This window comes from Brassica napus, chromosome A7 (assembly GCF_020379485.1).
Source record: "Brassica napus cultivar Da-Ae chromosome A7, Da-Ae, whole genome shotgun sequence".
NCBI classification, from domain to species: domain Eukaryota; kingdom Viridiplantae; phylum Streptophyta; class Magnoliopsida; order Brassicales; family Brassicaceae; genus Brassica; species Brassica napus.
The window spans coordinates 7,611,532-7,732,656 of NC_063440.1; the positions used below are offsets into that span (position 1 = coordinate 7,611,532).

Below are 121,125 nucleotides of genomic sequence, written 5' to 3' on the forward strand. Positions count from 1 at the left end.
CATTCAAAAAGACATGATATATAGACTCCTCAGGTGCTCCACATCTGGCGCAAAGTGTATCACCTTGAATTCCTCTCGCTCTCAAAATTTTCTTAACCGCTATACATTCTGATTCCATTTGCCAGAGAATGTGTTTTATTTAAGTTGGACAACATACTTTCCAACAAAAAGCCTTCAGGGGAGAGTCTGTGTGTCCATACTCTGGCAGTGTTTGAAAATCCTCTGCAAACCGAATTGTCTGTAAATTCCATGTTTTCGAATTTGCATTGATGAGAGAATCCATTGTAAAATTAGGGTACACATTGCGTTGATTTGCAAAATAATGTTTTTCTACGAAATCCAAATAATGTTTTCTACAAAACCATAAAATAGTGTTTACCGCCAACCAACACTATAAAATTGCATTTTGTTTCCATTTAACATTCAAACACTAGAATTGTATGCTGTACCCAAATCGTTATTTTTTTTCTTTTGTGGTAAGAGCATCTTACAAAGTAGTTTTATATAAAGCTTATTAAACTTTAAATGTGAAGTTTAAAGAAGTTTTTCCTCAATAATAAAACTTTAACTCTGACTTTAAAAAAACATTTACATTATAGTCATCAATATTGATTCAAGTTAGTAAGAGTTACAAACTCTTATAAATAATAAAGCATACATTAAAAATATTACAAACAGTATCAAAAGCTATATTGTAATAACTGATAATTAAAAACAAATAGAAACATAAGTTATGCAAGATATCAAATATACTTAATATAACTATTTATAATGTAAATATGAATCTCTTTGTTAATTATATATATGTTCTAGCTAAAACATATTGAATCTATTACTTTTAATTTATATTAGACCGTAAATTAAAAGGAAAATATAAATGTTAACCTAGTTATTTAAAATACACATAAATATAGAGAGTAAAACAATCTCAAACATATATGTATAGATGATCTGCGGTGATTTTAGAGTAAACAAAATCTCATATTTGAAATTTTTAAGGTTGATACTAGAAATGTTCATAATCTTCCAAAACAAATTTCACAAAAATCGTAAAATAATAAATTACCTAAATGTAAAATTGTGTGTTTCCGCGTAGAAAAGAAAGAGAAAAGAAGAAAAAGTCCACTTTTCCCGCAAATTAATTCAACCAAAATCTAAAGTATTTGCCGCATGGTTGATGTCCGTATTTTTACTGCGAAGTTGGTCTTTAACCCATTTAAACCACTTTCTATTTGGACGTAACTATGATCTGTCCCGTCCGAAATGATTTGGATTGACCCAGGGATGGACCCACCTTGATGGGTACGGGGTCACCCCCGACTGATTATATAAAATTTGTGTTTACAACTATCATGTTCTGCTCCTATATTTCAGTGGTGTTAGTGTATCCACGTTTTTGGCTTGTGTGAAGGGTTCAATACCCCATAGCTGAAGCTTTTAACATACCATATTGTTTCGTCCTATATTATTGTCTGCCGATACCATTAAAAGAAACATCATTTTTTTCGCAAAAAAAAAAATAAACATCATTTCCATGTAATTTTTTTTTGTGCATTTATTATGTTATGCATGATTTTCTTTTTGTTTCTTTTTTCTTTGAAACTAGTTCATACCTTCATTCATTTTTTTATACTAGAGTCTGTTAAAAAAAATTCTAAAACAACTACGTTATTTCTTGTGAACAAAAAAGGATTAACAGAAAAATATAATATAGTTGTTTAAAATAAAAATGTAGTTATTATTTAGCTAATACATAGCATTATATATAAATTAGTATTTGAATTATGAATATATTTATAATATTGTGCCTCCGGCTAAAAAAGTTTATAGATCCGCTACTGGACTGACCTATCCTATGCATGGGCGGACCCACTTTGATGGGTACGGGGTCATGTTCCCCTAACTGATTATATAAAATTTGTGTTTACATTACAGCTGTCATGTTTTGCTCCTATATCTCAGTAGTGTTAGTGCATCAACGTTTTTTGCTTGTGTGAAGGGTTCAATACCCCGTAACTGAATCTTTTAACATACTATTATTATTTTGTCCTATATTATTGTCTGTGGATCCCATTAGAAGAAACATCATTTTGTCGCAAAAAAAACATCATTTCCATGTAATTTGGTTTTTGTGCATTTATTTTGTTATGCATGATTTTCTTTTTGTTTCTTTTTCTTTGAAACTAGTTCATACCTTCATTCATTTCTTTTATACTAGTCTGTTGAAAACAATTCTAGAACAACTAAGTTATTTCTTGTGAACAAAAGAGGATTACCAAAAAAATATAATATAGTTGTTTAAAATAAAAATGTAGTTATTATTTAGCTAATACATAGCATTATATATAAATTAGTATTTGAATTATGAATATATTTATAATATTATGCCCCTGGTTAAAAGAGTTTCTAGATCCGCCACTGACATGGTCGAAGCTATGGCGCGGGAAGAGGGTGCCTGTGCACCCATAATCTTGTAAATAATTAATGTATTTTATACCAAAATATTTATGTGCACCCATAATAATATATAAATTGCACCCATAAAAATAGATAAAGTATGAAAGAAGAAAATAAATTAAATCTATTTAGCAAGGTTAAACATAATTTAGCCAACTTAAAAATCAATATAACTTGAATTTTAAAGCCAATGTATGTTTTAAAATCTTTATATATTAAAAAAATTTAATTATAAAAAAACTTAGCCCAGTTAAGAAATCAGAAATAACTCAAACTATTTACATAGGTTTTGAATTTCTCCAAATATCTAAATTACTAGTTTACCATTAAACTCCAAAACAACAAATTTATGCATCACAGTACAAACAGTTTTATGCAAACAATTTTTTAACATGTACATAAAATTTATAAATGATTATCTGATTTATTTTATTAAAATATGATAATGAAATAATGCTAAACTGATTGAAATAATTAAATATTGAAGATATTTAAATGATATCAGCTTGCTCCGGTCTTTTGACTTCATCTTCCTTCAATCTTTCTTGATACGCGTCTGGATCTTCTTCTTTCTTAATCGGCTTCGGATCTGGGATTGATTCCTCAAGAGCATCCTTCAATCCCACGATCGATAGGTGAGCCAACATCTTCTTCTTCCACATCGAGAAATCGTCTTGTCCGTCAAAGATCGCAACTTCGATTTTCGCCATCGAATTACTCATCGAGCTTCAACCGTGCTTTGATACCACTTTGTTAGGATCAATCAGCTCGAACACATAATCACTCAGCTCACACCTCTCGAATCAAGTAAAGAACACAAAACAATACACATAGATTTATACGAGTTCAGGCCCTCATGAATTGAGTAAAAACCCTACGTTTTGACTGGTGATTAACCAGTGTTTCACTATCTTCTTTCTCTCTATACAAGGAATCAAGAACTTCGAATAATCCTTCTCTTGATCACTCAGAATGTAGCTCACAATAGAGGGGATTAACTACATATGCCCTTTATAGTATGAAATATAGAGGAAATTTTTTATGTCCCATTGGAGATGCCCTTACGAAGCTCAGTTCTTTGGAGATCATTACGAGTTTTGCTGCAAAGTCGCTGATGTTAATGGAAGAAATGTTACTGTTGCAGACCTTGATGGTGACTATTTAAGGTGTTACTGCGAGGTGTGAGGTTCGTGGGCAGAAAGGTTTCTTCACTCTGAGGAAGACTTGTGACATCAGAACTAAACTGATCGGTGGAGCTGATGTCTACTTGCCCGTTTGTCGTAAGCATTACATCACTAATTAAATTTTCATCAGTGCTTCAAAGGAAGTTTTGGATTCTGACAATGCAAGAGCTGAATCATGTGCGGAGAAAGATGCTGCTATGGTCTAACTATGAATAGCTGTGGAATCAGTAACATATAAAATAGTGATATTCTGTTTATTTTCTGTGTGCTTTCGTTTTACTTGTCTTGGTTTATTATCCTCACTGCTGTCTTTCAAAAACACTTGTGATGTTTCTTGTATATAATATATCTGACGCCTTCTCTAAGGCTAGATTCTGATCCATGTTTGATTTAAGCATGCCTTTCAGATCAATTTTCATACTTTTATAACTTTAATACCCAAAGCAACCTATCACCATTGCTCTTTTACATCAGCTATTACACAAATGAGTACTGATATTATGAGAGTAAATATTTCATGCAAAATATTCGACCATACCTTTCCATGAAAACCACGAAAATCCATTGATCATTGCAACGAGAATCTATACACCCGATTTAACATAGATAAGAACCATATTTTTGTGGATAGAGAGAAAATATATTGAGATGGATGAAGAAGAAAGATAAACAGAGAAGAAAAAGAGAAAAAAATGTGGGAGAGAAAAACGTGGGAGAGAAGATATTGTTCGAGATTTCCTATAGATTTAGAGTAGATTTGGGAAAGAAAATAATCGAAATATGGTAACTTCCATTTTTTGTCATTTAGGTAGAATACATAAACTATGTAGACTAGAACGATGACTAATAGGTGGGATATTTTTTTTTTCTCAAGCAGACCGCAAGTTATAGCTAGAATAGGTTATGAAACATAAATAAGCTAAGTTTGGCTATAGAGTAAACTTTACAACACATATTCTAGGTAGATGAAAACCACTGTTATCTGGCTATAATGAAACAAAACAAATTCTAGCATGAGTAGTTTGTATTCTAGTTCTAAACTAAGTAAACTGCCAAAATGAATATTATATGCTTAGGTGGGACATAAAATAAATATGGTTACATATATTATTTTATTTTTAAAAAATATACGTATACTCTTACTTATGTTTCCAATAGTTTTCAAATTTTTTGAAAAATTTAAAATTTAAAATACTAATTTTCAACTACAAAAGGGTAAAACATGTCCAAAAATGGCCTAAAAATCAAAAGTCTTGGTGGGACAAATAAAAGTTGAGAGTGTCACATTTTGCCAATTCTCTCATATTTTTAGTCAATAGACAACTTTTATCTATAGTTATCCCACATCTCTCTAAAAAGTTTTAAAACAGATTAACATTATGTGTCCAACAACCCGTTTAGCTATAATTGTGATAAAGCATATCTTAGGATTTTAGCTTTTCTTTTAAGTGTTTTCATTTTTAATTAGGTTTCGAATCAAATCTTATAAAAATTGAATCTTATAAAAATGGTGAAAATCCACAATCAATGTTTAATACATAATCAAACAAAAAATGAAAAATAAAAATGCAAAACTGAAAAGATAAAATTAGAATAAATATATAATATAATTTAAATTTAGTGAAAAATATTCAATAATTAATTATCTCATAAAAAGTATTTAAATAGTTCAAATATCTAAATATACAGTAAGATCTTCAAAATTAAATGGGTTGACAATCCAAATCAATAATTGATTTTTGAATCCATCCAACTGGACCAAATTCATATAAAGAACTAATTGTTTAAAAAAAAATATAAACTAAAAGTTAAATTTCAGTTTGAATAACTTTATAGATCATATGCATTCATATTTTTTTTTATAAAAACTTAATATTTGTAGACATTTATATGACTGAAATCATTTTAAATTTAAATTGGTATGTATTACATATTATTTAAATAAAATACAATTTTATTTTAAAATAAAGAAAATAATTACTAAAACTGTTTTGAACCACTGCAAAAATGAAGTAAATTATGAGATTCACTAACGGTTCTTGTTTTTCCTATACAAAAAGGAACCACAAGAAGTTCAGAATTTTTAATGATTATAATTTTATTGGATTGCCAGTAATAAAATTTTATGTTGAATGGATGTTAAAAAGTGGGTGATGATTCACCTTGTGTGAGACCCACTAAAAACTGATTTCCATATAAAGACGACTTCGGTTGGTGATTTGGAAGTAAGTCTTTATGCAGTTGCTTTTTCAATGCGGAAGAGTTAATTTTATTTGCTCAAGTAGAATCTTTGGTTGCGAGTTCAAACAATTTTGTGAGTCAATTTGGTATTTTCATGGATATGCTAGAAATAGGCGTGTTAGGAGTTTCAAACATTTTTTATTAAGCTTTTTTCAAATTAAATGCTAAAAATTAAAAAGTCCATAACTTTTCAATATAAATATTTTTAATCAATAGACAAGTTTTAACTATTGTTGTTACCACATTTCTCTAAAAAAGTCCTTAAACAGATTCACATTAGATGGTCAACGACCCGTTTAGCTATAATCGTGATGTATATCTTAAGATTTTAGCTTTTCTTTTAAGTGTTTTCATTTTTAGTTAGGTTTGAATGGAGTCTTATAAAAATTGAGTCTTCTAAAATGGTGAAAAACAACAATCAATGTTTAATACATAATCAAAATTTTTTTTTTATAAAAACAAGAAAATGAAAATATAAAAAATGAAAAAATAAAATTAGTAAAAATATATAATATAGCTTAAATTTAGAGAAAATATTCAATACTTAATTATCTCATGAAAATAAATAATTTAATTCAATACATACATTTTTAAAATAAAGAAAAATTTCAATATAATATCTGTTTGAATAATAATATCCATTCCTCTTTATTGGTTTCTTAGCGCTTTACATGAAGTTTATTTTATAAAAACCAATCATGAATCAACCACTGAGAACTAACACAATACCTCCACGTTTATTGTAACATTATTACCTCCCCGGCTCCCCCACTAAATAAGATGTTTTACGGGAAAGGAAAGTAAATAAAACCGGAAGGGGTGGCAAACCGGGTTAATTCCTATTTTACAGCGCAGAAAAAGAACCAGAGTTCTTGAGCTCGTGTGAACTAGAAGTCGTGCCATTGAGAAAAGCAGAGTACCACAAAGCAGAGGTTTTAGGAGATCTCTTAAGTTCCGGGTCACTGAAATTCACATAATACAATCCATATGTGTAGTTGGGATCGAGAAATTCGAACAAATCCATGAACGACCATTGGAAGTAGCCTCTTGTGTCAGACTCATTCCTACATAATAAATTTATGTGACATTTAGTATTACAATTTTACATGCGAAGTCTTTTTTAAGGGAGAATATTGCACACCTCACTGAATTAAGCACAGCACCAATATAGGCATGAAGGTATTCAACTCTTCCCACGTCGTTGAGTGATGAAGAGTGGTTGCTTGATCCTGTTTTTGTGTTTACAGGAAATCTCAAGATCAGTAATGTTTGGTAACTAAGGAGAGAGAGAGAGGGAGAGAGAGAGAGAGAGAGAGAGAGAGAGAGAGAGAGAGAGAGAGAGAGAGAGAGAGAGAGAGAGAGAGAGAGAGAGAGAGAGAGAGAGAGAGAGAGAGAGAGAGAGAGAGAGAGAGAGAGAGAGAGAGAGACCATTTTCAAGAATGTAGACAGGTGGATTGCCATAGTTCTCCTTTATGTATGCCAACACTCCTTCAAGACCCCATGGTAGCACATCATACTGTGAATATCGTATGAAACTGAAAGATTACAATAGTTATGGTGATTCAAGTGGGTTATTGGCTCTGGAAACACACCTTGACCAGTGTAGAGTTCCCAATGGCTGTAGAAGAAAATGAAGTAAAGAATCAGCTATAGACTCGGGTAATGTGTTGATCAAAAACAAAAACAAAAGACTCGGGTAATGAACAAAAAGGCATACGGATTAGTGAAGCATTCATGTCTGACACAAAATCTTGGTCGGTGGAGCTAGTTAAGTGTGCAATGTACATTGTAGTGTAGTGTATGACTCCTACGAAGTCGGATGAGTTCTGAACGAGATCTGACTCTTCTTTAGAAAAACTTGGCAGTCTCTTGCCTGCGATTCTCTTCACCGAGCCTGGATAGTCCCCAAACACAAGCGGGTGCAGAACACTTGAAGACACAAACGAAAATGATTTTCACTAAGAGCAGCCGAACAAGAATTAATGTGAAGACACAAAAATTGTTTCAACAAACCTGCCTAAAAAGAAATCTCTGGCTCTCTGAGTGGCCATATCGTCTTCTTTAGAGCTAGTGAAAGGAACCATCCAGTAAGTAAAACATGTTATACCTACAGATCCATTTTGCTTATCCTACACCCATCATACGAGAGAGAGGGATGAAGAAAGAAATGAACCGACCATTCAAGAGGTGTATTGTGTGAGAGTTTACCTTGTACTTTTTCTTATACAAACTTGCTGTAGATGCATGTGTAAGCAACATATTATGGAGTGCAATATATTGATTAGTTGAAGAGTTTCCTATGTATGAATTGGTCTGCGGAGTTGGAAGCTTAATTCCCAAGCCAGAACCTCCAAATGCTAGCATATTGGGTTCATTAATCGTTGACCAGAATTTCACTGTGTTCCCAAACTCTCTGAAGCAAACATCAGCAAACGCAGTGAAGTCGTCGCTGCAACAGAAGATTATATAAGATAGAAATATATACAGTATAGCACATACTTCACTTTGGAAGTTTTTATTAATTACAAGTGCAATTTAATTGTAGGAATATGTTTGGCTTTACATGATTTTGGGATCAAACCATCCTCCGTATTCATCATCAAGTGTCTGAGGGAGATCATCGTGATACAAAGTCACATGAGGTTCAATTCCTGCACTCACGATTTATGCCAAAGAACAATAACAAACTCAATTCATGTTGTTCCTAATTAAGACACAGTTAATAGTTTTGACAATGATGATGGGAAGCACAATCTTACCATGGCTTTTGAGTTCATCTAGAAGGTTTTTGTAGAAACGTAAACCCTTTGGATTCACAGGACCTCTTCCACCTGAAAAACCAAATGAACAAAAACAAATCTCGAGGCAAGGGGAACAAAATCTGAGTCATGGTAAAGAAACACCCACGCACTTGGTATTAGTCGCGACCACGAGATGGAGAGTCGGAATGCATCTAAACCCATGTCATACATCAGCCTTACGTCCTCCTTGACATATCATAATTATCACATATTTTTCAACTGTAATTGTTCCTAGTTGTTTATTATCAAAAATACATCAAATGTTTACCAATGACCAACCTTATATTTATGATATCCATCGCATGCTACATCTCCCGTAGGTCCCTTTCCTGCATCGTTAGGTGGAACTGATAGTTATTATTATTATGTTTTTTTGAACAAGAACTGATGGTTATCCTAAACCCTTAACTCTAGAAAACATCGAACTAGTTTATGGATTTTAAACTCAATATCGTTTTGGTGAAGAGCTTACTAGAGTGAAAAATTGTATCCCATATGCTAGGCTTTCTTCCGTCTTCATCAGCAGCTCCTTCCCACTTTTAAAGATCAAAGCAATTTCAGATAATCAATTTTTTTGTAAGGACCATTCAAGATACGAACCTGATAAGCAGAAACGGCAGATCCGAACACAAATCCCTCTGGGAAATCTTTTTTGCTGTAAATGTAAACATCATTGCATCTACTGGAGAAAGCGAAACTCAAGAAAATGGTAAACAGAAACAAAATATGTTCCATCTCTTCTTAGCCTGTCTTATCGCAAAGGTCTTGGAAACATACTCCGGTCCTGTCAGGATGTATTTGGTGCATGTGTTAGTGGTGTAATATAAACTTGATACTGATGGTCCAGTCCATACCTAACATTATTTAATATTGTTATTTATCAACCACATGTTCCAACCACCACATGAGAGAAACTTAACCAGACAAGACAGTTATCACGGATCACATAACAGGGATTTACCATTAGGACAATAAAAACTCTAAATCATCTTACATCTGATATTATTATTCAAACAAATATTATAAGTAATTTTTAATTAAATGGAAATTTGCCTTTGGTCAAATTGGATATAATATAAATTTTCTACCTTCAAAATTATGATGATAAAATGTTTGAACCTTTACTCTTTTTAGGATTTATTTTAAGATTAGCACCAAAGAAAAAAATTGTAACGAACTGATTATTTTAGATTTGATATTTTAATCTAAATGATATCATATTGTTAATTATGGTTATTTTATTGTTCGTACTATTTTAATATTTGCACCCATATATTATTGAGATTTTCATAATTTTTAGGACTAGAATCTAAAATATCCGGCTGCAATTCTGAAAACTTACTTCTAATAATTCATATAAATCATAGTGCAGTTCAAAGTTTTTGTATTTTACTTCTGAAAATGCACATGTTTGCCACTATTTGATAAATAGAGATTTACCAAATATGACTCAAAACTTGATTTTGACTGCAAAAACATATCCAAATTTGAATCAAATGCAAAAGTAATCCAAAATCCTTGTGAAATTACAGCCAGCCCCTTCTGACCAAACAAAAAACAGAACTCATTTTTACGAATATAGCCCCGTTAAGTCTTCTGAGTTTTCTGAGATTCTGTTAAGTCTTTTGCACGACGTCCACGGAAGTCGTCTCGTATAGTTGATCCTAAAAATAATTTATAAATTTTGTAAAAAATATTTTGATAAACGAAAAATTAAAAGCATGTAAATATTAAGAGTTTTAAGTGATATGAATTAAGATATAATAATATTGAATTGTTTTCAACATAGATGAGTGAAAGTAGTGAATCATGATATTCTTTGGTCTAGGGTTTGGCAACATATGTTGTAGTATTGTATGTATTCTTAGGGTTAGATTTTGGAAAGCTTAAATATTTTTTTGAAAAATTAAATTTTTACCTACATGTGATAATTTATGTGTATAGTAAACACTTTTTAAGTTTAATTTGATTTTATGAATTGTTTAGTTAGTTAATTTAGTTTAGGGGTTATGTTTAGGGTCTAGATGACTATCATGTAAGTCGTCTGGCGATTAGAAGACTTCTATGAAAGTTTTCTAACTTCTGCTAAATATATTTTAGTTTCCCGATAAAAATATTGAAGTCTTCTGGGCGACTTGGGCGACTTACTAGTAGGTCGTCTAGTAAGTCTTCTGATCGAAAATATTTAACCTTATTGGAATTTTTGTCTCCATATATAAATAAAAATTTGCACATTTTCTCTCCTCCTCTCAAATGGCTGCAACAAAAATGGTATGTTCCTCATTCTAAAATTCTCCAACCTCTTTCTAATCTCTTTAAACTTATAAACACCAAACTTTATATCAATTTATTGTTTTTGTCTCATGTCTTTCTCACTAGTTTATCTTGTTTTGCAGGTTTTTCATCACATGGTTCTCATCTTCCAATCATTTAAAGGTAGATTTATTAATTTTAGATATGTATTTTTGTGTGTTCTTTAAAGGTGGATCTATCTAATATTCCACTCATTTTCTCTGTTTTTAAGCCATTTGAACGTTTTTGGAGATGCAAGTTTTTCAAATCTGGATTTGGATATGCAGGTTTTTCAGATCTGGAAGACTTTTGAGCTAGAAGACTTCCAGACGACTTTCAGGAAGTCTTCTGATAGAGTCTTCTCCCATGTTTCCCCTTCATAATAGATATGAGCATTTTAGCAAGTTTTTATGTCTGATTTTTCTTCATTTGGTAAGCTCATGTTGGATAAAGTTCATACCTTTTTTCCAAATTAAAACTCTCCAAACCCACTCTAATCTCTTTGACTTGAAAACACTAAACTTTATATGAATTTTTCATTTTTGTCTCATGTCTTTCTCACTAATCTATCTTTTTGTTGCAGGTTTTTAATCAGATGATTATCATCTTCCACTTGGATATGTATGTCTTCCAGACGACTTCAAAGAAGTCTTCCAGACGATTCCCAGGAAGTCCTCTGACGGGGTCTTCTTCCATATCAAGTGGAGTCTAAGCTTGTCTTTGTAGAGGAATGATCTATAATAGTTTTGTTTGTGGTCTGTTTTGTGATTTGAATGTGTACTCCTTTTGTTATGACTTTTTTTTTTGTAAATTTGAAGATATATTAATGAAAAAATTTGGTAAATATGTTCATTTTCCACAATATTATCTTGCCAAAATAACTTGACATAATTGAAGTTATTGATACAACTTCAATAGCAAAACACAATAACACAAAAAATTAATCAAATTTATTACAACTAAGGGAGAAGAATTCTCAAGAAAACTTAATCAAATTCACAAAAGATAAAACATTACATAAGTTCAAAGCTAAAACACTTTCATTAGATACATACGTAAAAGGTATATCTTATGATCTGAAAAACACATTAAACCATGTTACAGAATATTCTTGAATTTACTTAACACTTTTGAAAATTAAATAAACATATCTTAAAGTTACTTAACAAATTTACAAAAACTAACGTAGAAGTCTTCTCAATTTGCTAGAAACTTTACCAAGCATGAATGTTGGTCGTCCATCTTTGTTTGTTAAAAAAAATTCGAGACGACTTCCATGTAAGTCGTCTAGGAAAAACGAGTTAGTTTTGCATTTGACCGGATTATGTTAGAAATTTGACTTTTTCTGGACGACTTACACATAGGTCGTCGAGTAGAAAATTAAAAAAAATCAATATTTTGTTATACCTAGACGACTTAAGTCGTCTCAGGTTAGTTTTGCAATTGAAAAACAAAACAAAAAATATTATTTTTTCTAGACGACTTACACGGAAGTCGTTCGTACGACGACTTACATGGAAGTCGTCCGTCCGACGACTTACATGGAAGTCATCTGTCCGACAACTTATATGGAAGTCGTCCAAGATAAGCAAGGTTTGACCAGAATCTTGGAATAAAATCATGGACGACTTTCGTGTAAGTCGTCTGATGGACGACTTCCGTGTAAGTCGTCTAGACAAAAATAATTTATTTTGTTTTATTTTTCAATTGCAAAACTAACCTGGGACGTCTAGGTATAACAAAAAATTTTAAAACAAATTTCTACTGGACGACTTACATGTAAGTCGTCCAGGAAAAGTTAAATTTCTGACACAATCCGGTCAAATGCAAAACTAACCCGTTTTCCCTACACGACTTACATGGAAGTCGTCTTGATTTTTTTTTTAACAAACAAAGATGGACGACTTCCATGTAAATCGTCTAGAAAAACATATTTAAAAGTCAATTGCAAAACTAACCTCTGCATTGACCACAAGACTTCCATGTAAGTCGTCTACAACCAGATGACTTACCAGGAAGTCGTCTGGACGAACAGATCTGGAGAAAAAAATTAATTTCAAAGTTTCAACCAGTGAGATAACTTGTTTAGCACACAAAATTCTTCTCCAAGCACCCAAAATCTCAAACAAAAGTGACCCACCAAGAATCATAAGCTTTAATGGCTCTATGAACCATAAAAATTTTAGAATCAAAATCTTGGTTTTTTGGATGAATATGGAGAGAAAGTAAAGAGATGTTGTTTTGAGTTCATAAGAATCGAGAAAGAAAGAGTGTAAATTGATTTTTAGGTGCATTAAGAGCTTCAAATTGGTTGTTCATGGTGGTTGATTATTGATGGAAGTTGCAATATTGTGAATACTTGAAGAAGTTGAGGGTGATAGAGTAAAATATGCATTTTCGAAAGAAAAAAAAATGATGGCATTTTGGTGAATAATCTGAACTTTGGAGGTGGAAGAGGCAAATTAAAGTTTAAAAAAAAAAACATGAGTTAATTTGTGTTTGAATTCAAATTTTGAGTCATATTTGCAAAAAACCCTTTGATAATTATTTTTTTCTCAAAGTCAATAATTTGGACCCATCTAAATTTTTTTCTAAATCATATATACAAATTTAAATATCTATTACATACAAACATGTTTTAGAAAAAACATATTTTTTATAAGGTTAAATATTATATAAAAATTAATATAAAAATAGTTATCCCACATTTTTAAAAATCAGATCTGAATCTAGTCCAATTCCATTAAAAAACAACCAAAACCACACGGTCAAGTTACAAAAAAAAAATGAAAAGAAAAACTAAACTGCTGACATAAATATTAACTAGCAACCATTACTTGCCTTTAATGCAGTTTACACATGAACCACGTTGGTTTATGTACACCACCCAAATGTCTTTTTGTCTTCTCATTTTTCTTCGTTTTTGTTGTATTAATGAGCATCACAAAAATATTTATTTATTTATATTCTTCCAGTTTTAAATTTTTATTCAACAAAAATGCTGTATAAAGTGGAAAAGGGAGTAATTTTTTTTATAGAAACAGAGCAAATAAAAAAAAACAAAAAAACAGAGCAAATCTCCACCTTTATATCGGTGGTTGGTAGCGAGCTTCAGTCCGAAAGTCGCCAACAGCTCCTCAAGTATCTACGTATGGGGACATACTTGAGTTCCGCTCTTCTCAAATGTGGTTTAATAATAATGACTGATTTTAGGCACAATGGATCAGTATGAAATTATTTTTTCTTAGGGCGAATTTATATAACGTGGCGGTGAAGAGATGAGTGTTTTTTTTTTTTTTTTGGTGTAATGAAGAGAGGAGTGTTCCATCTATACTATACTAAAAGCAGCATATACTCCACTCTAAAGCTATCCACATCAGCAAAAAAATTCAACCAATTAAATGTTTCTATTTTGCCACGTTACATCTTCTTTGTCGACATGGATCAAATGTTTTGGTCTTCTAAAATTTGGTTTCGGCCCATTTAAAAACCATGTTACACTTTCCGACAAAACCCACGCTTTCCCTTTTCAGTCAATAGTCTCTTACGATTCCTCTTTGTAGCCATTGTTCTATTCTTTCCGAATCTCCGTTACTTGCAGTAACTATCCACTCTAAAATCATTGCTTTTGCTCTTTACACCTTCTTACAAGATGTATCTTTCACCTCCTTTTGTTTTCCTCCTGTATGATCTATTTCTCGATTCTTATTGTATACCGTAATCTACGATTTTTTCAGTCGAAGATCAAGCTGTATCCATGAGATCTGCTAAGTCCTCCGGAAAGTTTTATGTCGCTGTGTATTTCACCAACATCTCCTCGGGTACAGCGGAATCTGAACTAGGCTTCCGGTTAATCCGTTTCTGGGAGACGATAAGCACAGCTAAAGGTGGTTTGCTTATTGGCTTGGAGCTTCTCCTTACAGGCAAGCAGGTATCAGATTCTTTACTTCTTCTTCTATTGATCCAAATCAATCTAGGTCACCACTTCTTGATTTCTTGATTACTTCTTAATCTTCTTCGCAGAAATGGCTACGCACAACTCGAAATCTACCGCATCAATATTTTTCTCCCGTTCTTAGTGGTTTGTAAATTTGTCGTTTCATCGCTCCAATGTCACAAAGAAACTATTTGAATTTACATTTCTTGCCACTACTCACAGGTTTCGCAGCTGCGGTTTGGACATAGCTGCAACAGTTATCTTCTTTAAAAAAAAACAGCTGTGATCAAGTCAATTTTTCCAGGCATCCAGATGATTATTAAGAAAAAAAATTGTTTGAGCTGGAATCTGAAGTTTGTGTCCTGGAAAGCCTCTGGCAGCTGAAACTGGGGTAAAATTCTGTATTCTTTTATCTTTAACTTGGATGGGAGGTATTATTTTGTTGTTCAAAGAGTTGAATCCAAACAGCCTTTAGGAGAAGAAGCAAAAATTTACCTGAGAAAAGTTATACAAGAGCTTTATGTGTAGGTTTTTTTCTTAAATACGTAGGTGAAACTCTGAACACCTTGCTCCTGCAAAAAGTCGCATTTGAATCTGTAAGTTGTGTACGCCTTGGTCCTGTTTAGTCTTTGCATGTTTAAGAAATTCAAACTGGCTTGAAGTTGACTGTTTACAGTCTCTTTAACCGCTGTAGTTAGTGTGAAGGTTTGTTGCTGAGTTTATTGCATAGATCCATTTTCATGTGTGGATTGTTTCAACAAACCATCATTAAGACTCTGTCTTGGCTACCCGCAAATAGATTGAGAATTCACTTACAAACTCAAAGGAACAGCAATGCTCTCTATTCAGAGATCATGTTGAGAGATCCCAGAGCTTTTTACACAGATTTCTATCATGCTCGCTGGAACTGGAAGCACTGCTCTTTTCACTGTGATTTGTAGCTTTGCTTCAAGGCGTGTACCCTTTTGCGCAAACAAGTTCTTCAAGACTGTACTTGGTTTCAGTTTGGTCATACTGCTTTGGGCTGTGGATAGACTCGGGAGGTGATTACTTAGCGCATACTTCTTCCATGGGAAGACATTCTGATGTTTGATTGTGTTCTTGCGATCAATGAGCCTTACTTAATCAGCAGCTCCTGCTGGTAACCCCATCTTAGTTTTTTATAGAACCCCCATAACTATCGGCAAATCTGCAACCATTTCTGATATTTCTGTTGACATGCAGGTTGTGGCTTCTAAGTTGGCAACAAGAACAAGAGTAATCTCAGAGGAAGCAAAAGGCACGACCAAGTACTTTATATTCTTATAAGAAACATCTTTGCTCCTATGTAAACTATATATGTTTCTCCAATGACATGAAGAATATATAAATTGGTTTTTGTTTGTGTGATCAGGAACAAACAAAAATTTTGAATATAAAGCATGTTACAGAAGACTTATTCTTTTTAGTTTGAACTGCACGTGATGGTCAAAAGAAAAAATTAGATGATTTGTAACGTAGAATGAACAACTGATTTTGATTTATTTATTTTATCTAAGTAGAGAAAGAGGAAAAATAGAAAGTAATATTAGTGAAGGAGATAAGGATTAGTGTTAATGTTGAAAATATCTACCCCAGTACCGAAATAATGTTTGTGTTTTTGTGTAGTATTCACGTTTTTAATTAAATTAGAAATTGCATATTATAACAAACTAACATCAATTAACAGTTCAATAAGAAAATAATGCAAATTAAATACTTTTGTTTATCTCACAAAGAGAATATTGTGACGTTACATCATTTTAAAAACCAGGAAAATATACAAAAAAAATAAAAATTTAACAAAATAAATATTTGTTACAGTAATATATTAAAGCAATTCAAATTTTAAATTGAATTGAAAAGTAATTTAAATTGTTAATTGTAGACAAAAACATTCACACTAAAGAGAGCATAAACACAAATGTTTTTAGTTGTTTTTTATGAGCAACACATATATTCCATACCAAAAGTTTAACATTCATGCCAAAAACATGTCATCATTAAATTATTACACAATGTTTGATTTTTTCCTGAATAATTTCCTAAGCAAAGGAATTAAAAATTCTTTGTCAACATTAACAAAAGTGGGAACAGAAAGTATATATACACGGATGCAAAATAACATTACCATTAGACTGTTTTACTGCGTTATTAAGAGACTAGGAGACCAGTGGCTCATACATATTTAACACCTACATATACATATACTTTTTCCAAAAAATAATAAAAATAACACCTACATATACATATTATGTTATTTAATGTTTTGTACATATTTAAATAAAAAGTGTTACTAACTAATTATTAGAGTCTTATAAGTATAAGATATATGAAGATTAATATACTAGGTGTTATGCCCGCATATGTGTGCATAGTGTTCTTATAAATATTTATATGTTTATAACTATTAAATTAAAAACAACATGATAAATTATTAATTATGTTTTTAAAAAGATAAATCAAAAACTAAAATATATATTTTATAATAAAAATAAATATTTTCAGATAAAAACATAACACATTTAGGAATGATCTTATGTTTTTAAAATGTATTTTATTTTTGAGAATTTTGTTATATTTACTTATAGTCAATTATCTAATATAACATATAAATAAAATATTATTAATATATATTCATTAGTTTTTATCAAAATATATAAATGGTTATTGTTGTGTTAAATTTTAAAAACATTCACATATTAGAATTATTTTAGAAAATCATTAGCATTTAATTATAAATTGTTTTCTATATAACTATAAATTTTATAATAAAATATTATTTTCAGATAACAACATAATATATCTAAGAATTATCTTATGTTTTAAAACGTGTTTTTATTTTTGAAAATTTTATTATATTTATTCATAGTCAATTATCTAATATAATATATAAATATAATATTATTAATAGAAATTCATTTATAATTATTTATATTTTAGATAATTCTTATTATTATTAATTTTATTCACTTATTTAATCAGATAATTTGTTTTTATTTTTGACTAATTTATATAATTTATTTATTAAGGGTATAAACCATTTATTATTAATTTTAATCATTTTTAATCATATAGATTTGAAATTCGTTTTTATTTTTTGATTAATTTAGAGAGTTTATTCATTAAGGATATAAACGATATTAACCGCTCTAATTTTTAATGTTAGAGTTCGATTCCAAAAATTTACTTCGCAAATAATAGTATAGATAATAATTTAAACCAGTTATACAATACTTTAGACATGATCCGTGATTTTCATTCGAAAAGCATATGTCTGCTTTGTTTATATAGATGAGTGTGATGTATTTTAGGGGTAGTGGATTTTGGTTTGGGGTGTTGGTCTTAATCTCTGCTTTAAATTATTTAGCCAAAATATTCTTATAGCTTTTTTTTAAGCAATGAACATCAAATCTAAACAGTTCTAAAAGGTACATATGCTTGATTAATCAAAAACAACATAATTCCAATATGATATCAAATGTTAAAGTATTTGAATGAAAACTTTAACAAATACATCTACTAATAATAACCAATAAATACTAAGTTGTAATATCAATTTATAAATCCATCTCGGTACAATAATTTACTATTTTATCATAATAACATAAATAAAATGCATTAATAAGATTGTCACTTTAAAAACTTAATTTATGCCGGAGAAAGATTGGTAGAAATGGTAAACAATTGTTAAAGGAAAAACATCAAAATACTTTTTAAAAATATGCCAAAAATCTCAAATTACAAACACGCCATTTTAATCATTTAATTTTTAGTCAAACATGATTTTTTGGTTTAGATTTAAAAAGTGAATATTAAAATGTCATACCTAAATTTAAAATTGTATATGTTTTAACAAAACAATTTATCAAATATAAATTACATATGATTTTGGTATATGTAATATTGTATATCAATGATTTGAAGGCTATAACTGAAAAGTCTAAAAATCAATTTAAAATCCTATATTTGTGTTTAGCCTTTTTTATGATTAAATATCTTATATTGGATAGTGTTTTAGACAGACAAATTCAAAGTAAATTCATATATAACTTTAAATATGTACATATGTAATTTAAAACTATTTTGTAAGTGATTTTATTTATAAAGAATCGTGTTCTCTGTAAATGTTTTGTGACAGTTATTAGTTTTATGTTTATGTCTGAATTTTTATACTTTCTTATATTAAGTTATATATTAACTTACTTTCAATTATTTTGAATTTCTGACAGCATTATGTGTTGTAAATATAATTGATTACTTTTTGAGAAATTCCTTGAAATAACTAAGTTGAATACTCTTTTTTTTTTAAATACACTTAATCAAAATATTATAACATTTGGGTTTAGGGTGTAGTGGCTATTGTTTAAGGTTTAGTATTTAGGAGGTAGGTTCAGTTTATAAACTTCTATAAACACTTTTTTTTTTAAATTATAAATGCTTTAGGAGTGTTAATTTTATCATTTTCAAAAAATAAATAAACTATTAATGAAAATGATTATCATTTAAAATTATATTCTACAAATGATATCAAATTAGAGATAAAGTTAGAATTTTCATTTATTTTCTAGATTGATCAGTTACAACCGTTTATTTCATTTATTTATTTTTTAAAACATTAACAACTGAGATGATACTACAATACAAGATCGAAACCTAATTTGCTTAGACTCATTAAATTTCACACATATAGAAACTCAAAATTTATGTAATATATTTAATCTTTAAATTTAAAATCAAAACCAATAAAATCTTATATTTTTGTTGACCAACCCATATTCTATATATTGAAAGTCAACCATTTAATCCGTTAGTGAGTTATGAGTTAAAGCCTTTTAATTTTTTTTTAAGTTCAAATTTTTTGGCGCTTTTTCCTGATTTTAATTACTACGTATGATATAAAACATAAAAATGAAAAAACATTACAAATGAGAATATTTTAAAAGCAGTTTTTAAACCTTTGTAGTACGCTAAAAAAACCTTTAAAATCACCATATTCAAATTGAAAATACATAGTTTCCTTTCATTGAAGAAATATAAACTATTATCTGTAGTAAAAACCCATAAGAATTAAAAAAATATATTTATTATTTCAATAATGTTTGTGGGAAAATTTATACAGTCAAAATTATACTATAAATATATATATTTGAATGAATGTTTAAAGAAATAATTTGTAAATTAGTAAAACCCAAGCTTAAATAAACTTTTATCATTTGTTATTCTTTATATTAAATAAATAAATATTTTGAGTCATAAAATTACATACATAATTATGATAGATATTTGATGGCCAATTATGATCTATTTTTTTTTTATAAATTGATAAAGATTCTTCTATGTTACAATGTTGTTTTCAATATAATACTAATTTCACATTTACATAAAAAAGGTGTAATGATTAATTATTAAATAAATATGTTGGATAAACTATTGAGATATAAATAAAATACAATATAAAATATATATATATGATTAATAGATAATCAAATTAAATATAATTATAGTATTTTAAAATATATACTCCGTGCGTAGCGCGGAAAAAGGATCTAGTATGGTTAATGACTAATGACAAAGATTCTTAAATTGGCTAATTCAGCTTAAGATGTCTACAGTCAAATAGTAACAAGTCTACTAAAATAGTAATGATGTATTTAACTTAAGTCTATACAAGAAATTCAAATACCACCTAAAACTACATTGCCGACGCACGCACCATAGTTAAGGTGAATTATAAGAATCTGATGGAGGATAACTATGATGGCCCCTAGTCATAAATCTTGATGCGTGACCGCGAGCTAGCTTGAGTGGTTCTTATTAACTCCCATTTGGTTAGAAAACGTGGTTAATAGACCGACGACAAAAAAAAAGAATAAATATATGGAAAATAACACATTCAGCAAGTATATATATATATATATGGGAAGTTTACTAAAACGAGTCAAATTACTTGAGTTATTACTAGAATAAATCCTAAAAGTTCAAAATTACTAAAATATTTTTATGGTCGAAAATGCCCTTTTTTACAGTTGTGAGCAGAAAGGTATATTACAAAATTGCCATTTAAATTTTGAAAAAAAAATCGTCGGCAGATTTATTTGACAAAAAAAACAAATCTATTGTAACATAAATCTGTTCATTAAACCTGCTGTTAAAGTTATATCTACCGTGTATTTGGTAGCAGACTTTTAAGTTACAACAGATTTTTTAAAGATGGCTGATTTATTTGTCCGATTTAATGTCGTCAATAGATTTATATGTTTTAGTCTATCGAATGAAGAGACAGATTTTTTAAAATTGGCAGTTTTATATCGTATCAGTTAGATTTTTTAAACCGATTTAAAATTACCTTCAGCCGACTTTTTAAGAGTAATAGACATAAATTTTTATGAAAGATATGTTTATCCGATTTAACTTTCTGGTCGACTTTTATATTCATTTGGTGGCAGATTTTAAAAATTGCCATCTTTGACGGCAGACTTTTAAATCAAATTTTAATTACCATCTTAAGACACACTTATTGTAGCAGACTTATCCACTCGAATTTCTGGTTAAATTCACTAAGATTTCGGTTTGGTATAACTTGGTTCAGTTTAGATTATTTTCGGTTTAAATAAATTTTTAATTTTGGTTGGAATTAATTTGTTCTCGGTTTAAATTAATTTAAACCTTCGGTTAAAAAAATTTTAAAAGTTGGTTTAAGTTATGAATCAGATTACACCACGTTTTCAATTAGGTTATACGTTCTCTGTCGTCTTCTTCTTCTTGTTACCTCTGATTCATAAATTTTGGATCCACTTTCATGGGGATCTACAACGGTATCTTTTAATTCATATTGATAGGAGAATAATGGAACACATGATTCTCGTCTCGGGGAAGTGGAAAGTTGAGAAAACTAAGTGGTTATTTGAAGTTGACAATGATCGAGGTAGCATAATAGTTCCTGCGAATGAGGACACTCGATTTGAGGACTTTGTGAAAATCATATTTGAGGATTATGGAGTTGATTTTGCAGAAAATGACTTGGAACTGAGGTACCTTTTTCCGAAGCAGAATCTACACAGTCAAAGCATCAATACACCACCTGTGAAAATAGGAAACGATAGGCAGTTTCATGCATTCTTGGGTGTTTGCAAAGTCGAGAACATTCGGCTATGTGTGGAGTTTAAATTGAAAAAAATTGTTGGAGAAGGAGCTGGTGAAGATCAGAAACAACCCATACATGGAGATGACTCGTTGTGTGAAGACGAAGAAGATACAGACGAAGAGGGTGATCGATTCGATTACTGCGATGATTCTGATGGAGCAACATCTGATGATGAAAACTTTACTACATACGGGCTTCAACCAAACCACGTAGAAGAGGTTCATGGATCGTCTACAAAGCTGATTTATGCAAGAAAGACAGAAGAAAGAGACTCTCCAATGAGTATGTCCGATCTGCGCTTATTCAAATTTGACGTGGGGCAGAGTTACGATTCAAAAGATGCACTAGAGACACGTCTGAAGATATGTTCAGTTGTCCACAAGTTTGATTTTGATGTCATTGCATCAACGTGGACACTGCTCTTTGTAAAATGTTGGCTAAAAGGATGTACATGGAAGCTAAGAGCTACACCAGTAGGTAACTCTTTCAAGTTTACAGTCCGAGTATATGTAGATGAACATACCTGCTCCATAACAGAACGCTCATCCCGTTCCCGACAAGCTACTCCCGAGATTCTTGGACTCTTGTACAAAGACTATATTGGTGGGGTTGATCCATCAATTTTGCCACGTCATGTTTCTAGTGCTATGAACATGAGCTTCGTAATCAAGGTTGAATAAACATGTGCTTCAAATATAGTCTCTTCTCCAGCCTTTACTTCCTTTTAAATGGGTTACTGTTTATTGTTTATTGCAGATGGATTACTGGAAATCTCATCGTACACTTATAGTTGCTAGAGATCTCGTAATGGGTTCAGCAGAGAGTGGATATGAGGAATTACCTACTTACCTGCACATGATTAAAATGTCAAATCCAGGGACTTTAACTCGACTGGAAGTTGATACAAACAACAGATTTAAATACTTATTCCTTGCATTCGGCGCTAGCATTGCTGGATTTCCATATATGAGGAAGGTTGTCGTGGTTGATGGAACATTTTTGCAAGGGAAATACAAAGGAACGCTTCTGATTGCAACCTCCCAGGATGGTAATTTTCAAATCTTTCCAATTGCGTTTGCTGTGGTTGACACAGAGAATGATGAATCATGGACATGGTTTTTCCGCCAACTCAGCCGTGTGATCCCCGATGATGAAGGATTGGCATTAATCTCTGACAGACACCAGTCAATAGGGAAAGCTATTGCAGTGGTCTATCCATTGGCAAGCAGGGGAATTTGCACGTACCACTTATATAAAAACATCTTGTTACGATACAAAGGGCGTGATTTGTTTGGATTGGTCAAAAAAGCTGCAAACTCTTTTAGGTTAACTGATTTTCAAGCAACCTTCGAGACAATCAAAGAGTTAAATCCAGATTTGCATGCATATCTGGAACGTGCTGATGTACGTAAGTGGGCACGAGCTCATTTTAAAGGTGATAGATATAACCTCCTTACAAGTAACATAGCTGAATCCATAAATAGAGCTTTGTCCGGTGCTAGAAGCTTGCCAGTTGTTCACCTTCTAGAGTCGATCCGATTAATGATGACACGCTGGTTTGCAACAAGAAAACATGACGCTGAGTTGTTGAAAACCTCTCTTACTCGAGGTGTAGAGAAGGTGTTGGAGGTAATATATTTTGAATCAGGTTATATTTTTTGTTAGACTATTTGCTAGTATACTAAGATTTAACATTTGCAGGGCCGGATACCTATTGCTAATCTACTAAAGGTTCAAGCAATTGACATTCATCAGTCACAAGTTACAGGAGTCTCGTCTTTACATGTTGTAAACCTGACCGAGAAGAAATGTTCTTGCCGCAGATTTGATTTGGAGAAGCTACCATGTGCTCATGCTATAGCTGCTGCGGAAGCTAGAAAGATGTCATGTATATCACTTTGTCATCATTACTATCGGAAGCAATACCTGTACAATGCGTACAACACAGCTGTTATGCCCAAAGATGACGTCCTTCCAATTCCAGAAGCGCTTGCCAAGAGGATATGTTTACCACCTGAGGTCCGCCAACCACCGGGAAGGCCAAAAAAATCAAGACATAAATCCATTTTGGAGAAAGTTGCAAGTAAAAAGCGGCCACGGAAGGAACACACATGTCGAATTTGTAACCAGAGTGGTCATAATTTTACAACATTTCCTCTTAAGTGATAAGTTTTCGATTTAGTTTGAGACTTTTGTCATTATATTGCATTTTGTGTGGTGGAATATTACGATTATTTTGTTTAGAAGACTTTGGTCATTATATTTCATTGAATTTCGTGCAACATTACGTAGTTTATTTAGTGGACTTTGTTCATTACATTATGATTCATTTAGTTTATCTTTTTCCAGAATTTGTAGTGAGCTGAAAATGTGAAAGAGACGAGCCATAATTAAACAAAGTAACCATCAACGTTAAACATCCAAATTACACATCCGAGAATAAGAAAATATCATCCAAAAATAAGCAAAAACCTACAGTTATACATCCGAGAAAAAAGCAACAAAAAAAGCAGAGTACAAGTTATACTTCCTAATCCTCCATAGACACCTCATCATAAATCTCCGCAGCCATCTTCAATCGCATTGCTGGTATGATCTGATCACTTAAGCCTACAAAATTATACCCCAGAGCTAAACATTCAATGTATTTCAGAGTGTACAAGCCGCAATCTCCTGGGTCGTCATTTTGGGGAATCTTCTTGTACCTACGGTAGGTGAAATTTTTGTGAGGCTTTGTTCTCAACTTAGGATCGACCATCTTGTTAAGCAATGCAGGAAGCATTTTCGTAAACGGCATGCACTCCTCTTGCATCTTCTTATCAGGCACCCAAGTTCGAATGCTATCATACACATGTATTAGCTCCTTCTGCAGATCGATGTGAAGAGCAACCCAGTGGTCGCCGTTGACATGGTGGCAGAGGAAGAGAGAGTCAACATCTGTAAGCCACTTCTTACCCGTGACAAATTCAGCTAGGTATTCTCCATTAAAAGCCATGCTAAAATATTCTGGCAACTCATTTGTCTCACCAAACTTTTTGTAGTCATTAACCCATGAGTTCACAAACCAGCGGTCAAGGAATGCAATTCGAGGAGAACAAAATGGAGACTGGGATTGCATGGAGCGTCTGTGAAACATATGCATTGCTGCAGCCATGTGCTGTGACATTACAAAGACCACAATCAGAATGGATTTATTCATAATGGACACTGAGCCAAACAAATCACAAACATAAACTTACAGAGTCATGCAACCAGCCATAATTCTTTGTTGGCCAAGCTTCTCTTGGTAGCACCAAGGTCAGATAAAATCTTGCACTTCTATCTCCATAACCAGACTCAGCATCTTCCCTACAAAAAAAAACAAAGAATAAGACCAGGGAGACAATTAAGAAAGAACAAGGTAGGATGGAAGAGAGGAAACTTACAAATCAGACTTAATGAAGTCCAATACTTTCTTCAATTTCTCTGGAGCCACCTTATCTAATGGGTCATAAGATTCCTTGGAGACAGTTTTACCAGATACGATACGCTTCACTGTTGAATTCCCTACGAATGAAAAAACTTGAGTCTTTGTCAGCTTGGTTTTTCTTTTGCGTGTAGGCTCCTCCAAACTTGAAGCTAGTGCTTCCAACGCCACTCTACACTTTACACTTTTCTGCCATTTTAGATGATTTTCCCAACCCTCTGTAGAAATGGATTGGTCATTTAGCTGTGGGATAGAAAAGGGTTTCTCTATCTTCACTTTTTTCCCTGGCATCGTCTTGTTAATCTTCTTCTCCTTTTTTACGACACGTTGTATTGGTAAACCATCAACTGAACCTTTTTTGGTCTGAACCATCCAGGACTGTCAAGTATAAAAAATCAGTTAGTATTTTGTACAAAAAAAAAACAGTAGATGACAATATAAACATACCATCGTGTTGCAACAAGCGTCGTCGTCTTCATGTGCTTTGGAGTTGCCGGCATTGGATGTAACTTTTTCTTCATCCTTCCCTTTAAGAACATTCATGTCTTCCTCTAATATGGCCATCTTGTTCTTCATCTCAGTCTCAAATAAAGCCATTCTAGCTTCCACCTGAGCTTGTACAGAAGCTTCCAATGTCTTAATAACCCTTTCAGCTACACTAACATCCATGGTTTCTACTCTTCCAGACAAGTTGTCAACAGCCTCAACCAACTTTTGTATGATGTTGTTGTTGATGGGCATATCAGTATGAGATTCTTTCTTCAAAACTCACAAACCAAAAAAAATTAGATACTAACAAAACGAAAATGTTCAATAACATGTGATACATACCATTTCTGGTGCAGTTTCTTTCTCCTTCCTTCGTTTTGTGGAGGGGCTTGTATCCACTCTTTCAGGAACACTAGGTGCACTGACTTGAGTTTTTCTCTTCTGGCACTTGGTAAGTGGCACTACATCCCAAAACTTGTCGTTTAGCTGATCATTAAGGATGTCAACTATCATGTTATCCAAATCATCAGGCGGTTTATCTTCGCCCCATTTCGGATATCTATCCTCCATTGCCTTTACAATCATATGCCTTACAGGAATCTGCATTGTAAAGTACAACACTAATTAAGTAAAAAAAATAAGACAAATAATTGCAAAGAAAATAATCATACCTTCTGATATTTTTTCTTTTCTTGTGCACAGAAGTTTGGGAAGTTGATACGCTGACGAGAACCATGCCATGACAGAAGCGGAACCTCAGCTTCCTCTATCCGATGCCCATATATCTCTCCTAAACCTGGCACAGACTCGTATATCCAAATAAGCAATGCATGAACACAACCATGTAGTGTGTAACTCTTCTTTTCTTTGTATGTCACCACTTTAATAGAATCCACAAGGCTGGTAAATGCCACACGACCCCATGGATGGCGCTGGAAAGCTGCTGGATCCATCACCCTTTTCGCCAAATGCAGAGGTATTCTACTATTGCTTGAAATGCCAAATATGCCAATGGATAATAGACACAACAAGCCAACCATTACACGCTTCTCTCTAGGACAATTTCTGATGATCGGAAAAAGGGCTTGAAGTTCATTCAACTTGGGTCCTTCAGAAATTGGAACTTTCATCTCCACCCAAAAGTCTTCATGAGCCACATCCCATTGTTCTTGCGTGTCAAAGGGATCACAATTTAACCCTGTAATATCTTCAAACTCATACAGAGAGAACCTCAATGGCTGGTCTTCTATCAAAGACCAAACTTCATGACTGTACTGAATCGCCAATTGATTCACCAGAAAATAATGAACATGTTTTGCAGACCAAGTGTACTCCAACTCCTTCAGCTTGATAATCACGCCTACAGCTGATTCTCTTAACTCAAGCCAAACGTCTTCACCGACAGACTCTTTCATTACTTGAAGGTTGGACAGAAAACAACTGTGGTTCATGCTCCGAGATTGAATAGGCGTTTTACCAATCTCGTAAAGCCGCGGAGGATACTTCTTGGTACCCGAAGATGAGGCCATTCCTGTAAAAAAAAACAAGAACAAACTTAATAAATATCATTCATCCAGATTATACACAGTGAAATTAGAAATTAGAAAAGACAAATCGATTTTAATCTGAGAATTAGGGTTTTGAAAAGAAAAAAAAAACAGAACCAGTTTTCAATTTGTCAGAAATAAAATTAGAAATTAGGGTTATTGAAATTTAGCATGGAATCAAAGAAAATATGTTAAGAAATGAATATATCTAGCACTTACAGATTCAATTTTCTTTAATTTTGAGGCGGATGTGACGAAGCCAAATCGGAGTTAGGGTTTGGAGTTAGGGTTCATCGTGTGCAGGGACGACGCCGGCTTAGAGAGGAGGTAACGAAACGCAAGGCGACTGCAACTGAGATGAGGTTGTCGGAGATGGAGGTTCAATGTGGAGAAAAGGAAAATTGAGATTACGAAGGAGAGAAGTGTCGAGAAAGGGGTTTTGCTTTTTTGGAAAATATTAGACAATTAATTATTAAATTAATTCAATGGCAGTTTCGTTAATACTCAAAGGAATGCTGGTTTTTTTGTATTTTGATTACCCATGTGATCTAGTACAGTAATTAAGAAAGTTTATGCATTAGTATAGTCATTATATGTATCATCTGACTCATTATAGGTAATTTCTATATATATACTAGGGATTAACCCGGGCTACGCCCGGGATTTTTATTTTTTTTCTAATTGAAGTTGTTAAATTATTTATATTTATATAAATGTTAAAATGCATGTCATAATTAAAATTTATTTTTAAATTTTAACACGTTAAATTAACATATTTTTTGTAATTTTATTGGCTATCTAGTTATCATATTTAACAAAACTATCTTTTGAGTGTTGGAATAAATGTTTTAGAGATTTTATTAAACTGCAGAGTATTTTTGGATCGACCACATGCTCAACATTCGATCGATCCGTAAAATGATGGTCGATCTCCTTGGCCAGGTAAGTATAATTTTAGCAAAAATATCTTTTATTTTCAAATATTAAGTATATAACTATTCTTTTTAATATTTTTTAATTGTATTTTTGATTAAATTATTGTATTATAATGGTTATGTAAATATTTTTTGTGATGTTTGAATTTTTGTTGTTCGTATACTTAACCTAGATGATATTGATGTTTAACAATTTATTGTTTTCTGGAAATAGAAAATAATGATATATCAAAACGTATCTAATACTTGTTAAATGATATTATAATGTAAATTACATCCATTATTTGAAAATAAACATTTGTTGTTTTTATTTTTATTTTAAATCAGAAATTATTTTTATTTAAAAACATTATTCATATATAATATAATAGTTTAAGTTTGGAAGATTAATCTAAATTTATAAATTATGTATATTTTTAAAAAAATAATTTAAGATATTATATATTGAGTATCTGAATAAAAGCTGAATTTCTTATCTTGAAAATCAGATATTTATATTTTTGTCTTCATGTTATACTCACCAATCCATCATTGAAATTTATAACTCAGTACGTTTTTTTAAAAACTTAGTTTTAAGTAATAAACGAATTTAATAAATTAAATTCATCACCTATAAATATAATGTTCTGTAAACTATATTTGAAAAGTCTCTAAAATTATATTTAAGCATAATATTATTATTATTTAATTTAAGTTATTTTAAACATAATATATGCTAAACCAACTTAAATTATATTTACAATAGGACCATCCTAAACCGGTTAGTAAACCAAAAACAATACTAAACCAATATTAACCAATACTTGATTCGGCGAGGAAGGAAGTGTTTCGGGATAAACGTTTGAATGGTTATTAACTGAAATGGTTTGATCATGAAAGAGTTAGTATGAATATTAACAATAAAATTATGGATTAGATTAATTTAAATTTGTAAGAATACCTTTGAGTCTATGAAAAACAATTCAATTCCCATGAATAAGTTTGGCTTTTGGAAGTTGCGGGTTTCCCAACAATGAATCCACATAACAAAAAGTTTGTTGTTATAAAAAAATCTCATTCAAGGTCATTAAAGGTTTTTGGGACGGCAAGAGTTGATAGTGAAACCATTTTTTTGCTCGAGTGCTTTGAAATTTTCCTTAATAGTGTGAGATTGATGTGGATGGAATAATGAGTTTTATAGGGACTTTTTTTTTGTTTAATGTGGTATTTTCATTTTTATATAATTTACTACCATTTTAAGATAGAAGTACATTTTAAGATAGATGCTTAAATCTTAATGTACTTTTTCCATTTTTTAAAATGTTTATTTCCATTTCTTATATTTTTATTTACGTAATATCTATATTTTATATTTTTAAATAGATATTTAAATATTAATGTACTTTTTCCATTTTTAAATTGTGTATTTACTTATATTATATATTTTACATTTTAAGATAGATGTTTAATGCTTGATGAACTTTTTCCATTTTTAAAAAAATTGTGTATTTACTTATTATTACATATATAATTCATATATTATATATTTACATTATTTACTTATTATTTATTTTCATGTATATGTATTTCCATTTCTTGTACTTTTAATTTACTTAATATCTCTATTTTACATTTTAAGATAGATGTTTAAATCTTAATGTACGTTTTCCATTTTTTTAAATTGTATATTTCCATTTGTTATACTTTCTATTTACGTAATATCTATATTTTAAATTTTAATATATATTTTTAAATCTTAATGTAATTTCCCATTTTTTAAATTTGGTATTCACTTATATTATATATTTACTTATTATTTATTTTTCTTTATATTGTGTATTTCTATTTCCTATAATTTCTATTTACTAATAATTTTATATTTTAAGATTGATTTACATTTTAAGATAGATGTTTAAATACTAATGTATTTTTTCCATTTTTTTAAATTGTGTATTTCCTTTTCTTATACTTTCTATTTACTTAATATCTATATTTTACATTTTAAGATAGATGTTTAATATTTAATGTACTCTTTCCATTTTTTAAAAATTGTGCATTTACTTATTATTGTATATATAATTCGTATATTTATATATTTATAATATTTACTTATTATTTATTTTTTCTATATATTGAGTATTTCTCTTTCTTATAAATTATATTTAGTTAATGTCTATATTTTATATTTTAAGATAGATGTTTAAATCTTTACGTATTTTTCTATTTTTAATGTAAAACGGCAATGTTTAATAGAAGAACTTGGATAAATAGTCAAATAGTTATATTTATGTTTTTTTTTCTTTTTTTAATAAAATGGTAATGTTACATTATGAAGATAACCCGTTTTTTTAGTGAACAATGGTAATCTTACATATGTTTAATGTAGTTTTTCCATTTTTTTATGTTGTATGTTTACATACTATTTTTATTTTTAAATGTAAAATGGTAATTTTACATATGTTTAATGTAGTATTTCCATTTTTTATGGTGTATGTTTACATATTATTTATTATTTTCGAAATTATATATAATTTTCTTTTTTACAAAATAGTAATGTTACATTATGGAGATAAGCCGTCTTTTTTTTTAGTGAAAAATGGTAATCTTACATATGTTTAATGTACTTTTTTCATTTTTTATGTTGTATGTTTACATATTTTTTCTTAAAATAAAAATGTAAAATGGTAATCTTACATATGTTTAATGTAGTATTTCCATTTTTATGTTGTATGTTTTACATATATTTATTATTTTTAAAATTATATATAATGTTTTTGTTGTTTTTATAAAACGGTAATGTTACATGATGGAGATAAGCCGTCTTCTTTTAAGTGAAAAATAGTAATCTTACATATGTTTAATGTAGTTTTTCCATTTTTTATGCTGTATGTTTACATATTTTTTATAATTTTCAAAAATAAGTAATATTAAAATGTAAAACTATATTTTATGCCACGTGTCATCTTTCGAGATTATATTATATATTTACTTATTATTTATTTTTCTTTATATTGTGTATTTTTATTTCTTATACTTTCTATTTACTAATAATTTTATATTTTAAGATTGATTTACATTTTAAGATAGATGTTTAAATACTAATGTACTTTTTCCATTTTTTTAAATTGTGTATTTCCTTTTCTTATACTTTCTATTTGCGTAATATCTATATTTTACATTTTAAGATAGATGTTTAAATCTTAATATACTTTTTTCATTGTTTTTAAGTTGTTTATTTCTTTTTCTTATATTTTCTATTTACTTAATATCTATAATTTACATTTTAAGAGAGATGTTTAATATTTAATATACTCTTTTCATTTTTAAAAAATTGTGCATTTACTTATTATTGTATATATAATTCGTATATTTATATATTTATAATATTTACTTATTTTTTTATATATTGAGTATTTCTCTTTTTTATACTTTATATTTAGTTAATGTCTATATTTTATATTTTAAGATAGATGTTTAAATTTTTACGTATTTTTCTATTTTTAATGTAAAACGGCAATGTTTAATAGAAGAATTTGGACAAATAGTCAAACATATTTATGTTTATTGTAGTATTTCCATTTTTATATTGTATGTTTTACATATAAATATTATTTTCGAAATTATATATAATGTTTTTTGTTTTTTTTTATAAAACGGTAGTATTACATTATGGAGATAAGCCATCTTTTTTTTAAGTGAAAAATAGTAATCTTACATATGTTTAATGTAGTTTTTTTTATTTTTTAATGATGTATGTTTACAATGTAAAACTATATTTTATGCCATGTGTCATCTTTTAGGAGAATTTTTTTTCGCTGATGTGGACGTCCTATGGAGCCTCAAAAGGTCCCTTTTATTAGTAGAGATATATATATATATATATATATATTGAGAATAGATGCAGCGAAGTAAAAAAAAAAAGAAAAACAGTCTACTTACAAGACAGGCTAAGAAGAGATGGAACATGTTCTGCTCCTCATTACCATTTTATTGTGTTTGGCTTTCTCCGGGAGATGCATCGATGCTTACAGCAGGAATGATTTCCCGAAGGGATTCCTATTCGGATCGGCCTTTTCTGCTTTTCAGGTTGGAGTTCGAACTATTTTATAATGGTTGTTCCCTTTCTTTATACTCGGAAATGCATTTTTGTTTTTGATGATCGGAATATGATTTTTTATAACTTTTAAGTGGGAAGGAGCGGTTGATGAAGACGGGAGGATGCCTAGCATATGGGATACATACATTCGCTCTAGTAAGCTCCACACAAAGCAAATTTGAGTTAGAATTTCACATGAGATTTATGTTTTCAAGGAATTTTGGTTCTCACAATGTAAGGTTTGGTTATTAACGATGTAGATAACGCACCTAGCGGAGATATAGCATGTGATGGGTATCATAAATATAAGGTATGTGCATGCATTCATGTTGTTTTGTGCTTTGTTTGGTGCTCAAACTTTTTTGACTCAATGAACAGTGATATGTTTCAGGAGGACGTAAGGCTGATGTATGACATGGGTTTAGATGCATTCCGACTCTCCATCTCGTGGTCGCGACTTATACCAGGTGTGTGCATACGAATCTAGGAATATTTTATACCGACAAGTATTTAATTAATATATATATTATATATTTTAATAAATAAATATTAAACTAATAATTTAAAATGTTAAAATTAATATTTTAGAATATAATGTTAAAACTAAAATTAAAATATTTATCTTACAGAATGCAGTAGTCTATAAAAATTTGTTTGGAAAAATAGAAAATTTTGTTTTTCTTACTTTTTTTATTTTAGAACAAGATTTTTTTTAACAAGTTTGTTAAGATTTTATCGTTCAGTTAAATTTATTAATATTTTCCTAAATGATTTTTTTTTTCCTTTTGAACTTTTTCTATATTATTTAATGAGAAAAATTACAAACGATAATGAATGCATATAAAAATTTAGCTTAGAAATACATAACATTTCTTTTGGAAAATTATGGGTGCATGTGCGCATTCTCCCACTTTATGCTATCTTTGTTTGGACTCCAATGTTGTTACCTTCGTCAAGTTTTAAATGTATTTTTGTTCGTTTGGTTTTAAGGTGGAAGAGGACCTGTGAATCCAAAGGGTTTACTATTCTACAAAAACCTCATTGATGAGCTCACAAGACATGGTAAATTGGTAACATTATGCGTCTCATCATGACAATTTGGTGTGATTATGCCACGTGTCTTGGAACAACACAAACTGAGTTTGGTATGGTTACAGGAATTGAACCGCATGTTACGTTGTATCACAATGATCTTCCTCAGGCTCTTGAAGATGAATACGGAGGATGGATTGACCGCAGAATCATGTAAAGCCAACATTTTCTTCCATCTACATTGATCTCGTTGTAACTTGTTAATTGAAGTGTGTTCTTATATATAAATGGGATGTTCTGTTGCAGCGATGACTTCACAGCTTTTGCAGACGTTTGCTTCAGAGAGTTAGGGAACAAAGTGAAATTCTGGTCAACAATTAATGAACCCAATATGTCAGCATTGGGAGGTTACGACTTGGGATTTATGCCTCCTGAGCACTGTTCTCCTCCATTTGGACATGTCAACTGTTCCAGAGGAAACTCCTCAACTGAGCCATATATTGCGGTCCATAACATGTTGCTTGCACACGCATCTACAGCGAGATTGTACAAGCAAAAGTATAAGGTACGCCATGTCACAAATACACGCACATATATCCTTAATATATTGAATGCTCGCTTTACCTCTCTCGTTCTTGGTGTCTCTTGTGTGATGGGTGTAGGGTGAACAGAATGGATCAGTTGGTATGACATGCTTTTCATACTGGGTAGTTCCTTTTAGTAGCTCAAAAGAGGACGAGATGGCAACTCAGATAGCCAAAGATTTCTTTTTAGGCTGGTTTGTTAAACACACTCTTGTTGAAATAATTTACTTTCTTCTTCAGCTACTCTAATGAACGTTTTCATTTCGGAATTCAAGGATTTTGCACCCACTGGTGTTTGGGGACTATCCAGATACGATGAAGAGACTGGTGGGCAAGAGATTGCCAAGTTTTTCGGAAGAAGAAACAAAAGTCGTTAAAGACTCGTCTGACTTCATAGGAGTCATACACTATACTACAATGACCGCCGCACACGTATCCACTTTCCAACAAGGGGATTTTAGTGCAGACATGAATGCTTTAGTTAGCCGTATGCTTTTCTTACCTATGTTTTGTCCATCTACCATGCATGAGTTCCATAGTTGATTCTTTTTTTTCTTGGACAGCCTTTGGGAATTCTACACTGGTCAAGGTGTGTTTTCAGAGCTAATATTATGTAACCCTTCTGAATCACCATAATTATTGTAATGTTGAGTTTCATGCTATATTCACAGTATGATGTGCTACCATGGGGTCTTGAAGGAGTGTTGGCATACATAAAGGAGAACTATGGCAATCCACCTGTCTACATTCTTGAAAACGGTCTTTATCTCTCTCTCTCTTTTTTTGTCCTTGACTTATTAGTTTCTAAAACATTACAAAATATTGAGAGTTTCCTTTTAACTAAATACTACAACCAGGTCAATCCACCAACCACTATTCATCACTTGACGACGTGGAAAGAGTTGAATACCTTCAGGCTTATATCGGTGCTGTACTTGATTCAGTGAGGTGTAACTATGATCCGTGAAAAAAAAAATTGGTCCTATGTCACACTTATAACTAATACTAAACGGTGGTGAATTATGTATGCAGGAATGGCTCAAAGACGAAAGGCTACTTCCAGTGGTCGTTTATGGATTTGTACGAGTTTCTTGATACCAATTACACATATGGATTATACTATGTGAATTTCAGCGATCCGGAACGTAAAAGGTCTCCGAAGACCTCTGCCTTTTAGTACTCTGCTTTTCTCAAAGGGATGGTCGTTGGTTCACAAGACCCGAAAAACGTCTCCGTATCTTCTTCTACTGGCTTTTCTTCTCAGTAAACTAAAGATTGAAAAACGGTTTGGTTTTCTTTATTCAACAATGGATGTTAAGCATGTGCACCAATAAATAAAGGAAAGTTTTCCCATGAAAGTAGAATGTATTCTGCTAGTTCTTAAGCATATATATATATATATATGTTTTTGAAATAATCTTGGTAGGGATTAAAAGCTTAAGTGGTCAATTATAAAAGCAATCTTTAATATACTAGATTTTATCTTCTCTTTAAGCGCAAATCTGCAATAATAATTTAGTTTATTTTTATAATAACTTGAATTTAAAAAATGCAATAATTTATATAAACTTTATTTTCTGTTGTAGACATGTTCTTAAGACATTTTATCATAGAATTTTGAAGCTAAATTAGCCGATTATTCCCCCCCCCCCCAACCTCAGAAGAAAGCTGATCTAACCTCTCTTTTTTTATCTTCCGTACGACTTATTTATTTATATTTCCCTAGACATATATAATAATTAACGTTATGTAATTTCAATAACATTCTCTAGGAGGACTTTGGTACTTAGAGCGATCAGTGCAATAGTCATAGTTCATGTACTTCTTCCTGATATGCTCATAGATTTTCTGTTCGTATCCGCTTAGCCTTTGATATTTGCCTCCATTCCACCAGTAGTTGGAAGATCCACAAGTGGCAACGTTATCACTCCGACCATCTATGTAGCAGCCTGACAGGCCGGAAAAGTCTTGGAAATGGGCAATGAAAGGAGAGTATGCATAGTTAATCTTGGTCCGACCGCCATCAGTTGCCCAAGCGTCACCGTTCCAGAGACTGGCCTCTACTTGCATCGGCTTTGATGGATAGTTAACGCCGTTTTGGTTCTTGTAGACTCTTATTGGGATGTTGTCAACATAAAACCTATCATTCATACCATCCTTAATCTTGATTTTATTCTTAAGGAACAAACAAAATTATCATTTTTCATGAAATGGATAGAGAAGATAACAGTAAGGACTGTAACAAGAACGTACACAATTTGGTAAGGGTTCCAAAGAATCCCATAAGTGTGGTAATGTTTGATGGGGTTAAACCAAAGCAAGAACCTCTCTTCTCTGTTTCCTTCTCCATTCGCAAAGATATTTGTCTGTAACGTTATGGGTTTTCCATCGTTGTTCCCTAAGAACTCGAAGTCAATCTCATCGTGATTACTTCCCAACGAAGTCAACTGTCATTATTTACATATAAAGACAGTTAAATAAATATGAATGTTGAGTTAGTCATCTACACATGTATATTATCAATCATACAAACGAACATAAAAAGCGGTGACGACACCGCCAGAATTTCCTCCGGGCACTTTGATCCTCATTTGGAAGAGACCTGATCCGTAAATGTTCTTGGATTCGAACCCGGCACCTGTTTCACGTACGTAGAAGCCAAACCAGTACTGTCACTTCAGTAATATTTAATTAGAGAAAAAGACAAGTATAGCACCAAACCAAGTTTTTGTTCCCAAAATAGCAATCAAGGCTCAAAGTCACAAAAATAGCTTTCATTAAAAAGGTAAATATACACTTATACCCCTTGGGTTAATTAATCCAAACCTTAGGGTTTAGAGTTAAGGGGTAGGGTTTTGGAATTAGGGTTTAAAATTTTATAAAAAATAAATACTAAAATAAAAAATAAAAATTTTAAAAACAGTTTCAAAAAATATTTTTAAATTATAAAAAGAAAATTTGAAAAAAAATAAAAAAAAAATTTCGAAAAAAAAATTTCAAAAAAAAGTTATAAAAATTTCGAATCTGAAAACATATAATCTGAAACTATAAAAAAAATTTATTTTTTGTTTTTTATTTTTTTATTTTTATTTTTTATTTTTGTTTGTTTATTTAATTTTAAACCAAGGGTATTAGAGATATTTTACTCTTTAATGAATGTCATTTTTGTGACTTTCTCCTTCTAGTACTATTTTTGAGACATAAACTTCAAAAGGTGCTAGTATTGACAATTGCCCATTTAATTACACACCATATGATCATACTTGCCTGGTCACTAATAAATAGAACCCTTTGGAGTTTGGACTATACAATTTCTTGTCTTTTTGTATTTTTATAAGAGGAAACAAAAGAAAGAGATACTAACCTGAAGACTGATCCATGTAGAGATCAACTTCTTTGCCAGAGTGAAGTGTGGAAATATGACCTTGACCCCATTTAACAACATAGTTCTGACCGAAAGTAACATATTTCTCGACTCCTCTCCCTCCGATAAACCTAGCATCAACCATTGTTATCCATAACCATAACGCTACTGCAAAAACACCAAAGATTTTCGTATGTATCATCTTGGTTTGGTTTTTCTCTGAGGTACTATAGTGTTGCACCTATACAAGCTGGTTTAATAAGGTTGAAAAAGTGGAAAGCATGAAAGATATGGTGGAGACAGAGAGATTAGAGTCACATCAAATTCTCTATACATCTCCTACACGCCAGTTCTTATTGTCCCATGCCCATCACCATTCTCTCTTTCTTTTTCTTCGAGATGTAGTTATCCATTAAATATTCTTTTCTACAATAGCGCTATTATGAGAAGTATGTTGCTTCGATCGACTATGGATATCACTTATATGATTTTAGGTGCGTGGAAAATTTGATGGAGTTAGAATATATGCATATAAGAAATGTTAAGATTATCAAGTTTTGTTACGTGTTGATAAAAAAAAAAGAATTAAGTGTTGTTACGTCAACTTGAAAATACACAAGACAGCCTAAAAATCATAGGTTTAATAACCCCTGCTAATAAAATAAAAACAAACGTTAAGATTAGTTGTAGTTCTAAATTTGTGTTCTCTTTCTTTTTCGTATTGAGTTAATGAAAAGACAAGAATCTATGATCTATCGTATAGTGTTCCGAACATGACTGTATAGAAGTTTGAATTGTATAGAGACGGGTGTGCATGTTCTAGATGTGCAAAGCTTCATATTTAATGCTCAAAGACTTCCCTAAATTAGTACCAAATTCACGAAAGTGATGGATGAGATTTTAGAACCTTAATTATCTACCGACAAAAAAAAAAGCTTAATCTTTCATTGTTTTTTAAAAAAGAAGCTTAATTATCTTTTCTATTAAGCTGGAGTCTCGCAGTATCTCCAAATTATTATTATTTTTGATGCATTTTCACTCTGATTGTAATAGTGGTTCAAATCTCGTTGAGATGGGATGTTTTACTGTCCACCTGTCGAAATCCTCTAGTAACATTACTTGACTCGAGCAAAAAAGCTGAGACTGACGAAAAAAGTTCAAGAAAGAGAGTATAATGTAAGTTAGGTCGCTGGAGTTTACACATATATCTATATGCTCGTCTCCTCCATTAACCACCAACAGAGTAAATTGGTAAACCTCTAACCGGCACCAAATTGAATCCTTAGGGTTTCCGCGCATCGAAAACTGTAGAAAATTAAGCTGGCAATTGGAGCTTTTTGTTGTTCTTCCAGCTGCAAACATAAAACAGAAGAGAACAGTCAAAGGCAGAAGTAGAGTTAGGAACAAAAGGAGAGGATAAGGTGATGGTTTTACCTAAGGAAATAATAGTAGAAGAAGTCGGCATAGAGCAATGTCTGGACAAGCCCCGCGATCCATGCTGCATCATCGTAATCACACACAGTCCATTTTGACATGTCAGATATACAAAGACCAACGGATATTCCACAAAGACAATGAGAAGGAGTGATGCATATTCAGGACATATGCTTTCTACAAGATACATGTGGCAAAGAAGCTACATATATGCTGCATCTATTGAAACGCTAAATTAAGCTAACAATGAAGAAGGTTAAGAGAGAGAGAGAGAGAGAGTCATACTTATCCAGTGAACAAAGTGGGGCTCAGTGAAGTAACGGTAGATCCAGTTTAGGATGTACAATCCCCTGTACCCACTGCAAGAAGATGACAATCAAGAGAAGTCAAAGGAAGAAGAAGCAATAACACTAATCAAAGAAAGCGAGCTTGTTGTACCCAAGGAGAAAAATGTATTGGCCAGTCAAGTTATCGATATTTCTAGTCCTTTGCAGCAAGACAAGCTGAGGTAATATAGCAACAGCTTCCAAGTACAATGAAAACGTCCAGAGCACCTCAAGAAAGGTGAACTTCTCGTGGATGAGAAGAGCCAAGACAAGGCAAGGAAGCACAAGGAACCAGTGGCGAAACGTATCCTGCTCCCTGTCGTAAGTCCTGTGGACAGCCTTATGGTACCTCATGTACCAGACAATCGAAAAGGAGCTCCCTAAGAAGACCAGCTTCATGAAGGTGTTGTAGACAGACACGAAGCTCGTGAAAATGTCCAAGTAACGCGTAGCGAACACAATGGCGTAGAGCTCTTGCGTCCTCAATGACACACCTGCAAGTTAATTAACCGTTACAAACGAATCATTCAGATCATACGGTCAACGTCAATTTTAACCTAAACTTATCATCGGAATGGGAAATGAAGATACCGGCGCAGGATTTGATGGTGTGGATCTTGAGGAGCAAGACGAGAACACTGGCCAGGTGAGTCATATCACCTGCTAATCTGAAAATGTTCATCTTCTTTCGATCTCTCTCTTCTTCCTTCTCTACACCACAATCCGGGTTCGGCTCGTGCTAAGATAGATCTCGTTGGTGCCGTTTCCACAAACTTCTTCTCCCGTGTTTTTGCTTTTTTTCCCTCTGGTAATGAAAGCCCATTACTTCTCGTTGTGGGCTTTGTTCTTTTGGGTAACGATATCTTATTACCCTACCCGATTTTATCGGTTTCATACCTAACCGGTGTGTATTTTGATTAACCGAAAATAAAATATACTTGCGTTTTATTACCTGCCTTGTAAATCTTCAAAACACGGTTTCAATATCAAACAATTCTATCACTATAACCTGTTTGATTTTCTCTGTGTCAACTGGTTACATAGCATAATTAAGAACAAACTGGATTGCAAAATGGCTATATCCTATATGTTGTGAATAATGTCGAATAAATCAAAAATAAAATTCAAACTACTATGGCTGAAATTCATTATCATACTAGCTAGTTTGAATCGATTTTGATCTGATTTTACATATAGTCAAGCAGATATCTAGATACAAAAGATCTAATCAGAATATCCTACATCGATATATTAAATAAAAAATACAGTTTTTACCCTATACAAAATATGGCAATTCTCCTAAAACACAAGTTTTTATCAAACACACAAGAAAATGATCAAAATGTCATTCAGTGAAGAGCAAAAAATACTAAGTAATCTTAATAATAATACATTTAATATAGCTACAAATATAAAAATATTTTTATTTTAAATTTTATACCATAGATGTTAGAGCCATTTGCACAGAAAATAGTCAATAATTATGAAATTTGCAAGGATAGAAAAGGGTAGTGGAATCCAACATTAGTAGGTCTAAAATACACTGATGGCCCTATTATTCATTTTGTTATGTTAAGAGGCAAGAGAATCCCGTAGAAATGATTTTCTTATGCAAAAAAAATAGTAGACCCCACTATTCAAGAAATATTATTTTATTTAAAATATTATTCTGTTTTCTTTCTTCTCTTGTTTTACTTTTCTCTCATTTTCTCAATTTTCTTTATTAGCTTTCATAATCTTCTTATTTCAACTATAATATTTACTATTATTACCATATGTAATCTGTTCACATAGCTTGCTAACAACGTTATCTATCCCGTCTAATAAAATATATAACCGTCTATTATATTTGGTGCTCATATAGCTTGCTAACAAAATATGAACCATTTAATAAAATACGAGGGTGTCTAATAAAATATGTAACTGTCGAATGACCCACTTGGCTACATCGCACGATTGAAAGATTTGGGGTTGATTCGCGAGGATGTTTCTGTAAGTCTAAAATGTTTGGGGTCAAATTGAAAAGAACTAGAACGCCAGGGACATGTCGTGCAAAAAAATAGAAAGTCACCATTGGATAGATCAACCTTTCTCTTCGCCGGATCTTGAGCTTGATGGAGATGGCAAGGAGGAGCACGATGGCAGTGCTTGAATCCGAGCATGACGACGTCGGTAGAGCAAAGCGACTAAAGATCCGGTGACGAAGGAGTACGCCGTGTAAATTTTGCAGCGGTCTCGCGACGGTCTCGACGTAAACATAGGTGGAAGGTGAAGCACCGTCGTGAAGGGATAAGCTTGACGGCGTACATTCTGACGCGGCAGTGGATGGAAGAAGTCGGAGCTCAGGTTCATGGCGAGTCGGAGGTGGTTGCAGAAGAGGACAAGTGAATCGATGTGAATTTTAAATGATTTCCGATGTAGATATAAAAGAAGGTTAAAAGTTTCAACGGAGAACACATTGTGGACTTACAAACATAGCGGAGAATAGGGGATCAGGTGGACTTCATAATCTTTTAACTAAGAGTTTGACGGAGAAAACAATGTGCATTTTTTAGATGAAAAAAGATGTAAGAGAAGAAGAACTGAAGAGTATCGATTAGTGTGAACATGCAACAACTCTTTGTTGTACATGTTGCGTATTATAGGTTAGGTAGGTGTTTATTAGACCAATATAATATACGTTGTATTGTAGCAGGAATAGGGATAGAAATGTCATTTAAAAAAAACACATCAGCAATAAAAACAACTTCCATTTGTGCAAATTATGGGGTTATGTTTGTAGACAGAGTACAATTACTCTAAAATTTAAGTCATACACTCTAAACTCTAAATTCTAAACATCCATCCACAAAAATCTAAATCATAATTCTCAACCAATTAACCTTAGTGATATGTGTATATTTATATATTTTAATGAATGCTAGTATGATCATTTTTTTTATCTGTGTTATTTTTATGTCATCGTGGGGGTATTTCTCTTGTTTCAAAAAATATAATTTTATATATAATTTATTTATTAATTTAAACTTATCTTGCATTTTTACGGTCTTAATATTTTATAAATAAAATGATCTAATATTTTTTTCAATCTGCCTTTTTCTTGATATATATTTACGTATTTGGTCGTACAATAATCAAAAATAGTAATCATATAAAAATCAATAGAAATATAATTATTATTTATTATAATAGTTTTTTCTTGTATATAATGGATACATTAAATATCATATATTTTCATTTTTATTATGTATATTAAATGAATTAATAATAATTTAATATAAAATACAAAATACAAATTATGTAGTTAATTAAAAGTACATATTAAAATTATTACTATAATACAAAGACATATTCATTCAAAATTCCAAATAGATTTTGAAATATTTTAATTAAGATAAAATGTGTAAAATATTAGAGTATCTTTTTATTAAATTGAAAAAAAATCAAATTTTACATAGCCGGATTATCATGATAATATCTTTTCTTTTGCCAAATGGATAGTTACATGGACAAGTACAAGTAGGATAATGTGAGAGGGAAGTGTTGCCATAACTTCACAATAAATTGTATGGTATGTAGGCTTGTTTTTAGATAGTCATTCAAAATACATTTATGGAGTATATATGTGTAAAAATAATTAAATGTAGAGTTCTAATTTATGCATTGGGGTTCTAGTTTAAATATGCATATCATTGTTATTTGAACATCAAAATTTGGTTTTTGGTGATTCTAATTTATGCATTATTATTGTTTGCAATTGCATAGTTGGCAGCAATAAAGTGAATGTCAAATGTCTGAATGGTTCGGAGATTTTCGTATTAATAATCAGACATATAAAATAGTTTGGCAATTACAAAGAGTAAAGAGATTGTTTAAACAAGGTCATCTATGAAAAATCTACAGCAGGTGAAACCAATAAGAACACAAAAGATTCAAGACCAACTGTTTCTTTATTAAGAATCACGTAAACAATCTTTTACAAAGACTTGTCTAATCCGAATTACACAACGCCACACGCGGCTTGTCACAGACCAATTCTTAATCTACCCTTTGCGTGAACCAAGCTCTGTAGATCACGTTTACAAATCACTCACTTCCTGAAACCCCAAAACCCATGTTTGTCTTTCTGTGAGAATATAACGTTGAAATCTTAACCTAATCCTAAGTCTAAGCTTTCCTATATATTGCCACCAATTCTTTTCAATTGTGCAATATCTCTTTTCCTAAAAATCAGCATCAACAAATCTTCCAATTTGTGATCTGAGGATATTCTAGTTTGTGAATCACGTCCAAACAAGATCAGCCAATGGAAACTCTCCACGTCATCACGTCTTAGTTCCTTCTGTCCACGTCGATGTGTTACACATTATCGTCCATGTGTAACACAACAGCAGCACGCCAAACTTCAACATTCTTTGATATGTCTGAGTCATACTCCAAAGAACCATATCAGTCAACACTCTCTCTGTATCAATGCACCAGCATGTCAAGCTCCAGATCCCTGAGCTTACAATCTAAACAAAGTCTTTTTGATGGGATTTAAGATCATCAAAAGGGGATCTCCTCTGAAGAGAAGAGGTTGTCCATGATGATTTGTGGTGGTGGTCGATGTTGACGATCTCTAAATGTAGAATGTTTATACGATTATGACTGTCTTTTGAATGAATAGTGATAGTTTTTCACATCAATACGATTTGTCAGTCACAAAGGTCTATTTTCTTATATAGGTTGGGCTTGATTTTGGTTCTAACATTCTAATGAGTCTTGTGTTAGACTAATCTCCAACAACTATGATCATTTGGAATGTTGTAAATACTGAAAGCATATTTGTATATTTTCAGTGAGAGAACTCGAATTAGTGAAATATTCCAAAGTGGTGATGCAAGGTAATGTTTTCGGACATATTCTAGTAAATGATGAGGACCATGAGGTTGGTTTCATGGGAAGGAGTTAATGATAGTAGATATGTTATTGGCGTCAAAATAATCTCCGAGTCCAGAAAAAAAATTTGAGAAGGCTCAATAGGGCTGGGCAAATAAACCGAACCCGAAAATCCGAACCGAACCCGATCCGATAAAAATGAATCCGAACCGATCCGAACCCGACATAAATACCGAATGGATCCTGTTTTTTGGTATTTTGGGTTATGGGTATTATCCGAACCGAATCCGTACCTAAATGGATATCCGATAGAACCCGAAACATTTAAAATCACAAAAAGAACTTCTACCAAATATGATCTTAATTCTTAATATGTATCCAAAATACTTTAAGATATTATTGAACTTCTAAAATAATTATATGTTACATGAAGATTGATGGTGGAATGTGGCGGTTGATGCCTGAAGTTTTTTGATTTTGGTTTTGTTTTTATTGAATAATATTTCTCATTTCATGAGAACTTATTTTTTGTTTTATGATTTCATTTATCTGGTTTTCTTTCTATCACTAACTATGTTTATCTTTTGCTTGATTTTCAATGATCACGTTTGATGTTTTTTCTTATTTTTGAATTGATTTTACTTATGTTTTGGCTATTAAAATATGTACAAATCATGTATTTTAAATCCGAAGAACCGATTTCATTTATGTTTTAGTTACAAAATAGGTACAAATCAGGTATTTTTAAACTGAAGAACCGACTGGGACCCGAACCCGAAAGTACAATGGGTTATACCGGTTCTTTGAAGATTTACTAACCCCGATCCGAACCCGATAGAACCCGAACCGGTCCCGAACCGAACTTTTATATAACCCGAATGGGGTTGATTTTGATAAACCCGAAAAACCGAAACCCGAATGGATAAAACCGAAACCCGATTGGGACCCCGAATGCCCATGCCTAAGGCTCAAGCGGAGCTTGGGTATTTAACATTGATACTTCTTTATGAGATGTTTAAAGTAAACACTTCAATTTTCTAAAGCTATCAGTTAAATCCAATGTGTAACAAAGACACTTGTCTTAACACGCAGCAAGTAGAGTTGTTAACCAGTGTACCTCTCAGTTAGGTGATTGTTGTTAGCCATAAGTATAGTCGGAAGATTGTTCACGTCTTGAACGACCACATATTGAACATCTTCCAACACACATCAGTGACAGCAGAATTAAATATGCAATTTATGGTCAACCATAAATTGTTTTCCTCTCCCAACTCCTCCATTGTACTTTGATTGCCATATTACCAAATGTAAAAGATAGATAGATGGGTTGGTGAAGTTTTTCAATAAAATGATTTATGTAAATAAAGTGTAACTTTTGGTTTATGTTTTCATGTTTTATATGAATATAAATAATTTAATTTCTTTTCCCAGTATGTTTTTCAATTTAAACTAAACTCTCGAGTAGTCTCTTCTATTTGTCGTGTTCTACGATGCTGATTAATGATATTTAGTGGTAATAGTTTAACTAACATTTTCTGGAAAAATAACAGAAAAACGGTTAACACTTCCATGAATCTGAGAGAGAGAGAATTCAACAAAGAGTTTCTCTTCAGTTTTCAACAACACATTACAACAAGAAATAAAACAACCTAAATATGATAATTAAAAGTGAAAAGAAAATGGCTAAAAGAGATCAAGAATTTCTGAAATGGAGGTGTTGCATAGAGGACAGTTTCCTCTTTGAACCCAAAGCTCTCTCGAACACAACCTGCAGAACGTATGACCACACGGTATAAACGCTGCTCCTTTGCTTCTTACCATACAAACACAACAGCTTATCTCCGCGGCCGCCGCCGTCTCCTCCACCACTCCTCTCTCCTCTTCCTCCCCGTCTCCTCCTACTCCTACCAAGCTCATTTGCCCTTCGTTCTCATCCAACAACTCCATCAACGACATCCTCGCCGGCTGCATGTCTGCCGTCACCGGCGGCGTTTCCTCTTCCCTCGCTGATAACGCTCTCTCCTCCGCCAACACCGCTCCTAACTGTAACCTCCCATCCGCCGTTACTCCGCCGCTGGAAGCAGACTCCGGTTGCGATTGTCCTCCTTCGTTTCTGGAGTTGGAGAGGAGAGAACCGAGCTGGTGACTGTCATTATCCCGGTTAAGGACAGGAGTATTCAAACTCGGGATAGGATTCGACGAGATCCAAACGGTAGCATTGCGTTTGAGGCGGAGCTTTTCGCGGAGAGACTTCCAAGCGGTCTTGTCTCGGTGGCTGCTGTAGTCGTGTCGGTGCTCTCTCTGCATTACATCAAGAAGTGTCCGATTCGATTGGTTCCTAGACGGCAGAGGCTGCGGCGGGGTTCCGTTTCTGTCGGCCATTAGAATAGCTTCGAGAGTCAACCCCGGTAACGAGCTCCGGCCAGTCTCCATACAATCTAGTAACGTCACTCTCAGCCTATCACCACCGTCCATTTGCATCATCTTTTACGGAGTCAAGAGAGAATATAGAATGAGATTGTGAACTGAAAAACAACGAAAAATAGCGTTAAAAAACAAAATCGAAGATTTTCTCGGGATAATCAAGGAGTGGAATAAACTTAGTAATCTCAGCTTTCCTAACTCAGATATCTAGGAAACTGAAATCGAAGCTAAAAGAATCAGTATCAACCCCTAGATGAAATCTTCCCGAGAAAAAAAAATTTCCCATGAAAAAACATTCAAAAATTAAAATCTTGCTACCATCATATATAAAAAAAATGAATTTTGCTGACCTTTTAATTCAGACTCATTTTACTATTCTCAGCTTCAAAGAAAACCATAGCTTCCCGAGAAAATTTCTAGAGTTTCTTACACTGAACAGATGAACACTTTGGCTTTCTTCGTTTGCAGCAGAATCCGAAATCCAAGAGCAGATCTGTAATAAATAGAATATACTTTTAAACTATTCTGGCAAAGAGAGAGAGAGAGAGAGAGAGAGAGATTAATTCCGATTCTTCTACTTTTTTAAAGATCAGTGTCAGACAGCAATCATATTACTTCACAGAAGAATATATATATATGTATATCTACGGATAGCTTCTTTTTTTTTTTTTTGGCGAACTACAAATAGCTTTATTTACATAACATGATTGATACCTTTGAAGTTGAACTCTTTTCTTCTCGCTTTATCTTTATGTGAAAGAAGGAGAGTATATAAAAAAAGGAAAAAAATGTGTACAAGCACGAAGACGCCCACGATTGGTGGTGTTGGTGTAACGGGTAAACGTTATTTACTGTACCATGAGGTTTTGTAATTACTTATTTATCCATCCATTTACGTGTCTTTATTGATAATTCTTTTGATTTTTAGTGTTATTTTCGTGTGGACCATAAGGGTATTTATTACAGTTTTGGTCGCACACTACCGAAACTAACGATGGAGAGTCATTTGCTTGTCTGGAAAAGGAAAATTTGTTAACCACATGACAATTGCATTTGATTCTTGTCGGTTTTTTCCATTAACTTGTACTTCCACTGAAGTTAAAATCTTAGTTTTGGACTCAACATTTCAATATGTTTAGCTGATTTTTAATAAGATTGTACATTTCAAATATCGGGACAAAATATACAGATAAGAGATCGGGAGTAATAATTAGAATACAAAAAGTAGTACTTAAAAATATATCTAATAAAATATGAGATGAAATTTTGAGTAATTAGTTAGGACTTAGGATAAAAAAAAATACTAGGAGTCACATAACATACCTTTTGCAATTTTCATTAGAATTGTTGTTTAAACCATAAGTAAAATTTGTTTTCGTCAGAATTCATAGGTGTCACATGACCTCCTGCCGTAATGGTTGCTCCGCTACTGATTAAAATTATTATCTAAATATGCATTAATTTGGATAAAGATTAATTTAGTATACGTATTTTTGCTATATTTGAATTTTTTTAAAAATATTAAATTTTGAAATACCTATATAAGTAATTTGGATTTTAAGTTTTATGTCTGATATAATTTATATAAATCTAAGAAACTTCAAACGAATAATTATTTCATCAAAATGAATGTGAGAAAATTTTGGAAGACCTAAATTTCACCCACATAACATGTATATTTTGGAAATTTTGTTGATGTTTTCAATTATAGTAATTGTCGTATAAACATGATTTGCATAGTACATTTTATTATATGTTTTTGTGAGTAATAGTTGTTGGCCTTACATTTTGTTTGTAAGTAGTTGGTGACGGGAAGCCCTTGTGTTAATCTTAAACTTTAAGGAGTTGATCGTTAGTCCAGAGGCTTGTGAAAGATGATCATTATAAGTCGTAAACCATTAATCTACAAGTTAAACCCGACAAGAAAGAATTCGTCTAGACTGAGCCGGTTTTACATTTGTAGTGCTTTCAGAGTTTTTAATACTCTATCCATTTCAAATTATATGATGTTTTAGAAGATTTATGTTGTTTTAAAATATATAATGTTTTGAGATTTTAAGAATAATTTTTACTTTATCAGAAACTGTTCAACCAATAAAATTTTACGGTCTTTTTTTATAATTGGTTGAATGATTTTAAAATTATATCTTTAAAATTGCTTTATAGAAAAATATAATGTTTTGAACTTTGTGCAATAAGCAAAACATCATATATCATGAAAAGATGGATTATTGAATAGAGGAAACAGTCACCAAACAATAACTACCCCTAACAACTTCAGTTAGGCTTAACCATATTTACGGACTAATTAATCCACTAATGAGACAAATATGCTTCATATTTTCCAAGTTATAGTTCAATAGTTAGTTAGAGTTTTACTCTACACTTTCACAAAACAAAAAACTGATTTATAGTAACAAATGATAACGAGGGTGCCCCATTTGTTCAAAACATTTAAGGGCCCCAACACATTGAAGACCATCATGTTGGATCAAGACTAATGGCCAGCCATAACATCATTCGTACCATGATTTTCGGTTTGATTGCCGTCATTCTGAGAATTGAGATTCTTCAAAACAGTATTTATCCAAATTATCATATTTTCGACCGTGTATAATATTCTTTCATTTTCAAAGGAACAAGTATATCATCAATTATATGCTGTGTAAACAAGATTAGTAAAAGCATTGTTATCGGTAAATATTTTTTCCCAAATCTCTCAACTATTTAATATCAATAAAAATAAATACTAAAGTTAAAATTTTAAATCAATATTATTAAAAGGAAATAAATTTTAATAAATCAACTTAAAAAGGTTGTTGGATCTATCTATATTTATTACTATTTATTATTTAACTGTTTAGCCATATAATAGTTAATCTAACTATAACTATGCAATATCAATCAATGCTTCGTACCCTATATTATCTCCTATAATTAACCGGAAGTTATAACTAAATATATTTTAATCACATATCGTTTTTCCACTTCGAGATATTCACATTCTTCCATATTATTATTATACTTTCCATATGCAAAGTTGTTCTGCGATATGTCAATTATATATATATATATATATTTATATTGATTGTAACATTAAGAAAAAGTGAATTACTCATGTGAACATGAATCTTAATAGTATTTAATTACAAATTTAATTTAATTAATAGATAAAATAAGCCTAGTGTATGCATCTAAGAGAAAAAAATAAATAATGATCGTCACAAAACCTATAAATTAAAATACATAGCATAAATACAATGTATTTATTATTTGATACGACAAATTCAAATATTATAAGTTTTTTTTTGTCGGATCAACCGGTGTCGGTTTATAGGTTAATAACAAATTTTTGGATTTTATCGTATTTTTAGTTAATAGATTTTCATTATATCCAAATTTTGTAAAAACATACCAATTGGTAAAACCTATAATAGAAGAACATAGTTAGTTTGGATTATATACGGTCACCAGGTTTAGCGTTCGATCACGGGTTTGGATCAAATATAAAATAATGCTTATATTTTTTTCATTTATAAACCACATATATACTCCACTAAAATGATTTAAATAATTTGTAAAAATAGAATATATTCTTCGCACTATTTAAATGTAGATGTACTATTATCCCTCATTATTTGGTTTTAGTTTGGGTATTTTGGTTTTAGGTGTTCTGATTATAAAATTTAGAAACTGTTCAGGTATTTACAAAGTTTAGTTTGGTTTCAATTGGGTTGTTTAGTTCTTTGGCTAGGTTTAGTAGCAAAGTTGGAAATGGCTAATTTGCAGAAAGATATGGGTCCGATTCAATTCCGGTTTGATTCTGATTTTTGGGTGATTTTTATAAAAACAAATCAGATAATTTGAGGGTTTTCAGTTTAGATATCAAGTAATTTGGATTATTCAGATAAAATAAGGATAATTTAAACATTTTGAATAAAAAATATTTGGATAATTTGTTTTTCTGGGTAATTTTATTTATAAATAGTATTGTTAGGGTATTTGGTCATTTATGAATTAAATATAATTAATATATGTAAATATATAATTTGCATTTTAAAATTCAGAAACCAATTTGATTCTCAGTTCGATTTCAATTTTCCGGTTACATGCATATATTATCTGCTCGGTTACTTATGAAATTCAGTCCAATTTTCGTTTTTTTTTATTTGGTACAGTTTGATTCGATGTTCTAGATAAGTATGCTAAAACTTATACACTATCTTATAGAAATTCGTTTAAAACAATTATTTAATTTCAAAAACAAATCCGCACTTTTTAAGCGCAGATCAAAATCTAGTAAAATAATTATAACCACTCACACCATTACAAATAAGTATGAAAGTTTTTCATGATATGTTTGAATCTATTAAACGACAGATTCAGATATCAAAACATAAAAATATTTAGATCCAAGTCCCTAAGTCCATATTTAACTACTCAAATCAAGATTTGTAAGTTTTGAATATCCGTTTAAAAGTTAAGATATTCAATAATATCCAAATTCAAATATTTTTTAAAATATATTAAGAAAGTTAAACAACAGTAAACTAAAACTTTATATAACAACAAGATATGAGCCCATTGCGTTGCAACGGGTTTTTGTTTGATGTTTTAATTTAATACTAGATTTTGACCCGTGCTTTCAAAGCGCGAGATTATTTTCAAAACATTCCAAATTTATTTGATATATATTTGTATTTTAATTGTATCTACACTTAGATATTACAAATAAAAATTATATTCAATGTTTTGAAATCCGACCCGGCCCAGCAGTTAAATAACCAAATTCGGTGGTTCATATGTAATCCATTTTAGTTTTCAAAAAAAAAACTGTTATTTAAAAATTCTATAAAACCCGTAACAACCGCTAAAACCCGAGATCTGGTTATCGGTTGAATTGATAAATGACCCAATATGTAATCCGGTTTGATTTATTATTATATTTAGAGTATTGTAATATATATTCATGAACGTTCAGATGAATAGTGAATATATTATGAAATTGATATTCCAATTTTAATACAATTTTAGTCCAACTAAAATTCAATCTTGTTAATGGATTAATATTTGAGTGGATGCATACTAAAAATAAAATAGATTTGAGCATCAATAATGTGTATACGTCTATTACAAATTAATGATTTACGTTTGCAAAAAAAATATAATTGTGTATTTAGTTAGTTTACTTTTGTTATTCACATATTATTAGATACTTTTTGATGTTTTGTATATGGCTTATTTTAAATTTAAAAGTTAATTTCATTATTCGCATTAGAAATGTAAATATTTATTATTTTAATTTTGATATATATTTTTATTATATTTAGTTCTTAATTTTTATAATTTATAGATATAATTATATTTTAAGAGAATTAAAATATTGACTCTTACTCTCGGACTTCAATTTATGTTAATGTAATGTTTTATGATATATTTGTGTTAATATATTTGTTCAATTGGTTTATATTTGATATATATATTACATGTCTGTTTGAGTAACCCGTAAAAAATATATTCATTAAACTATCAATAGTAACATGTTTCATCATATAATTACTATTTATATTTATTTTATAATATATATTTTTATAGATATATATTAATACTCTAACTATAAGAATTATATTTTTATGTATTTGGTGAGGGTTTTGAACAATTTGTTTTTTTTTTGCATTTGGATTAATATATAGTTGTATATATACGAATGAATAGATATATATATATATATAATTATTTATTACATTAATAACTAAAATATAATTGATTAGTTATTTGAATTTCGAATTAATATAAATTAAATTCATTAGTTTAAAAAATAATTGATTAGTTAGTTAGTTCCTTAATTTTAGGTATGATATATATTTAACAATTAAATTAGATATGAGTAGAAATAATATGAAATATAATTAAATATAATGGTCCAACCTAGACTATTTGTAAGTAAATAAAATTGCTTATGTTTTGATAGTATTGATAAATCATAAAATAATAAATTATTTTATTATAGTATTATGATTTTTTTTTGCATATATTGTTTGAGATTTATTTTATAACTAGTGTTTGCCCTGTGCTACGCACAGGAAAAAAAATCTTACTAAAATAAACACATTTATTTTTTCTTACTAAAATAAACACAATAGCTTTAACATATAAGTTTAACATGTATTAAAATTAAATTTTTGGGTTAAAAGTGTACTAAACCACATAGATCATCTCTTAATATTTTTAGGTGTCAAGAGATGACAAAGAATGTTATATATATTTGCATAGTCATAAATTATGTATAATATACATCTAGAAAATAATAACAATTTACGGCAGTAATAAATTAAAATATCTTTGTTTACATATTACTTTAATCTCCTCTACACAAAACACTGCGGATATGCTATCATCAATCTTCACATTAATAAGGTAAGATGTTCTAGCCTTTTTTTTATTACCTTATATCCATGATAAACCAAAAAATATCACCCACAAAACTCAATAACATTGCAACTTTCCATGGTTAACTGAAAGAAAAGTGATAAAATATTTACTTTAGTATTTCCATGGTCTGATTTTTAGAATCTATTTATACAGCCTGGTTGTCCCTAACTTTTTTATGAATAATCCACTAAAACGAACTTCAAGCTGAGTCATACAAAAAGAATAAGAAGAATGACATTGAGAAGATAAATTTGAATTGGAATAAAAATATTCATAATGCTATCTATTTGTTGCTAACACAAAACCCAAAAAAAATTGAAGAGATGAAACGATTGAGAATAAAGAAGGGAGTGCAAATAGGAAAGAACTGAATGCTATCTATTTGTGTTCATTTTCTTTAGAGACAGTTTGTTTATTTTTAAGACTGTTTTATTTTGCGATAGATTCAGATTTTTTTTTATGTTGATAACTATCAAATTATATGATTTTAATGTCGATGATTTACCCCTTCAGCCACCTCTGACGTTATAGTGATGATTCATCAAATCTTGAGTTGAGCGGAATTGCAAGTCTTTGTCATCTTCTTTCACATTTGTTCTCTCCATCTATAGCAAAAATGTAAAATAATCTTTTAAAACATAATTGACAAAAACATAGAAAACTGATATCTATAAATTAATAAGCAATAGGTTACGTAGTAGTGATTATGGTTGCACAATGCACATGGGTAATAAATATAAACGTAAACGTTATATTATTGTTGGAGGACTATGAAACACTTACTTCTTCCTTTTGATAACGTGATGTACCTATTTATTTTGATAATTCAACCTCAAATGAAATGTAAAGAAAAAAGTTTGAAGGATTTTGTTTGTTAGAGATACAACGTAGAAGAAAGTGGAGATGATTTGATACTTATACAGGAGATGAAGAAAACAGTTTCAGAGGAGGATGTGAGTTAACGTGGGTAACTTTTTTTGAGAAAAAATTGGAATATAGGTAGTTACAAATTTTTTTTTTTTTGAACAAAAGGTAGTTACAAATTTAAATTGCATAAAAATAAGAGATAAAAACAAATCAATTAATTTTTTACAACTTTTCCACGTGGCATTATTTTATTTGTCAGGCGACTTGCGCTTTAGTATATAAGGGATTAAAACCCGTTTTCACTCATAAGTTCAAGTTAATATTTTTGTATTTTATAATCATGGTGCATAGATGAGTTGTTATAAACTTTATACTCATGATTAGAGAAAATAGTATATATAAACATTTAAACTGAACACAATATAAGAAATGAAAAGTGAAAAGAAATGAAAGTTAATTAGGACATCGAAATTCCTGTGGAGGTTTTTGAGGATGTTGCGCCACTATGAAAGAGTTGTGTGGTTGGGTATTTCATGGGTGACTCGCCGTTTATCGGATCAATTCATTCTACGGTAAACAGGATATGGAGCTCTCAAAAATCAAAGATTGACGTCCAGTTCATTAGCAAAAGAACAGTTCTCTTCAGGATTGAAGATGAGCTGGTGAGGAAGCGGGTCTTGAGGAGGAAGTACTGGCACATTGCTAATGTTCCATTAGTGGTCAGTGAGTGGAATCCAGAAATGCTCAGGCTCCCCCAGATCTTAGTGCTCTGCCTCTGTGGGTGGATTTGGTGAATGTTCCAGGCTACCTCTACTCGTTGGATGGACTTCGTTTCTTATCTCGTACTACAGGGAAATTTGTGAAGCTCCATCCAAACACTGAAAGATGTGTGCATATGGATGTGGCAAGGGTGTTGGTGGAGGTAAACTTGATGAAACCGCTGCCTCAGAAAATCTGTTTCAACAATAGAGATCAGGAAATGGTCACTGTGCAGGTACACTATCCATAAAAACTGAACACAATACCTAACCACAGGTACACTAGAAAAGGTCACTGTGCAGGTACACTACCCATGGTTTTGGGAAGACTTAATTTTTAAGCGGGAAAATAAAATATAAACAGGAAATTTAAGCGGAAAACTTAAAATTTAAGTGAAAATTCAAAACTTTAAATCTCATGAAAATTCAAAAATATATCTTATGATCTAAGAAGACATATTAAACCATATAACTTGATAATCTTGAAGTTACGTAACACTTTTGAAAGTTAAAATAAATATCTTAAAGCTAAATACTCGAATTAGCTAGAAACATTATAAACACGAATGTTGCTAACCTCATAATTAATATCAATTAATTTATAAATTTCATTTAGAAGCCCCAATATCGATTAATATACATGAATTAACAAGAAAATGTTAAAAAGCCTTTATAGTTTTAAGGAAAATGAAAATTTATTAAACATTAACGTAGAAGACTTCCACAAAAGTCGTCTGCCAGAAGATTTCCAAAAAGTCTTCCATTTAGGTCATTTTTGCAATTGAAAATTTACAAAGGAAGACTTCCATAGAAGTCTACTCTACATCAAACTTCTTTGGAAGTATTCCTTTGTAAATATCGGCTTACTTTTGTTTTTGAAAAAATCTCGAAAATACCAGAGAAGACTTACCGGTAAGTTTTCTAGAATAAACATGTTAGTTTTGTAATTGAGCGAATTGTGTCAGAAATTTGATTTTTTCTAGAAGACTTACATGAAAGTCTTCCACCAGAAAAATAAAACTAAAATAATACATTTAACTAGACGACTTAAATAATACATGTAAGTCGTCTCAGGTTACTGTTGCAATTGAAAAATAAAATTCAAATATTTAGTTTTAATTAGAAGACTTCCTTGTAAGTCTTCCGGAAGACTTACATTGAAGTCGTCTAATTAAAATTAAATATTTAAGTTTTATTTTACAATTGCAAAAGTAACCGAACGACTTTCACCAACAGTGAGAAGACTTCCACCGAGAGTTCAAAAGACTTAGAGGGAAGTCTTCCGCCGGAAGTGTAAGACTTCCGGAAGACTTCTGTGTAAGTCATCTAGAGAAAGTCAAATTTTTGACACAATCGTCAATTGCAAAACTAACTTGTTTATCCTAGAAGACTCACCAGGAAGTCTTCTCTGGTATTTACAAGATTTTTTTGTTAACAAAGAAAAGTTGGAAGACTTCCAAAGAAGTCGTCTTTAAAAACGCACATAAAGTAAATTACAAAACTAACATCTGCATTGACCAGAAGACTTCCGTATAAGTCTTCTACGATCAGAAAGACTTAACGGAGTACGTCTCCGACGAATATATCTGAAAAAAAAACAATTTCATACTTTCAATCAGTGATATAACTTGATTAACTTCTCTTATCACACAAAACTTCTCCACAAAACATATCCACTTGTTAATGACCAAGATCATGAGTTTGAACCTTACAAAGTTTAGAATCAAAATCTTGGATTTTTTTTTGATGAATATAGGGAGAAAGTGAAATAGATGTAGTTTGTGTGCATAAGTAATGAGATATGAAGAGTAAAAATCGAAACTTTGGTGCATTAAAAACTTCAAATTGGTTGTTCATGGTAGGTTGGTGTATTGATGGCAATGGCAATATTGTAAATACTTGATGAATATGAGGTTGATAGAGTAAAACACTCATTTTCGAAAAAAAAGAAAAAAAAAGTAATGACATTTTTGTGAATAATCCGAAATTCTGGGGTGAATATAGCAAATGAAAGTTTCAAAAAAATCATGGGTTAGTTTGTGTTTGACTTTTTGTTTTGAGTCATATTTGAAAAAGCCCTATATTCTATATGTTTGGAGTCGCTTTGGTGTTGTTTTGTGTTATACATGGTCTATGTTTTGAGTCATGTTTTGGAATACATTGCAAAGATATAATTTTGATGATTCAGGACCCTAAAACATGGTCGAGGTTCTCCACAAAATTAGGTGAACATCGTTTCAACGAAGATTTAAGAACTTCAAAATCTTTTACATATCAAAGGAGCATAATGAGACAGTAGATGGTTTACCTAGGATAGCTCGGATCTTTTCCGTAGTTTGATTTGTGTTGGTTTTTTTTTATTCCGCTTTGGATTCGTAGACCAATTCCTGGAGTAATCCCTTATATATTAATTGAGAAGCATTACAACATTTTTTTTGTAGCCACATGTCATCACTATAATGATTATTAGAATCCTTAGAGAAATATGTTGGTCTATCAAAATATATACTAAGCTTTTTATTAAACTAACCATAAATACATTATTAATGTGTTTCATTATTTCCTTCAATAAAATTACATAATTTTCTAATGTGGCTAAAGTATATATGACAATTAATGATTTTGAATAATAAAGATTTGATAAAAATAAGTACATCTTATATTATATTTTTTTTAATTTTAAACTATTGAAATAAATTAAACAACCATATTAACCATATAATAAATATTTAGATTTTTCTGTATATGTTATATTTTGATTTTTTTAAAACAAGTATAAATTACTAAAAGTGTTAAAAGTCTCACATTCAAGTTTTGTGATCCATGATTTAAAATTTTTGTTATGACATGATACAAATGATTACAAAATCATATAAGTCGAAAGTCTCATTTAATAAATATTAAAATTAAAAGATATATAAATATATATATATCATTTTAAATTAAACTATATGCCATATAAAAATACATAAATATTCTAATTTTGAAATATACTTTGAATTTTTTTTTTGAGAAAAATATATATATATATATCATTTTATTTTTGTTTAAATATTATAAATTACTTAAACTATTAATCTCACAATGAAATTTTATTATCAGTAATTTAAAGTTTTTACTATAAGAGATTCAAATGATCAAAAAAAATATGAGTAGAAAGCATCATTTAATAGATATTAATAATAAAATATACTATGTAATGTTGCTATCATTTAAATTTAATTATATACCATATCAAATAGACAAAATACTTTTTTAGATTAAAAAATTTATTTATATGTTTGCACCAATTTAATTATATAAGTAATAGTTACTGAATTTTTAATTATTAAATAAATATATTTATTATTTCATAATACGTTAAAAAATATATAATACATAAAATAATTTATATATATAATATTCATCCTGCGCAAAACGATGGTTATTAAGTAAAAAAGGAGGGTAAGCTGGTGATTTGTTTTGTTACGAGCGACATGCGTGAGACTTGTAAATTTAGCAAGTTTTTATTGCATTGTCGTAACTACAAACAAAAGCCCGAAAGAGAGAACCAAAAACAAAAGGGGCCTTGTTTTGTCTTGGTAGAGGGCAAAAAAAAAAAAAACAGGCCCAGAACTCGAGTCGAAGAGAGAGAGAGAGAGTCGCATACTGCGTCGAGGAGAGAGACATCACGAAGAACAAATTATTTTTTTTTCTGCGGAGAGGGAAACAAAAATTGAAAAGAAGAAAATAGCAGAATTAGAAATCTCATAAACAAGAAATTGATCTTCTTATTTCCCTGAGAAATCGATTTCGTCTTCGATTCGAAGCGTTAAACAAAGAGGGGGTTTGGGTTGTTTGTTCAATCTTCGTTCAAACCCTAGGAGAGAGAGAGAGAGAGAATAAGCTAATTTTAGATTCGTGATTGCCCAACATCTGTGCCCTAGGCGTTGCTTTACGTTGAAATTCAGGTACTCTACCTTCCTTCTGAAACCCTAGTGTCCAGCTTTGCTCGAGTTTCTGTGCAATTTCGAATATGTTTAGTGCCACTGATTAGGGGAATGTTGATTCTGTCTTCTCTGTAATTCGTACCTCCTTCCTTCTTCTAAATGCGCAACAGAGTTCGTGTGCACGCCCGCCATTATGTACCTTAAGCTGATCATTTCAAATTTTCAACTTTGCTCTAGCTCGCATCTGATCTTCTCGAGGAATACTGAGAGCATCTTATGTGTGTGTGTTTCCAGTTAGTTATCGAATTTATGGGACAACCAAGGTGCTGATGCATGGATGGATATCTTCTAGTAAATGCTGAGCTTGATTCCATGGGAGGAGTTATTGATAGTGGAGGTGGTATTGCTCTCAAAACGTCTCCCCGCCGAACTGCAATTGAGAAGGCTCAAGCCGAGCTTAGGTATTTCAGATTGAGACTTCTTCTTCTTTAAATACTTTCCATTTTCTACCCCTGTCTAGTGTGTAACAAAGATGCTTGTTTCAACAGGCAAGAGTACGATGTCCGTGAGGAAAGGAGGAGAGAACTAGAGTTTCTTGAGAAAGTATGGATACATATTTGCAATTTCTCTCTTCGTTTTCCTTTGAAAAAACTTATCATGACAAGCATTTACTCTTCTTTCTGCTTCAGGGAGGTAATCCCTTGGATTTTAAGTTTGGTATTGCAACTTCACATAGCGTCCAATCTACATCACTCACTGATCAGCAAGCAGAGCATTTTGTAAACAGGTACATTCATGTTTGCTGTAGTCTCCCATTAAATTTCATGGATTAACTCTTCATTCTTTACCTGTAACAGTGGACTCAAGGATAGTTTTGCCCTGGCTTCCTCACCACATGGAGACTCTGTGGAGAGTAGTGGTAGACCCGCAGTTCCTACAGTTTCTGAACCCAATACAGCGGATAATCTTTTACTCTTTGATTCTGGAAATAAGTCAGTTGAGGGAGAAAACAATTTGAGATATCCTAACAGGCAACACAGAACGTCCGAGTCAGAACGGTCATACAAAGCGAACACCAACCAAAATATCAAAGAAACAGAGGATTCTGCTATCTTTCGACCGTATGCTCGTAGGAACAGAACAAAGATAAATCGGGATCCAGCACGGTCAAGTTCCACGGATTTAGTTCAGAATCGTGGTGGTCTTGCAACGTCTATCTCTGTCCGCAGAGGATCAGTGGACGGAAAGGTTTGCAATTCTGAAGCAGCCAATCAAAAGGATAGGCAAACAACCTCTGTATCATGTCCAGTATTTGCAAATTCAAATAGAACTGTTGTTCCGAAAAATGTAGCTCCCAGTAATACGCTGAATACTAAGGTGGATGGTGGACCTGTTGTGCGAGAGAGTGCTGCTGGATCGAAAACTAGTCTAGTATTGAAGGATGAAGCAGACATTACAGTTAGAAAAAAGTCCGCAGGTTTGCATCTTGAAGAGGCTGGGGAGAAGGCACAACTAGTTTTGACTAGTACACAGATTGGTTCTCCCAAAGCTGCAACAATAGCTGGCCAGGAAAATAATTCCACCCAAATGGATGAGCTAGGAGATTCTACAGGAGAAAAAAAGAGTTTAACAGATAGAGCAGCTGCAGGGACAGAGTCTTCTCATGCTAACCACTTAGAAGTAGATGTAGATACTGAAAGAGATCTTTATAGAGCGGACAAACTCGACTCAGATGAAATCTCTATGCCGAAGGCTTCAAGAGTAGAGGGGCTACTGAATCAAACAGTTGGTGAACTGAAGATTGAGGATGAGACAGGTCGATCTACCACCATAATTAGTGAGTGCAGTCCTGCGCGTGAAATTCTGATGAATTCAGTTAAAGTTGAAAATGAAAACTACAGAAGTGTGGCTGAGCTACAAAATGAAGAGGAATGTTCTGACACTGAGAAAAAGCTTCAACATGGGTTGGTTGTACCTGAAAATGATAAGAAAGTTAGTAGTGTTTTGGCTGACGATCCTAGTAGCTTTGTGCACCCTGGAAAACCTCAGGCATCTGTAGACGCAAGTTCATGCATGGTTGGCGATAATGTATTGTCAGGAACTGACGTTGAAGCATTAAAACATCAGCCTAGCTCAGATGATGGCTCAAAAGTGTTAGATACTGTGAAGGAAGACTCTCTCCTTGAGGAGGCACGAATTATACAGGTTTTCTTTTTCAACTTGGTTTGATGATCTTAAGCTCGCGAGCTTTCGAGGTACTTATATACCTATTCATCTTTTTTTGCATGACATGATGCATTAATAGGCGAAGCGAAAAAGAATTGCCGAGTTATCCTGTGGTACCGCACCTGTGGAGGTCCGTGAGAAATGTCAATGGGATTTTGTCCTTGAAGAAATGGCATGGCTGGCAAATGATTTTGCTCAGGTCTGGTCTAGTTGAATAAGCGTTCTGATTGAAATTCTATATATTTGCATGGAAATTGCTACATTTTGTGGATTGTTATTCTACTTGTTTCCGTTGACATCTGGACATTCCTATACTTAAATGAGCTTTTCCACATGTTGCTGGAACATTTTTCATTGAGTGTTCAGATCGCATGTTGTTTATCCTCACATATTTCCTTTTCGTCTTTTAGGAGCGGCTTTGGAAGATGACTGCTGCTGCACAAATTTGCCATCGGGTTGCTTTGACTTCCCAGTTGAGATTTGAGGAAAAAAATCAGCACAGAAAGCTGAGAAATATAGCTTCAATCCTATCTAGTGCGATATTGAAATTCTGGAGTTCTGTGGAGGTTCCTGGGGAGCTGGAGGAGACAGGCTTGGGAATTGATAAGGTATTTGACGGACAGACCTCTGTTATGGTTTAGTTATCATATGGTTCTTCCATTTTCTTAGAAATCAGAACTATGCATACGCACACACACATACACACACTTGTTGGATTAAATTATTGACAACACTGATTTCCTGGAACCATATTGTTAAGTTTGTGATATAAGCGACACAATTCTATGGATATATCCTTCGTATAATTGATCAGCCGGGTCTTTCTTATTTGCTTGAATGGTCTTCCAGTTTTACCTCCATGAATCTCTGGTTCTGTTGCTCTCTACACTACGATTTTTGTAAACTTAATGGTATGTTTCTTGGTATACCATGGTTGTATGCAGGAGACCTGCCAAGAATCTAATTGTGAGAGTGGCAGAAAATGTTTAGCCGTGGGTGTCAGGGAGTATGCACGTAGATTTTTGAAGTATAACAATTCTTCTATCCCTGATCATTCAGCTGCACCATCAACACCCGACTATATGTGCGACCCAGAAATATTGGATACAGCTCTGGTTGATCAGCTATCGGAAGTATGAACTTTTGTAAACTCTGCAGCCTCAGTTCAATATAATTGCTGTGGTAGCTCTATAATATAGCTGATTGAGCTTTGTTACTGTTCAGGAAAGCCTATTTTATTCAGTTCCAGCTGGTGCAATGAAGGTGTACCAAATATCCATTGAGACCCATCTCGCACGCTGTGAGGTATATTATATTTTTCTGTGCTAGGAGCTCTCATATTGTAACCATGATTGCTTAAATTTGTATCTGTTATCCAGAGATATTTAACAGTATTTCTCTGTTCTCAGAAGTTTGGAAATAGCATGAAGGAGGAGGTTGATACATCAGCCTATGATGCTGTTGGAGGTATGCACAGTTCTTGTTATTTAAGCTTCACGTGCTGGTTAAATATTTTATGACCTCTTATCTCCATTGTAGATTCAGATTACGATGTTACTGCATTTGATGAGGATGAAGTAGAAACGAGTACCTATTATCTCCCTGGAGCTTTGGAATGCAGCAAATCATTTAAGTTGAGCCACAAAAAAAGGAAGAATTTGATGAAGTCGCATTCTGCCCGGTCATATGATCTTGGAGCTGATTCACCGTACATGAACTACACAGATGGGTTTAACTCATCGAATTTGATGGCGAAAAGGGCTGCTAATAATATAAATGTCGGCTCAGTTCCTACGAGGCGTGTGCGCACTGCTTCCAGGCCGAGGATTGTGAGTTTACCAGTGCCCTCAAAGACAGATGCATCTAGTGGGGATACTAGTTCTTTTCATGATGAGCAAAGTAGTTTGCATGGTGGATCGGCAGTTCAAAAAGGCACAGAGGTTGAATCAAGTGGTAATTTTGAGAAGCAGTTATCCTATGACATGGCTGAAACTTCAGGGAAACCTAAAAAGAAGAAGAAGACTCATCTGGTAGTTTGCAATATGCGCATCTATTACTTGCTTTTTTACTGAGAAATAGTTGCTATTAGTTTTACTCTACATTGCACTGTAATTTCAATTTTATTTGTTGCAGGGATCTGCTTATGACCAAACCTGGCATCCCGATTCATCAGTCCATGCTGAACAGGTAATTTCATTTTAAAATCTTATGAATCAAATTGAACCAATGTTTAAGGAAAGTATGTCAGGAGTTCAGGTTGTGTGTTTTAATCAGTGTTAATGCTGATTAGCCTGCTGTTCAGAGTTTCATATTTCTTGAAATGAGAACTTTAAATTATAATAGTTGGTAAAATATGTACCATGTACTGGTAACTGACTTCCCATAAAAGTTTTCTAACTTATCCTTATTTCGGCAGAAGGACCACTGGAAGAAGCGAGTAGAGAATCATTTCGATATGAATGGTATTATTTGTAAATTCATTTTTACTCTCTGTTGCATTGTAGTTTAACTTCGGCAGTTGGGGGAAGCATCACTCTTCTTTTATCAATCAAACCGAGTTTATGCTTTAAGGAGAACTTTTTTGCATACATCTTATCATTAGCCACCAATTATAAAACTAAAATAGTGGATACTGTGGAGTTATAACCCTAGAGTAGAAGGTTGTAATTGGGATTAGTTCAACTGTCTGTAGAAACTAGCATGATTTTGCTGCTTTTTTGACATTTCCCCTTTTATGTCTCAATGCTGATGTATAATGAGTTTATAATCCAGTGACATATTGTAATTGCATTGTATAAGGTATATATGGTCCTCATGCAAAGAAGCAAAAGACCACCAAGCAATTGGTAGAGAATAATTTTGATGGTGCTATTGCTCTCACTGGATCAATTCCTTCTCCGGCAGCTTCCCAAATGAGCAATATGTCCAACCCCAACAAATCTATCAAATTTATTGGAGGTCGTGATAGGGCCAGAAAAATAAAAGGCCTAAAGGTATTTGCTGTTTGGGGTGATAACTCCGCCAACCACTTTATTTTGGGTGTTCCTTTTAAACTTGAAATTTTGATTTACGCAGATTTCTCCTGGCGAGCATGGTTCTGGAACTACGTGGTCACTATTTGAGGATCAGGTATTTTTATTTGTCATCTTTCTTAGCGTCGATATATTGTTGGTTTCTCTGTGAGTTTTCTAATTATGTTATACCATCTAGGCGCTCGTTGTCCTGGTGCATGACATGGGCCCTAACTGGGAGCTCATTAGTGATGCAATGAACAGCACTCTTAAAATTAAGGTAAGTGCTTGCTGTTTTGAAAACCTTGGGATTCTCTGTAAATTTCTCACCGAGTGGTACAGCTATACTTCATTTGATAATAATGTTGTTTCTATTCTAGTGAACTGTTTTACTGGATATTGTTGTCCTATATATTACTTTCTCATGTAATGAACATTTGGGATTCGTTGCTGGCTGGTTGATTTGTTCGTTGTTTGATCCGCATTTATTTATTTTCCAGTGTATATATCGTAATCCGAGTGAATGCAAGGAGCGGCATAAAATTCTGATGGATAAGACTGCGAGTGATGGGGCTGATAGTGCTGAAGACTCAGGGACTTCTCAGTCTTATCCATCCACTTTGCCTGGCATCCCGAAGGTTTTTCTTTAGCTCTGAGACGCATCTTCTTTGTTTAGACCAACTGAAATACCCAAGCTATGTTTGTTATATTTAGGGAAGTGCAAGACAGTTGTTTCAGCGACTGCAAGGGCCAATGGAGGAAGATACCCTGAAGTCCCATTTTGAGAAGATTTGTTTGATTGGGAAGAAGTTACACTATAGAAAGTCACAGGTTGGTTCACCTAGTACTTTTTACTGTTTACATGCTTGTAATTTGAAACTATTACTTTCTTTCTGCATTTGTTCTAGTCGTATTTCAACCGTTTTCTTATCAATAGTCATAGTTCAAGCTTAATTCAATGGGTGCTGTAGCTAGTTTTTGAGTCCCTTGTTGGAAGAATGCTGGAGGGGTCTTAACTTTTATAGTTTCAAAGAGTGTTTTCAGAGTTACATGTTCACGAAATTAGGTTTAAGTTGGACTAAAGATGGTAAACATTTTTGTTTATAGAAACCCGAGATATGGAATTTATTATCTTGTTGTAGTCAAAGTTTATGATGTGAAAGGCATGTTTCAAAGCATAGCTGCAAACCTGGCTAACATTTGCTGAAGTCATTAGGAACCGTTACATTGTAGTTGGAAGTTGAAATCGTCAAAGGCCCTAATTTTGTTTTCTTGTTGCTGCTTCTGTCTGTCTGCTACTGTTTCATCGATCTTCAAGAATGATGGTCGGGATCCCAAGCAGATAGTACCAGTTCACAATTCACAAGTCATGGCTCTTTCTCAAGTATTCCCTAATAATCTGAATGGAGGTGTTCTAACGTAAGTTTTGGTTTTCGATAAATAACTTTATTTCCTGTTTACTATTTCCGCGATACTAATATCTTGCTACTCTCCGGATGAAGGCCCCTTGATCTCTGTGATGCGTCAACTTCAGGTCAAGATTTATTTTCACTTGAAAATCCAGGTTCGCATCTGGGTCTTCCAATGTTGAATCAAGGGACGCCAGTGCTACCTACTTCTGGACCAAACCCATCCACTCCTGGATCATCTGGTGTGGTTCCCGGCAACAGTTTACCAACCACACTTGGTTTGCACCATTCTTCTGCAAGGTAGACCTGTAATGAATGGTTTGTTTTGGTGAAAGCACACGTTTGTGCATCTCCGCTCAATGTGCTCAAGGTTTTAGTACTTCTTTTGGTTGGTGATATGTTTCTTTCCTTTTAGGGATGGTAGATTCAACGTTTCCAGAGGGCCTTTGCCACTTGATGAACAACATCGACTCCAACAGTCTAATCAGATGTCACCCAGTAGAAACCTGCAGCAGCCTTCTTCATCAACTCCTGGAGCTATCTCAGGATCTGGACACCGCATGGTTCCTGGTGCAAACACCATGGGTGTAAGTGGACTGAACAGAGGAGCACCCATGTCGAGGCCTGGTTTTCAAGCAATTGGCTCAGCAGCAATGCCAAATACTGGTAGCATGCTGTCATCTGGTATGGTGGGAATTCCAAAAACTGGTAATATTCACTCTGGAGGAGGAGCTTCTCAAGGAAACCCCATGTCTAGGCCGCCTCGTGAAGCTGTTCAGCATATGATGCGGGTAAGCTACTTGGCTTTTGGTTGCTGCTATGCTAAATAGTTTATCTGGCTCCTTGGTTTAGTTTGTAGACGTTCAGCGCTTACTGATATGCGTTAGTTTCAGATGCAGGCTGCTCAAGGGAACAGCCAGGGGATCCCAGCTTTCGGTAGTTTGAGTTCTGGATTTACCAACAACCAGACAACTCCTGTTCCGGCGTACCCAGGCCATCTTTCTCAGCAGCATCAGATGCCACATCAGTCGCATGTGCTTGGCAATTCGCAGCATCCTCATCTCCAGAGCCCAAGCCCAAGTCATGCCACTAGGGCACAGCAGGACGGATTTGCTCTCCGTCAAAGGCTAATGCACCAGAGGTTTGTGCAGCAGCAGCAGCAGTTTGCATCATCCGGCACTATGATGCCACATGGACAACAACAACAACAACCTCAGGGGACTTCTGTTTCTTCTTCGACACAAAACAATCAACAGACTCAACCACCCGTTTCGCCCCAGCCATTACCGCCCCCAGTGTCGACCTCTCCTAATACTAATGCTTTGACACAACAAAACCCTCAAAAATCTCAGTTACCGCTTCATGGCCTGGCTAGGAATCCTCAGTCTGGTGCTCCTGGAGTAAACAATCAATTTGGAAAACAACGGCAGAGACAACTCCAGCAGCAGTCTGGAAGACAACACCCACACCAGCGGCAGCCATCACAAGGTCAACAGCAGAATAAACAATCCAAGGGGGCGGGTAGAGGAAACATGGTTCATCAGAACATTACTCTTGATCAGTCACACTTGAATGGTCTCACCATGTCCCCCGGAAATCAGGCTACCGAAAAAGGAGAGGCAATGGTTGCAGTTAGGCCTGATAGGGAGTCTAATGTGGGGACTGCCACGAGCACGCATCTTCCGTCTAAACCTTTTGTTTCACCAGAGTCCTCAAATCATTCACAGCAATTGCCGAAATCATTTTCTGGAGCTACATCTTCGTCTCAAGAACAACAGATACAGTTACCTTCAGACAATAGGATCCAAGGCCAGAGCTCACCTGCGGCCTCATGCAACATCTTGTCCACCTCTAGCCCCTCAGTTGGACCTTCCAACCCTCAGCATTTGTTGCTACACCAAAAGCAGCGTAATCAAGTGCAAGCTCAGCGAATTGCTCATCAGAATCATATGGAGAACTCTGATTTATCGAGAAAGTCCCAAGCTGAACGTGTGCCACGCGTTCAGCAGTCTGTCCCCAATACCACACAAACAGCTAGTATGAGTACGAGCAAGGGTATGCCTCAAGTGACTAATGATTCGAACAACATAAAAGCAGTTGGTTCTACTGTTGTGCCTTCTCCAAATGGATTGGAACCTCCAGCTAGTGCCGCCTCTGTGCAAAGCGCTGCTCCTAATGTAGTAAACAGTTCTAATACAGACTCAGCTGGTAGTGATCCAGTAACAACACTGAAGCAAGGACTGGCACCTAAGCATTTCCCTGGGGGCTTGCCTTGTCAGGAGCTCAAGGGCCCGATAGAGAGACAAGAAACTCTACCAACAGTAGAAAAGAGACCAAAGTTGCCAGAGCAGCTGACTGTACAAAATCAGAAACGTCTTGCTTCTGATCAGCAGTCTCCACAAATAGAAGAAGCACAAGAACTATCATCTCCCAAGCCTCCCGATACAAAAGTGGAGTGAGAGGCACGACAGATGAAACCTAGAACCTCGATAGCTGTAGATCCTGCAAAGGGTGATGCTTGCCCTTACCGACAACCCTGTACAGGTACAAAAACTGGTTTGTACGGAGTCAGGGTCCTCACTGGCATTAAACATCATCAAGTTGGCGGTCTTTAGATTTTGCTGATTGGTTTGGTCCAAGCAAAGTAAATTATAAACTCTGCAGATGGAGTTTTTAGATTTGATGAGGGGAGAGGAAGATAAATGGGGGAAAGAAGGTGGATAGATAGATTGATGATGGTCCCTTTTTATATCTTTTTTTTTTCACAAGAGAGAAAGGTGTATTTGATGTAAATTACCACTGCATCATAGAGAGGTCACTTTCTTCGTCTTGGTTCTTCCCATCTTTAGGTTTGGGAGAGTGGAAACAGTTTATAATGTTTTGTATAGAAGTCTGCTCTTCCACCCGCTATTTCCTCTTGTTTGTCCCCTTCTAATTTCTACTCTTGTGGGTTTAGGTTAGTTTAATTTGAATGTATTATTGTTTTTCTCCTTGTGGTTATAAATGAGAATCACAAAATGACTATATGCTTCCCAGTCCTCTTCACAAAATGGTCATGAACATTGGAATTACATTTGAAGATTTGATAAGAACGATTCCATCTTTTGTTTTTGTTAAATAACCAACATTTTGTTCACAAGCTTTGTTGGATTTGCAAATGGCATTCATAAAAAAAGTTCTTGACATTAGATTACTATGTTACATTCTCTGAAACGAAAAAGATGAAAGTAAAAGAATGCCATCATCTTTTTTCACGTACCTCTGATGAAAAAGGTTAGAGAGAAGCAAAGGAAGTGTTGAGAAACTGAAGAAGCTGAGTTTGAGAACTCTGAATCAATTTAAGGCGTTTCATCTCCATCTCCTTACGCAGCTTGGCCGTCTCTTTAGCAAACTCCATCTTCTTCTTCTCCATCACCATTGTTTTCTCAGCGAATGCCCTAATCTCATAAGCTACTGCTCTCGCTCCCTTCATCCTCCTCTCACCACCTCCTCCTTCATCTTTCCTCTTCCTCTTGGATCTCTCCTTCTGTCCCCACTGCAACAATCCTCCAGCGAATCTGTTAACAGTTCCAGGTCTTCTCACTATGTGATTGATACTCCTAGATTTGTTCAGACTCTCATCTTCTTCGTCGTCTTCATCATCTTCATCTTCATCTTCTGCGTAGTGATTAGTTGGAGGAGGCAGTCGTGTGAGAGGACGAGCTGAGATAGGAGCAGGATTGCTATCTAACTCCTCCATCTGAGAATAGAAAGGCCATATGGAGATAGGTCCCATGCTCTGCCTCTCCGCTCTGAATCTTTTCCGCAACTTCTCCATCTTGTGCCGACACTGTGTCGCCGAGCGCTCGACGCCGGAGCGAGCTGAGACGGAGACGGAGATCTCTTCCCACTGGTTTGATTTCAGAGGACCTCGACCAACGGCGTACCACTTCTCCTTGTACGAGTCGATTAGGAGGAGTGTCTCGTCTTCGGTCCATAGCACCGGTTGGGTTTTTCTGGCGAAGGCGGAGGTCGATGCGCCTAAGGCAACCACGGTCGTTTGCGGCGAGGGAGGGCTTTGAATCGCCGAGGAGCTCGAGGGTGGCGGATTAGGGTTTGAATCAGAAGGAGGAGGAGGAGGAGGAGGAGAAGGTGTCGGCGAAGGCGTCGCCATGTGGCCAATGGAAGAAAGCACAACAACTATTGCTTCTTCGCCTTTTTGTTGTGTTGAGTTTTAACTCGAAACTCCAGATCATTGGGCTTTTGTCTCCGCATTGACTTTTTACATATTGGGCTTATGTCTCCGCGTTGACTTTTATTTTTTAACCGACCGAGATATTTTAGATTTTTTTTCTTTTTAATTACTTCACAAAAATCTACAATATCTTTAATAAGTTGGGTCAAGTTTTAGCTATAAATACGTAAGTTTAGAGAGCAAAATATATCACATCAATATAATCTTTAACTTCATCTTCTCTTCCTAAAGCAAGTTCTAGGTTTTTTGCGTTTCTTTTAAACCTTTCGAACTCAACATGAGTAAGGGAGAAAACTCAGTTTCCATCCCAATGGATCTCATCAACGAGATATTCTCAAGATTATCGGCCAAATCAATCGCTAGGTTTTCTTGTCTGTCGAAGCAGTGGAGGGACATGCTTGACCGTTCATATTTCAAAGAGTTGTTTTTCACCAGATCCTCTGCTCGGCCGCGTCTCCTATTCTCCGTCAAACAAAATGGTTATGATGATTTGTGTTTATTCTCGTCGCCTCAGCCTCGTGATCTCTATGATAAGTCGTCATCTCTTGTGATAACAGCCTACTTCCACATGAAGTTACCTAAAGACATCAGGATATGAAAAACATGCCTTTGGTTTTGTCCATTTCCCTAGGCGTATGGGGATGGTGATATGTCCTAGCATGGGACAGTCGACTCTTTTACCCGAAGATAATAGGTCGAGTTCGATAAACTATTTAGTGTTTGATCCGATAGACAAGCAGTTTAAGGTATTGAACATGTCGGATCTAATATTGACACTAGGAACCAGAGAAGACTCGTGGAGGCAGATCTATTGTCCCTTAATCAATTTGTCTACGTATGGTTTGCATAAAGGGATATGTATCAATGGGGGTTTTGTATTACTTTGCTACACAAAAAATTAATGATGTACGTTCTTATCTGATAGTTTGCTTTGATACTAGGTCTAAGGAATTCAAGTTTATATACATAGATTTTATTCGTGGTCAGGATAGAATGATAAACTATAAGGGTAAACTAGGGGTGATTACTCTAGAGTATGATTATAACCTTTGGGATTGGGATCCTAATAACTCCAACGGTAGAAAGTGTTCCCTTAAGTTGTGTATGTCAGTTCTAAGGGATGTTGAGGACCCAAACTCGGAATGGTCAGAACATGTCTACACATTTCGGAAGACGAATCAATGCGTTGGCTGCAGTCACGTTTCCACTTTATGGGAGAATCAAATTGTTGCTGGGGACTGCCACATGCGACATTGTGTTGTGTATGGAGGATGTATCTAAGCAGCTTTATGTTTTCTACCTCAATATCGAAAGGAAGACTCTCCAGCGAGTTGAATTCCGAACTGCTAACAATGAAGCTTTTGAGAAATGTAGTAGCAAAGTTATACTCTCAGTGGACCATGTGGAGGATCCTAACTTTATTAACATGGAGACTTAGATATGATGCAACGTACTGTTACAAGTTCTGTGTAAAAGACTAGATCCAATGAAATAATACTCGTTTATTCCTTTAGATCCAAGCGATTACAAATTTGAGAGACTTACAATGGAGTTCTCTCAGCTCCCCAACAATCACTTTGCTCAAGTCACTCGATACCTATAATAGACTAGAGCTTATAAAGGAGATGACCACTAACTAACCCAGCTCTTGACCATAGTTAAGAAGCCGCTAGTAGACGTGACGTGGCACTCACACTCTTCAGGTGTTATTCCTTATTCGTTATCCACAGCAGTCTTCTAGATGTTCCACCTGTCTTTATCTAGAAGCTGTACTCTCATCCTTTCTTCTCACTGGTGGGCCGAGGCCTTGTTCCTCCTCTTGTACTGGTGCATTATTGGTGGGTATTGGGCCTCATACATAACATTACCCGCCGCTTTGAAATTGACCTTGTCCTCAAGGTCGAAAGTGACAAACTGCCTCTGCATCCTCTGTTTGTTCTCCCAAGTACAATCGCTCTCCAGTAAACCCTTCCACTTGACTAACACCTCCTCCTGTTTTGAAATTGGATGGTTTCTGATACCCCAAATCTCCTCTAGTTCTGCCATCACCACGCCTTCATCTGTGAGCTGAGGCGGAATCGACAAAGCAGGACCAAGATCTCCCATGGCTTTCTTAAGCTGAGACACATGGAATGTAGGGTGAATGCGAGCCTCAGGTGGTAACGCCAAACGGTATGCAACTTTCCCCACTCTCGCTGCCACTGCATACGGACCATAGAAATGCGCAAAGAGTTTTTTGTTGCTCTTCTTGGCCAGTGACTTCTAACGGTACGTACACAGTTTGAGGAACACCAAGTCCCCTACTTCAAATGAGACGTCTTGTCGATGCTTGTCCACTCTATTCTTCATCACTTGTTGAGCTTTATGTAAGTGAGACTTAAGCAGAGCCAAGGTCGCATCACGATCCATTAATCTATTTTCTGATTCCACATTGTTTGTGGAGGCAGATTCAAAGCGTAGGAGTGTAGGAGATGGTGGTAATTAGACCGGAGACATCTGCGTAGCCGAGTGAAAATAGTTGTTGTAGCATAATTCAGCCCAAGGTAGGACAGAGCTCCATTGCTTTGGCTTCTCACTGATGAAACACCTCAAATATGTATCCAACCCACGGTTCGTAACCTTGGATTGACCATCAGACTATGGTTGGTAAGCCGTACTGAAACATAGACACGCGAAACAATTCCTTCCGAAACTGACTTGTGAAGACACGCGAAACAATTCCTTCCCATCGTGCAACTCACGCAAGATGGTGGTAATTAGAGCGGACTGATGCGGTAACACCAACTTGCCTTAGTGCAGGAGCTGCCCTTGCACCACACTGAAATCAGGGTGATTCTGCGGGTTTGCTAGCACCTCCTGTTTGACTTTGCTCAATTTCGGATCCTTATCCAACTCTCCACAAATCTCTTCTAGTTGAATAGGTGAAGGCAAACAGTTCCGGTAACACTTCTTTGCGTGACAACGCATCAGAAACTTTGTTTTCCAACCCGGGTTTGTACACTATCTCAAAGTCAAAACCTAATATTTTGGAGAACCATTTCTGATAGTCCATATTGATTTCCTTCTGCTCCAACAAGAACTTGAGGCTCTTTTGGTCTGTTCATACCACAAAATACCTCCCCAACTAGTGACGCCACTTCTGTAAGGAAAACACGATGACCATCATCTCCCTTTCATACACAGACTTCAGTTTTTGGTGCTCGGTTAAAGCTTGACTGAAAAACGCGACCGACCTTTGTTGCTGCATCAAGACGGCTCCCAACCCCCACTTTAGAAGCATCTGATTCAATAACAAAGGTGTCATTGAAATCAGCCAAAGCTAGTACCGGTACAGTCGTCATGGCCCGCTTGAGAGATTGAAATGCTGTAGTTACTTCGTCAGACTATTGGAACTGGTCTTTCTGGAGAAGCGAAGTCAACGGTTTAGCAATGTCACCATAATACTGCACAAACTTTCGGTAGTAGCCGGTGAGACCAAAAATCCCCTCAACTCCTTTATCGTCTTCGGAATCACCCACTCAACCATTGCTTTGATCTTGCCGGTAACATATACTCTCGATCAGTCTATTGTTTTACGACACTTCTTATTGAAAGGTTTCGTGTAATTAAGCTTATCACATTTTACCAAATGGGGTTTGGCATGTATATTTTTGCAAGTGCTTTTGAGCTTCGTAAACAAAATTAGAATAGTTAGCTAATGGATGTTTATATATTTCAAAACACATTAAAACACATATGGGTTTGGTGTATTTGGCGGACTCTCTGAATCAAGCAAAAAGTAGTTGGTGGATTCCAAGTTCCAGCAAAAGACTTTCCTCTCAAAGTATCTTTGTTTCCTGAACTTCCTCCTACTCTTGACTAATTGCAGCAGTTGGAGAAGGTGTTTGGAGCTCAACACATGAGATGGTATGAGCTAAATGTTGAGAACGTTATTCCTGTCTTTTGGTGGTTTAGGTTTTACGATTAGCTGCTATTGATCTACTGATGAGTGTGTTCTGTAACTACTGATCAGCCTAACACTTGATTTGGTAGGATTGCAATTTTTATATAGAGTACACAAATACAACAATGTCAATTTTTACCAACTCTAGATTCATACCGTTCGATCTAAACAACACTATAAATATTGTTTCTTTCTATCTACCATAAAATGTAATTGTATTTGTAAATTGTACACAATGGTTCCCAACCAATAAATGGATTATACACTATTAATAACAATGATGTGCATTAGAATCGTTATGGAAAAAAAGTATAATTCCAGTTATAGCTCAGTAAGAAACTGGTACACAATTGTAAGCTTTTCCCTCTTCAGTTTCCCTCTCCATTACCATTTTTGTTACTCACATCTGGAGACCAAAGAAAAACAAAACAAAAAAAGAAACAGAAGTTCCACGTGAGCAAGCAAACAAAACATATATACATTTGGTTGGAGTATGATGTCTCTCACCTGTACTATGGTTGGAATGTGAAGTAATAGTTGCTTAGGAAGACTTCGGATATGAGATTCAGAGATATATATATATATATATATCTATTCAACTTGGAAATTTCTGCAGTGTCTTGGCCAGCACGATCGCATTCCCTGCGTTTAACAAAGAAGAAAAATGTTTTCATATATTTTGATGCACACACACAGAGATCACAAGTGTTATTCACATTGGAGAAGAAGATTAAGTAAGCCTTTACCATTGAGGTGCTCTCTTTCAGGCTCTCAAAAGACTCTGCAAGTTCAAGTTGTTTTGACGCCGTCAAAAGGAGCGCCTGTCACAACATTTTAACATCTTTATTACACCTAATGCTTCTTGAAACAAAAGTGTTTTCTTTTGAGGGACAGAGAAAATGGGGTCTCTACCTTCTTTGTCTTCTGTAGATCTTGCTCAATGCCTTTGATGCGGTCTAATGAATCACGAAGTATGTCTTCTTTCTCCTGAGGAATGTTTGTTGGTTTGTCAAACAAAACTGTGACCATGCTCTCCAGATTCTGCAACCTTTGCCAACATGGATGGAGAGACTCTCCTCGCTGCAGCAACTGAGTAGGAGGAGGAGGAGGAGAATCCAAAACCGGTGGTCTCAATTGGTTCTCTGGTTTCTTATTTACAAGACTTCCCAAGATCCGGAACATGAGACATAGAGATGCAACAAGTTGGAAGATAAAACGAGCCAACGAGCTTGCAACTTTCTGAAGAGACCTCTTCAAGCCCCTTTCTTCTGTCAGATTACTAGACAACTGATCTGCAGAAAGATATTATAAGGATCTTATCTAAAAAAAATAGTTGATGAAATGAGAAGAAAAAGTTGCTTTCACCCTACTTGTTGAATCAGACTGTACAATTCTCCCAGTACCAACTGCTTCAAGTTGATGGCTTAGCTGAGCACTTGTGTCCTGGAAACATAATATATACCCAGTAATCATCCATTGACAATGTTAGACCATGATAAGGAGCACCAGAGTACGTATATATGTAAACTAACATGTTCAAAATGCGATTCTCTCACCCTAACTTGTCCTCCATCAGGTAACGATATTTCTGTATTCACATGCTGCAGCAAGAAATGTGGAAGATGACATTATTAATACATAAAGGTAACAACAAGAGCCAATCACTATTACAAGTTGATTAGAACTAAAGACTCACCGGTAATGCAAATAGTTTAGCTACTTCCCCATTCTCCGGGAGCTCTATTTCTTTTACTTTGTACGTTGCATCTCTCAAGCGCACAAGCTACACAAAGTAGTACCATATAAGGCTGTTCAAGAGATACCAGTGTCTACACAAAACAGTTGAGCTGAAAAAGGGATCTTACTTTCATTATCTCAGGATCATTCCAAGGACCCTTGTTGAATCTCATACATCCACCTTCATTTGCACACGAGCAGTTTCCACCAAGAAAATCAGGAAGCTCACTGGTGTTAAAGAGAACCTATCTCTATCAGCCTCCAAACAACTAAGCAGAATTGGATTATTTTAGTAGATATTTTTACCTGGGATCTATAATCTCAAGAAGGTGACTTCGATCTTTGTTTTTTAATACATGTATCTTAGAAGAAGTTTTAGGGTCGAGAAAGCCTTTCACTGTGCTCCAAATTATAGAGAATCCGTTTCCAGCATTAACGATGTACATCTGATTCAATGTCTGTCTTCAATAAACCAAACCAATGTTAAGTCTTCTTCAACAATCCAAAAACTCGCATAAAAAGTTCACACTACACTACACCCACCCACCTCAGGATAATTGTCCCCATCGATTTTCTGCATACGCATCACAAGGTCCTGAGCTAATTTTCTCAACTTCATCCAGCTCTGCACCGAAAGGAGAAGCCTTTATAAAAGAAAACTTCAAAATACAAAAAGGAATAATGATGAAAAGGCAGGGTACCAACCACTCCTTGCACATCTATTATGGTTGTTGAAGAATTGATATGTCTCTTTGCAGCGATAGAACAAGCTGGGAACTTCTCAGAGAAAGTCTTTTCGAAACCTTGTACATGATATCTCAAGAAACGATCCAATGAAGTAACTTTCATTAGCTTTCCCGGGTCAACTTTACCAAGACGTTCGATGTAGACAGGCCTGCCTTCTCTGTCTACACCATGGTAGCCATGTGGATAGTACTGTTGTACTTCTTCGTACTCCTCATACACAAAATCCTGAAAATGGATGGATGATTGCTTTTGACAGTTAGTAGTAACACAGCCAAGGAAAAAAGAAAAACCCATGTGGAAAGATTCTTCACCTGCATTATTGTATCAACCCCATTCTCTCTCCTCCACTTTAGCATCTCTTCCCACATATGAACAGTTTTGTCATGATCAAACCTCCTCGCTTTCAAGAATCTAAAAAACCCCCAACTTGATCAATGCCAAATCTAACCTTTAAACATCTGAACACTGTTTTATTACCTCAGCATGGTATGATAATCATCATGTCTGGGTGGAAGCAAGTCAAGAGAAACCAAAGCTTCTCTAAACGCATACACTGCCTTCTCCTCTTCTGCATCTCTCACATCCTCAATGACAATAGCTGCGTACTGATCAGCTACACGCTTCCCTCGTTTCCTCAAGCTATGAGTCAGCTTGGTCGAAGCCTTGATAGCTTTCTTCTTCAAGGATCTAGAACCACGAGGAGGTCTTGGAAGAATCTTCTCATCCTCTGAGTTGTCAATAATGTCTTTACTCTTTCCCTTATCAGTTTCTGGAACCGAAAGGATCTCACCCAAAGCTGTCAGATCAAAAAAAAACTAAACTTTATAGAAAACCCAATCAGATTCTTGCTAGATCATAGCTGAACAATCACCTGGCATTTGCAGAGAGAATCAAACCCAGAAGCTTCAAATCAGATCCCTGAATCTATAAACCAATCAAAACCCAGAAAGCAAATCAGATCAAGAAACGAGAATCATGATCATATTAATTAATAATGGATCCAAACAAAAAATTAAAACCCAGAAATGAAATCGATAACATTATATAAATTCACGATCTTTACCTAATATGCGATCTCGCGAAATCGCAGAGTATAGATTTAGGTAAAGAATAAAAAAAAAACGATCTCTCTCTCTCTCTCTAGAAAGGTAGCTTTCAGATTACGAAGTCAAAATCTGTTTATATACACAACGAAATACATATGGCATATACGTAGCCCTGAGAAAGAAGACGAAGCGTCGTTTTTAAACAAACATTAATGCAGAGAAGAGGAGGAGGAAGACGACGATGAAGCGAGAGAGAGAGAGAAAGAGCTACATGTCGGTTTTGTCCGCCATTTTTATAGCCTTAACCTGTTTTGCTTAGTTGGTAAGATATGAAATTAAACCGGAAACGGACCGATACTTGAACCGGGTCAATCTTTGTGTTTTTAGTCAATGCTTTGGTAATTGCAGTGATTACGTTACGGTTAGTCAAAGAAAAAGTGTTGAGTTAACTTGTATAAACGTCTGTTTGGTTGGTGTACCGGTGGTTACGGTCCGCGTAGGCGCTAAGCTAACCATGATTTTCTTCGAGTTTTTACTGTTTGTTATGTCATTTGTAATTTGATTTTTATAAATTAAAATAGGTGTGGTGGGCCCACCGACAGAATAGTTTTACTTCACGTTTTGTCCAGTAGAAGGTAGCCACGTGGAAACAGCCGACGCAGATTCCTGTATTCGGTGAGGGAGAAGAGCCACGTATCTAACTTTAGGTCCAAAAGGAGAGGGACAGGTAGACCACGTGAGTTCATCCATTAATTCATGGACTTTGCATATGAATCAATTTCTCTTGTTTTTTTTTTTAACTTAATATTTAAAAACCGGCCCGAATCGAGAATCCAGTATCGTTACAACTTTGAATCCGACAAAATAACCGCATCTAATCGTCCCCAACTAGATTCCCTTACACAAACCTAACCCGGCGCAGTTCACTAGTTGGTTTCAATTTCCACGGAATCGTTCACCGTTCTCAACCGTAGTAGTCACATCACGGAAAAGTGGAATAAACTCTGAGTTACCCGAGTTTTCGGTGCCTTCCCGAGCCTAGGAGACCGCCGCCGTCCTAGTTGTCTTCTTGCCGGAGTAGCTGGATCCCGATGACTTCATCATCATCGCAACCGACCCGGTAAATGAAGCGCAAAACACCGGACTGTCGGGAAAGGAATGCTTACCTTCAATTGCCAAGGCCACCAACACGTCTACACCCTCCAAACCAAAATGGGATGCACTGGTTGCAAACTCCGAATACATAGTCTTCATAACCTGCAAAGAGAAGAAGATGCTCCAAGTAGAGATCCCGACACTGGGATGATCGATCTTCAACCGGATCTCCAAGCTACGAGCAACACCAACAGACTCATAAGATGCTACCCGCAGCTTCTGGTCCAGATCAGAGAACCTGATCCTGTACTCCCTGAGCTCCGGCCAACACATCGGTGGAGAACCGAGAGCAAGCACCAAAGCGGAAATGAAGACGCCACTGACCTCCCACAAAGAGGCTGTGCTATGAACCGAAGACGAGAGAGATCTAACAAATGGAGAGAGGCCGCCAGAGGAGAAGCCATGTCTGCCATAGACGACAGAAGCGGCGAAACATCCATTAGCAACAAACGAAGACTCACAGAGAAGTAACAGCCACACGGCCACCTATCCTTTGTGCACGCGCCGACAAAGAGGTCCGCCGTCTCCACCGAACGCAGTTAGACCAAGTCTTGATACAAGACGCCAAGTATCTAGATGACAAGAAGAACAAAACGCTCCACTCCAATTCGAAGATGAAACTCTTCGCTAAAGCAACAAGATAAAAGACCAGAGGAGAGTACCAGAACTGAGTCACACGCACCACCACTGCCGTGACCCCGTGTACATCTACAAAACTGAAAACGAGATCTGACGGAGCCACACCCGAAAATCCGACTTCGTTCACACCACCGCCTTAAACCGCCTCGTTGAGTCTCCATAAAGCATCACGACCACCGGATCTATCATTTCCCAGGAAGATCTAGGGTTCCGGCGACGAGAAACCTTCCACAAAATTAGACATGTCCACGGCAAGGAGAGATGGGTGAGGAAGCAAAGGGAAAAAGAGAGGAAGGGGAGAGATGCCTCCGGCGGGAGGAGCTAACGTACACCGGACGCACTGCCGTCGCCGGAGCTAAGCGGGGGCTGAGAAGATGTAGAGATGGAAGAGAGAGTCTTGGGTAGAGAGAGAGTAACTTTTTTCGAGTTCTCTAATAAATCAAGTGTCAGATACATTTGAACCCAATTTCAGGGGTGTCAACTTCAGTGAAATCACCAACATAGCTGTCGAAATTCGCTTCATTTCTCTTGTTTTTCTTTGTCAAACTAGTGCACATGAAAGAATAAAACCTTTTTTTGGTAATGTCAAAATATTTTTCGTTTGACATATTGAAAAGGTTAATTTGGATAATAACCAACATTATATTTTAAATTAATTATATTATTATATAAATGAGGGAATTAAGTTATTAACATTTATGTAATTTTGAAGATTTTTTTATATATTTTGTATATTTTACAGTTTTTATATTTTGAAGAAGATTTTCTCTTCCACCATTTTTCTCTTGTAAATATGATTTATGGTTGTATATTTTTGTTTGGAGTAAGACGGTGGATTTTGAAAGTGGTTTCCGATAGTTGATGATTACGGTAATGAGAATAGATGATTACAGTACGAACATCTCCATTCTTTCCTTTGTTTCTTTTTTTTGGTGAATATTTCTATTCATGGTTCTTCACTACTAGTCTTTTTTTCTTGATTTTTTTAGATTGCGGTCATTTGGCTATGATTCTTTGTCAACAAGTTTTTTCTTCATTTTTTTTTGGTGACTTTAGCGGTTTCGTTGTTGGAGTTCAGGTATTCATCAGAGTCGATCCTTGTTAAAGTGAGAAGTTAGGGTTCCGAAGTTTGATGATGGATTAATGGGTCATTTAGTGGGGTTTTCGGGGTATAGCCCACTAATTCGATCCCATTTCAAGTTAATACAGATTTTTTATTTTTCTGTTTTTATTTTGTTTTTATTTTATGTTTTTATGTTAAAAATAAAAATTAATATAAAAAGTCTTTTATAAATATGAGATGTTGTTCTGAGAATCGATCCAAACCGGAATAAAACACCAAAAAAAATAAAAATCTCTTTGAAAAGCTCTAGTAGTCCAAGCTAAATAATAAGCAATGTCGTCTGCCCATGATGAATGTAAGAGATCCTGAAGGTATGAAATATTCTTTGTAGTGCATGTATCTCCTTCAGATTTCTTGAGAAATTTGGCCACACTTTAAGCTTCCTAATCATGGCAATTAATTCCTTGCAGTCGGTTCCAAATTAGTTTTAAGAAGTTGAATGACGAAAACATATTTCCATTGTCCAAGCAAGTGCGTCGAGTTCAAGTGCAAATGTGACTCTCTTCTTCTTTGGTTTCTTGATAGTTGGATTTGACCTGACACAAATCCAACCGTATCCACTGAATTGTGCCACAGAAGTCTAAAACCATCCACCAAAAATATATCCTCTAAGCATATGGCTTGTGAATCAATATTAACTGGTCATTGTGTAACAGTCGACGCTGCTTAATTGACTGAATACCAAGTTTGACATTTCTCATTTCCATGTTTGATTTATCTCTAGAGGGTCTCTGTCAATTCCTCTAAATAATTTATCAGTCCTTGCTTTTCAGAAATATCAGATTATCAAAGGATAAGGATCTTTATCCAGTGACAGATCTTCAATACTGTTTTTCCTCCAAAAATATAATATATATTTGTGTAAATGCTTGAGACTGGGAAAATATTGGTACAGGAAGGTGTGGCTGATAGAGTTCATGCTTGTAGGGTTGGAGAATATTTTAAAATAACATGATTAGCAGATTATATGGTTCCTCACATCTATGAAAACAATTGTAACATCACGTATGACGACATGTTCGATTTCTTGCTACGGTTACATGTCTTGTTACCAACTGCAATATAAAATGACACATATTTTTTGGAGCATTAATTTTCCAAACAAATGCTTGAATCTTAGTGATGTTGGGTTCCAAGTAGATTAATAATGTTTCTTGATGTAGGATGTTTCAAGCGACCAATTATCGTGACTTAACAATATACATGTCATTCTTTGTAAAGGTCCAACAATAGCTATCTCCGTGAGTTGTTTGGCTTATGGGAAAACTTCTAATTAAAGGGTTTTCTTTCGGGTGAACCAAGTCTTCAAGCATCTTCACATTTCATTCCTTTGATACATTGTTGATAAAATCACTAACATGCAGTCTCGGATGAACTATTGGAACTCCAGGCATGGCTATTCTTGCAGGCGTAGTCGGAATCCACAGATCCTCTCAAGCATTAACCTCATAACATCAATGGATCTTTTGTTTAATTTCTAGTGTTAATAAAGGTCTCGCAGCTGAAAGGCTTGCCATACATATGAATGTGTATAGTAGAACTTGCTTGCAAGACGAGCTAAGCCTATTATCCTATTCTTCATTTCAGAAAAGAAAACAAGTCATAGCAATGCTTGTAACACATCTTCATGAAGCGTCAAACTATGAAATTGTTTCTAATCCGTCTAGAATTCCAACTGATTGTCTTTGTAGATGATGTTTGGATGAGTTTCTGGGATCCATCAAACCATTAACCTTAGAAGAGCTGACTTCAGTTTTCTTTGATCCACTATGGCATTTTATAGCATATTAGCCTTGATGTTCTATGATATAGATTTCCGCGCTAATTGTCAACAATATATTTTTTTTTTTTTTTTTTTTTTTTTTTTTGTTTTGAAACAAATTTTTTCTTTAGAATATTTTTTTTATTTCCTATAAACACACTTAAATATCTTTTGCAAAATATATTTGAAAATATTTATGCAATTTGTTTTGTATGTACATTCTTTCTCAAATTGACACTAAAGTGTTAGATTGTTTTCAGTTTTTGGAATAGTTTTACTTTTTATTTCTAAAAACTAATTTTCCTCCAATTAAAAATTTTGATATATAGATTCTCTAAAATATAGAGAAACTATATTTTTATACAAAATAACTGTATATCTCCAAGATAAACATCCAAAGTTTCATTGTTTTCTTAAATTTTTTTATGATGGTTTGTTTCATTTTTTAATTTAAATATTACTATATTTATGCATTATTATAAAAAAAACAAATTAAAATGATAAAATATCAACCAATACTAAAATTTAGTAAAAAATATTTTTAACATATAAAATATGAAAATAATTTATGTTACGAATTCTTTTATTAAACTTATCAATAAAATTCATATAATTATTTAAATTTACTGTGTTTAGAATTTACATATTTTGCTAATAATCTATTGATATTATTTGTAAATATTGTAAGTGTGTTTTTGAAAAAATAACTTATAAGTTAACTTTTTTAAAATACTAGACAGATTCAAAATAAAGTTAGTCTCTTGCGACTCTTCGATCTCGCGCTTCGTTTCGGACATATCGCAGGTCCTGGTGTAGGGTTTCTAACCGGTGGTGCTCCGTGCGCAAGGGCTTCTTCCGGGTGATGTTTCTGCTGCTACTGGTTCAACGGTGAGGTTGTCGAGGTGGAGAATCACGGAGCAGTCGGATTTTTGAGTTGGGAGAGGATCGGCTTTCAACCTCTTGATCGTCTCTGTTTCATTTTTTCATCGTTGTTGACGATGATCAGTTTGATTTCGATTAGGCGGTGGATCTTTGCCGGTTTCTGGCCGGGAATCATTCTTCTACGGGGTTCAGGTTCTTCGGTATCCTTCGGTGTCATAGTGGTCCAGTCCTTATTTCGGGTGGTTAAGTGAGCTATGCTGGTCTCCTTGGCCAACATAGGCAAGTTGTGTGCTTAGGTGTGCATGAGGAGATGGCGCCTAGCTCTGTTCAGATTAGTTTGGGTGTGGCTAGCTGTTATATTCACCTGTTCAGGTGGATCTCGACAGTCATCTATGGTTGTCAGGGGCATCTTTCCACGCTACATCACCTCAGTCCTTTTCAACACGGCTGCCTATCAGTTCATCCAAATGTTTAAGGCGGTGGCTTTCATTGCGGATTTGAGTCTTGGTTCTTACTTTGTTTAACCTAGCTCCCTTTGACACGAGTCTGGGTTCTTACAGCAGAGTCATCGACTTCTGGTTCTTGGTGGTCACAAACATGGAGGCGATTCTCGGGGTCATTGATCGCCTTTGTGTCAAACATTTAGTCATGTTCACTTCCTGGTGCCGTAAAGTTCGCTTGATCTTTTGCGGTAGTGTGTTATTACTTACTTTGCAGGTGATTGTAGACAACCTGATATTGTGGCGATGGTGAAATCAACTTGCTTTTGCATGGTTCGTGGCGAAATATAAGTGTGTACAGCTCGGTTCCTTGGAGCTCTTCTCGGTATGAGTAACTTGAAACCTTCACTTCTATTTCCATCAACCGGTTCATCGACAGTGAAGGGTTATAAGCTTCGAGGAGTTCATCGGAAGGTAGCTACGCCAAAAATGACTAAAAAAAACTCAGCATCCGAGAAAAAGAAGAGAACCTCACTTTCCCGAGGCCATCATCTATTGTGAAAACGACAACTGATTCCTAAAGATATTTAAAGTTGATTAGCGAAATGTGCTAGGTTTAGTGGGTGGACGAAAGTAGGAATGTAATATAATGATATGAGAAATTTTGTTCAAATCGTGCTTGTAACCGGATCTAACTTCATGTATTTCGATTTGAATAAAATTTAAATTTCGAAAACAAAAATATTTAAATTTAAAAAAACTAAATTCTAAAATCCAAAATCTAAATATAATATCACTATTTGTGTTCTTCAAGAAACTAAAATATACGGCAAAGTCTAAAACCGAAAATTATAAAAAGAAAAAAGAAAAAAAGAACTTAAAAGCCAAAAATCAAAATATGAAAACACCTAAGTTTTTCTTTAAGAAATAGAATTCAGAATTGACGTGAAAAAGAGCTCTTTAGATACTGTATGCCACTAGCCAGTCCGAGCAATACATGCAGTAATTTAACTTTACTACCATCAACTGTAACGAGACAAAAGTTTTTTTTTTTGTTTTTTTACCGAGACAAAAGTTAAAACAGAACAGTATTGGAAATCTACTCGAGTATTTCCATGTAGAAATTTTCTACCTTCGAATTAATATTTGAGATACGTCAACAGTGATAATAACAAAAAAGAAGCTCCAATAAGAAAACCAAAATGTCTCATTCCAATCTTTACGTTTACAAGCTACCAAATGCAAAACCGAAATTCAAAGGGTAGAATCGAGACGAGCACAAACGCAGCAAGTATTAAACCAAAAGACAGATGCGAATTATCAGTACTTAATCGGTGCAAGAACATCGAGCTGGGCTCCAAGTTTCTCCTCTGCAACCTTCTCGGCCTTAGTCCTGAGCTTGATGAGCTGCTTCTTACGCTCATACACAGCTTGTGACCTCTCCTTTCTTTTGACCTCAAGCTCCTGCAATATCATTATACAAATGGTTAAATCCCATTTTCTTCCAGATGATGTCGACATAACTAAAAATGAATTGTATATGCTCCTAAGTTTTGAGTTAGAACATGCGCAGGGTTTACCAGACCATATTCATTTTTACTACATAATCAACTCAGCATTCAAACAACGAAAGAGATGTTTCAGTAAAATGCAAACCTACCACCCCAACTATATCTGGTCATGCTACTACTAAAAAGACCCACATAATATTTTAATGTATCATCAACTCTCTATTTATAGGGTTCTTCAAAACTCAATATTATATTTATGAAAACAATCTAAAATGACGAAACATTTGTTCCCTAAACTTTATATTACAGAACAGGGACATACCTTGATGGTGTCGTAGTGGTTCCAGCCAACCTCAGAAGAAAGACGGCCCAACAAGCAGTACTTGTGACCAGCCTGGAGCCTCAAAACCCTACGCAATACAAAATGAAACCAGTTGATAGCTGAAACAGATTGGGCATTATCTAATACAAATAAAAAAAATTTGAACAAATATATTACTTGAGAGCATCAGGAATGACCATTCTCTTGACCTTGTCGTAAGGAGGAGGGACTCCTTCAAAAACCTTCAAACGGTCAAGAGCAGCAGCTCCACGCTTGGTCTTGTGTGGAATCATTCTGTGACACAATCAAAAAACAACTCTCTCACAAATACATTTTCAAAATTACACAAAGAAAGCTTCACCAAAATGATTCATTTTCAACAGCAGCAGCCATAGATACAAACTCTAATGAGCTAAAAAAAGATACTACCACGTGATATTGCTATAGTCCTGCATACATTTACTGATCTTCATTTTCAAGATTACAAGTTCAAAGGAATGCAGAGATTTAGAAAACGAACCCACGAACGGTACGCCAGAAGATCTTAGAGGGAGCTCTGAAGTGAATGGGACCGTGAGAAGGCTTAGTGTTCATGCGCTTCCTGAGAAACCTCATGTACTTCATCTTCTGTCGAACCAATCCACCTGACAGACAAATCTCCTCACATCGGACCACCACAACTCTCTGTCCGTTGAGCAACTCCTTAGCGATGATGGAAGCAAGACGCCCCAACATGTGGTGCCTCGCGTCGACCACGACACGCTTCGCGCATATCCCTGAACCAGACACCATCTCTCCACTGATTCGATTCTCTCGGGCTGCTTCTTCCTTCCAGAAGGTTAGGAGTGTAGCTCAGTGGCGGATTATATATGACGCGGCTAGTGAAACAATTAGGGTTTCTCGTCTAAAACCTAATGTTAATGGGCTTTTATAATTAGATTTTAGGCCCAATAAAAGCCTCTTAACCTTTACTTTCTTGTCATTCTTCAAGGGATTCATTCGGGTTCTTCTTCTGTCACCAGAGAGAGAGAGACACTTCGATGAATATAGCTTCGAGGATTCGACGAAGTTTCTTTAGAGAGGAGAAGAGGAAACTTCCTAATGTAAATGGATCATCGAGCAGGAACGAAGATGATGATTTGCTAGGAGTGACTGATGAATTGATCGATCACGTCAGATCTTTCACCATTGACACGTTTAAGAACTTCTCTCTCTACGGTAATTTCGAATCCGAGTCTCAATTTGATGATTTTTTTTTCTCGAAAGCATTAGTGATATGTGGATTATGTTTATGGAACTAGACGAAGAAGCGTGTGTAAATCCTTTGGAAGAAGATGAAGAAGTGAGCTCCTCTGAGAATGTGAAGAAGGATTTGTCTGATTGGCAGGAGAGACACGCCGTTCTCGTCTTGTCCAAATCCAAGGTTTTTGATCCTTCTCTTTGTCTTAATGATTTGAACCTGCCGAGTTTTTGCTGTTCAAGATGAGTTTGTTTTACCGATTAGTAACATTGAGTTAAATCTTATAGAAAGCTTTCGAAGCCCGAAAAAGATTTGTTTTTTTTTTTGTTTTTTTGGCAATTGCAGGAACTCTCACAGCTGAGATTTAAGTTATGCCCACGTCTCTTAAAGGAAGATCACTTTTGGAAGATATACTTCAAACTTGTCAGGAACCTTGTTGCAAAGTAACTACTTTCTTCCTTTGAGATTCCTCCATTGCTGTTTGAAAAAACTATTAAAGAAATATATGATTGGTATAATCGAAATTGTTTTTGCAGATATGAGGTGCAAGCAATCCAACAGGCAATAATCAAAGGTGTTTATGAAGTTGAAATGTCAGAAACCAGGCCAAATTTGACTAGTACCGGCGGACCTGCAACTCTATGAAAGCTTAGTAGCTTAAGACAGGTGTTGTAACTTACAGACTAGTAAACTCTTGCTGTTGTAATCTAAGGCTGCACTTATTCTAAACATGTAGATTTTTTTTTCCCACGGCTTGCTTTTACAGCTTATTAGACGGGTTCAATAACGAAAGCCAATATATACTGAATCAGCACCGCTTGATCGGTAAAATATTATTCCATGTGTTTAAAGCTTGACAAACCCCGAAGAAATGATAGTGTGATTGCAGTAGCAATTCATGGCACTACGTTGGCCAAATAAACCTAGTAACTCTCCCAAAGTCGGATTAACAAACTCTGCAACATGATCTTGCTTTCTTACGGTTTTGCTTCACAATGTTGGATATAAGAATGATTCAACAACCATCAACCAAAATATTGAATGAACAGGGGCTTGATTGGTGAATATTACTCCGTGTGTTTAAAGGGTGACAAAACCAACATGGTTTACACATCTTCAAAAATTGATCATGTGATTTCAGTTTATGCTGGGTGGTGTTTACTGCCTATGTAGTAATAAGAATCGACATCATTATTTCATGTTTTGGTTCATCGGATGAACAAATTATCCAAGGAGCTGACATATTTACATGAGCCAAGATACAAAAAGCAGCAGCTGCTGCAACGAGGTGAAATTAAAACCAGCGTTGATATCTTTAAAGTAAATCAGATGGCACAAACCGAACCACAAACTCAGAGAAAAAAGCTTGAGAAAATGATTTATATAAAATCCCCTAATCAACTACCCAATACCTGAAATAACCGATTCGAGCAGCTGCTGCAACGAGGTGAAATTAAAACCAGCGTTGATATCTTTTAAAGTAAATCAGATGGCACAAACCGAACCACAAACTCAGAGAAAAAAAGCTTGAGGAAATGATTTATATGTTCATAGAGTAACAAATGAACTTTCCTTTGAAAAACTACAATTTTTCTTTTTAAAACTATACGATCACAAACCACCTTCAACATGTACACACCATGTCCCTCTCTCTAGACTGCTATTTCATTCTGGGCTCGATGATGTTGACACATCAGAATCAGGAGGCCCTTCCTCGCTCTCATCACGGCCTTCATGGACCATCGGTCCGCCAACAAGGATACCGATAGAATTGAGATTGAGCAGAAGCTGACGAACCGATGCACGCTCAAACTTGTGGTCGGGAGTGTGTTGCTGGTTGAATCTCCCGGGAACTTTAGAAGGAGTCTCGTAACAGTCTTTGCAAAGGTCATACCCCATTTTCTCCTTGCAGTCTATGCACCTGTATCGCTCCCCTTCTATTGGATACACCTGCAAATGTCACATCACCACTCAGAATAATGAACTATAAACAACTCTGTTTAGAATAACAACAATGTACTTACTCCGCAAGAATCACAACCAACTCCGATGTGAACATTACAGGCAGGGTTTGCCCACCTTGGAAGACTGTTGTTGTTGTTGTTGTTTTCGTCTGATGAGGATGTGCCTTCTTTGTGATACTCTTGAAAATCTACATATCAATGATTACAAAACTATGAATCTCTTGTGTACACAGATGATTCATAGAGTTCTCACAATGTAACAACAACAACTTACTTCCTTTGCTATCATGGGCAAGCGTTTTCTGAATCCCACTTCTCCTTGAAATGTATTCATCAGGAAAGTTTTCCTCCAAAAACTGCTCAAGAGCCAAACAAACTTTGGGAAATCTTCTCGGGTCACAAACATGACACTCTTTGCATTTGATCTTTTCGCTTTCTTGATCCATCATATCTACTACACAACCTTCGCAATACACTGCAAAAGCCATGACACGTTATATTATAAGGGGAAAACTCGGAAAGAAAGAAAGAAAAGCAAAACATGTAAGATGATGATACCATGTCCGCAGTTGAGAACCACAGGTCGGACGAGCAGCTCCTTACATGCTGAACAGAGCAAATCATCTTTTGAAATGCCATTCTTAGGTAAGTCGTTCTCATGAACGTTAACAGTTTTTGCATCTTCCAGGGGTTCTGTATTAGAGCACTCATCTAAATACAATAGAATCATAAGCATAAAAACAGTTGACTAGAAAGGGATCTCATCATGTAAATACACTCACCAGAGACACTTAGAGACTGAAGCTTAGCCTTTGGTTCATCAATCTGAGGTGAGAAACAAGCTCGTGCTTGTTCATCCTCTGGAAACCAAGACAATAAATCAACAAAAGTTACTTACACCTGAACCCAACAGCATAGAGAAGGTGACACTCAAAGCAAAGAAGAACTCACTAAGAAGTTGTGCTTCTCTCTTGTTATGGGCGATGGGGTATAACTTCTTGAGGAGGAAATGAAGCTTAAGGCAGATAGTGGGGAAGTGAAGATAAGGGTCTCTACAGATGGGACAATGAGACACGCGCAAGCCACTCATGGACCTATGTACGCACCAGAAACACGATAGATGACCACATGCTGCAGTTTGCAATCCAAAAGAATGCATCAGAATATCAAACAGAAAGAGATATTTGTTTTGAGAGTCGAAGTAAAACTTACACAGCACAATTGGTTTGTAAAGAAGTTCCCTGCGCAACACAAAATGTCCATTTCTAACGATTAGTTTCAAGAAGAACGTATTTGCACAATCATTGACTCAAAGGAATACAAGTTCTCGAAGACTATGAGATCTACAAAACAGATGATTGTAAATTCCACACACTTACAGGCAGACGCAGCAGAGAAACTTATCGGAGATTTCTTCTTCTTCCTGTGGTTCATCGTCTTTTATCATCGTCACATAATCCATTGATAGAGAGAGAGAGATCTGAGAAGGTGACGGTGCGATGTCTTTGCTTTTTTAGAGAATCAATCAAACCGCCGTACCTCCTAAGACCTTAGTTTTTGCCTGCCTTGTACATATTTAGGATAAAGAACATTAATTAGTGAATCTTTTATATTCAGAAAATATCCCAGGATAGCACTAAAAAAAAATTTTGGTCACAAATATAATCTAAGAATCAAAATGAATATATATTTATACTCATAAGGTTAACTAATTCAAACCTTATGATTTTGAGTTAAAAGTCGTAGATTTGGTATTGAAGTTTAAAATTTTATAAAATAAAAAGTAAATATTAAAAATTTGAAAATAAAAATTTTAAAATAGTTACAAAACGTATTTTTGAATTAAAAAAAATTTGGAAAAAGAAATTAAAAAAAAATTCGAAAAAAATATTTCAAAAAAAAGTTCGAATTCGAAAACATATAATCTAAAACAATAATTTTTTTTAATTTTTTAATTTTTTTTTTAATTTATCTAGGGTATTATGATCTTTTTACCTATTAAATGAAACATTTTGGCCACTTTCCTCCTTGTGATCTACTTTTGTGATAAAAACTTGAAAATTGTCTATTTATGATAATTGTATTTTATATTCCCCTCCTTCTATTTATCAAAAACCTTAAGAAATAACTTCCGTTACATACCTTTCAATTTTAAGGCCGGGCAAAATATCCAGATCCGAAAAAACCAAACCAAATCTAATCCAAAAAGTTATATCAAAGTAACTTGAAGATGGTAAAATATACCAATGAATCCAAGAACTGAACATGATTCGAACCAAAATATTTCACTTATCCACAAATACCCAATCAAAATATATATTTAAATATATTATGTAGCTTTAGATTTAATATCTAATTTAAAATATCTAAAAATATGTTAGTTTTGCAATTGACTAATTTTTTTATTATAAATTTGAGTTTCAGAACTTTGCTATGAGTAGACTTCTAAAGAAATTTTTTTACTGACATATGAAGTCTCCGAATACGAAATGTGCTAATGTTAGTTTTACAATTGACCATGTTTAACTTCATACGAGCAAAGTTCTGAAGGAGTTTCATAGTTAGAAGACTTCCCATAAGTCTGCTCTTAAAACTAAGAGTATGATCAAAATCTTGGAATAACGATAGAACACATTTCAGGGGAAGTCTTCTCACCAGGAGACATAGAAGTCTCATCGTGGTGGTGAGAAGACTTCCCATAAATTTGTTCTTAAAAATAGGGGTGTGAACAAAATCGAGTAGACTTCGGGGGAAGTCTTCTCACCAAGAGAGTTCTTCGGAAGTCTTATCATCAAGAGACTTGTCCTGAAGCCTGCCAAGTAATTAATTTTAATCAAATGTTTTAATAATTTTTCAATCGCAAAACTGACATGAGAAAACATCTTGTAAACACCTCAAAGATTTCTTGTGAAATGTTAGGAAAGACTTTTCCTAAAAGTCTTCTTGTAGCAAACAATCTATATAACTAATTCCAGTCAAATGCTAAAATGTTTTGGATGACACCTCATAGGATTCTTTTGAAAAATTATAGAGACTTTTCAGGAAGTGTAATTGACTTTGTTGCTTAGAAAGATAAACTAGCAGACTTTTGCTAAGAGAAACTCACAAAGTGGATAATTTCAAAACTAATATATGCATGATAAATGATTTGTGTGTGTAAGAATTGAGATAAAAAGATGTAGAAGTCGACTTTAAGTGCATTTAGAGTTTGATTTTAATTGTTAACGGTGGTTGGTGATATTGATGACAGTGAAAATTTCGTAAATAAGTGATGAAGACGACTTAGACAAGCCTTTTTGAGTGAAAACCACAAATTTCAAAAAATAATAATAGCATTTGTGAATTATGATACATTTTTATAGTATATATGACAAAAATGAGGTTATGTTTGTGTTTGACCATCAATTAGTGTGTCATAACTAAAAGAAGGACATCATGTAAAGTCATCAAAAAGTAAATATTTTTGATAAAACTATTCAAAAATATAAAAATTTATTTTTAGAATAATAATTTTACAAGTTAATAAGATCTTGTACAATCCATATTATCACGTTATAGAGTTTTACTGTGTTTTTTTTTTAATATCAAAAGATCATTCTGTTACTCAAATAAGTAGTGGTTGGAAAGTCAAAACAGAATATAACAACCAAAAAAACAAAGTTCCTTACGAAAGAATCTTGCAGTTCTAGCTAAAGAATCAACAAGTGTATTATGGTCTCGCGGTATGTAAGATATCTTGAAGGATTGTAATCTTCTCTGTAGCACTGATATCAATTTCAGCTCTGTCGAGAAGTTTGGACATGCCTGAGATTCTCTAATCATAGCGATCAAATCCTTGCAGTCTGATCCAAAATTTTGACAGGTAGAATGACACGACATATTTTCCATTGCCCAATCAAGAGCTTCTATCTCTGAATGCAAATATGACTCTCTTCTTCATTGGATTCTTGTACCCATAAGCTGAATTTTTTCAGGTGTATCATTCCAAATCCATCCACAACCATTAAATTGCAATGTTGAAGTCAAACAGCCATCCACCAAGTATACATTCTGCAAGCATATGGCTTGTGAATCAATAATAGGTAGTATTTGTGCTACTGTAGAATCTACTGAATTTTCCAAGAACCAAGCTTGACATTCTCCTTTTGCATAAAGAACCAAGCTTGACATTTTCCTTCTGCATATTTGATCATCTCTAGTAGATCAATTTTACTTTCTTTGAATAATTTAATATTCTTTGATTTCTAAAGATACAAGATTATCTATGGATCTCTATCCAATTTCAGATCTTCAATATTGTTTCTCCGCCAGAAGAAAATCCATATTGGTATAGACATTCAAGACCGTGAACATGTTCGGTTTGAAAGGTGTAGTCGATAAGGCCCATGCTTGTAAAGCTGGTGGACTTTCAAAAATGGCATGAGTCATAGATTCATTGGATTCCCCACAATTAGGACAATGATTATCACGACGATGTGGCAGATTTCTTGTCACATCTACATGTCATGTTACCAGTTACCATATAAGATGACACATTTTCTGAGGAACATTAACTTTCTAACCGCAGGCTTAGAGCTTAGTGATACTAAGCTCTGAAAATATTATCTCAGTTTCCTTAAGGACTTTTAGCAACCTAGTTTTCCGACTTAACTGTGTATTGTCTACTCTTTGTAAAGTTCCGACAATAAGTGTCTCGATGTATAGTTTGGCTTATGGCCAAGCTCTTAATTAACACTATATCTTGTGGAGAAAAAACATTCGCAAGCATTTCGACATACAATTCCTTTGAATCATCTCTAATGAAGTTGCTATGTATCATTCTGGGATGAACTACCGGAACAATAGGCCTGACAGGCCTCGCATGGAAAGTTGGAATACAAATATCCTCCCATGCTTTTGCCTTATAACCTGAATGAATCTCATGTCTAATCTCCAATAACAATAATTTTCCTGACAGCTGAAATGCTAGTCCATACATATGAAGGAGTAGAACTTATTCATAAAGGCGAACTAAGCCTATAATACTTTCCATGAAGAACCCGAGGCAGAAGTGTCAAGAAATTGTACTAATTTCCATGATTGTGTTGCCAACAATGTCAAATTAAACTCATGGATCATATGAAAACCAATATAACCCTCTTCTTTTGGAAGCAAAGTTTCTTCTATTTTTTGGTGGATTAGAACTCCACCAAAAGTGTGCATTGGCACTTTCAAATTTTTCACAAATGTCTAAAGAGAGCAAGAAGTTGGACATAACATAGGTCGGAAGTGCTAACGCAATAGATTTGAAGAGAACCTCTTTTCCTCCTTTTGATAATCACCGAGCTGACCACTCATTCGCTTTGTTTTGCAACATCTAATCTATTAAAACTGAAGTACAAATATGAATTAATCCTTGAAATAACTCTTAAATTATCTAATGCCACTCCCTTTTTTCCTCTTAATCATAATTACAGTTAGTAAATAAGGCATAAAAATAACTGTTTCCATAAAAATTGTTTGCCTAATCTTTTACCTGCCAAATAAATTTAGAAAACTGCAATCTTTCATTTAGTTAAAAGATCAAAATTTAAAAAAATTAACATTGGAATTGATGAATGTCATGAATGAAAAAGGCTGGGAGATATATTAAATTAATTTATTAGTTTATTGAAATTAAATAAATCAAAATCGTTTAAATTTTCAGAACAATAAAACTAACTCAGTTAAATTTAATTATTGGTATTTTCTAATTTAATTAGTACAATAATTTATGTATTTAAATTTTACAGGACTTTTATATTGCAAAATTTTTAAATAATAATAAACTAACTTTATTTAATGATGACAATTTGTTTTATCTAATATATATATATATACTAGGGTCTGTCCGCGCTACGCGCAGGATGTGATATATATATTTATTTAAAATGTACTGTTTGGAAGCTTTTTTTGTTTGTATTTGGATTTACTGATTGTGTAAATATTCTTAATTTTTTGAAAATTTTGATCAAGGTAAGTTGATTGATGTTGGACCAAATGAGGGTCAGTGACAGTACTCTTCACAACAGTTAAGAATATTCTTGCTAGAAAATTATTGGAATAACTTTTAAAAACTAACATTTTGTTTGTAAGTTGAATTTCTATTTTTGATTTGTTATCCAATGTGGTGTTGTAAGTAGAATATTTTTATTTGATCTGGTTGTGGGCATATATGTGTTTAGTTGAGAATGTTTATTCATATTTATAAAGTAAAAATTGACACAACAATTCTCAATTTAAATTCATATGGGCTACCTAATGATCTAACAGCAATGTATATTTTATTAGATTGATGTTCTTGGATCATTAGGATACGCCTGAGATTTTTATTTAATTTTTAATTTGAAATATATATATATAAATATTATAAAATATTATTCATTTCGTTTTGTCTTACAAAATTGACCTTTTTATATTTTTGTTATTGAAAATTATAATTAAGATTATGAGAAAATGAACAGAAAATAATTTAAATTTTAATTAGATTGGTTGGACTATAGAAATGTTTCAATCACTTATAATTTTTTATAACTTTTTGTTTCGGCATTTTTTTAGTAATTTAATGAACAGTCCTATATTTTTTGTTCATGTTTTATTAGTTTTTCTTAAATCAGCGGTTTAAAAGTTATAATATTTTTCTATAGCTTAAAAAACTTACAACTACATAGATAAAATCTACAAACTAAATTATTACAACAAATATTTTAAATTATAACCAAAATAATTGGACCCATGATCTAAATATTATTTTATCTTATAAGTTTTTATGTAAAATATTGTTAAATGTACAAACAATATTTTTTAGTTTTAGAAATCATCACTTTCAAGGTGTTAGAAAATTTGTCTTTTGAATTTTCTTGTTCCACTTCATCACACATATGTTTTGATGTATGTGCACTAGCTATAATCAAATTTAAACAATGACCACAACTGTATTATTTTCTCAAATTTGGTTGTTGAGCAAAACATTTATTGTCAAAGTATAAAAGTGTGTTGGGTTTTTTATTTATATGATTGTTGTGATGTCACATGATATTGCACAAATGCATGATATGTATCTCAGGTTTTTCTCTTAGAACAAAACAATATAGACAACCAAGATAAGCTATATTAAACATGTCTATATCATGGTTTTACTTCACTTCAGTGTTTTCACTTTCATTCCCACATACCAAGGTTGACTTTGTGATTGACGATCCCAAGACTAAACTACCTTACGTAAGATCTATGGTTGTGCAACGATGGAAGGGGCTCATGCAGCTTATCAATTGTTCATGCTATGAACTGTTTTAGATTGTGTATCATTAGAAGTTTGTTAACAAAGGTGTACAAACTAAGATGCATTTGGATTTATCATCATGGTGTTAGTTTGAGAATAATCTTTTACATACCAATAAACTATTACTACGCCGAAGTAAAACCTACTGCTTTTAAATTTGTACTCAAAAGAGTTCTATGAATTTTTTTTTAAGGTATATACAGCAGGAAAGGTAGGTTTGATAAAAAAGGTAGGTTTGGGTTACGTAACGGCACAATGTTCGTAGATTGAAACACACTGAGACAAACCATTGTTTCCTTCTATAATTGTCTGCAACTGAAAGTTGTTCTTATGAGGCTAAGAACACCTACAAACCATTGTTTCCTTCTATAATTGTCTGCACTGTCGATTTCCGTTTAAATTAGGAAAGTAGGAGAACCCTAGTTTCTCAAAGGTCCCGGATATCTGCTAATACCATACGCCAAGCAATCAGAAAACGAAACGAAAAAACTAATAAAATAAGAAATAAAAAAAAGAGAGCAAGATAGTTCTTATTCTGTATATGTGTTTGAGCGTTTACAACAAGGTAAGTTCTTGGGCTACGAGAGCTGTCGGCGAGATTTCTAGTTCTAAAACCCTAAGATGGCAAAAACCTAATTGAGTCACAGCTCGAATAACAAAAACGGAAAATTGCCTAAAATCGCTCTAAGTGCTAAGTTTGCTGTGAAGCAGTTCCCTCCTTCGTGCCTCTCGCCTAGGACTCCTTATATACTTGCTCCTAGGTCGGTTTACGCTTTTCCATTCCTGCCCCTAAGCCGTCATAGATCAAAATGAGGATATTTCAATTTTCCAGATCTTCGTGATTATCTTCGGAAACTTCAGATTTATCCGTGGAAACTTGACATTTATCCTTTCCTTATGAACCAAGCATAAACCGTCATCGCCTTATGGGCTTTTGGTTAAGAAATCGTAAGTGGGCTTCGAGCTGCGTTTTAGGCCTCCTTAGACCGTCTTTGACTCGAAACGTTTATTACGGTTTCTTCGATTAAAACAAACTTCCCGCGGTTTTTATCGCAAAGTTTGACTGATGACTTCGAGTGACGAGAACATAGAATGGTTTAGCCATGGCCTGCGGAAGATATCATTAAAGAGTAGACGTGAATACATGGATTTGTGTTGTATCGACGTTTTGGGAGAGCTCGGTCGCTACGTAGCGACCGAGCCGTGTTTGTGATCGGTCGCTACGTAGCGACTGAGCCATGTTCGTGATCGGTCGCTACGTAGTGACCGAGCTGTGTGCGTGCTCGATCGCTACGTAGCGACATTCAAAAGTTTCGAATGAAGAATGAAGAGTGCCCTGCCCACAGTTCGGTCGCTACGTAGCGACCGAGCTTGGCTTGTGCGTGGTCCAATGACCATACTTGAGCTTGCCCGTGGCCGATTTGGATACATGTCCGTTGCCTTCGGACAATCGGTATTTAGTGGTTCGATTGAGATTTGAACAAGATTTTACCGCAAGGCTCTTCGTAAAGATTTATTTACGAAGATTACTTTTCGTAAAAACGTTCATGCTGATTTTTACGGACTTTTAGACATTTATTCCGTCGTGACCGATTTTGACCCCAACATCATAGTTTATTGTGGGATGAAAATTAGATTAGAAAAATGGAATACATGTTTAAAACCAACCAGACCTGGAAACTCCTTGTTTTTATTCGGAACCCAATAATCTCTGTTGGTATTTGGATGAACAGAGTCCCCCATCTCATTGAACTTGGTAAGATAGGTGAAACGAACGGCTGACAAGTGCGCCTGAAATTTTGAAGAGATGGTTCATGTTACTACATCTAACACACTAAGCTCGATGATAAAAATTCCTGAAACTTTAAAAAGTTTAATACTTATCAATGCAGACGCTGGAATAGTAAAAGTAATAAGATCATGAGTTTTAGAAAGAAAAACCTTCGAATTTTTGCAAAAAAAAAAAAGAGAAACCTTCGAATCATGGAAGAGCGTATCCACTCCCATCAGCTCGCCACCGTGTTTGACATTCCGTGCTTCCCAGAATCTGAGAAATCTCATCTCAATGGTGGTGGAACAGAGGCCGGCCTTCAATTCAGAGAGAAAGGTTGATGATTAAGCCATTAAACTGGAAAGATTTCTTTGGTGTAATCACGATTTGAGAGGATGATGTTCATGGAAGAAGGCTTACCTTTTTATAGGTGTAGATAAACCGCCTAGAAAAGGGATAAGGAGCATTGAATGTCAGATCGTTCTTGATATAAAGGCAAGGAATTAATCTCTGGTAACGTTTCAGAAGTTTTTAACAGAATACAAAATGACATAATCGAAGATTCAAATGGAGATTCTTCACGTCGAATTGCCTCACTCAACATCCCGCAAATCCATTGTTGTTGTAGATCTTCGGAGATCGAGTTCTGTTTCTTTCTTTCGACCCGACCAGACTCTGTTCAAACAGTTTCTCTGTAGATAGAAAAGGTGCCTTCAATGAGTGCACATATCATAGTGAGTTGCAGCATAAGTTATGTTGTGGTGAAGTTTGTATATGCTTAAAGGTTTAAAAGAAGAGCAAGCATAATTGCCTTCCTGTATTAATAGAAAAAAAGAAGTTAACTCAGACACACAAAAGGACCGTAACAACAACAACACCAGACTCGATCTCAAAATCTAATAAAGACCAAACAGCAAAACAACAACATAGCTTATTGTCTGAGTATGAATCTAGAACTAAATCAACATGTGGGCTTATTGAAAGTCGAGATCTTTTAGGATAAATCAATCAACTGGCGATTCAACGTGGTCAGATCATGACGCTTCCAGAAGACATCAAGCAAGGTCTTAAAGCTACACTCTTCTGGATCGTACTGAACCGAAAATCTCATACTTATCAACAACTTATTGAAAGATGAACTCACTGGATCCAGGGAAAGATATATTCACCACCACCGTACTCATCAATATCTTCTACTTCCTCTGTTTCATTATAAGTGTCACTTTAGCTTTCTGCATACAGATTAAGGAAACAATTAATTTTGCATATTTTCTATATAAAATACCTATACATCTAACCATGTTTCAACCAATAAAAATACAAGTTGCATAATAAAATTAATAAATTTTGCATTAAAAATCGAAAACGACACTTATTTTGTAACGAAAAAAATTCTCTATTGTGACACTTAATATGAAACGGAGGGAGTATTAACTACATAATTTTCAGAAATCCACACAAAATTAGACTGAGTAGATTGAAACCCAAAGAACATACATGTGGAAGCTGAAATAACCTCACTTCCTCCTGAGTGCCAAAATTCAGATCTTCAGAGATAGTTGAGACGATGAATGTACGGTGATTGGGGGTGAAATTGTAAGGAGTGACACGTATCTGGACACAAACTCTTTGCCAGCTAGCTCTTCAAGTTAGCTTGGTAGCTCATCCTCATCACCACTTGCTTTCTGCAGTATGCTGGTATTTTACGTGTTTACAGTAGCAATTGCATTGCATATTAAAATGCATTGAAAACAGAGTGTTGTTTAAAAAAATTACCACATCAAGAGCAAGGACATCAATTTTTTTGGTGAGCTTAGTCATCTCGTTGTTGAACACTGTAAAGGTAGCACTGTCTTTACCGTCATCTACAAAAAGCTCAACACGGAACCTTAAAAGCGAGGTGAACAATTTTTATGGAACATTTGAGTAAACACTTACTTTTGTTAATGGCACATGATGTTACTGATAACACCAGTAACGTGGGGAGAATCACATTTTTCACTGGAGGGAAGTCCCATATTTCTCCAACTTCCTGTTGCAGCCGGTGCATGAGACAAATGAACGTCCATTTTGTCAGAGGACTCCAACAATTGTAGCTTTACATAGGAAATCCGCTTCATGTATCTAAAAACAGAAATGAACTTGCTATTTTTCCATGCTATTTTCAAGTTAAGAATAACAAACACTATATTATCAAAGATCGCCTTATACCTCTCATTGGAGTTGGAGATAAATGTGTTTAGATCTCCAATTGACACAATTTTTTTTCCTAATCCCTTCCATGGTATCAACAGAATGGAAAACCTCAGATGATGTAACTCCCAACCTGCATGGACCATTTTTGGTTGCATAAGATAATCAGACAACTTAGTTGTAGATGTTGGGGTCAAAAACGGTTACGACGGAATTACCACCCGAAAATCCTCGGAGATCGTATTTCCGAAAGAGATAGTAAAAAGAAGGATACAACTTTCGTAAAATATAACCAATACGAAGTTTTTATGAAGAAGTATCCTTGAAGATTCAAACCAAACAAACCAAGCTCGGTCGTTGCGTAATTACCGCGCATACACGCTGTCCGGTCGCTACGTAGCAACCAAGTCCAGGCCGATATCGGCCGCTACATAGCGACCGAACGTCCGACCTACTCGGTCGCTACGTAGCGACCGAGCTCGAGCCAAAGCTCGGTCACTACGTAGCGACCGAGTTCGAGCCAAAGCTCGGTCGCTACGTAGCAACTGGGCTCGAGCCAAAGTTCGGTCGTTGTGTAGCGATTCCGAACGTCGACAGACACCAGTCCATGCATTCTCGTCAAACCTTCAAATGCTATCTCCCGAAGGCCGTAGGAAGCTCAGTCCATGTTTTCCGCTATTCTAAATCATCGATCAAACTTCGCAGATTAGAAACCGCGGAAAGTTCTAAAGAACTCGTAGTAAACGTGTCGAGTCGGAAGACGGCCCAAAGGGACCTAAAACACGACTCGAGGTCCATCCTACGATTTTTTAACCAAAAGCCCGTAAACCACAGCACGGTTTACGCTTGGTCCACAAGGAAGGATAAATGTTAAGTTTCCGCGAATAAATACGGAAGTTTTGAAGATAATTGTGAAAATCGGGAAAAATGGAATATCTCCATTTTTATGCTATGACGGTTTAAGGGCAGAAGCGTAAAAGCGTAAACCGACCTTGGAGCTAGTATATAAGGAGTCCAAGGCGAGAAGCATGGGGGAGAACTTTTCAGAGCAAACTTAGCACTTAGAGCAATTTAGCAATTTTCCGTTTTTGTTATTTCGAGCTGCGACTCAATTAGGTTTAGCCGTCTTAGGTTTGCTAGAACTAGGAATCTCGCCGACAGCTCTCGAGCCCAGGCTTATACCTTGTTATAAACGCTCATACGCAAATTCAGAATAAGATCTTCTTTGCTCTCTTTTTCGATTTCTTATACTTTATCGTTGTTATTCTCGTGTTCTGATTGCTTGACGTGTGGTAATTAGCAGATATCCGGATCCTCTGGGAAATTAGGGTTTTCCTAGTTTCCTTATTTAAACGGAAATCGACAGTGCGAATTTCGGTTCCCACAGTTTGGCGCTAGAAAGAGTGGGGGGTACGGATCAATCTAACCCGCAAAAGCCATATCACTCTCAATCAGACATGTCAACTAACGACGCGGATAACGTGCAAACTCCTCTTAACGGAGGCAGCGGCACCGATCTCCACACTCCAGTAGCGGACGTATCCGCGGCCAACGCACAAGCCAACGCCGCGACGCTCGAGGAGTTTAAAAAGATGTTCGCCACTTAAAAGAAAAGGTCGGAAGAACAGGATAAGCTCGTGAATACCTTGACCAAACAGGTTGAAACCTTAACGGTAAGGACCCAAGCAATCCTTCCCCGCGGAACCACCAAAATCCACGGAAAGAGGCTCTACTTCGCTACCCCACTCGACAGATCATGAGTCGCGCGGGAACGACCTTCCGGTCAAAACCCTAGCGAGAAATCTCCCATCGAGAAGGGGAACCCTGAAAGTCTTCCGCCCCCTGCAAAGGACTCGAAGGATAACGAAGCCGAACACATTGACCTGGATCCTAGTGATGTCTCCAACGACACCGACGAGGACGTCGACAGACATCCAAGAAGGACCAGAAGCCGATCCGCTCGGGAAGGCTCCCCGTTCGAAAAACCAATGACGGAAGAAGAGGAAGTCGCCTATTGGAACGAACAAGAGGAGCTGGCTGAAAAGCAAACCGAGCTCACTCGCAGTAAACGCCGACAAGCTCGGAAATCCACTGACGAGACATCGGATATCCGCGATCTTTGCGACTGCATCACCAAGACTGCGGCAGAAGTAAGAGCTGTAAAATCTCAAATCCATCATGCTACTAGTGCTGCCCCCGAGATCGATAGACTGCTGGAAGGAGCTCGAAAGACCCCCTTTACCAGTCGCATTTCGGACATGAGGATGTCCGATCCGGGAAAAATCAAAATACCAAAGTACGATGGTACGGCCGATCCAAAAGCGCACCTTCAGGCTTTCCACATCGCGATGGGAAGAGCAAGACTGAAGGACGGCGAAAAGGATACCGGCTATTGCCGCCTGTTCGTCGAAAATCTTGAAGGAGCAGCGCTCGAATGGTTCGCGCGCCTTCGTCGCAACACCATCTGGAGTTTCCGACAGCTCGCATCGGAATTTCTCAAACAATACTCTGTATTCATAGACAGAGAAACTTCCGATGTTGATCTCTGGAGTCTCTCCCAGAGGGAAGACGAACCCCTCCGCGAGTTTATCAGTCGGTTCAAGCTAATAATGTCCAGAGTCAGCGGGATAAGCAACGGACTATATCATAGTCGAGGAAGAAACTAAAGTCTTATCGCAAAAACATAAGGCGGTAAGGCTATCCTCGAAAGACGTGGATCCGAAAGGGAAAAAGAAGAATTCTCGTAACGACAAGTACGTCCATCACGAGGGGGAAGATTTCCAAGGGGCGCATAACTATGCGATCAATTCGGATCAAGGCCGGACCACGGGCAACACATGGACTCGCAATCAAGGGTATGACGAAAACACCTTCTGCGAGTTCCACCAATCCCGAGGACACTCCACGACCAACTGCAATGTTTTGGGAGCAAGACTGGCCGCGAAGCTGCTCGCTGGAGAGCTCTCGGAAGTAACTAGCGTCACGGATCTCATCCTCGATTATGATCGCCCTCCAAAGACGAATAGAAATTCTCCCGCTGAAAAATCCCCTCAACAAAACCAGCTTGGGGATAAACGTGGTAGGAGGCCAGACGACAAGGGAAACGATAACAATCGTCGCAGAGTCAATGTGATCATCGGAGGATCACAATACTGCGGCGATACTGTGTCGGCCATCAAGGCTTACCAATGGAAGGCAGAGGCGAGTGCAAATTGGCCTACATGGTCTCCTCCTCGAGATGGCCAAAATTGCTCGATCACCTTCACAAAGGAAGAAGATGGCGGTATCGACCAACCTCGCTGCGACCTGCTCGTCATAGATCTCGTCATACGAGATTTAGAAGTCGGAAGGGTACTCGTCGACACGGGAAGCACAGTCAACGTAATTTTCCGCGACACTCTCAAGCGGATGAGCATCAAACTCGGAGAAGTAATTCCGACGCCGAAACCACTCACTGGTTTTCAGGCGAAGTATCGATGACTCTTGGATCGATCCAATTGCCAATCATGGCCAAGGAGATCACGAAAATCGTCGAGTTTGCGGTAGTCGATCATCCTGCTATCTACAACGTGATCATAGGAACCCCATGGCTCAACGCCATGTAGGCAGTTCCGTCAACTTACCACCTGGGTCTCAAATTCCCAACCCTAAGCGGAGTCGCAGCCATCTGGGGATGCCAAAAACAGTCGCGGCTATGCTTCCTCGCAGAGCACAAGTTAAGGCAAATCGTGACTTCTGCAGCTGTAAACGGCAAGCGCATGAAGATAGACCGATGTTCAGCCAAAAGCGCCCCGGGAAAAGATGAGTTAAAATCGTCTACCGACGCAAACGCATCGAACGTCGAAGCTCGACACAAATCCAAAGCCCACGCTACAACTCAACCGGAACATCCGGAAAATAGCGTTGACCCAGCCACGATCGACATGGCCACGGCGGACATCGCGACGTCTACCGCCGAGTAAGAACATTCGCGGCATGAAACAGAACTACGAGATGGCTTGATCCTCGAAAGGGGTACGTAGGCAGTTCGTCAAAAGACGAGTTCAGCTATCCCCCTCTCTAAAAAGGGGGGGGGGGAGTGGGTGCGTATACTCGTATACTCCCACTTAGAAAAATCGCCATTATTGTAATCGAGTTTTTAGAAACTTCAAAAACATTTACAATATACGTTGTCCTTTTTATCGAAAACGTTTACGCTTCAGTAAAACACAAAAGAAACATTAAGGACACGCCTGGAAACATTAAGACTCTTGTCTACGGCCTCATCCGGCCCAAAAATCGTAAAAATCACCATCTTTCAAACATTCAAAGATACACGTATAATCCCCAAAATAACTGCGAGACGTCGCAAAAGTTAAAATTCGAGGATAAAACTAACAAATTGTCCGAACGCGACCACCAAAAACCTTACACCCCGTTCGTCGATTGGCCCCGACGAACACGCCAGCCGTATTAAACAAACGCAATTCGATCACTCTTTTGATCTTCAAAACGTCCAGCACAAGGACAAAAGCGCGCTACAACAAAAATCCGAAATTTTGGTTCAGCACTTCCAGTTGACTCTGAGAAGATGCTCGATTCGTACCATACAAGTCATATAAGCCGAGAACCTATCGCGGACTTTAAACCGGTGCGAGTTAGGAAGAAATCGCAACAGGAAAAACGATAGCCGGCTAGTCACCGCACAAATCTTAACCGAAAGTAAACCTAGGTCTTGCCCTAAACCCAACGCTCTGGTCTCAAACATCTCAAGGCATGATATCTAAAAGATACGAGATTGTAAACCATGTTTCTCCGTTCGTATCTCAACGTTCTCGAAAATCGTAAAGATAGGTAATTCTTACGAAAATCACGAACGAACCAACAGATTGGACATCTTATCGGAATTAAATATGAGACGACAACTCATATTTACTACGGACCTACTCAGGAAAATTCGAAAAAACAAAACATTCATCATATAAATAACCGCGTAAAGCGGTAAGGGGATTCGAAGCCACCAACGGCCAGTCCCGATAAGCAATAAAAACGGTCAAAAACAGGCCCATACAAATCTCCCGGCCACACTCGGCCACAAACATAAAACAGAAAGACGAACATCTTTCTTTCACTATTCCACCGCTCATAATCCAAAGTCAAAGTCCCCGGACAACGAAGCACCGAACGCATTCGCGGGACGATCCACTTCCTCGCCGCCGTCGGGAAACCCGGTCGAAACATCCTCGGTATCAGGAGAAACCGGGATGGAATCCCAGAACCCTTAAATCCGCTCGTCGATCGAAGGGATGAGCGCCTCAGCATGGACACGTTCATTCATCCCACTCTTCATCAAGCTTATTTCCTCCTTGAACACGTAGTCGTCGGCTCGCGTCCTCCAAAGACTTTCGACCGAACTGCGGCATTCACGGAAATCGCCGACCGAGGTAAAGGCATTCTTGAGGTTCCCATACTCAATCTGGAATTGAGAGGCACGAGTCTTCATCACCTCGACGATTTCTCTTTTGCCTTTCCTTTCCGCCTTACGGACAGCCTGCGCATGATCACGAGTAAGTTGTGCTTCTCGCTCCAAAATCTCACCTTGCACGCGAGCGAGATCTCGTTCCGCTTTCTCCGCTTTGAAGCGATAGAGCATAGCCTCCCTATGACTCACTTCAATGGCCGAGCCAAGCAAGTTAAGGCCCTGCGAAATCAATTAACGCATTGTAAGCAGAAAAGGAAAAACCTAGGCAATCACGAATATTTTCGAAAAAATCGTACTCCGTTGATGATTCGGGACCCTTCTGCGACGACCTTCGGCCTCGCTGACTCTTTCGCAGGCGGAGGAGCATCAAAACCCGGTGGCAGACCGACAAAGAAATCATCAAAGTCCGGGATAGGGGCCTCGCTCGAGCCACTCCCATCGCCATAAGCTAGGTTCGGATCCCATCCTGGAAGCATAGAGTCATCCATCAAAAATTCTATGTCGCCAAGGTCGATATCTTTTCCCTTCCAAGAGCTCGACTCCGGCACGGCTGTTGGGGCTACAGCGGGACGCTGGTCATCAGGTTCAGAGTCGCTTCCCGTGTCCGCAACCGAGGCAGGACCAGGGTGCTCGAACCTCAGAGCCCTCCGAACCCTCTTCGGTGTAAAGGAAGTCCAAAAGAAGGGACCATTCCTAAGAAGAACCCTCACCTCAATAATGTCCTCAGGAAACAGAGCAAGAGGATTGATGAAAGGACGATCGTTCGGTAACTTCCGGAACAGTGGAATGCAACTCTCTTCGACAGACGCAGCGTCTAAACGAACAAAGAAGAAAAACTTCTTCCACGAGTTGAAGTTCGAAATGAATTTCTTAACCACTGACATAAACTTCCGAGGGACCAGCCTATGCTTGTCCGTATCTTTGACGAGTTGAAGCCTCAGAAGCGCTTCAAAATGATTGACGGAAAGGGAAAGGCCATGCTCATAGCTCAGGATCAGGATCCCAATAAAATGCTGAATGGCGAGGGGAGTCAACTGGCTTATCGTAACCTCAAAACGGTCCAATACTCGGACGAGAATTTCTGGGATCGGGAACCATAAGCGACAACGCACTACGAACGCCTCGTAGCAAGTGAAGTAACCCTCTGGGGGGCTGTTAGCACACTCTCCAGGATAGGGAATTCGGAACTCCACGGCATCCGGGATATGGTAGAACGATCGCATGATCGCGAGAAACTCGTCGGTACTCCTGCTCGGATCCTCTTTCTCGACCCCACGATGGATCAGAACCGGGAACGACTTCTCTTTGGGAGGAGTCATCGAACCATAATGAGCAACCCACCATGCCTCGTTCTCGGCGGGATATACCGAGTGAGGCACGAACACCATCTTCGGAACAATGAGCTCTTTATAAGCACTCGCGGACGAAGACCCTTTTTTCGCAACCTTTTTCTTGCTCGACATCTTTACACTTCTCTTGAGAAAATAGAGGAAAAGGGTGGAGAGAAAGAAAGAAATTTTTCCTTAAAAAAAATCTTAGAGAAAGACAAGAAAGTGAAAAAATTGTGAAACAAGTTACCTCCCTTCTTATAGGCTTGAGGATTTACTATTCAAGCTCAGACTTTCGGATATTAATTCCATCCATCACACCTAACTTGCCAAACATGTCTAACCGCACGCTAGGATCCTACGATGCATGATCCTAACGGGCTGGGGGCTAACTGTTGGGGTCGAAAACGGTTACGACGGAATTACCACCCGAAAATCCTCGGAGATCGTATTTCCGAAAGAGATAGTAAAAAGAAGGATACAACTTTCGTAAAATATAACCAATACGAAGTTTTTACGAAGAAGTATCCTTGAAGATTCAAACCAAACAAACCAAGCTCGGTCGTTGCGTAATTACCACGCATACACGCCGTCCGGTCGCTACGTAGCAACCAAGTCTGGGTCGATATCGGCCGCTACATAGCGACCGAACGTCCGACCTACTCGGTCGCTACGTAGCGACCAAGCGCTCGTCCCGCTCGGTCGCTACGTAGCGACCAAACTTTGGCTCGAGCCCGGTTGCTACGTAGCGACCGAGCGCTCGTCCCGCTTGGTCGCTACGTAGCAACCGGGCTCGAGCCAAAGTTCGGTCGCTGTGTAGCGATTGAACCCTTCCGAACGTCGACAGACACCAGTCCATGCATTCTCGTCAAACCTTCAAATGCTATCTCCCGAAGACCGTAGCAAGCTCAGTCCATGTTTTCCGCTATTCTAAATCATCGATCAAACTTTGCGGATTAGAAACCGCAGAAAGTTCGAAAGAACTCGTAGTAAACGTGTCGAGTCGGAAGACGGCCCAAAGGGACCTAAAACACGACTCGAGGTCCATCCTACGATTTCTTAACCAAAAGCCCGTAAACCACAGCACGGTTTACGCTTGGTCCACAAGAAAGGATAAATGTCAAGTTTCCGCGGATAAATACGGAATTTTTGAAGATAATTGTGAAGATCGGGAAAAATGGAATATCTCCATTTTTATGCTATGACGGCTTAAGGGCAGAAGAGTAAAAGCGTAAACCGACCTTGGAGCTAGTATATAAGGAGTCATAGGCGAGAAGCATGGGGGATAACTTTTCAGAGCAAACTTAGCACTTAGAGCAATTTAGCAATTTTCCGTTTTTGTTATTTCGAACTGCGACTCAATTAGGTTTAGCCGTCTTAGGGTTGCTAGAACTAGGAATCTCGCCGACAGCTCTCGAGCCCAGGCTTATACCTTGTTGTAAACGCTCATACGCAAATTCGGAATAAGATCTACTTTACTCTCTTTTTCGATTTCTTATACTTTATCGTTGTTATTCTCGTGTTCTGATTGCTTGACGTGTGGTAATTAGCAGATATCCGGGTCCTCTGGAAAATTAGGGTTTTCCTAGTTTCCTTATTTAAACGGAAATCGACAGTGCGAATTTCGGTTCTCACAGTAGAATAAAACATTATGAATACTTACTTGGTCGTGAACTCTTTCACTTCAGAAGGTTGGTGTCAATAGAATTTGGTAGCTGGTGTGGAGTTTAGATAGAGGGTCCCTGAAACAGGTTTTAATAATAAGATTACAATTAGACAGGTTCAAATAGACATACGTGGAACGACGATAATCATAACCATTAGAAAGATTTTAATAATAAAATTAAATTCATAAACCTCCAAATATTTTTGTATTGACCGTAGTGACCGGGATTAATCCCCTGAACTCAAAAGACCTCGGAAAGTTGAGGCAGCCTCGTCCCACAAAGATTTGTACAAAATCAGGGTTCTGATGTATGATAAATAACAACATAGTTATTAGCACGTAGTGAAAAGTAGTATGCGAAACATAATTTGGCAGTTGGTTGCTTACAGGTCAATTAGGATGCAGACCATAACTCGGGTCGATGCTGCATTCCTGTTTAGGTCAGAGCCCTGGATGACATATTTGGCCAACTACATCTGCAAGTTGAAATCTATCTTAACGATTCGAAAACCTAAAGGAAAGAAGGTCACAAATTAAATAATATACCTGGGAGCTCTAAGGTAGTGTTGGCAAGAGTTTGGAGATCGTCACGAAGCATTAACTTCTGAAGATTGATCACATGAGGGTTGGTAAAGACTTCTTCACCAGCTTAGATTGACTGCTCCATGGAAACCAAAGGGGTTACTTTCTATTATTCAGAATACAATAAATTGATTCAATCCCTAATCAATACTATTAAAACTAAAGGGCTTTTTTTTTTCAGATCTCCTTCTGTTTTGCAAATATTTACAGAGTCATGCCATTGTCTTATTTATAACATATGCTTTTAAAAACAATATGAAAATAAATCTTGCGAATATGCCAAAAAAGATTCTTAATTAACCAAATCTTTCTGAGACTATCCCTATCATAACCTATATTACATCCTTTTTAATATGTAAACTACCATCTAAACTATTGTGTACTATCACAAAAATCTTAATAATATCATATGGCATAGGAAATGTCGGCTAAAGAGGTGAACTTTGAATCAAAGGGGTGATTCTCATTTTGGTAAATAGGTGTATCTGAGTGGGAGTGGGGATGATGGGAGACGCTGAAGGACATTTTTCGAAGAAGACTGATGATATCTATGGTGTGGCGCAAGAATTTGTATAAGAACTCGATAAGCTTAAATAAGAACTAACTCTTCTTATTAATCCCTTGTGGAAACTCACTCAAAACCACAAGCTTTCAATCACACAACTCTCACACATATCATCTCATGACATTGTGTTTATATAAGACTTTTAGATATCCTAATCCTAAAAGGAAACACTTGTAAATAGATAACTCCTAAATACATATTGATCCTTATCTCTTAAAGATCATAATCTACTTAGGATTAGGATTGCTTGACGCTCAAGCTTTCTTCAAGCTTACTTCAACATTCTCTTCCTTAAGCTTGAACTCCATGTCTTCTAAGTCTTGAACTCCTATTAAGTCTCTCATCTCCCTGTATTTGATTCTTCCCAAAGCCTTTGTTAAAATGTCTGCTTTTTGCTCACTCCCGGGTACATGTTCGACCTCTAGCAACTCTCTTTCAACACACTCTCTGATGAAATGATATCTTGAATGTATGTGTTTACTGCGCCCATGAAACACTGGATTTTTAGAGAGTGCAATTGCTGAACGGTTGTCTATTCGTATGACAGTCTTATTGCACACGGCTCCTGTGATCTCTCCAAGAAGATCTTGTAACCAGATCGCTTGTCTTGCTGCCTCTGTTGCGGCCATAAACTCTGCTTCACAAGAAGATAAAGCCACAGTGTCTTGTTTTTGAGAACACCATGTGATAGGACTTCTTCCAAGATAAAATATGTGCCCTGTTACACTTCTTCCATCATCAGGATCTGTATTATAACTACTGTCGCTGTAGCCAATCAATCTTATCGTCTCAGACCTTGATCGTTCAAAACATAATCCAAGTGTAGCAGTTCCTCTTAGATACCGTAAGCATTGCTTCAATGCCACTCCGTGAGAGTCTTTAGGATTAGCCATGTACCTACTAAGAACTCCTATACAGTATGACAAGTCTGGCCTGGTATGAAGTAAGTAGCGAAAACACCCAATGATCTTTCTGTAGCCGGTTGCATCAATACTTTTCTCTTGTTCAAACTTTGCTAACTTCAGTCCCATCTCCATAGGCGTCTGAACTGCATTGCAGGCAAGCATCCCGGCTTCTTCTAGTATCTTGAGAGCATATCGGTTCTGACATAGTGAGATACCTTCGGCACGTTGATTCACCTCAATGCCAAGGTAGTAAGTAAGTCTCCCTAGGTCACTCATCTCAAACTTCATTGCCATCTCTATTTTAAAATCTTCGATCATCTTCTGATTCATGCCGGTAACGAACAAATCATCCACATACACAGCAACGACTAGAAGATCTCCATCCACTGATCTTCGATACACAGATGGCTCCTTGTGGCACTTTTCAAATCGTAGACTCATCAAAATATTGTTTAGTTTGTAGTTCCAGGCCCGTGGTGCCTGCTTAAGACCATAGAGAGCCTTTCTTAGCTTATATACTCTCTTCTCACTTCCTTTTACTTCAAAGCCTTCAGGTTGACTGACATATACCGTTTCCTTTAGTTCTCCGTGCAGGAACGCTGTTTTAACATCGAGATGATGAATCTCCCATCCATGGGATGCAGCAAGACCAATCAACAGACGTATGGTTTCGATTCTTGCCACTGGTGCAAACACTTCTTCATAATCTATTCCATGTTGTTGCACATATCCCTTAGCGACCAGTCGAGCTTTGTATTTATTAATACTTCCATCTGCATTGCGTTTTAGCTTGAAGATCCATTTTAGACCTATTGGCTTTACTCCCTGTGGCAACTCAACGAGACTCCAGCACTCAAGCTTTGTGATGGATCGTATTTCATCTTCACATGCCTGAATCCATTCTCTAAACTCTCTAGCTTCTTGAAAACTTCTCGGCTCATCATTCAAACTCAACAGTAGTCTTTCTCCTTCATATTCAGAAAACAGAACATAATCATCCAAGTACTTTGGTTTTGATCGAAATCTCTCCGATCGTCTTAACATTAATGGATCGTCATTTTCTTGTTCTTCTTCACTGCTCGTATCTTTTCCTTCACTGGCTGTGTTTTCATTCCCAGCTCCCATCTCGATTTTACTTTGCTCTGTTTCTCTGTTTTTATACTGCTCTGTTTCTCTGTTTTCATTGGTATAAATACCGTGATTGCCGAAAGTTCCTAGCGTGATGCTGAAATTTCCGACGTGGTTACTTTCTGAGGTGTCTTGCTTCCAGTTCCATCCTTTTGCTTCATCAAACACGACATCTCTACTGACCACTATTCTCTGAGTGTTAGGATCAAGCAACCTATACGCCTTTGACCCTGGTTCTGTCCCAAGGTGCACTAGTACTCTCGATCTGTCATCAAGTTTCTTCAAGAACTTGGAGTCTATTTTGGCGTAACAGATGCATCCAAACGTTCTTAGATGAGCTATATTTGGTTTCCTTCCCCGCAAAGCTTCATAAGGTGTGACATCCTTCAATACTCTTGTTGCTACACGATTCAGTAGATACGTAGAGTGTCTGATTCCTTCTCCCCATAAATAGTTTGGTACTGACATAGCCTTCAAACAACTTCTCGTCATCTCTAACAACGTTCTGTTACGTCTCTCGACAACCCCATTCTGTTGTGGACTGTATGGTGCTGTAAGATGTCTTTTAATGCCCATGTTCTCGCATAACTCATTAAAATCTTTTGAGACAAACTCTCCTCCTCTGTCTGTTCTTAGGGTCTGTATCCTCATCTTTGTCTCCTGCTCTACTCGATTTTTAAAGATTTTAAACTTCCCAAACGCTTCATCCTTTGCTTTGAGTAATACAGTCCACATATATCTAGAATGATCATCAATCATCACAAAGATATATTTGTTTCCAGCACTCGTAGAAGGTGTTATAGGACCGCACAAGTCAGCATGTATAAGTTCAAGTACCTTTTTTGCTCTATAAGTACTTGCCTGAGGAAAAGATTGTCTTGCTTGCTTTCCAAGCAAGCAAGAGCCGCAGACGTTCTTCTCTATATTAACTGGTGGAACACCAATGACTAGCCCTCGTTGTACCATTGATCGCATTGTCTCGAAGTTTATGTGTCCCAATCTTGAATGCCACCTTATGGAGTCACTGACTGTAGTTGTAAGCATGCTCATTGCCTCCTTTATCTTCATTCGAACCTTGTATAGACGGTTCTTTGATCTAAGAGCTTTAGCGATCAATCTTCCATCACGATCATGCATAATAAGATGTTCATCTTTCATCCTTATGTCACACCCCGACTCTGTGGCCTGCCCTAGTGAGATGATATTGCTCTTTAGATCTGGAATAAAGTAGACATCAACAATTTTTCTTGGCTCTCCGTTCTTGTCCAAGAACTCAATGGATCCTTTTCCTTTGATCTCAATGCGAGAATCGTCCCCAAACCTGACTTTTCCGGTAATGGATTCATCAATATTCGAAAAGTATCTCTTATCTCCACTCATGTGATTGCTGGCTCCGTTGTCTAAATACCAGATATTATCTTCGTCATTCTCAACTTCGTATTTGCTTGGGACCACCTTCTCTTCGTTTAGGTAAACTATCTCATGAAGCATAAGTTCGTCAGCCTCTTGGGTATCATCTTTCTCGTTTTCTACTGCCTCCTGGAACTTCAGCTTTAGCTCGGGACAGTCAGTCACATAGTGACCAATTTTATCACAGCGATAACAGGTGACTCGTGATGCATCACGTGGAGTGTATCTTCCACGACCTCGTCCTCTGTTTTGATATCTTCCTCCACGACCTCTCCATCTGTTTTCACTGTAACGGTTTGTCTGTGGTTCAGTGACTTCACGATTTGACTGTGAATCCGAGTTTGCATACATCAACTTTCCCTGATCTTCTTGAACTTCTTCTTCGTCTGTAACTCGCTCTTCATACGCTTTAAGGCGTCCTACTATGTCCTCAAAGCCAGTTGTCTTGAGATCCAAGACTTGTTCTAATGCAGCCACTATGTGAATATACTTTTTCCGGGGAAGACACTTCAAAAACTTCTTCACTAATTTAGGTTCTTCGATTTCTTCTCCCAATGCAGCAGATTTAGATGATATCTCAGCCAGTTTTCCAACAAAGTCGTCTATGGTCTCTGTATCTTTCATCTTGAGACGATCAAAATCCGCCATTAGTGTCTGCAAGCGAGCCTCCTTTACTCGTTCTGCACCTACATACCTTGTCTTTATCGCTTCCCATATCTTTTTAGCCGTGTTTAGCTCTCCTACTTGTAAGATGAGGGTTTCGGGTATTGACTGAAATAGTAATGCCATTGCCATATCGTTTTTAGTATCATCTTCTATTTCTGTTTCTATGACATCCCAAACCTTGTGCACCCTAAGTAGGATTCTCATCTTCATAGTCCACACGGTGTAATTTGTCGCAGTTAGTATCGGACACTTGATTGAGGAAGATCCTCCTTCTCTCTTCGTCATTGACGTTGTCGCCACGGTAAGATCACTCATCCTATCGTAACCTCAAGCTCTGATACCACAATGTGGCGCAAGAATTTGTATAAGAACTCGATAAGCTTAAATAAGAACTAACTCTTCTTATTAATCCCTTGTGGAAACTCACTCAAAACCACAAGCTTTCAATCACACAACTCTCACACATATCATCTCATGACATTGTGTTTATATAAGACTTTTAGATATCCTAATCCTAAAAGGAAACACTTGTAAATAGATAACTCCTAAATACATATTGATCCTTATCTCTTAAAGATCATAATCTACTTAGGATTAGGATTGCTTGACGCTCAAGCTTTCTTCAAGCTTACTTCAACATATGGCACTCTTTGAAGCCAGGTTTGATCTCCGATCTCTCTGTTCTTAGAATTGCTCAAAATTTGTGTGATGTTGTTGTAGAAAAACAAGACCTCACTCCCGTTTTCTAAAAACTCCATATATTGTAGTTCTATTTGCTTTCACCTATGGACTTGCTCTTTCATCTTGCATCATTGTTTAACGATTCTTAATCCCAAAGTTCATCTGAGATCATCAATCTCTATGTGCTATACATCTTTTGTGTTGTGGCTTCTCATGTTTTCATATTGTTTATTCTCTTATCTTGCAGGAAACTGGTAGATTCTTCCGCTTTTCTAGAATTCGTTGTGCTCTGTGGATTTGAAAACACATATATTAATATCCAGGAAAGTGTTTTTATACCTTTTAAGCTTGTATTAATTTCTATTTCAAGTTCTCATTATACTTACATTAATTTGCAGTGATTCTCGATTCCAAATTTGCGTAGATTTACTAACATATATATGGGTTCAAATTCCAAATATTTATCTTAATCAATTCCTCTCACAGTATGACCAAAATTTTCCAGAAGACAAAAATGCACAAGTGTGTAGGGAACCATAAACTGTTAGTTGAATATACAAGTAGTTATATCATTTACTCTTTACTAGGATAAGACCTGCATCTTGCGCATGGTAAATTTATATGAAAATTATTTAAGAAATATTGTATGAAAAAAATTTTATGTTATCGATCGAATTAATATATTTAACTCTTAAACAATTTTTTTAATTTTTTTTTGTTAATTACATAATTTGTTTACTAATGAACTGAACTTATTTTTAAAAATATTTTAGGTCAAAAAATTATTTATCGCATAAAAACTTAACGTTTAGGCTGAAGAATCTCATGCCTACTATTTGGTTACAATGAAACTATGTTAGCTCGGTTTTATATCATGATTTAGTAATTCAAAATTTAATTATGGTTATGAGAAGTTTACGTTCACGTACCAATCCTATATATCTATAGAGATGTCAACTTAAGTATTGGACCGCGGGCCTGGCTTGTACGGGCTTGGTCTGGGGCGGGTTTGGGCCGAGATAATCATAACCCGCAAATTAGCGGGCCTTTTGGGTGTGGGCTTGCGCGGTGCCTGGTTTATTGCGGGACGGCCCATATCACCCGCGGGAAAGCTCATTGGGACCGCATCTAGACGCTTCTTCGACTTCCTCACCTGAATCAAAACAAGATAGAGAGAGTGAAAAGCGATGGAGCTTCGTCGATGATGGTGTGACGAACTGGAGCTCCGGCGAAGGCCGTTCGATGTCCGATCGGCGAGGCGGCGTCAGTGCTTCTGGTGACCGAATCGCGTTCGAGCTGCAGCAGAGGAGCTTCTCTTCCTCGTCGTTCCATCACCGGAGCTGTTCATCTTCCTCGTTCCATCACCAGGGCTTCTCTTCTTCATTGATCTACCACTGCATGCCATAGATTATCACCGAGCTACCACCGGATCTTCTCTTCTTCACTGAGGCACCACCGAATCTACTCCTCTGCATCGAGCCACCACCGTAGCTTATCTTCTTCAACGAGCCACCACCATAGCTTCTCTTCTTCACGGAGCCACCACCGGAGGTTCTCTGCTTCACGGAGCCACCACCGGAGCTTCTCTTCTTCACTGAGCCACCACCGGAGCTACTCCTCTGCGTCGAGCCGTAGCTTCTCTTCTTCACCGAGCTACAACCGTAGCTTCTCTTCTTCACCGAGCCACCACCGGAGGTTCTCTGCTTCACGGAGCCACCACCAGAGCTTGTCTTCTTCACTGAGCCACCACCGGAGCTACTCCTCTGCGTAGAGCCATAGATTCTCTTCTTCACCGAGCCACAACCGTAGCTTCTCTTCTTCACCGAGCCACCACCGGAGGTTCTCTGCTTCACGGAGCCACCACCAGAGCTTGTCTTCTTCACTGAGCCACCACCGGAGCTACTCCTCTGCGTCGAGCCGTAGCTTCTCTTCTTCACCGAGCCACGTAAAAAGGTAGTGATATCATTACTCGTTTAGCTAGCTAAGTAACTAAGTAGCTCACCAAAGACGTTTTTGTTGTTTCTTCAGTTTGATGGGGAACAAAGCGGGAACTCTTGAAGATATTGTGGACGCATACTTGGCATATGGAGTGATGTCTCGATATAACAGCCAAAGGACCTCGGGTTAGTGCTTCTTACGGATAAGTAGTAAGCATTGCTAGGATCACGGTTTAGATAGGGGAACTCATTGTTTAGATATGAGTCACGGTTTAGGTAGAGGATGTTGTTTGATCTGTTGTTTGAATTGTTGTTTGAGAATGTTGTTTGAACTGACTTAGGAGTTAGGACTCGGGAATGTTTGAGAATATTGTTTGAACTGTTCTTTGAGAATGTTGTTTGAACTCGATCATGTATTCATGTTAATGCGAATGTTTGAGAATGTTGTTTGAACTATTGTTTGAGAATGTTAAATTGTTATTGGCTTATCTGCTTAGAAAACGATCACGTCTAAATTTTTAATTTTTAAGTTTCCTAATTTTATAAAATTTAATTAAAAATGGGGATCAAATTTTAAAAAGCCCTACATCCACTTAGGTCACGACTACATCCACTATGGTTAAGACAATATGAAAGTCCAATTGCTTTTCTTTTTGTTATCAACAAAGTGAATGTTGCTTTTCTAAACTACATATAATCGTAATGGTGTTGGTCGTGTATAAAAGAAATGTGTAAGAGTATACAATTTTATATCCAAGTCGCTTAAGCACATCAATATTAGTATATTACGCAGAGGCATTAGAGTGGTTTACATCTGACTGCCAAAGTGCTAGTTGGTACTCTGTCTCTTTTAGCTTTTATACACGACCATAATCTTGAGGACCATACATTCACTTTTTGTTGATATAGAAGCCACAATCTTAATACCAGTGACTGATGATCACTTTGGTTGCATTGAAGCATTTATATAGATAAGAGAATAGAGGTATTGGGTTGATGTTATGGACGACTTGTGTTCTGTTTGTCTTAGCTTGACAAGTCTTATGGTTGACTCTCATGGTGTTTTTGTGTTTTCTGTGATGTCTCGTAGAAGCAAAAGTAGCTTGAAGCAGCTAGTATGGTGTTTTCTGTGACATCCCGCGGGATAGCCCGCGAAGGCTTACACATTTTGCGGTAGGAGATTGGGTAGCCAGTTTCAGGACCGCGTCCCGCGCGGGACGGTCCTGCCGTGTACTGCCAGAAGAGAAACCCGCAGCGGGTCGGGACGGGACGGGACGGGAGAGCCCAGTTGCCATCCCTATCTATCTTTGATAGTTTTCTCTTTTTTGTGTCATTTTGGTTATTGCTTGATATAAATATTGATTTTTGAGTTTATTCTCATTTCTTTCTTTTATTTTGGCCAGAGATTTAGAAAATGTTTAAAATTCAAAATTATTAAAGAGATATATATTTAGGTTAAGATCTGCGCCTTGTGCAGAATAAATACTTATTTTATATTTTTTCTGCATATTATGAAATAATATAATAATAATTATATATTAAATAGCTAAGAAATCAGTTACTATTATGTAATAAATTGGCTTGCACATATAAATCAAATGACCGCTCTTGATTTTTTTTGTCATCAACATACATCGATTCATACTGACTCTGTAAACCAAACCGGGAGATCTGTATCCATGTGGACGACAAAAGACAGTTGCTTCCTAACATTGCGTTCATGACCGCTCTTGTTTATTCGCAATCGTTTTAGAATAAATAAATTAAAACAATCAATCTTATCTATCGTATATGATATATAATTAAATTTAAACGATGTGAAGTATATATATATATATATATATATATATATATAAACATAAACACTTATTAAAATAAGTATATTCATTTATATAATTTTATTATCATTGCATCTTATTATAAAAAATAATTTAAACATTGATCACAAAAGTTTATGTGAGACTTTTAACAGTTTTAGTAATTTATACTCGTTTTCAAAAATTCAAAATACAACATATACAAAAAAATCTAAATTTTTAATATATGATTAATGTAATTGTGTAACTTATTTTAATAGTAAAGAAACAAAAATGATAGAAAGCATACAAATTATTAGCAAATCTTCATTATTTAAAATCATTAATTACTATATATATCATAATCACGGAAATAATATATAATAAATAGCCACATTTCTTTAGTTAATTTCATATAATATCATATAGTTGGTATTAAATGTTTCTAATGAGATATAAAAATGGAATTTGACCAATATGTTTTTCAATTTCAACGAGAGGCTAACACGTATGATTAATTAACTACCTAATTAATTGACATAAGCAAATGATATTTTTTAATTATTACAAAATTAAGGTTACATCTTTTCAAATGTTTCTCAATTAATATAAAGGGGCTAATTTGGGAGCTTCTAAGGGGTGTCACATGGGCAAAATAATCCCCACCTATCAAACTGCCATGTCACTAGCAGACTGGGCTTCGAATTAAAATTGCAATAAATTGCAATAAAAGGTTTGGGCTTCGTTGCCGGTGGGCCAGGTAAAGAATGAATCGAATGAAATCGAAATCAAATGAATGAATCAATTGGCTACGATTTGTCGGTAGGCCAGGTAAAGAACAATCTCGCATACCAGCCCATTAAGTTATTAACATCTGCACTCTTCACGTAGATACATAATCCCACGAGAAAACCTACTAACGTCGTTTGGTAAGAAATCGTCTACGATCAATAAGCTGTACCCTTCGTCGCAAAAGCCAATTAGCTGACTATTTTTTTTGTGGTCGATCTGACCAATCATTTTAATATTCTTCCTTTTGTTTAAGGAAGTGCTGTTCCCAACACTATGGTCAAATCAACCTCCAAAGATCTTCCCCTTCTAGGAGATATTTAATATTTACAAGTTCATTTTTGAATCAAAAATTATTAGTATTGATATATTAATTTAATACTTAAATCTAAGGAAGATTTTCCTTTCAGATAGTACTGATTTTTTTTTTGTATTTAAAAATACAAACTATGAACCGTATTAATTTTACAACAACATATTTATATTTTACATTTTTTAAATAAAACATCATTAGTATTTATTATTCAACCAATAATAAAATATAATGTATACTAAATAACTGATTTTACATAATGTTGACATTACTTCTTAAAGTTCCTTTTATATACGCCAATGTCGCCATACAACTCCCTAATACTGCTCAAAACATTTCGTAGTTGCAGTATGAACTGGAGGGGAGCGTAAATCTCTGTCCATGGCCAGGTACTACTTATCCAGTCCAAACTATATTATGTTTATGTCAAAGAAACTATTTGCATTCGGATCTCTAACCAATGAGTTTCAATCTGTCCATAACCGACTTTACGAGTGTCTGAATCCTCTTATGTTATTTCCTCAGATCATGGGCCGAGGAGGAGGAAGGAAAGAGAGCTACAGAATTTACTGCTCCGCCTTGAAAGTTAGGTTTCCATGTCAGTTCTGACGTTGTTGGCCTTTTTCATCAGACAGAGGAACACTAGGTAGATTTTAGTTTTGGAAGCCTTCCATTTGATTGGAATTTGTCTCCATCTTATTTAGGGCTGGGAAAAAACCCGGATCCGAAGAACCGAACCGAACTCGATCCAAAAAAATAGTAACAATCCCGAACCGAAATTGATTAAATATCCGAACAGGTTCAAAATTTCGGTATCTAAAGAATCAAAACCGAACCCGACCCGAACCGAAATATCTCGGATACCGGAATGTAACCGAAATAGATTTATATACCTAAATATATTACTTATTTTTAGATTTAATATACATTAAAAACATCCAAAAAATATAAGATACTTTTAAGTTGTCTAAAATACTTGAAAATATACATAAATAGTCAAAAAGTAAATGTCTAAAATAGTTAAAATATAATCAAAACACCAATACTTGAAATATATATTCATTTTCTATCCAAATATTCAAATCAAGCCAATTTATATGTTAATTTTAGGTATTTTGACATATATTATACAAATTTATATGTAATGTATTATTTCATTTTATAGATTCTGAGAAATTTTAAGCATATAATGAATATTAAAATTCTAAAAATAATTTAAATGGGTTATCCGAACCCGAACCGAACCGAACCCGCAAAGATCCGAACCGAACCCGAACCGAAATTTAGAAATACCCGAATGGGTCTGAAATCTTTAAACTTGAAAACCCGAAACCCGATTAGATCCGAACCGAACCTGAATGGATACCCGAACGTCCACCCCTAATCTTATTCAGTGTTCCCAATTTTTTATATCACAGTGTTGCAATTGTAATTAACATAGTGTGAAAATGCTGTTTTTCCTTTCAAAGCACGAGAATAGCAAAAAAAATATTGTTTTTAATTATAGGAAGCTGCTCGCTACTCCACCTTGTGTCCGTAACTCTCCTCTCCATTATGCCATCGCCTAAAGCCACCAACGAGGTAACCCAGTTTGTAAGATGTCAGAGATTCGAACAAGTTTTGACCTTGTGGTAACGATGAATTGATTAAGATGATCCTAATATGGGTTTTGTTGTTTTTATCCGCATATAGTTTATAATGATGAATTGATTAAGATGATCCTAATATGGGGTTTTTTTTTCTACAGTCCACTTTGATGCAAGCTTGCCAACATGGTCATTGGGAGGTTGTTTGATTCTCATTCGTTTTGGTGCTAACGTAAGCATTTGATAAACTTTATTCTCACAGATTGACATAGTGATTGTGTTTGATTAATCGGGTTGATAGAATCACATATCATATTAACTAACAATAGTCCTCTTTGTATCTTGCGGCTCAAAATGGTCATCCTCGGTTTAGCAGGATATTGCTTTCGGAGTAGATACCAAGTGTCCCCAACTGCTGGAGCCTGTTGAAGAGTAACAAATCCTCTGTTTCTGGATTTGATCAAAGGTTTAATAGTGTTTTGAAAGAGTTAAAAAGCTTATGGCTTCAGTTGACATGATTACCTGAAAATGTCTTTCTAATGTGTACAGTGTTCTTCACGAAGTGATAAACGGAGCATCAGATAGAGGAATAACACTGCTTCGTGTGTCGGCTCTTAAGGGACACATAGAGACGGTGCAGTTACTCTTGGATTGGGAGCTTTTGTTGCTCAGGTCATTGTGGAAGATGGAACCACAAGAGATCTTATAATTTTATTCTTCTAACGGAGGTGGTTTCTTACCATTTTGATGGAAACAAATATTTAGATTTGCGAGATCTATAAATCTGTATATTTATATTTGTAAAATTTATAACTCCAAATTACGTTTGCAGGTTTATCTGCATACTTTGGAGATTCAAAGAAGCACATAATAAAACTGCACAGGTTTGCCTCAATCAAGTTTGTAGTTTTAAAGAAACCTGATGGTCTATATCCTGTTGTTAGTGGAAAAAGTAATGTCACTAAGGTAAATATGTTATGTATTCTCACTATCTATTGCCAATCTTTTCACTTGCTAAAGGTCGATGAAAATATATA

At 35.4% G+C, this 121,125-nt stretch overlaps 13 protein-coding genes, 2 long non-coding RNA genes and 1 pseudogene across 31 annotated transcripts; 7 read left to right on the forward strand and 9 right to left on the reverse strand.

Moving 5' to 3' along the window:
* Positions 1-6,501: 6,501 nt before the first annotated feature.
* LOC106392999 (putative beta-glucosidase 5) lies at positions 6,502-9,519 on the reverse strand. 2 transcript variants are annotated; one of them, XM_022689798.2, is made up of 13 exons: positions 9,284-9,519; positions 9,156-9,219; positions 8,963-9,030; positions 8,794-8,869; positions 8,642-8,713; positions 8,446-8,533; positions 8,091-8,331; positions 7,896-8,011; positions 7,600-7,811; positions 7,475-7,500; positions 7,311-7,398; positions 7,024-7,111; positions 6,502-6,946 (listed from the first exon to the last, which is right to left on the reverse strand). In XM_022689798.2, exons 1-13 carry the CDS (start codon positions 9,416-9,418, stop codon positions 6,727-6,729), a joined length of 1,494 nt encoding a protein of 497 aa, XP_022545519.1. In that variant the 5' UTR covers positions 9,419-9,519; the 3' UTR covers positions 6,502-6,726. The 2 variants fall into 2 exon arrangements, with proteins under 2 accessions (XP_022545519.1, XP_013689216.1); XM_013833762.3 differs by having other exon boundaries at positions 8,963-9,012; positions 9,284-9,518.
* Positions 9,520-14,332: 4,813 nt separating this feature from the next.
* Positions 14,333-16,350, forward strand: LOC125576083. Of its 4 annotated transcripts, none has more exons than XR_007314601.1 (5): positions 14,333-14,906; positions 14,999-15,056; positions 15,135-15,508; positions 15,607-16,053; positions 16,137-16,350. It is a non-coding gene; the product is annotated as an uncharacterized LOC125576083 (long non-coding RNA). The 4 variants fall into 4 exon arrangements; XR_007314600.1 differs by having other exon boundaries at positions 14,339-14,629; positions 14,713-14,906; positions 15,135-16,053; XR_007314599.1 differs by having other exon boundaries at positions 14,344-14,906; positions 15,135-15,303; positions 15,462-16,053.
* A 5,429-nt stretch (positions 16,351-21,779) lies between these two features.
* LOC106409860 lies at positions 21,780-24,435 on the forward strand. The gene is made up of 4 exons (XM_048735473.1): positions 21,780-22,748; positions 22,834-23,706; positions 23,779-24,096; positions 24,427-24,435. The coding sequence occupies exons 1-4, from the start codon at positions 21,780-21,782 to the stop codon at positions 24,433-24,435; spliced, it is 2,169 nt and encodes a 722-aa protein (XP_048591430.1).
* Positions 24,276-28,201, reverse strand: LOC106420207. The gene is made up of 6 exons (XM_048735426.1): positions 27,799-28,201; positions 26,375-27,563; positions 25,991-26,302; positions 25,503-25,921; positions 25,317-25,425; positions 24,276-25,234 (listed from the first exon to the last, which is right to left on the reverse strand). The coding sequence occupies exons 2-6, from the start codon at positions 26,636-26,638 to the stop codon at positions 24,608-24,610; spliced, it is 1,731 nt and encodes a 576-aa protein (XP_048591383.1). The 5' UTR covers positions 26,639-27,563; positions 27,799-28,201; the 3' UTR covers positions 24,276-24,607.
* A 4,175-nt stretch (positions 28,202-32,376) lies between these two features.
* LOC106435361 (beta-glucosidase 9-like) lies at positions 32,377-35,581 on the forward strand. 2 transcript variants are annotated; one of them, XM_048735428.1, is made up of 13 exons: positions 32,377-32,579; positions 32,682-32,745; positions 32,850-32,899; positions 32,981-33,056; positions 33,580-33,651; positions 33,747-33,834; positions 33,928-34,186; positions 34,284-34,399; positions 34,481-34,692; positions 34,769-34,794; positions 34,877-34,964; positions 35,046-35,153; positions 35,238-35,581. In XM_048735428.1, the coding sequence occupies exons 1-12, from the start codon at positions 32,451-32,453 to the stop codon at positions 35,150-35,152; spliced, it is 1,287 nt and encodes a 428-aa protein (XP_048591385.1). In that variant the 5' UTR covers positions 32,377-32,450; the 3' UTR covers position 35,153; positions 35,238-35,581. The 2 variants fall into 2 exon arrangements, with proteins under 2 accessions (XP_048591385.1, XP_048591384.1); XM_048735427.1 differs by having other exon boundaries at positions 35,063-35,153.
* Positions 35,582-35,767: 186 nt separating this feature from the next.
* LOC106435372 (xyloglucan endotransglucosylase/hydrolase protein 3-like) lies at positions 35,768-37,816 on the reverse strand. The gene is made up of 4 exons (XM_013876249.3): positions 37,570-37,816; positions 36,743-36,843; positions 36,459-36,652; positions 35,768-36,345 (listed from the first exon to the last, which is right to left on the reverse strand). Exons 1-4 carry the CDS (start codon positions 37,769-37,771, stop codon positions 35,961-35,963), a joined length of 882 nt encoding a protein of 293 aa, XP_013731703.2. The 5' UTR covers positions 37,772-37,816; the 3' UTR covers positions 35,768-35,960.
* An 803-nt stretch (positions 37,817-38,619) lies between these two features.
* Positions 38,620-41,951, reverse strand: LOC106435373 (ER lumen protein-retaining receptor B). Its single transcript, XM_013876250.3, has 5 exons — positions 39,921-41,951; positions 39,442-39,823; positions 39,289-39,362; positions 39,004-39,067; positions 38,620-38,921 (listed from the first exon to the last, which is right to left on the reverse strand). The coding sequence occupies exons 1-5, from the start codon at positions 40,009-40,011 to the stop codon at positions 38,885-38,887; spliced, it is 648 nt and encodes a 215-aa protein (XP_013731704.1). The 5' UTR covers positions 40,012-41,951; the 3' UTR covers positions 38,620-38,884.
* A 3,803-nt stretch (positions 41,952-45,754) lies between these two features.
* On the reverse strand, positions 45,755-47,459 carry LOC106435370 (putative E3 ubiquitin-protein ligase XBAT35). Of its 8 annotated transcripts, none has more exons than XM_022688630.2 (3): positions 47,349-47,459; positions 46,985-47,127; positions 45,755-46,694 (listed from the first exon to the last, which is right to left on the reverse strand). In XM_022688630.2, the coding sequence occupies exon 3, from the start codon at positions 46,692-46,694 to the stop codon at positions 45,894-45,896; it is 801 nt and encodes a 266-aa protein (XP_022544351.1). In that variant the 5' UTR covers positions 46,985-47,127; positions 47,349-47,459; the 3' UTR covers positions 45,755-45,893. The 8 variants fall into 8 exon arrangements, with proteins under 8 accessions (XP_022544351.1, XP_013731695.1, XP_013731697.1 ...); XM_013876241.3 differs by having other exon boundaries at positions 45,755-46,735; XM_013876243.3 differs by having other exon boundaries at positions 45,755-46,735; positions 47,065-47,127; positions 47,349-47,457.
* Positions 47,460-58,340: 10,881 nt separating this feature from the next.
* On the forward strand, positions 58,341-68,292 carry LOC106435368 (chromatin modification-related protein EAF1 B). Of its 3 annotated transcripts, none has more exons than XM_022688631.2 (22): positions 58,341-58,641; positions 58,858-59,081; positions 59,169-59,223; positions 59,310-59,407; positions 59,478-60,825; positions 60,926-61,045; positions 61,257-61,454; positions 61,791-61,979; positions 62,071-62,151; positions 62,256-62,313; positions 62,386-62,876; positions 62,980-63,033; positions 63,263-63,308; positions 63,646-63,839; positions 63,922-63,975; positions 64,057-64,137; positions 64,358-64,495; positions 64,572-64,688; positions 65,176-65,276; positions 65,360-65,566; positions 65,682-66,057; positions 66,154-68,292. In XM_022688631.2, exons 2-22 carry the CDS (start codon positions 58,954-58,956, stop codon positions 67,723-67,725), a joined length of 5,706 nt encoding a protein of 1,901 aa, XP_022544352.1. In that variant the 5' UTR covers positions 58,341-58,641; positions 58,858-58,953; the 3' UTR covers positions 67,726-68,292. The 3 variants fall into 3 exon arrangements, with proteins under 3 accessions (XP_022544352.1, XP_013731692.1, XP_022544354.1); XM_013876238.3 differs by having other exon boundaries at positions 58,915-59,081; XM_022688633.2 differs by having other exon boundaries at positions 58,915-59,081; positions 66,160-68,292.
* Positions 68,293-68,307: 15 nt separating this feature from the next.
* Positions 68,308-69,476, reverse strand: LOC106435369 (trihelix transcription factor ASIL1-like). Its single transcript, XM_013876240.3, has one exon. It carries the CDS (start codon positions 69,417-69,419, stop codon positions 68,541-68,543), a length of 879 nt encoding a protein of 292 aa, XP_013731694.1. The 5' UTR covers positions 69,420-69,476; the 3' UTR covers positions 68,308-68,540.
* Positions 69,477-69,575: 99 nt separating this feature from the next.
* On the forward strand, positions 69,576-71,984 carry LOC106435367 (annotated as a pseudogene).
* A 1,642-nt stretch (positions 71,985-73,626) lies between these two features.
* On the reverse strand, positions 73,627-77,561 carry LOC106435364 (phosphatidylinositol/phosphatidylcholine transfer protein SFH9). 2 transcript variants are annotated; one of them, XM_048737358.1, is made up of 15 exons: positions 76,991-77,561; positions 76,799-76,851; positions 76,405-76,723; positions 76,239-76,338; positions 75,886-76,152; positions 75,728-75,805; positions 75,487-75,638; positions 75,309-75,408; positions 75,140-75,226; positions 75,000-75,044; positions 74,814-74,886; positions 74,356-74,735; positions 74,190-74,264; positions 73,951-74,085; positions 73,627-73,849 (listed from the first exon to the last, which is right to left on the reverse strand). In XM_048737358.1, exons 2-14 carry the CDS (start codon positions 76,803-76,805, stop codon positions 74,035-74,037), a joined length of 1,734 nt encoding a protein of 577 aa, XP_048593315.1. In that variant the 5' UTR covers positions 76,806-76,851; positions 76,991-77,561; the 3' UTR covers positions 73,627-73,849; positions 73,951-74,034. The 2 variants fall into 2 exon arrangements, with proteins under 2 accessions (XP_048593315.1, XP_013731688.2); XM_013876234.3 differs by having other exon boundaries at positions 74,976-75,044.
* A 6,582-nt stretch (positions 77,562-84,143) lies between these two features.
* LOC106435375 (60S ribosomal protein L13a-2-like) lies at positions 84,144-85,682 on the reverse strand. The gene is made up of 4 exons (XM_013876251.3): positions 85,328-85,682; positions 84,985-85,101; positions 84,808-84,895; positions 84,144-84,438 (listed from the first exon to the last, which is right to left on the reverse strand). The coding sequence occupies exons 1-4, from the start codon at positions 85,597-85,599 to the stop codon at positions 84,295-84,297; spliced, it is 621 nt and encodes a 206-aa protein (XP_013731705.1). The 5' UTR covers positions 85,600-85,682; the 3' UTR covers positions 84,144-84,294.
* A 110-nt stretch (positions 85,683-85,792) lies between these two features.
* LOC106435365 lies at positions 85,793-86,797 on the forward strand. Its single transcript, XM_013876236.3, has 4 exons — positions 85,793-86,025; positions 86,109-86,230; positions 86,393-86,490; positions 86,584-86,797. Exons 1-4 carry the CDS (start codon positions 85,848-85,850, stop codon positions 86,690-86,692), a joined length of 507 nt encoding a protein of 168 aa, XP_013731690.1. The 5' UTR covers positions 85,793-85,847; the 3' UTR covers positions 86,693-86,797.
* Positions 86,798-87,495: 698 nt separating this feature from the next.
* On the reverse strand, positions 87,496-89,622 carry LOC106435360 (E3 ubiquitin-protein ligase PRT1). 2 transcript variants are annotated; one of them, XM_013876232.3, is made up of 8 exons: positions 89,391-89,622; positions 89,224-89,252; positions 88,963-89,142; positions 88,794-88,871; positions 88,570-88,704; positions 88,286-88,486; positions 88,072-88,199; positions 87,496-87,997 (listed from the first exon to the last, which is right to left on the reverse strand). In XM_013876232.3, the coding sequence occupies exons 1-8, from the start codon at positions 89,471-89,473 to the stop codon at positions 87,713-87,715; spliced, it is 1,119 nt and encodes a 372-aa protein (XP_013731686.1). In that variant the 5' UTR covers positions 89,474-89,622; the 3' UTR covers positions 87,496-87,712. The 2 variants fall into 2 exon arrangements, with proteins under 2 accessions (XP_013731686.1, XP_013731685.1); XM_013876231.3 differs by having other exon boundaries at positions 88,570-88,722; positions 89,391-89,621.
* Positions 89,623-113,625: 24,003 nt separating this feature from the next.
* Positions 113,626-117,063, forward strand: LOC125576736. Its single transcript, XR_007315164.1, has 4 exons — positions 113,626-113,646; positions 113,915-115,620; positions 115,696-115,790; positions 116,695-117,063. It is a non-coding gene; the product is annotated as an uncharacterized LOC125576736 (long non-coding RNA).
* The last annotated feature ends 4,062 nt before the right edge of the window (positions 117,064-121,125 follow it).

Bases quoted from the DNA above. Each gene is read 5' to 3' on its own strand.
- LOC106435370 (XM_022688630.2), bottom strand. From the start codon at position 46,694: ATGATGCAAATGGACGGTGGTGATAGGCTGAGAGTGACGTTACTAGAT.
- LOC106435375 (XM_013876251.3), bottom strand. From the start codon at position 85,599: ATGGTGTCTGGTTCAGGGATATGCGCGAAGCGTGTCGTGGTCGACGCG. The intron at 85,102-85,327 runs GTTCGTTTTCTA...ATTGTGTCACAG, and splicing joins TTCTGGCGTACCGTTCGTGG to AATGATTCCACACAAGACCA. The intron at 84,439-84,807 runs GTATGTCCCTGT...ATGATATTGCAG, and splicing joins ACCACTACGACACCATCAAG to GAGCTTGAGGTCAAAAGAAA.
- LOC106435369 (XM_013876240.3), bottom strand. From the start codon at position 69,419: ATGGCGACGCCTTCGCCGACACCTTCTCCTCCTCCTCCTCCTCCTCCT.
- LOC106435365 (XM_013876236.3), top strand. From the start codon at position 85,848: ATGAATATAGCTTCGAGGATTCGACGAAGTTTCTTTAGAGAGGAGAAG. The intron at 86,231-86,392 runs GTTTTTGATCCT...TGGCAATTGCAG, and splicing joins TCGTCTTGTCCAAATCCAAG to GAACTCTCACAGCTGAGATT. The intron at 86,491-86,583 runs GTAACTACTTTC...TTGTTTTTGCAG, and splicing joins GTCAGGAACCTTGTTGCAAA to ATATGAGGTGCAAGCAATCC.
- LOC106420207 (XM_048735426.1), bottom strand. From the start codon at position 26,638: ATGCAGATTCCTGTAAGGCATATGATTGTAAAGGCAATGGAGGATAGA. The intron at 26,303-26,374 runs GTATGTATCACA...TGAGTTTTGAAG, and splicing joins AAGAAACTGCACCAGAAATG to AAAGAATCTCATACTGATAT. The intron at 25,235-25,316 runs GTAAGTTTATGT...GTAATGTCACAG, and splicing joins ATGGCTGGTTGCATGACTCT to CACATGGCTGCAGCAATGCA.
- LOC106409860 (XM_048735473.1), top strand. From the start codon at position 21,780: ATGGAACACATGATTCTCGTCTCGGGGAAGTGGAAAGTTGAGAAAACT. The intron at 22,749-22,833 runs GTTGAATAAACA...TGTTTATTGCAG, and splicing joins ACATGAGCTTCGTAATCAAG to ATGGATTACTGGAAATCTCA. The intron at 23,707-23,778 runs GTAATATATTTT...TAACATTTGCAG, and splicing joins GTGTAGAGAAGGTGTTGGAG to GGCCGGATACCTATTGCTAA.
- LOC106392999 (XM_022689798.2), bottom strand. From the start codon at position 9,418: ATGGAACATATTTTGTTTCTGTTTACCATTTTCTTGAGTTTCGCTTTC. The intron at 9,220-9,283 runs GTTCGTATCTTG...GATCTTTAAAAG, and splicing joins CTGCCGTTTCTGCTTATCAG to TGGGAAGGAGCTGCTGATGA. The intron at 9,031-9,155 runs GTAAGCTCTTCA...AATAACTATCAG, and splicing joins GGATACAATTTTTCACTCTA to TTCCACCTAACGATGCAGGA.
- LOC106435372 (XM_013876249.3), bottom strand. From the start codon at position 37,771: ATGATACATACGAAAATCTTTGGTGTTTTTGCAGTAGCGTTATGGTTA. The intron at 36,844-37,569 runs GTTAGTATCTCT...TACGTGAAACAG, and splicing joins CTACATGGATCAGTCTTCAG to GTGCCGGGTTCGAATCCAAG. The intron at 36,346-36,458 runs GTACGTTCTTGT...TATGAATGATAG, and splicing joins TGGAACCCTTACCAAATTGT to GTTTTATGTTGACAACATCC.
- LOC106435360 (XM_013876231.3), bottom strand. From the start codon at position 89,473: ATGGATTATGTGACGATGATAAAAGACGATGAACCACAGGAAGAAGAA. The intron at 88,723-88,793 runs GTGAGTGTATTT...TATTGTATTTAG, and splicing joins TCAGTCTCTAAGTGTCTCTG to ATGAGTGCTCTAATACAGAA. The intron at 88,487-88,569 runs GTATCATCATCT...TGGCTTTTGCAG, and splicing joins GGTTCTCAACTGCGGACATG to TGTATTGCGAAGGTTGTGTA.
- LOC106435361 (XM_048735427.1), top strand. From the start codon at position 32,451: ATGGAACATGTTCTGCTCCTCATTACCATTTTATTGTGTTTGGCTTTC. The intron at 32,580-32,681 runs GTTGGAGTTCGA...ATAACTTTTAAG, and splicing joins CGGCCTTTTCTGCTTTTCAG to TGGGAAGGAGCGGTTGATGA. The intron at 32,900-32,980 runs GTATGTGCATGC...GATATGTTTCAG, and splicing joins ATGGGTATCATAAATATAAG to GAGGACGTAAGGCTGATGTA.
- LOC106435368 (XM_022688631.2), top strand. From the start codon at position 58,954: ATGGATGGATATCTTCTAGTAAATGCTGAGCTTGATTCCATGGGAGGA. The intron at 59,082-59,168 runs GTATTTCAGATT...TTGTTTCAACAG, and splicing joins AAGGCTCAAGCCGAGCTTAG to GCAAGAGTACGATGTCCGTG. The intron at 61,046-61,256 runs GTCTGGTCTAGT...TTCGTCTTTTAG, and splicing joins TGGCAAATGATTTTGCTCAG to GAGCGGCTTTGGAAGATGAC.
- LOC106435373 (XM_013876250.3), bottom strand. From the start codon at position 40,011: ATGAACATTTTCAGATTAGCAGGTGATATGACTCACCTGGCCAGTGTT. The intron at 39,363-39,441 runs GTACAACAAGCT...ATCTTCTTGCAG, and splicing joins CAATACATTTTTCTCCTTGG to TGGGTACAGGGGATTGTACA. The intron at 39,068-39,288 runs GTATGACTCTCT...ACGATGATGCAG, and splicing joins CCACTTTGTTCACTGGATAA to CATGGATCGCGGGGCTTGTC.
- LOC106435364 (XM_013876234.3), bottom strand. The intron at 76,153-76,238 runs GTGAAGAATCTT...ATCCATTTTCAG, and splicing joins GGGTTGATACAATAATGCAG to GATTTTGTGTATGAGGAGTA. The intron at 74,736-74,813 runs GTAGGGTGAAAG...ATCTTTCTGCAG, and splicing joins TGTACAGTCTGATTCAACAA to ATCAGTTGTCTAGTAATCTG.